General features: G+C 39.6%; 5 protein-coding genes across 5 annotated transcripts; 2 read left to right on the top strand and 3 right to left on the bottom strand.

Moving 5' to 3' along the window:
* The first annotated feature begins 28,011 nt into the window (after nt 1–28,011).
* On the top strand, nt 28,012–53,296 carry LOC110932934 (factor of DNA methylation 1). Its single transcript, XM_022176186.2, has 7 exons — nt 28,012–28,542; nt 49,783–50,014; nt 50,502–50,623; nt 51,238–51,327; nt 51,438–51,914; nt 52,034–52,265; nt 53,036–53,296. Exons 1-7 carry the CDS (start codon nt 28,051–28,053, stop codon nt 53,041–53,043), a joined length of 1,653 nt encoding a protein of 550 aa, XP_022031878.2. The 5' UTR covers nt 28,012–28,050; the 3' UTR covers nt 53,044–53,296.
* Nucleotides 53,297–73,593: 20,297 nt separating this feature from the next.
* LOC110932935 (disease resistance protein RPV1) lies at nt 73,594–81,126 on the top strand. The gene is made up of 5 exons (XM_035989214.1): nt 73,594–73,700; nt 76,734–77,237; nt 77,411–78,524; nt 78,609–78,896; nt 78,976–81,126. The coding sequence occupies exons 2-5, from the start codon at nt 76,759–76,761 to the stop codon at nt 80,821–80,823; spliced, it is 3,729 nt and encodes a 1,242-aa protein (XP_035845107.1). The 5' UTR covers nt 73,594–73,700; nt 76,734–76,758; the 3' UTR covers nt 80,824–81,126.
* Nucleotides 81,127–84,273: 3,147 nt separating this feature from the next.
* Nucleotides 84,274–84,947, bottom strand: LOC110932936 (probable CCR4-associated factor 1 homolog 7; the record flags this gene model as incomplete). Its single annotated transcript, XM_022176188.2, has 1 exon — nt 84,274–84,947. A coding segment is annotated over one exon (531 nt), but the record flags the coding sequence as incomplete, so codon positions are not given.
* An 8,094-nt stretch (nt 84,948–93,041) lies between these two features.
* LOC110932937 (receptor-like protein EIX2) lies at nt 93,042–104,631 on the bottom strand. Its single transcript, XM_022176189.2, has 3 exons — nt 101,563–104,631; nt 100,381–100,891; nt 93,042–93,163 (listed from the first exon to the last, which is right to left on the bottom strand). Exons 1-3 carry the CDS (start codon nt 104,629–104,631, stop codon nt 93,150–93,152), a joined length of 3,594 nt encoding a protein of 1,197 aa, XP_022031881.1. The 3' UTR covers nt 93,042–93,149.
* A 15,232-nt stretch (nt 104,632–119,863) lies between these two features.
* On the bottom strand, nt 119,864–133,222 carry LOC110934391. The gene is made up of 8 exons (XM_035989213.1): nt 133,125–133,222; nt 131,745–131,824; nt 131,412–131,510; nt 122,544–122,552; nt 122,355–122,466; nt 122,058–122,192; nt 121,672–121,723; nt 119,864–120,531 (listed from the first exon to the last, which is right to left on the bottom strand). Exons 1-8 carry the CDS (start codon nt 133,220–133,222, stop codon nt 120,007–120,009), a joined length of 1,110 nt encoding a protein of 369 aa, XP_035845106.1. The 3' UTR covers nt 119,864–120,006.
* Nucleotides 133,223–144,179: the final 10,957 nt, after the last annotated feature.

Here is a 144,179-nt window from a genome sequence, read left to right as displayed (position 1 = left end):
ATAGACATCACCACAGGACTCAACACAACGAAATCGAATCTCATCTCACACGTCTAGATTACTAAAGCTTAGAATCACGTCAAAACACATATTACGCAATCACATACACAAAAACACAGAATCCACATAACCACAGAAGCACATTAGCAAGCAAGGCACAGCAACACATAAACATATACGCATTTAGCACAGAGCTAGATATTCTCATGTGATCCTTCTATAAGTACACATAGCATTCTGACTACCTCAAGATCCTATCATTCAAGGCTCGAGTGTCGTTCGTATAGCACATCGAGTAGCGTTATATCGTATAGTCTAACTTACTCGTATAGCGTAATACAACGTGATAATATCGTCTAGATTGCTTCAGCTGGGAATTGATTCGAGATGGAATAGCATTACGTGTCGTGCGGATTGATAACAAATTCGAATAACCAGCGGAAATATAAACACGTAAACAGGCAAAACACGTAAAATCAACGAGTCAACACATAAAAGTCAAGGGATAGATTGTCTGCGGCTACTAGACATTGACTAACCAAGGCGATTCAACTATTCACAGTGGACTTGTCGTCACTTTCGACTCTAGGAGTCGTGTTTCTGCCTCAGTTCTTGGGCATTACGCACGCGTTTCCTAGGTCATACTTGTGAGTTCAGGTCATTGGAGTCCGTCGAATGTCTTGGCGAGATGAAATATAGTTCGGAACAGTTGCCAAGGTTAGGGTTTCACCCCTAGCTTAGCAATTTCTTCCGTGTCTTTAAGAAAATCCGGAGAAAATTTTGCATCAAAATGCGGGTTTCACCCCTATTTTGGTATAACTTTCCCCATTTGTTGTCAAAATAATGAGATACACATAAATAATCGGCATAAATCAAACAACTTAGCCAGGAGTTTACGGTTTTCACACCTAATCCTGTCTAAATTGTTGACTTTGTTTGGGATTCGAGTGCAGTGATAGCGAAGAATAACATGAATAAGCACATAAACTTGGTCTACTGGTTCTTAGCTATAGTCTAGGTCTCTAAGACAGCGACCCGGACTAGGTCGTGTCTAACCTAATTCCCTACAGTTATGGCTCTGATACCAATCTGTCACACCCCAACCGATGGCGGAATCATCGGGGCGCGACACTGAGCGAAACAGATTGTCTAGAAGTTTCCACAACAACTATCATACAAATTCAGTTTAAATGATACGTCCCATACCGTATCCCAAATTAATAACAAGTTATTACAGAAAAACATCCAAACAAATATCACTGTTTCGACAACTCAGATTTAATTTATTACAACCCAATTGTTTATCTGCTTCTAGACCCCTATTCTGTTGACTCCCCTGGCTGTAGTGCCAGTGAACAAGATCTACAGACAACTATGGCCCAGGAGCTTGTTCAGGGCCGACAACTATTTGTTGGGGGCTTCTAGAAACTTATTCAAGCTTCGCTTTCCTAGCAAGCTAACACCTTAGACACCTGTCACATACGTTAAAATAAAGTCAATACATATAATGTAAAGGTGAGCACACAAGTTTGATATAGCATATAGAGCTCAAATAGTTTACGCATAACCAGGCACGCACACAGAGGAAAACGATGCATGTGAATTATCGACATGGGACCATCGATACCAACGACTGCGGGTTGACTGTCCGAGACAGTTCGCAATACATGATTACCACCATAATCCATGCAAGTAATTGTCCTTAGCAACCCCCGTGTGAACGGGTGCTAAGTCCAAACTATAGTACTATGTTGCTAAAGCAGGTAGATAGCACTCCACGTGTAAACATAATAAACAACAATCATTTAGTCAAGTAGCACATGCGATTAGGTTAGCGTTCAAATAGTTTGTGTTTGAATGTGATTTTGATAGATAACGTATGTAACACCCAAAAGTGCTAAAAGCAAAAAGGGATCGAGTATACTCACAGTGATTTGGTATGGATTGAAGGGAGCGCTGAGAGTAAGTTAGCCTGAATAGTTCGATAGTATAACAATGAGTAACGCTGAAATGTAAACAATGGAAGACGGATCGATTGGGCCGGTCGATCGGACAACTGGTTCGATCGGACGGGCCGTTCGTTCGGCTTGAAAGTCCGTTTGAACGCTCCCATTCGATCGGCCGGTAGGCTCGATCGGCTGGTCCTTTCGAGTGGATTGTTTCTTCCTTTTGGAAAGGATGTGTTTGTGTATGATGGTTTGGACTTTTGAAGTTTTAGTTGCAGTATTTGAAAACGTTGAAGTATCCTTACCTTTCCAGTCGGTCGATCGAACGGTCCGTTCGATCGGTTAGTCCAACCAGTCGGTTAGCCACTTCAGTGTTATCAGTTGGCAGTGTGTCACTCGATCGGGTGGCATGCTCGATCGGGTGACATTCCAATGTTTCGAGAAATGGTTAAGTGTTGAAGGATAGTATCTCATGATCCGAAGAGTAATGTTACAAATCGAGTGGTAGGTTCGATCGAACATCACTTCGTCAATACTACACTCCATGACATTGTGGGTCCATGTGTTAGCCGATCGGCTGGCCCGGTCGATCGGCTGGGGAGTCCGTTCGGTTGGGCTGTTCGGTTGAACAGCCTAACCGTTCGACCAGCATTCCTGACCTGGTTAGCCCATCTTCTAACACTTGGCTGTTTTGGTTAACTTGGTGTGATTTTGAGGTAGTTTGATAACGAGTTGAACCATGGAACATAAGTCCTTACATGGTTCACTGGTTTGGGCAGGAATCACCCAAGTCCGGTCAGTGAACTGTTCGGAACGTTAGTTTGACGTTTAACCCGGAATCGGTGAACCTCGTAGGTAAAATCCGAATCTTGAACCATGTGTTTGTTTAGGATGATTTGTGAGCTGGTTCAAGCTCCGTTTTCACCGGTTTTAGAGTGTTGTGTGTAAAAGAGTTGAAAGATAGTTGAAAAATCCATCTTTCAATCTTTCCCACCGTGAAATGTTAAGATCTTTGATAGATTTTAGTTTGTTTATGTGGAAATTGGCTAGATCTAAGCTAATCATAGTGGAATGATGCCAAACTTGATGTTCTTGAAGAACACCATGATGACATCACCCAAGAACACCTAGATCTTGGTGATTTCACGGTTAAAATTCAAGTTTTGAAAGATAGAAAGGTGTAGAATCATTAAACGAACAAGATCGTACAAGAATTAAAGTGAATACTTACCGAATCGGAGAGAAATCTGAGAAATAGTGAAGAACAAGGGCTGGTCGGTCAGAGCTTTCCAAAAGTGGTAAAGATGACTATGGCAGCCCTATTTATAGGCTTCCAAAAGAGGAAAGGTGCAACCGATCGGCCTGGGTTGCCCTGATCGAGTGGGCTGGCCGATCGAACAGGGCTATTCGATCGGTTGGCCTGTTCGATCAGGTTGCCCTGTTCGATTGGCACAACCTTTTGAGTGTTTCGCGACGCTTTTTGATGTTTCGATTTCGATGAGCGATGATTTGAGTATGATAGAGTTCCTAATCAAATTACTTTCAGTCCTAACCACTATATCTAACATACAATCATCCTCACTTCGCAATTTGAGTTCGATTTCCGTTTGAGTTCAATTATCCTTCGAGTTTCGATTTGATTAGATTGATTCACCACACATATCAACGTAAAATAAACATGCACAAGTAACACGTAAGGCACACACACGTATAAAAGCACCAAAATTCGCGTATTCGAGCTCAATGATTGATTCGATTAGCTTGATTATTGATTGATTAACTTTATTGCATTGTTACTTCCTATTATTCAAAGTCGATTAGTGATTCGCATTCGATTAGCATTCGATTCATTGATTATACAACACTTACTTCACATAATACAAAAATTAAATAACTTTAATTCCAATAACAGTCAACATTTGACTTTGACTTTGACAATTGGAAAACACGGGGTGTTACAATAGATGAGGTAGTTGAGAAAGTAGAGGAGGTTGTTAGTGAGAGTGAAGAGGTAGAAGAGGACGAGTGGGTCCCCGAAGTGCTAGAATTGAGTGAGATCAAAAGTGAGAGTGAGAGTACACCTATAGAGAAGCCCGCCCCATTAGAACTCAAAGTCCTCCCGTCCCACTTAGAGTACGCTTTCTTAGGTGAGGGTTCCGAGTTTCCCGTCATTATTTCGTCTAAGTTAGAGGAGGGAGAGAAGGGTAGGTTATTAGAGGTGTTGAGAGAAAATAGGGAAGCCATTGCATGGCGTCTTTCGGATATCAAGGGCATAAGCCCCGCCTATTGTACCCACCGGATACTTATGGAAGATGACTATAAGCCGGTGGTGCAACCTCAAAGGCGCCTAAATCCGAACATGCAAGAGGTCGTTAAGAAAGAAGTGCTTAAGTTGTTAGATGTCGGGGTGATTTACCCCCATTTCCGATTCACCATGGGTTAGCCCGACCCAAGTTGTCCCAAAGAAGGGTGGGATGACGGTGATCATGAACGAAAAGAACGAGTTAATCCCTTCCCGTACCGTTACCGGATGGCGTGTGTGCATAGACTACCGAAAGTTAAACGACGCCACCCGGAAAGACCACTTCCCCTTACCATTCATTGACCAAATGTTGGAGCGTCTAGCGGGTCAACAATTTTATTGTTTTCTCGATGGATTTTCGGGTTATTTTCAGATCCCATCGCCCCAAAGGATCAAGATAAAACGACATTCACAAGCCCTTACGGCACTTATGCGTATCGCCGCATGCCTTTCGGGTTATGCAACGCTCCGGCTACTTTCCAAAGATGCATGATTGCTATATTCCAAGACATGCTTGAGACTTCCATGGAGGTTTTCATGGATGACTTCTCGGTTTATGGCACCACCTTCGACCAATGTCTTTTAAATCTTGATAGGATGCTTAAGAGGTGCATAGAGACAAATCTTATGTTGAATTGGGAGAAGTGTCACTTTATGGTGACGGAGGGGATAGTTTTAGGACACAAGGTGTCAAGAGAGGGTATAGAGGTGGATAGGGCCAAAATAGATACCATAAGTAGATTGCCTCTACCTACTAGTGTCAAGTCCGTTAGGAGCTTTCTAGGTCATGCGGGCTTTATAGGCGTTTTATAAAAGATTTTTCCAAAATCACACGCCCGATGACTAGACTTTTAGAGAAGGATGTACCTTTCGTCTTCGACGAGGGGTGCATCAAGGCATTTGAATTCTTGAAAGAACAACTTGTGAGTGCCCCGATACTTGTTTCACCCGATTGGAGCTTGCCTTTTGAGCTCATGTGTGATGCGAGCGATTATGCCGTAGGTGCGGTCCTAGGTCAAAGAGTCGATTAGCACTTTCATCCAATCTACTACGCGAGCAAAACTCTAAACGATGCTCAAGAGAACTATACCACCACGGAAAAAGAACTCTTAGCCGTAGTGTTTGCGTTTGATAAGTTTCGCTCATATCTCGTGCTTTCCAAAACCACCGTGTTCACCGATCACTCCGCTTTGCGATTTCTATTCCAAAAGAAAGACGCAAAGCCACGTCTCATTAGATGGATTCTTTTGCTCTCCGAGTTCGATATAGAAATTAAGGATAAAAATGGAGCGGAAAACGTGGCCGCCGACCACTTGTCACGTTTAGAGGATCCAAAGAGAGAAGAGTTTCGTGAGGATTCCATAGGAGACACTTTTCCCCACGAAACCATAGATTATGTTAGTGCCGAGGTAGTGGGTTTGCCATGGTTCTCGGACTTGGCAAACTATTTAGCGACCGGAGATCTTGTGAGGGGTATGTCCTACCAACAAAAGAAAAAGCTTCTTAGGTAGGCTAGGAAGTATATTTGGGACGACCCTTACCTCTTTAGGATAAGTGGAGATAGAGTGCTTAGGAGGTGTGTTTCAAAGGAGGATGGTTTAGACATCCTTAGACATGTGCACGAGGGTTTAACGGGAGGCCATCACGGAGCGAATGTGACGGCACAAAAGGTTTTTGATAGTGGGTTTTATTGGCCAACGATAGTTAAGGATACCGTAGAGTTTGTTAGGACATGTGACCGTTGCCAACGTACCGGCAACATCTCATCCAAGGATGAAATGCCTCAAAATCCCATCCAAGTCTTGGAAATCTTTGCCGTATGGGGCATTGACTTCATGGGACCTTTCCCATCCTCAAGTGGGAATAGGTACATCCTCGTGGCCATTGATTACGTTTCGAAGTGGGTCGAAGCTCAAGCTTTACCCACCAATGATGCCCGAGTGGTGGTGATTCCTTAAAAAGTTATTCACGCGTTTTGGAGTCCCTAAAGCTATCATAAGTGACCGTGGCACGCATTTTTGCAATTCCGCCATGGAAAAGGCACTTGCACGCTACGGTGTCACTCACCGTCTTTCTACCGCATACCACCCGCAAACTAGTGGCCAAGTAGAGAACGCTAACCGAGGGGTGAAGAGAATCTTAGAGAAAACGGTAGGAAAAAGTAGAAAGGATTGGTCGGAAAAGCTCTACGACGCTTTGTGGGCATTCCGTACCGCCTATAAGACACCGTTAGGAACGACACCCTTTATGATCGTGTATGGCAAAGCTTGCCATCTTCCAGTAGAGTTAGAGCATAGGGCTTTATGGGCTTTGAAAACTGTTAATCTTGACCTTACCGAGGCCGCTAGAAGGAGGTTCTTCCAAATTCATGAGTTGGAAGCATTGAGGGATCCCGCCTATGAACGATCTTGGAGTATCAAGGAAAAAAAAAGGCGTTGCATGATAGGAGGTTGCGCGGCTTGAAAGAGTTTAAGGTAGGTGATAAGGTGCTTTTGTTCAATTCAAGGTTGAAATTAATAGCAGGGAAATTGAAATCGAGATGGAGTGGACCGTATGTGGTGAAAGAAGTGTTTCCATACGGCACGGTTGAATTATACGACGAAGTCGACAAAGGTGTGTGGAAGGTAAACGGTCATAGATTGAAACATTACTTGGGAGGTCCCATTAATACCACCGAAGAGGAAGAAATTCCTCTAGAGGACCCACCTACCTTCACCGATCAGTGAGTGCGAAAAGCTTCATGTGTAGAGTATGTATCGTTTGTAAATTTCTTATGTTTTCGTATTTTTCGTAGTTTTTCGGTGTTTGTTTTGTGTCGTTGAGGATTTTGCAGGTTTCATCACCGATACGGAACGGAGAAAGCATGAGAAAAAAGGTCCCAGGTAAGTGTCTCGGACACTTAGAACAATTTTTGAGGGTTTTGGATTGTTTGGGAAAAGTTAGAAAATTTTTCTAAGGCATGGAACACAATTTTTCACGCAACATTCTTCCAAAAACGGTGCCTCGCGCGACGCCTAGGGCCCTCACGTCACGCGAGGGTCAAAGGTTCAAAATTAATTATATTGATGCCCGCCGCGTTACGCGAGGCCCTCCCCTGGAACCTACGCGTCACGCGACGCCCCTGTGACCCTTTTCAAAACGTTTATTCATGAACTTGTCGCTGAAATGCTTCCTTTTTCCCCAATTCCAAACCCTAAACGCGAATTTCACTAAAATCACCATAAATCACTCATTTTTTCACCAAATCTCTCCGTTCTTCTTCCTAAATCACCACAATCACATTCCCCACAATCTTAACCATCAATTTCACCCGAATTCGCGCTCCATTCTCGCGTTTTTGGGCAAATTCATGCACCAAAAGTTCAAGACTTCATTTTTCTTGCTAAATCCGAATCCAAGGTATGTTTTCTGTGATTTCTCACTAGTAGTAGCTTTATTTCTTAGTTGTAGTGTCGGGTCAGTCATGTCTTAGATTTAGGGTTTGTGTAGGGTCATAAAGTTAGAATTTTTGAGCTTTTTGACATGTTAGTGGTATGCGGGTGGTTGTGTTTGGGATGTTTACATACAATGGGGTCTGCGGATGGTTCGGGTTGGTTTGCTTGAGGTTGTTTGACATTTGTGGGGTATGTTTGGACAACTAGCCAACATGTTTGAGCTTTACGGGTTTGTTTGGGTATATCTATGAATTTTTGCTAACAAATAGGTTGTTGAACTGATTTTTGCAAGTATGATTAGTTTTCTAAACAGATTTTGTTGCCACCAAAGTTGTGTCAAGGTTTAAAATGTCAAACTCTCACGTGTTTTCGCCTCAAGTGTGGGGATATTTTGGCACTTACGCTTAATTGAGGACAATTAAAGTGCCGGGAGGAGATAGTGTACATTGAGTCGTAGGTCGTTCGAGTCATTGAGTCTAGTAGTGTCTTTAGAGTAGTAGTTTGAGTCTAGTGTCGGGTTTACTTATATGCATGTACAAGTTCACAACATTTTGCCCGTACTCAATCTCCATTCGGGTAGAATGATGTGTAACTTAAGCTTTTGTAAACGGTAACCCATGTTTTCGAAATAAGCCGCGAATGAAATGCTATACGGCTATTTCATGAAAAAAAAAATTAAAAAATTAAAAATACCAAAAATAGCTTGTGATTACTAACAATCTGCATTGTTTCTCTTGTCAAATCTTTCTTGTTTTGCAGAACATGTCGGGTGCAAGTTCATCGTCAAACCCAAGGAAAAGGAGGATCAAGTATCGCAGGAACGACAGGAGAGTGTATGCCCGGATTGAGAGGTTGGTCGATCATCCGGTATTGGATTTTGAAGAGGGTATCGAAGAGAGGGTAAAGCTCAAGAAGTATGTGGTAACTCAGACATTGGAGCATCGTGTAATGGTTACAAAGTATGGGAGCAAGTGAGCGGGTGGCATAATTATTAGGGCCGAGGTTGAGAATGGCAATGGATGCTTGTGATGGGCCGCAGTATACCGAACTTACAATCGAGTTTCATTGTACCTTCCGTCACAAAGAGGGCGCTTTTTCAGAAAATAATGCGGTATCGTTCTCATTGGGCAGAAATCTTTATGAGATGAACATAGCTCAGTTTGGGGTGGCCCTAGGTTTGTACACATCGGAAGAAGTGGCGACCGAGGAGTTTGTCAATGGTTTAAGGGGTGTGTATAATCACGCTCGACCGAAATGTTTAGGCCCGGCGGACTTGGCTGAATTTCGGGATACAATCTCGACCCAACCGTTCTCCCACACGAACCTTATCACATCGATTCATGATCCTATATATAGGTATATTCTGAAGGTGTTGGCGACGACAGTTGTAGCGAGGAAGTCGGGAGAGAATAAGGCGAATTGGTTGGATATTTTCGCGTTGATGTGCATGGTTGAAAAGCGAAACTGGAACTTGGCTAGTTTCTTTGCATGGTCGTTCAATAGGCCTCGTCGGGGAGGAAAAAGGGTTGCTATGGATCTTGGGCCTTACATAGCTTGATTGGCAAAGAATATTCGGGCCCTTACAAAGTACAAGCTTGAGCAGATGAATGAAGGTATGCCAACGGTTCGTTGGGAATGTTGCGAACCTACAGTTGGCGGGTATTCTTACACATTCGGACCCGCCAGAGTGGAACTTCGAGGTTGGTGCTCCTCCGCCACGACAGCCGGTACCTCGACAGAGGCGTGAGATCCCGGTTCCACAGCAGCCAGTTAGACAGCCGAGACCCGACCCGTTCACTCCTGAGGCTGCTTTTGACTACACACAGTAGAGGTTTGATCAGATTGAGAGCAGGATGCGGGTTGACCACCAGTGGACCATGCAGAGCCACCACCGACAGGACGACATGCTCAGGTACATGATGTCGGGTATGTCACTAGATGCTCCGATACCTCCACCCTTTGCAGGATTACTACCTCCACCAGTTTATGGAGGCGAGCAGCAGACCCCATATGTTTATGGTCAGTATCCGGGGTATGACCAGTGGGGGGGGGTCAGAGTGGTTATGCGTGTAGTGGTCAGTTCGGGTGTGTTGGTGCACTTGTGTCTGTACTTTATCTGTATTCGGTCACGTTATAAACGATGTCCTTGTTAGTCATGTAAGTTTGACCAAGTCAACTGTCCTCCTAGTTTGACTTGGCCAAACAGTTAGAAATATGGTTGTCTTTTGTCTGGCTCGAAGGATGCTCATCGAAGGATAATGTTGATCCTTCGATGAACTCGAAAGATGAACCTTCGATGGATGATTCGATAGATCATCCTTCGAGGTTAATGCAGATCCTTCGAAGACTTTGTAATCGATAGATGATCCTTCGATCATCTATCAGATCCTTCGGACAAGACAACCTGGGCTGGGTGTATATATACCCATGCAGTGTATGTTGATAGACAGATGCACACATAGAGAGATAGAAAGTTGAGAGCATTCTGTCCGAAACACACACACACCTTGAGAGTTTGCAAAACTGATTTGTAAACATTGTGCTTGTAACCGGAACCTGTCATACGCATTAATACAAGTGGTGTTAATCGGTGAACCTTTGTGTGTTTGTGTTTATACTTGTTTCATCTCGGTTTGCTTGCTAGCTTGGATTCCGCACTCGCTAGTGGGTTAGTATAACAAGGTTTAGGTTCGTCATCCTCCGCGAGGGACCTACAATTGGTATCAGAGCCGTGGCTCTTTACCTTGTTTAAAACCGGGTTTGTTCAAGTTCTTGGTGTGTTTGGACACTTGGTTTAGCACCCGTTTTTGGTGGTTTTCTTGCATTTTTAAACTGAAAAACGTGTTCTAAACCTTTCGGGAGTGTTCAAGGTTGGGTTGGGTAACTTAAAAACCTGTTTTTAAGTAACTTGGTGTTTTCCGGCCTTATCTCCGGTGTGTTCCGGTGACCGGACCTTCTGAATAAGGTTTGCCATTTTGGGCATATTTTATTTGAAAGTCAAAAAGTTGGTGAAAAGTTGTGTGCAGAACATCCCTTCTGCCGAAAGTTGGTACACCAACCAATCACCTTTCTCACCAACCTGTCACCTTTTTGTCAGTTGTGTCAGTGTGATCGAAGGATATCCTTCGAAGTCGAAAGACCATCTTTCGATCAAGGAAGGCTCGATAGATAATCATCTTTCGACCCATCCTTCGAAGTCAGAGATCTATCCTTCGATCCAGGGAATCTTTTCGAAAGATAGTTATTCGAAAGATAAGGATCTTTCAAATTGTGAATCTTTCGAAATAATTGCTCGAAAGACAAGGATCTTTCAAACCGTGAATCTTTCGAGATAACTGCTCGAAAGATAAGGATCTGTCAATTGTGAATCTTTCGAAGTCTTTGCTCGAAACTCAACAGTGATCTTTCGAACACTGTTGATCCTTCGAACAAATCTTGATCTTTCGAACAAGGTTGTATCTTTCAATTCTTGTCTGTTTGAATTTAACAGTTTGTGTTTGTGTAGATCGTCAATTAGTATTTCACCAAAATGAGTTGTACAAGTCCTTGGGATTGGAGTTTGGACTCACAATCTAGTCAAGAACTAACTTCTGTTGCAGCTTGGGCGAAGAGTATGTTTCCATCGCCATCAATCAGTCCAAGTCAATGGGCTTTGGTATCCAATCAGAGTCAAAGCATTCAAAATCTTTTGATTAGTGAAAGCGAAACGGGAAGCAACAATCGTCCACCGAAGTTGAACCATATGAACGACTTTCCATCATAGAAAAACTGCTTTCACACGTATGTTCAAGGGCAAAGCACCGATCTTTGGACATGTTTCATCAATGCATTCAATGCCAATCTTGAAGTTGCAGCGTCCACTTCAGAAGGTTATGCTAACATGCTCGAAAATGACAAGAAGGCTTATGAATTGGAGAAAAAGGCCTTTGCTACACTTACACAAGCACTCAACAAAGATATCTATCATCAGTTCTCCTACTGCAAGACCACGAAAACATTGTGGGATGCCTTAGTTGCTAGAGGAGAAGGCAATGCAGCTACTCGAAAGTCTCGTCATGATTTATTGAAGAAAGAGTTTGAATCGTTTCAATTTTTGGAAAACGAAACTCTAAATGATATGACAACACGTTTCTACCATCTGATTAGTGAAATGTGTGCTTATGGGGTTGTCTCTACTCAACAAGACATGGTAAATAGGTTTGCTGACGCCTTACCATCAAAATGGAGTTCTTTTATTGAGCTGCTGAAGCACACTGGAACTCTAGACACGGTTAACATCTACGAGTTCATTCAGAAGCTGGAACATAAAAATGATGAAGAAATCAGGAAAGCAAAGCGAGCTCTCGCTCCTCAGAATACAGAGATGTACCTTCCAGGCTTCGATGCTTTGGCAAGATCCGCTGCAGCTCAGCAACAGCAACCTAAACTGCAAACTGCATTTGTGTCCAACACAAGTTCTCTTCCGTTTCCTCAATCAACTGCTGCTCCGGCTTTTGATCCGAGGTCATACATTCCTGTCCCAACACAGCCACAAGTCCAACCTCCACAACAACAACAGCAGGCTCACTATACAAGCAATCCTCAACCTCAAAACCCTAACACAATCCGAGTCGATAATTCAAACCTTTCACACCTCAGCATTGAAGTTGCTAAGGAGCACATGGAAATTATCAATACAATGGTCAGTGCTTACTGTGGTTTGGTAGCAGGTCAGCTTGGAAACATCAACATGACCAATGAAGATTATCAACAGATCGACAAGGAAGAAATGGAGTTGATGGATATTAAGTGGGCTTTTGCAAGTGCAGTTAGAAGGGCCAAAGACTTCATGGCTCGTACTGGTAGAACTTCGTTGGAAGGAAAGAAAGATACGAAGTATGGGTTTGATATCAACGCTGTTACATGCTTTAATTGTGGTAATAAAGGGCACTTCAAACGTGAGTGCACTCGACCAACAAAACAAGGCAATCACAACCCTTTCAGAAACCAGACGAGTACTACAAATGTAAATGCCCAACAAGAAAACCGTGAAAGGAGGATGGTGGCAGTTAATAACAATCAGGGCCAGTCTGGAACTTCAAATCCCAATCGGGCTTTGGCTGTTCAAGCTGATGAGGGATGTGACTGGTCAGTGCAGTTTGGTGAAGATGATCAGAGAAGTGGAACAGCTTGTTATGCAAAGATCATCGAGCATGTTCATAAAGAAGAGTCCTCTAGAAGTGATGACAGTTCTGGTTATTCTGGAAGTTCTGATGAAGAAGGCTCTGTTTCTGGGGATAATCACTCAGAGTCTGATGTGAAGGAGGAAGGAGTTGATGATATTCAAGATCTACTGAATGAAGCTGATGAGCTTAAATGTCAGAAATCAATTCTGATTAGGAAGGCTGCTACTGCATCAAAGGAAATGGAGAAGTTATTTTCTGAAGATGGAGCTTTTTCTTTTCAAACTGCCTTTATGGCAAACTTCTCAGCCTCTTCCAGTCAGGTAAATTCTGAACCTCCTGCCCCTAGTGTTTGTAAATCATGTGCTGATATGAAGCTTGAATCAGAAAAGCTTCATAGTCATAATCAGAATTTAGTTATTGAACTGTGGAAATGCAAAGAGGCGAACATGGCTTTAACTCGGAATGAAAAAGAATTTAAATCTGTAATAGAAACATTAAAGAAAAATGTGTCCGAGGTTAACAAAGTAGTTTACCACAAGCAAGTAAGTATAAATGAATACATTAACATTGTGGAAGAAACTAAGAAGCAATTAGCCATTGCCCAATGCGAGCATGATGCGATCAAACAAAAATTGGAGAGTTATTCTAACTCCCAATTTGTGCTTGATCACATCATCGATGTTCAACAACCGAAGGGAAATCAGAAAGGCATAGGGTATAAGAAATGTCCGCCCCCCTTGATGAACAATTATACCAAGATGCCTGATGAGGAGGAAATGCCTCGGTATGAACCCAGTGTGCCTCTTGATGTTGAGGAATTTGCTACTGGCCTAGGGTTCAAACCGGACAATTCTTCAAACACAGCCTCTAAGGAACACGAAACGTCATCATCCATGAAGCAAAGTCCTCCAATTATCGAGGACTATGAGACATCGGATGATGAATCAGAAGTGGCTGTAAGTGATCAGGATAAATCACTTAACAAGATGAAAGGAGTAGTTATTCCACGAGAGAATCACATCCTTTGTGATCCTGATACTCCTGATGTTCCATCTGTTAAGAAGCAAGTGATTGATCCTGTCAAAGTTGATAAGACATGTGTGTCTACTGTTAAAAGCAGTAACGTGTTGTATACATTGGTTGGAGATAATAAAATCTACTCAGATCATGTTTTCCCAATTAAAAATGTAAATAAATCTTTGATTGACAAAGTCTTTGAAGACAACACAAACAAATTTTTGGGAAAAACACTTCCGGGAATTGTTGTAACACAATGTGATCCAATTCCTAATGCTGAGATTAGAAAACAGTTTGGTAATCAAAAATCTTCAACCACTCAACAACCTACTGCTTCTAATGGTAAACAACCAGTCAAACGAGCTCAAAAGCATAAAGTCTCTCAGATGAAGTCTGAAACAAAAGGAGCTCGATTTCAAAAGAAAGCAAAAGATGTCAAATTCGTGTCATCCAAGGGTACTGATAAGATTGAAACTTTTGAGAACAAATCTAACACTGATTTTGTAAAACAAGTCACAATCTTAAAACGTAACAGTGATAACAATTACACTCAACGCACAAATGGGTGTGATGAAAAGGCTAGTACCTCGGGTTCCACGAGTTCGACATCTTGTGGTCAATCAAGTTCTCCTAAATTTGTTGAAAGGAGAACATGTTTTAAATGTGGAGAAATTGGGCACATCATCAAAAACTGCCCAAATGCTCCAAAGAGTAAATTTGTTGAGAAAGCTCCACCTAAAACAGTTCATCTTCAACGTCGGTCAGTTTCACCTAAACATGATAAACGAACTGTAAAAGAACAAGAAACTAAACAACGACGTAAGAACATGAAAACTGTTGAAAAGGCTTTAAAATCTGAAGTTAAAACAGTTCAAAGGGAACCAAGTGTGTCACAACCTGTAAAACCAGAATCTTAAAAAACTGGTAGGCAAAAACGAACTTGGTTACCTAAGGCGGGTGACAATTCAAGGGGAGCAGTTGTTCTTGAAAACCATCAAGAGATTGATATCACGTTTCGTGATGCTCAGGGACGACCCAAGACCACTAAGGCTTGGGTCCCCATTCTCAACTGATGATTTTAAATGACATGTGCAGGATGTTCTAGGAGGAACTGTTAATAGTCATTGGATTGTTGATAGTGGAGCATCCGGGCACATGACTGGCGATTTACGGCTCCTATACGACGTGAGAAACATTAGAGGAGGGTATGTCGCATTTGCCGGAGACAAAGGCGGATTCATCACTGGAGAGGGAAGTATCTCCAATGGCATCGTGTGCTTTGATAAGATCAATTATGTTAAGCAAATTGATCATAATCTTCTCAGTGTGTCGCAAATCTGCGATAAAAAATTCACCGTGCATTTTGATGATGCCGGCTGCTATGTGCTGAAACCTGGATTCAAAATTCCACAAGAATGAATTCTCTTATCGGCTCCGAGAGTTAATGATCTTTATATTCTCGACATGAGCCAAGCGATTACAACATCTGCACAAGTCACTTGCTTTGTCTCAAAAGCCACGGAAAAGGAGTCTATATCTTGGCACAGAAGAATGGGACACATTCACTTGAGAAAGATGAACCATTTGGTGAAAAATAATCTTGTGAATGGTGTGCCTGTGAGAAGTTTTCATTTACAAGATATCTGTGTCTCGTGCCAAAAGGGGAAGCAAACAAAGAAGTCTCACCCTTTGAAGAAAATCAACACTGTCAGCATGCCTCTCGAACGTCTTCATATGGATCTTTTTGGACCTATGAAGCACAAGACAACATTCGGAGATGCTTATTGTCTAGTTGTTACTGATGATTATTCTAGATTTTCTTGGGTATCCTTCATGGCACACAAGAGTCAAACTCCTGGCATCCTCAAGGATCTTCTTACAATGTTGGAGAATCTCTATTCGTTGAAAGTAAAGAGGATCTGAAGCGACAATGGAACCGAATTCAAGAATCAAGTTATGGATGAGTTTTGTACTTCTAAAGGCATTCTTCATGAGTACAGTTCTCGTTATACTCCACAACAAAATGGTGTCGCGGAGAGGAAGAATCGGACGATTATAGAAACTGCAAGAACAATGTTAGTAGAGTCGGAACTCCCTATTCAATTCTGGGTGGAGGCTGTATCGGCTGCATGCTACACGTTAAACAGAGTTCTTACAGTAAAGAGACATGGCAAGACTTGCTTCGAACTCCTTCAGAAAAGGAAACCGGATCTTTCTTACCTAGAACCGTTTGGTGCTCCATGTACTATGATTGAGCCGGATGGAAAGTTTGGAGCAAGAGCTATCGAGGGTTTCTTCCTTGGATATGCTACTCCGAATTTTCGTGTTTGGAATCTGGCTACCAAAAAGATTGAGCTATGGAGTGAAGTGAGGGTTCAAAGGTACACGAGTCCTGTTAGGGCTCCGGGTGATCCGTGGATGTTCGACTATGATGGGCTATTTGACTCCTTCAATCTGCCAACCTTTGACGAAGAATCAGCAGCGGCTAGGATGTTGTTGGAAAGTGACAACGCTGCTGTCTCGCCTTTGGTTAGACCTATTGTTGTTGACCCTCAAGCTTCTTCGTCTGTCAACAATATGGTTCAAGATGAGGTTTATGAAGATGCTGCTGATTATAATGAATCTTCTGAAGATGATGAATATCATGATGCAGCTGAAGGATCTTCGGCTCCAGCTGCTCCTGTTCAAGGTGCTTCTGTTGATACACCTCATATGCAGAATGTAGACACTGCTGAAGGGAATGCATCCACCTCTACACACATTCCTGGTGTGGAGTTGGTTGTTGATCTTAATCTTAACAACTTGGGTATCAATGCTCGTGTGCCAGATAATCCTGAAATGAGGATTCATGATACCCACCCCCAGCAGAATATTATAGGAGATGTCCATCGTGGTGTGCAGACGCGTAATCAGCTGAGAAACAACCGGAATGCTGGTTTGTATTCAGCTATAAGAGAATCTGGTCAACAAAATGACTGGTCCTTCGCGTGTTACGTGTCACAAGAAGAACCAAAATCGTGGAAAGAAGCGTTGAAAGATAGTGCTTGGGTTGAAGCTATGCAGGAAGAATTGCAGCAATTTCAAAAGCTTGGTGTTTGGAAGCTTGTTGAAAGACCTGAGAATTACAAGAAAATTGGCACTCGATGGGTGTTCAAATGCAAGAAAGACGACCGTGGAGTGGTTATTCGAAACAAAGCATGTTTAGTGGTTCAAGGTTTTCGTCAGATAGAAGGAATCGACTACAACGAAGTCTATGCACCTGTTGCACGTCTGGAAGCCATTCGGATCTTTCTGGCTTATGCCTCATTCAAAGGATTCAAGGTTTACCAGATGGACGTCAAAAGTGCATTTTTACATGGTGTGGTTGAAGAAGAGGTGTATGTCGAACAGCCTCCAGGTTTTGAAGATCCTATCCATCCCGATCGGGTTTGGTTGCTCAACAAAGCTCTCTATGGTCTTCATCAAGCACCACGAGCTTGGTATGCAATCTTATCCACCTATCTGCTGGAGAACGGTTTTCGAAGAGGTCTTATCGATTGTACTCTTTTCATCAAGGAACAAGATGGAGATCTTCTTCTGGTACAGGTATACGTTGATGATATTATTTTTGGTTCAACTAATGATGTCTTGTGTAGGAATTTCGAGCGCATTATGCAGGATAAATTCGAGATGAGTGCTATGGGGGAAATGACCTTCTTCTTGGGCCTACAAGTACAACAAACTGAGTCTGGGATATTCATCCATCAGACTAAATATGTTGGTGACATCTTGAGCCGGTTCCAGATGTCCGATGCAACGCCCATTGGTACCCCATTGCCACAAAATCACGGGATTACTCCAGACTTGAAGGGTGAAGCTGTTAGCCCCTCATACTATCGCGCAATGATCGGATCTCTTATGTACCTCACAGCATCAAGGCCAGACATAATGTACCCAACGTGCCTGCTTGCCAGATATCAAGTCAACCCGAAGGCCTCACATCTTGCAGCTGTAAAAAGGATTTTTCGTTATTTGAAGGGTTACCCTGACACCGGTCTATGGTACCCTAGGGATAATAACTTTGACTTGGTCGCATTCAGTGATTCTGATCATGGCAGATGCAAAATCGACGGCAAATCCACAACGGCTGGATGTCAGTTTTTAGGAAATCGCCTAGTCACATGGCAGTGCAAGAAGCAGACGTGCGTCGCTACTTCAACATGCGAAGCTGAATACATTGCTGCCTCAAGTTGTTGCTCCCAAGTTCTTTGGATCCAACAACAATTGCGGGACTACGGTTTTGAATTCCTAACTACTCCTATTTACGTTGATAATTCTGCTGCATTACAGATCACTAGAAATCCTGTGCAGCACTCAAAGACCAAACACATCGAAATCAAATATCACTTCATACGTGATTGCTTTGAGAAAAGACTAATCGATGTTGTTAAGGTCCACACCGATGACCAACGTGCCGACCTTTTTACCAAAGCATTTGACAAATCAAGATTTGACTTTTTATTATTGGTAAACGGCATTAAGGTCAAGCAAGAGTAAACCACCATCGGAAAATCATTTGTGTAAATACCTTTGTGTTTTTAAATTTGTCTTAGTTTATTGATTTTAGGGGGAGTAAATCCTAAAATCGGAAAATCCAAAAACATCGAAAAATTTCAAAAACACAAAAACAATAGAAAAACAAAAATGAGTTTCCTGGCGAGCAAAAGAGAAAATGATAGTACATCAGTGGTCTATCCAAACCTCTTTAAACCTTAAATGAAAAACGATAAGCAGCTCTATATAAGATGTATCGGTAGGCTCACAATCATTTTAAAATGTTCAGGGTGATATATACTTAAATCGACTGAAGACCAGGTGGGAACCATTCATTGGCATATGGTCTTAGTACCGAAATTTCGTTTGATAGATTGCCGAGGTTCTGAGATATTCGGTCTTTATGCTGCTTATCATCTGGGTATCATGGTTGTATCTTTTACCGAAAAATAACGGGGACGCAAGTCTAGATCTTCCATGATACTATACATACGTGTACATATTACATACTGCATTCGACCTCAATAAGTGATAAACAATCACATGTCCAAACAAATAAGTGATAATATATCACATTTATCCGGGAGTCAAGTTCGTCTCTCTGCTGTACGGAAGTACTGACCTGTTCATGGACTTGCTCCTGTGCCCTCATGCATATGAAAATCAAGTTCCTCATCAATAAGTGATTATATCACATAGGGCTTGTTTTCAAATCAAAATAAGTGAGTATCTCACAGCTTATACGCTCAAACAGATGATAATCGGTATACTCACCGGTAAGATGAATCCTCGTGCATACCTTGATACGGGAATGTGTCGTGATGTGGATGAACACCGGTCGGTAAGTATAAATCAAACCTTAACGTATCCCCTCGCCATGATTACATCTGATAAGTTGAGCTCAAGTGGACAACAATACCGATAATTGTTATAGGATGCTTATTTTAATGTTAACTAACTGAACAACAAGAGTGTTTTGACATGACCGTACACTGATATGATTCTCTTACCCTCGAAACTCGCAAAAAGAATGTCTGTATATATTTATTTACTGCTTAACTTTTATTGTTTTATTTTAAACAGTTTCGTCGTTTGGTGCATATCAGCACGACATTAGCGGTGATGTCGTTTGATAACACTCAAAGGATATTAAAATTGTTGTCTTTTAATTTATTCAAAAAAAAATACCAAAAAGATTTTAGGTGTGTTTTAATATAAACTTTGTAAAAGCCAAAAAGATTTTATTTCTACTTTATTTTCGATCGTACGATGTTGGAGCTCGAGTCTTCGTTACCTGAAACCTGAACGAAAACCGAATTGACTAAATCTTCATAAACGGTCGAAATTTGCAAGCTTTGAAAGTTAAATCTAAAATTGAGAAATTTATTAAACTTTCAAACTGTCGGACGGTGTTTGATTGAAACATGGTCATACGTGTGTCATTTGTTTATACTAACTATTCCAAGCAGTTGTTCTCATTACGCGTTTAGATTTCTTGCATGTGCAGATTCTAAAGGCTAGGAGAACATGGTCGATGACAAAGCTTTGGAATGAAGACATGACGTGAAGGCACTCAAGTGATGAAAATGATCGAGTAGCTGCTGACCATCATCAACACCACAAGGATCTCACTTCATAAGGATCAAGTGTTTCACGAGCATAACTCAAGGGGGAGCTTATGTTAAGGGGGAGTTTGTCAACACACTTCCTACACGATACGGGTAGTTTGTTGATACACTCTCTGCTTTCAAGACGTGAAGACTTTGAAGATCCTCCGACATTGAAGACTTGAAAGGACATCAGAGTCTTGAAGACATGAAGATCAAGGATGATCAAGGTCAAGACAAATCTGCAAACATCAAAGATCGAGACAAAGCTACAGCCAAGGGGGAGTTTGTTGGTGCACTTGTGTCTGTACTTTGTTTGTATTCGGTCACGTTATAAACGATGTCCTTGTTAGTCATGTAAGTTTGACCAAGTCAACTGTCCTCCTAGTTTGACTTGGCCAAACAGTTAGAAATATGGTTGTCTTGTGTCTGGCTCGAAGGATGCTCATCGAAGGATAATGTTGATCCTTCGATGAACTCGAAAGATGAACCTTTGATGGATGATTCGATAGATCATCCTTCGAGGTTAATGCAGATCCTTCGAAGACTTTGTAATCGATAGATGATCCTTCGATCATCTATCAGATCCTTCGGACAAGACAACCTGGGCTGGGTGTATATATACCCATGCAGTGTATGTTGATAGACAGATGCACACATAGAGAGATAGAAAGTTGAGAGCATTCTGTCCGAAACACACACACACCTTGAGAGTTTGCAAAACTGATTTGTAAACATTGTGCTTGTAACCGGAACCTTTCATACGCATTAATACAAGTGGTGTTAATCAGTGAACCTTTGTGTGTTTGTGTTTATACTTGTTTCATCTCGGTTTGCTTGCTAGCTTGGATTCCGCACTCGCTAGTGGGTTAGTATAACAAGGTTTAGGTTCGTCATCCTCCGCGAGGGACCTACAGGGTGGCAGCAGGCTGGAGGTTCGGGAACGCAGCAGATGGAAGAAGATTCTGAGGAGGAGTGATGTAGCAGACTGCAGCAGCATATATATCCTTTCATGTTTTTATTTTATTTATGTTGTTTCAGTAGTTCGATGTGGTTGTATCCGTAGGACATATTTTTATTTTCTGTTTGAATTTCGGCTGATGCTACGGTAAATGTTTGGTAGTGGTATGTATGGTATGGTACTTATGTTTAGGTTGATGATGTGGAGCCGCTTTCCGTTCGTGTGAGAGAGAGTTTGGTATTGTTTGCTGAGCACGTTCGGTATTGGAGGGCTTATGTGGAAACGACTGGCACTTTGACAGTCTCACATATTCAGTTAAGTCGTTTCCCTTTTTGTTGTTGTTGTATTTTATTTATTTATTTCGTCGTCTAGTTATTTAGTTAGTTCGTTATTTATTTAGTAGTTTTTAGGTAGTGTCGAGTCGTGTTTTCATTCTTGCATTAGGGACAATACAATCTCTAAGTGTGGGGATGGGAATACATGTAAATAATTGAGTCTTAATTATAAAAAATACAAAAAAAATTAAAAAAATTGAAAAAATCCAAAAAAATTGAAAAATCAGAAAATATCTTTCGAATAAAAAGAAGTTTGCATTTTTTAACGGAAAATGATAGAAAAGACAAATTTTTGCTCGGGTTCGAATAATAATAATATGAGTTAAATAAATCGAGCTTGCGTCTAGTTAGGGATATGTTGATAGGCCCGGGTTTGGTTTTAAGTCCCTTTGATCTAATATACCTTAATTGTCGGTTTACTAGTGGGTTTTCGCCTGGGAGATATGCGAAACTAAAACTTCCAATAATAGTATAAGGGGCACCGTTATAAGTTAAAACCGTTAGAGTTTTTGATCGTGAAAAAAAAATAGAATAAAAAGTGAGCTAGAAACTAAATGAAAGTAATGCATTCCTATGTAGTCTGAGCTGGGGATAGCGACTCTACAGCAAGATTACCACTAGGGTGTGTGAAATCGACTGTGCAAAAAGAGAAAAAAGTACCAAAACTTAAGTAATCTGTGGTTGGGGATAGCGACTCTACAGCCGGATTGCCTCTTGGTTAGGGAAAGCATCGTCTAGACTCACGTATGAAAAAGAAAAAAAAGCGGAAAAATTTGAAAAAAGAAAAAATTTTGATTAGAAACTCTCTTGGTTTTGATATAAGACGGTTGGGAATTGGTCAAATGATCGTTCTCTTAGTCCTATAAGCTTGAGGCGGGAGTAGGTAGACTGTAGATTCTAGCGTGAGACCCTAGGTAAACTGACCGCATTAAATTTAATTTACATGATAAGGGCTCATGATCGGGCTCGGGTTTAAAGTGGACAAATATATTCGCAATCGCAGCTAACGCAAGCTTTGGGTTTTAATTAAGTATATCTATGTTTTTCGTTCCGAGTGATTATTTATCTATGATTCCGTTGCATAATTCTTTTTCGAGGACGAAAAAAGAGTAAGTGTGGGGATGTTTGATGTACTTCAAAGTACATATGTTTATAGTGTATATTTCGGTCAGTTTTCAGTCGTTTAGAGTCTAGTTTAGGTTAGAACTTCGATACTGCTGACGTTAAGCTTTGATTTCAGGTCCCGTAGCTTAAAGTGATGAAAAACGAGTAAAACCGAGCAGTTTGGAAGAAAACCGGGACTCGTACGCGCGTCGGGAAAGCTGGAAGTTGAATTGAATAAAAAATTAATAAAAATTGAATAGGGAGGTGCCGCGTCACGCGACCCCCTCTAGGTGTCACGCGAAGGTCTTGAGCTCCGGAAAAATTAGGGTTTTGAGGATGGATTTCCAAGAAAACTGAACACAACTCTAATTACGAATCAAGAAACCCTAGGACGAATTTCGGAGGTGATTTTGAGTATTCTTGAGTGATTTAGCTTGCGGGAATCAATCGGTTGAAGCTTGGATCGTGAGACTGAAGAGTGTTCGGGTTTTATCTCCCGGTGTTCTTTACTTTCGCGTTTTCAATACTTTCCGATGAATTCTTGTGTTGAACTTGTTTTGTTTATTTTGAACATCATGTTTCTTGGCTAAACCTTAGATACTACCTAGATTCGATGATGGTTTAATTTATGTTTGGATCTTTTAACGGTTTTTATTGATTGATTATGGATTGACTTCTGAAAGTAACGTGTTCTAGATTTTCTGATTTGGTGCGTGTGCGTATTTACTTTTGATTCTGGATTGTTTACTGTTTCACATAGATTTTGGTGGATGTCTTTCACATAATAGATCTGTGTTGATTATTTGCATCCTTGCGGGTTCGGGTGATCTTTGGGTAAATCGGCCGATAGCCTTAGAAACAGTAATTAAAAGACAATTAGAAATAAATATTCTGCTTAACTTGTCGCTGAGAGGCTCGAGTTAGTTATTAGGTCGCGGTGCAGTATACAGCTAAATTAGATTTTGAGAGAAATCGACGTTAGTTCCCTAAATGCATTAGTGTCTAGTAAACCAAGTCAGAACCTAGAATTGCCTTAGATTGTCGCGCTGAGAGGTAGATAGTCGTATTAGGGCACTTTTAGAGTCGTTAGAGGACTGAGAGGAAATCTTACAGTCGGTATTCATAACAGCCTTGTAGGGTTTCCTAGGTTTCTTCCTGAGAAGGGTCGGGAAGTCTTAGCATTGAAATACCTTAAGGTTTAGTATTTTACGATCCCGGCTCCATACAACAATAAAACCGTTAGAAGTCCATTCATAGTTAAACTGGATTCAAGTCTAGGTAGTCCTTAATCTCATCTGAATTAAAACCCTAGTCTTTGTTCGTGTCTTAGTTTAATCTCAATTTAATCACAATTTTAGGATTTTAGTAAACCCCCCCCCTTTAAAACACAACATTTGTTTAGTCGTGTCAGTGTCTAGTCTAAGTTTAGTCGTTAACGTAATTCATTAGAGTCTTTATGGGTTCGACATCCGGACTTACTTTTCTGTGCTAGAGTCGACCGGTACACTTGCCGGTGAGTAGTTTAGTCAGGTTAAAGAGTCTAGATTTTTATTACTTGAGTCTTAATTTAGGGTAATTTTAGTTTAATTAGTTGAACTACTTTTTCCACATCAATAATGCTTAACCATTCAGAGGCAAATGTCTGAACCATTCAGACATTTACTCACGAAACAATCAGTCTGAACCATTAAGTACGGAAGAGTTCTGAACCATTAAGAGCCCATTAAAAGGTAAACAAACAACCCCTTAATCTTAGTCAAGAATGGCCATTGATTCGGCATGACTAATTCCATTCTAGCTTTATATCAATTTCCAAAGAGACTTGATAATGCAACTATTTAAGCACTTATCCATTGGGAATAGCACAATGGTGTTGGTTAGTTAGATAAGGTATAGAATAGTAGAAGGTCATGGGTTTAATCCCCATGGTGTGCAAGTTTAGCCATTAAAAAAAAACTATTTAAGCACTTATCTACGTTTCGTTAAATTTGTAAAGTAAAGTCGCAATGTGCAATTCTTATGATATATACATTAAGATAATTATGGTTTTTGTTTTATTTAACTTTCAATTGCATTTTGATTATTTTTGTAAGCTTCATTTCACCTTTAACGTAGCTGACTTAGCCCCCTATGTTCCCGGTGATGAAGATGACTCGGGGTCGAGTCTTTTTTCAGAGGGGAGGATGATACGGATCGGGACCCATTGGAAGAACCGCCCGAAGATGTTATTGCAAAACCCGGCCCGACGAAAAGTGGCTAGAGGCCGCTGCCTCTTTAGCCTCATCCATCCCGATTATTTTGAATTTCATGTTTATCTTTTATTTGAATTTTAGTAGTTATCGTTTTTCTTGTTTATCTTTTTCTAGTTGTTTCTATTTCCTATTTAACCAATTGTAATGCTTGGATGGATGATTAAGTTTTTATGAATAGAATTTTTTGCCAAACTATCGTTTGTTGTTTTTGTGAATTCGGTTGGCCGGATACAGGACTCCATCACGATAGAGTTTCTAGCCTCATCACGTATACGGATCCGTATCAGTATCAATATTCATTTTTTATAGGTTTCGATCAGAAAACGACTTTATTTTTTAAATTACTAGCTAAGACAACTTTTGTTTAATGAATAAGGAATGTTGTGCCTATGATTTTGTTTAAATTTTACTAAAAATCGGTTTGTCCTGTTGCGAACTACATTTATTACCCACTAGTTTAATTTAAGTTGGAAAAACATTTTAAAGAAAATTTAGACATAAGTAATAAGAAGAAACTTACAATAAAAAGTTAAATTGATTGATACAAAAAATAAGTTGTTTGGGTGGAAGGGGTGCAATAATATCATGTCATGTTAGCTTCCCACTTTACTTCTTATTTTGCACTCAAATACATAGAGAGTGGTAAACAATTTTTTTTTAAAAGGAAAAATTTGTGATTGGTGGAAAGAGGGTGAGACTCACAATTAACCCACTCTCTCTCCTCTACCTTCTCTTCCCGCACCGAACACCAAATGTTGGCTGGCGGCCCATTGCTGAGCTGTAAAGTGGGGTTACCGAAGGGGTCACCGAAGGAGCCCCTTACACCCTTAGACCGCCCGGTATGGGCCTCGTCTCCCCCCATCGCCTCTGTTCCGGGTTGTCGCACACCGCCCTCGTTGCTCCGTCGCGTCGCTGCCGGCCTCTCCAAGACGTTGGAGACGAGCCAATGTGGTGGGGCCTCTCTGACTTCTCTCTCTGCCCCTTTATTATACATTATATTATATTGATTTTTATTGTGGGGTTGGGTAGTCATCAAGTACATATCCTCCACCTTTGATGAGGTGGCGTTTACATCACAGGTGGTCTCTTTGGAGACTAACTTCACCATACAATATGGTCTTATACGTTTATGTATTGTTATTATTTCTGCTGTCTTTTCAACTATTAAATCAGTCACATCATATATTTGCTTAACATCATATCATAGCTGTAAATATTGACTTTTAAATGTACTTAATAATAATTATATTTTTTTTTACTTAGACCATGTGTAGTGGTAATGTGTTATAATGCCCCCACCATGGGGCATTATCCGACACGTGGCGTCCTAGTCAGCGATGGGGCATTATAACAAAAGTGGTGTAGTGGGAATAATGCCTAAAATCACGCCCCCTTCCAATCATTAAAAAAAAAAAAGCAAATTGATGGAAAGTTGTCAGACTTTGGACACATGCAAAAAAAAGGCAAATGGTGATTGGGTAGTCAATCTTTCCACACATGCAAAGGTGGGGTTCTCAATACTTGTCAGAACATGCTCATCACTGATTGGTTTGGCAAATATCAACATAGCGTTTTAATTATAACGCGAAACCCATTTTTTTTAAAAAAACACGCCTTAAAACGCCCCATGTAATGGGGATGGGGGCGTTTTGGGGCGTTATTTTTCAATTTTTTTTTAAAATCACGCCCCACTACGGGTGGTCTTAATATGATTGTAAATATTTTGACATAATAATCTCCTACTGTATATTCTCTCTCCCTCCAACAAAACTGAAATCAACAATTGTTCATACGCTTTCTCTTCTTCTCCAACGATCAATCTACGTACTTGCTGCCGTACGCTAGGGTTTATGCTCACTCAACTCGCAATTACACCTCAATAATATCTTGCAGGCATCCTTTTCCAGTTAAGGATCATATGCTTTCTGCAAATTGTTCGATCGAGCTTCATTTTTGTTTTAAAATTCATTTTCGTAGTTTGTTCTTTCGTTATACTAGTTGAAATGTTCGAATTGTGTGTTCCAGCCCGCATTTAGGTTTCGATTATAGTTTCTAACAATGAAATGATGATAAACAACACTAGTGTACGAACAGAAGATGTTGTTTTAAATTTAGAACACTTGTTTCTAAATTTGCATTTGACTTAAGTTTGAACATATGTTATATAGGTAGAGGATCATGTAAAAAGTGCTCAAAGTGTGAGAAGTGTATTATAACACTATATATAATACTATATAACACTATATAAACACCGTATAACAATATGTAACACCATATAATACCATATAACACTATGTAACACTATATATCATTATAGAACAAATATAACACTATAGGTTGTCTGATAGCATGTCTATGATAGATGTATAGTGTTATATTTGTTATATAATGTTATATAGTGTTACATAGTGTTATATGGTATTATATGGTGTTACATATTGTTATACGGTGTTTATATGGTGTTATATAGTATTATATATAGTGTTATAATACACTTCTCACACTTTAGGCCCTTTTTACACTATCCTTACCCTGTTATGTATTTTAGAGATCCATGACTCTAAATTATGAATCCTCAGAGTATGCTGCTTGTGACTGTTTATATATTAATTTTAAAATTTTCACAATATTTGAGTATATATATAGTGTTTATGATATTAAGCAAAAGTTTTCAGAGAAATGTTAGACCTTTTGGAGTACTAAGGTTGTGTTTAGGAAAGGCTAGGCTATATAAACATCGCCGCCACACTATCTAGACACTACTGCCGTGTCATATAGGCCGTATGATGTCATATGATACGCGAAAAATTGTTAAATATGTTTGCGTGACACAAAGATGACTGGTGTGACCAATGGCAAAGTCATATGGCTTGATTTTTGCTTTTTTTTCCCTTCATTTTGGTTATTTTGGGTTTGTTCTGTCGTTATATCCACATTTAGGAATCGATTATAGTTTCTAAGAATGAAATGATGAGAAACAGAACTGTCGTATATGGAGAGGATGTTATATAAATGCGAAATTGATACATGTTTTACAGTAAATGTAACACGAAATTTGCATATCATTCAAGTTTTACGTATTTCACACCTGTTATGTATGTTAGTGATCCATGACTCTAAATTCTGAATCATCATAGTAACTGTTCGTAAATTAAAATTCACAATATTCAAGTATTAAACAGAAGTTTTCAGGGAAATGTGAGACCTCTGAGAGGCTTGAGATCCGTTGGTCTATATTTTTTGGCACTTAAGGTTGTGTACTTGCGTTTATTGCATCATCAATTAGGAATTAGGATATCTGATATTTTCATTTTACCTTAATTACACCCCCTTAATGTCTCAACATGCATTTAATTAACATCTTCATATTGTCTTGCGTATGTTTTCTGAGTAGATGGATATCAGTTCCGGTGAAGAGTCCGAGTTTAGTGATTCGGAGATTTCTGATTACAAAGATAAGCCATACGAACAACTGAGGAATGGAAAACTTAAAGTTAAGTATTCCGGTGGCATCTATAGGTGTCCTTTTTGTGCTGGCAAGAAAAAACAGAATTTCAAATACAAAGACTTGCATCAACATGCTTCTGGAGTAAGCAAAGGCTCTTCAAACAGAAGTGCAAAGCAAAAGGCGAACCATCTTGCTCTAACATTGTACTTAGAAAATGAACTGGCAGATGAGGCTGAAAAGCCGCTGAAAGTAGCAGCGCCAATCACTGAAGAAAACGAATTGTTTTGCTGGCCTTGGACTGGAATTCTGGTCAACATAGTCAAAGAATCAGACGGTGCGAATGATTTTGAGAACACTGAATATTGGATCAAGAGATTCTCAAAATACAAGCCTGAAGAGGTTGAGCTGTTATGGGATGCTGAAAAGAGAACCGCAAAAGTATTAGAAGTATTATAAACATAATTCTTATTTATGATATGTAATAGTTATGTTATTATGTAAGTAGTGAAACGATGTAACTCGAATAATGAACCGGTGTGTCGGTTGGTTGATACCCTTTCAAATGGCAGTTATTCCCGCCATTTGTTCAACCGAAATGGACACTAAACCGCTTCCTAACTGATATATATATATGGCTTGGCGGGAACCATTCTCGTTACCAAGACAATTATTCATCCAATTGTCCCTACTTACTTGTAATCATTCACTATTGTCAAACGTGGTTGTTCTTTGTTAATATGGAGCAACGATATGATAATGTTACCACTGCAAATCCGATCAAACTTACCGCTGCAAATCAGATAAGGGCCCAACAAAGTGGTATCAGAGCAACAGAGTATTCAGATCCCCGGGCATCTTCCACAACATTACCGTGTCAACACTGTGCAGACGAGAGACGGGAACGGAAGTGGCTGATGAAGCGATGTTACTATTGTAATATTCCTGGCCACCAAATCTCCAACTGCAAAAGGAAAGAAGAGGATGAAGAATCTCAGTTGATACGAATCGACATTAACACCGGTATGGAACAACAACGTGAGAATGAAGATGATGATCAAAGAAAGGATCAGATAATGGAGTATCTAGTAGTCGGAACAGACGGAGGTTTGTGGTCAGAAATGTGGTACGTAAGCAAGACTCTCAAACATCATTTTTCTGGAAACCTTAATATGTTTAAACGTATGAAATGTATGAATGATGTCGAAACCAGAACGAATGAAAATCAGTTTTATTTTATTCGGGGAATAGGACCGGTAGACGTTATTTCAGGGGCAGAAAAAATCAGGATTCAAAGTGTGTTTTTTACACAAGATATAGATAGGAACGTCTTAAGTTATGATCAACTAATTACACAAGGATTTACTGTGAAATTTACCGGTGATAACTTATTTAATTCTGGGATCCAGACCTGAAACACTTAACCCAGAATTAAGAAACTTGACCCTGGAGACATCGTCCCAAACCTGAATCCCAAAAATAAATTCCAATACCCTAGAATAAACAATTGAAATATTAAACAACCAACATTTAATAACTTATTTAAACAATTTTCACAACCCTAGAGTATTCTTAATAAGATAACTCGCACATAGAAACAAGAAAGCAAAATCTTTTTGTGGTTTTTTTTTTTTAATTTGAACTAAATTAAATAGGTTAAACCTAAGAACATATTTACACTAATTATCTTTTTGTGAAATCGGAGCAAAGGAATCATATCGGTTTTACTGTCAGTACCCAACACAAGAACCATAGCATTTTAGTTTTAGTCTTTTAGAATGATGTTGACAGTTTAAGACGTTCAACGGTATTGTGGTCCACTTAAGTTTTAGCACGCTTTCGAACACTATTTTCGAGATATGGAATTAAGTGTCTTAAAGGCTGACAGTAACTATGTTTACCCACCTCAGAATATACTCCCGTATCAAGGTATGCGCGAGAGATCATCTTACTGGTGAGTATACCATTTATCATCTGTTTTTTTTTTTTTTTGACGTATAAGCTAATGTGAGATACTCACTTATTTGATTTTCAGATGCAAAGGGCACAGGAGCAAGTCATTTGTGATAGAATCACTTATTGAGGATAAACTTGACTCCCGCATGATTTTGTGGGACATGTGATTGTTTATCACTTATTTGGGTCGAATGCATCAAGAATTAAGGATATTTACACGTATGTATGGTATCATGGAAGATCTAGACTTGCGTCCCCGTTATTTTCCGGTAAAAAAAACAACCATGATACCCAGATGATAAACAGCATAAAGACCACGTATCTCAGAACCTCGGCAATCTATCAAACGAAATTACGGTACCAAGACCATATATCCGAGAGATGCGCCACACGAGTTACGCAGTTTATTATGTTTATATACCAAAAACAGGTTCTTATTTACGCGTAAAACCTACCGAAGCAACGTATGACGAAGCTGTCACAATTAACGGTTACCTTTATATATGTATATAGCCATAGTCCTGCACCAGATACGACTAACCGATGTACTATCATTTCCCTTATATCTCAACACGACTTCATTTTAGATTTTTCAAATGTTTTTGTATTTTTCTGAAAATTTATCCTACAACTAAGTAAAATATTTTTGGAGTTTTTCAATTTTTCGAAAGAAGTAAGAACTATACAGAAAAGATAAAATAAAGTTTCTATGCGAGTTTGGAAAGCATTTTACTCTGGGTTGATCATGCCAATCATTCGGACCAGATTTTCAAATCTAGCCCGATCGAATGTTTTCGTAAACAGGTCGGTAAGATTATCCAAGGTGTCTACCCTAACCACTTCTATTAAACCCTTCTCAGCACAGTCGCGAATAAAATGATGCCTAACATCTATGTGCTTAGTGCGTGAGTGATTTACCGGATTGTTTGTTATGGAAATGGCAGAGTTATTATCAACAAGGATAGGAGTTCGAGTAAAATTCAAACCGTAGTCCCTCATTTGCTGCTGAATCCACAAGACCTGAGCACAACAGCTTGAGGCAGCAATGTACTCGGCCTCGCACGTGGATAGAGAAACGGCAACCTGCTTTTTGCATTGCCAAGAGACAAGACGATTTCCAAGAAGTTGTGCGCCGCCAGAGGTTGACTTTCTGTTCATCCGGCACCCTCCGAAATCTGCGTCAGCATACGCCATCAAATCCAGACCACCTTCAGCTGGATACCACAATCCAAGCTTAGGCGTTCCTTTCAGATATCTGAAAATACACTTGACAGCTTTCAAGTGCGACTCCTTCGGAGTTGATTGGTACCTAGCACACAAACAAACAGAGAACATAATATCTGGTCGTGAGGCAGTAAGATACATCAATGAACCTATCATTGCTCGATATAGAGTCGGATCCACTTCAGGATCTTTCTCATCATCGGGTGAAAGCTTGAGATTTGTCGGCAGAGGCGTGTCATAGGGTAAGCTATCTTCCAATCCAAATCTTTTGAGAATCTTGTGGACATACTTTGTCTGATGCACGTACGTCCCGGTTTTTTCTTGACTCACTTGAAGACCTAAAAAGAATGATAACTCGCCCATCGCGCTCATTTCAAACTTTGACTTCATCACCGTCTCAAACTCACGACACAATTCTTCATTTGAAGAACCAAAGATTATGTCATCAACGTAAATTTGCACGATCAGAAAATCTCCCCCTTTCTTCAAAATGAACAATGTGGAGTCGATTGCACCACGCGAGAACCCATGCTCCAAAAGATGCTTTGACAACGTCTCGTACCAAGCTCGAGGGGCCTGATGGAGACCATAGAGAGCCTTGTCCAACAAATAGACCTTGTTGTCTAACCCTGGAGCTTCGAAACCCGGTGGTTGGGACACATACACAGTTTCACGCAATTTCCCGTAAAGGAAGGCGCTTTTCACATCCAACTGATAGACTTTGATACGCATGTGTGCAGCAAAGGCTAGAAACAAACGAATAGCTTCCAGTCTTGCCACCGGTGCATAAACTTCTGTATAATCAATCCCTTCTTCCTGATTGAAGCCTTGAACAACCAACCGTGCTTTGTTTCTGACAACGACACCCTTATCGTCTTTCTTGCACTTGAAAACCCATTTCGTGTTGATTGCATGTTGGCCTTTTGGAAGATCGACCAAATTCCACACCTTTAACTTGTCGAACTGAGCTAACTCTTCTTGCATCGCCTCACACCAAGAATTATCCTTCAGAGCCATCTGATAGTTCTTCGGCTCTATCTGAGAGATAAAACATTCATGCAGGCTAAGATTGTAGATTTCCTCTTTCTTGATAGCAGAGAACAGACATTGCATTTCTGAAATACTCCTTCGCGTTTGCACTCCAGCACTTGGATTCCAAATAATATTATCAACAGGATGATGAATATTTGTTCTTGGAACTGGGATTGCCGGAGCTTGAAGATTGTTTCCCAAATTCGATTGAATCTCCCCCTCAGCATGTGCATTACTACTAGAAGCTCCATCATTACCAGAAGACGCATCAACATTTGGATATGCTGAAAAGTCAACGTATAGATCTCCACTTGTAGTTTGAGCAGCTGCATTGGGGATCTGCTCAGCAACAGCATCATTTACGGTCGAAGAATCAGCGACTGGAACATTCGAAGACACATTAGTAGGAATACTTGCTCTCCAGCTCGCATCCACTTCATCTTTGTTCACAAGATGTGTGTATACAACCTCCGAATCTTCTTCTGAAACATCAGGAAGATCAAACGAATCAAACAATTTATCATAATCATATCCGCTTTTGGGACCGAATTCGGACGGTGGAGGATCAAAACTCAAAGGAGTTATGTCAAACACGATCTCCACTATTCGCTTCTTGATGTTATAAACGCGTTTGTTTGGAGTTTCATTGGCATAACCCAAAAAGAACCCAATTTCACCAATTTCCCCCATTTTCGGAGTATCTTTGGTGCGTTTAATAACACATTTAATCCCAAAAGGCTGAAAACCAGAGAGGTTCGGTTTCCTGTTTTCAAGCAATTCATAACACGTTTTATCTTCTCTTTTGACAGTAAGCACATGATTTAACACATAACATGCAGTGTTTACCGCCTCGGCCCAGAAGAAAATTGGCAATTTTGATTCAGAAAGCATAGTGCGGGCCGCCTCAATCAGGGTACGATTCTTCCGTTCTGCAACTCCGTTCTGTTGAGGAACATATGGAGCGCTGAACTGATGAATTATTCCCATTTCCCGACATAATCATCCATAGACTGATTTTTAAACTCAGTGCCATTGTCACTTCGGATTTTCTTAATAGGAAGTGAACAGTTTTTCTCAAGTTGTTTGAATAAGTCTCTTAAAATACCAGCAGTTTGATCCTTAGTTTTTAAGAAAAATACCCATGAGTAACGTGAGAAATCGTCAGTGACAACTAAGCAATAAGACATCCCACCAATGCTAGCAACATGGATCGGGCCGAAAAGATCCATGTGAAGCAATTCAAGTGGTTTTTGGATAGAGTTAACTGTTTTCTGTTTATGAGGCTTTCGTTTGATTTTTCCTTTTTCACATGATTCACATTTGTTGTGCATATTGAAACTACGTAAAGGAACCCCCAACACCAAGTTGTTTTTCACTAAGTGGTTCATTTTTCGCAGATGCACGTGGCCCATTCTCCTATGCCAGAGATATGATTGATCTTCAGTCGCCTTTGAAAGTAGACAAGTCACTGGAGCAGACGAGTTAACCAACGGGCGCATATCCATGACATATGTGTTATTCACCCTTGGAGCCCTCATAACGATCCAATCTTCAGGAACAACAAATCCCGGACGCAAAACGAAGCAAGCTTTATCAGTGAACAACATCGTGTACTTGTTATCACAGATTTGAGAAACCGACATCAAGTTATGCTTCAATTCTTCAACGTAGTTCACTTTATGCAGCGTGATTTTTCCATTTGACACAGAGCCTTCACCAGTGATATATCCACCCTTTTCACCGGCAAAATTCACATAACCACCACGAAATTGTTTAAAATTGTTCAATAATTCTTTATTTCCTGTCATGTGTCTGGAACAGCCACTATCGATATACCAAATATAGATAGCCCTCTTCAGCTGCTCCTACACTCGCCAACAAAAATTTAGTTAGAGTGTGGGACCCAAGCCATGATGGTCTTGGGTCGTCCTGATTCGTCAATATAAGAAAACTCTTTGAAATAACCATCATCGCCTCTGTGTCCATCATTTCCATTTCGGAAATTGTTGGAATGAGTCCCCGCAAATCGTGGATTATACGGAGTTGACGATCTGTTGGTATAACCAGAGTTTCCATACCCTCGGCTTCCATAGTTTTGGTAATAGTAATTTTGATTCCTCGGTGACTCAAAATTCCTACCAAATCTAGGAGCATCTTCGTGTCTTGAGAATGATCGTGGATGATTATTCGAATGCGGTCTTTGATTTGGAAATCGGGGGGGGGGGGGGGGTGACGCATTTCGATCATTCACGAATCTGTTCTGTGCATGAGGTCTAGCATAGTTGTTGTTCGAACCTCCAGAAAGATTGTCATTCTCAACTCCTTGAAAGGTGACATGATTTTGTCGTCTGTGAGGGGTTTTCTCACGAGTATCATGTCTTTGAGGTACATTTTCTGATCTGTCCCCACGGTTAATAACAACGGGTTTCTCTTCTTGATCCTGATTTTGTTGTGATTTAACATTTGGTTTAACAACTGGTTTTACTTCTTGTTTAATCACTTTGTTTTTCTCAACCATTTGATTTTTACCATTTTTCTTTTCAACATTAACTGATTCATTTTGTGGCTTGTCAACAAAAGGTTTCTTTTGATCAGGATCAACAAGTGATTTACCCCTGTCATCTGGACAGTCTGCTGCTAAGTGTCCTTTCCCACGACACTTGTAGCATTTGCGAATTTTCGCAGCGTTCTTCGGACGTTCCTCATGATCGGTCGAAGATGATGAGGCATTGGTGTAATTTTTCAAAATTTGGTTCACAAACTGAGAGTTGGAACCTGTTTCAATTTTTACTTCTTCTTTGATAAAATCCTCCCCTTTAACAAACTCAATTTTAGGGACATTTTTCAAAGTATTTTTAGTTTTCCCACGTGACTTAGGTTTTGACTTTTCATTTTGAACTTGATTGAAAATTTCCAAAATCTTGTTGCTTATCAAATTTTCAATGTTTTCAAGGTTCACCTCATTTTTCTTTGAAATTCCACTCTTCTTCGACTGATCTGAGTCAGTGACTTCATCTGGCTCAGATTCTGACTCACTTTGTGGTTCAACTGTCAGAGGGGTTGTTGGCACAAAGTTTGCCAATTCAGGATCGATGCTTGGCATTGATGTATAATTATGGTTTATCGGTGGAGGCACCTTGTTATAACCAATGCCAAACATTCCTTCCTCAGATTCTTTGAGACGTTGGCTGTTAATACAGAAGTTCATCACTTCGGATGAATCCCTGAACTTTTCAATCTTTCGTTGTAAATCTAAAATCAGATTATCTTTTTCCAAAATGATTTTGTTCTTTTCCAAAACACAATTTTGATTCATTTCAAGTTCAGATTTTAATTCCTGATTTCTAAGATTACCCTTAGCCACCAGTCTCTCAAATTCAGAGATATCATTTTTCAGCGCTTTTATCTTAATTCGGTGTTCTTTATCCAAATTAGATAAAACAGCAATGACTTCTCTGGATTTTTCTAAATCTGCAATTAAGTTTGTGTTATGAAGTGCATATCTATCTATCTTAGTCACAAACTCAACACATCTAGCACATCGCTTATCTACAGAAGATGATTTTATCTCAATGCCAGCCATGAATGCACAAGCCTCGTTTTCTATGGAGTTTTCTTCCAACCTTTTAGCTTCTGCATCCGCAAATTGCTGCATTTCGGCTGTGGAGATGTTGAATTCAAAGCGTTCTCCCTTTTCTCCATCTTCTGTCTTGCTAGACTTCTCAATGGTCTCTTCGATCGAAGGACTTTCATTCTCAGCAACATTTCCCGAATCTAACTCTTCCCCAAACACTTCAGCTACAACTGCAAGCTCCTCAATGCTTGTCTCTTCAACAACCTCTTCATACACTTCTTCGTTCAAAATTTCAGCTATAAAAGCTTGTGACACAATAGCTCCTGAGATGTCTTCCAAAGCACAACCCCAGTCATAAGGCTCAGTCACATTTTGTAGAGGTTGAGCCACCATAGCATTGTTTGTCGAAGGTGTAAGATTTTCAGACCCACTTGAACGAGCACTTGAGTTGGAGGCAGCATTTGATGCATTGTTTTGAGGTCTTGAGTTGTTTCCTCGGGAGTTGTTGTCTCTGTCAGATCTTTCCATCTTCGGCTTTCGACAATCACGTGCGAAATGCCCGTAGATCCCGCAGTTGTAACACTTTACCTTTGACATGTCGACTCCCATTCGAGTCTTTGTCTGACCTCCTATGAACTTCCTACCCGTCTTCAGCAGAAATTTCTTCGCTCTACGGACTAACAGTGCCATATTGAGCTGTAGATCAAGTTCTTCCATCTCGTCTTGATCTATCTGATCAAAGTCTTCATCGAGACTTGACGGTTCAACGAGTTTCCCAAGACAGAAGTTCTCGTATGCAGTCATGAAGGACGCCAACAGACCCATATTTTCTTCAATCAACTTCAAACCGCTTGCATCTATCTTAGGAATGTTCACACTTGTTCCTTGAGATTTCTGAGCGCCACTAGAAGAGTACATCCCTTGATTTGAATTGGTTGTTCCACTTGAACTGACAGTGTTGCTTATGAAGGCGTGTTCACTTGCAGGACCTTCATTCTCCGAATACAAAGCAACACCGACACCACCATTACTACCCTTATCCGTTGGTTTCGAAGCCTTATATAACTGAGGATCTTGGATCTTCTCGAAATCAGATGCTTGATCTTCCATATTCCAAGCGTAACCCCTCAGCTTCTGAACAACTTCTTCCAATGAAAGCTCTTCGTAGAGAACACCCTCTCTGATCAAAGCGGTGTACATATTCCATTCTCTCGAAAGACAATTCAGAAACTTCTCAACCTTCTCGAATTCAGTGTAGATACCCTCTTTACTTCTATCAAGTTCGCTCAGCAGATGATAAAATCGATTCACAGTGTCATCAAATGATTCATTCTTCAAAGCCTTGAACACAACGAATTGAGTCTTCAAACGTTCGAGACGTCGTTTCTTGTACATTTCGTTTCCTTCATATCGCTGGATCATACTATCCCACAATTCCTTTGAGCTATTTCTCTTACGAAACGTATGAAGTATAGACTGTGTCATTGCCATCGTTATCATTGACATAGCTTTTTCTTCACAGTCATAAAACTTCTTCTGGTCGTCAGTAAGCGCCAAGTACGTATCAATCGTCAACGTACGTACTGGAGTAGCTCCACATCCTTTAACGATGCACAACCAGATTTTGATGTCTTTTGCTCGAACATATCTTTCGAAACGCTCCTTCCACTCAGGAAAATCAAGTTCGTTGATCAACAAAGGAGGTTTGTCGTTACTTCCTACCTCAGCATTGTGCTTGAGGTTTTGCACCATTGTAGTCAGATTGTTGTTTGCCATTTTTAGGAAACAACAGAGAACTTCCAAGCAGTGAAGTGAGCCTTAATCAGAGTGTGAATCCCGGATCACAGAAACCTGAAATAGAACACAAACAAGGAAATCAGACACAACACTAGAAATTTAACCTCAGACCAACTATTTGATGGAAAAAATTCGGACTCCAAGCCTTAAAAAAAATTCGGACACCTAATATAAACCTAAAACTCGGACTTAATAAATAAAAAAAATCGGACCTTGGAAATATGAAACTCAGACACACTGAAGAAACTCGGAATCCAAAATCAACTAAGAAATCCGGACTCACTAGAGGAAACTCTACTAAACTCGGACCAAGTATTAAACTTAAATTCGGACTTATAATAAAAGAAAACTATACTAATAAAACTCGGACAAAATAAAGATGTTCAAGAAATTCGGACCTATAATAAAAATTAGACTAAACTCAGACTTCAACAGGAGCTCAAACTCGGACCTAAAAATCTAAATGCTCGGACTCTATATACCTAAATACCTCGGACTATATATTTTCTAAAAAACTCGGACTCAAGTAATTAACCAAACTCGGACTCAATTTAACACTTAAATAACTCGGACCTAAGTCATAAGAACAAACTCGGACTCGATGGATAAGTTAAAGCTCGGACCTAATGATATCTAAATAACTCGGACTATGTAAAACTAAATAACAATGATATCTAAATAACTCGGACTATGTATAACTAAATAACAATGATATCTAAATAACTCGGACTATGTATAACTAAATAAAAATTCGGACTAACTATATATTTATAAATGAAAACAATAACCTCGGACTCAATGACAAAAGAAAATTCGGACTTAAAGCTAAACTTAAAAACTCGGACACTATATATTTTCTAAAAAAAAACTCGGACTCAAGTAATTAAACAAACTCGGACTAAGAAAATTTTGAAAGAACTCGGACCCAAATACAAACTAAACTCAGACAAGATAAAACTCAGACACAATTTACCTAAAAATAGAAAAATTCGGACCAAACTAAACAAAAACTCAGACTCTTAACAACTATAAAAGGAAAAACTCGGACCAGGAGAAAAGCTCAGACTGAATTTGAAAACTCAGACAGTTTCAAAACTCAGAAGAACCAATCTTCGGAGTATCTCCCCAATGTGACTACACACTGGTTCAATAATACCCCGGAGACACAAACACAAAGTGTAAACCACGGACCAAGCTTCCAAAGATCAAAACTCAGAATCTTTATCTCCTTCAAAGCTTTGTATGAACAAGAACAAAAACCCCTGTAAAACCCAGATGAAGAAAACACTAAAAACTCACTAAACTACTCAAAATCCATCATCCAAACACTAGAAATGAATGAAGAATCATGAATAATACACAAAAACACACTAAAATCTCACTAAACCCTATCAAAGTATGAACTAATCTCACCAAAACCTTCAAACTAAGAACACCTACAGTAGTATGAGCACACTGCTCTGATACCACTTGTAAGGCCTCCTAATCCAAGATCTCACTCAGCTAAAGCAACCAACAGGTGTGCGGAATCCACCTGATGATCAACCACTGTAGATGAAACACAAGAATGCAAGGATTTGAGAGAGAAATCAAGAATACACTGAGTATTCTTGATGAAGATGAATGACGTCACTCACACAAAGCGCCGCCAGACAAAACACAATGATTAGGGCACAGAAATTCACACAGAAATCGTTACCTTGTCTATTCCATATTAAAGTATATATACAAGGTGAAACCCGGACTTTCAAGACTAACTAGAAAGCCTAGACAAAACAAATAGCACAAAGCTCAGAGCTTTTGCCACAAAACTCAGACAAAAGCTAATACTATACAAAACTCTGACTAAACAAAAACCCTTGCAAACCTTGGACAAGCTGTCCCTAGGAACTTCTTGGGACAAATTGTCCCTAGGAACTTCTTGGGACTAAGTTTCCATAAAACTCTGACCAAGAGCTCTCCCTAGGAACTTCTTGGGACTAACTATTGACATTTGTACAATAAAGACCCTAAATATTGGAAGACTTGCACTTATCACCAAAAGTGCATTAACACTAACTGATATATATATATGGCTTGGCGGGAACCATTCTCGTTACTCATTCCAAAGCTTGTCATCGACCATGTTCTTCTAGCCTTTAGAATCTGCACATGCAAGAAATCTAAACGCGTAATGAGAACAACTGCTTGGAATAGTTAGTATAACCAAATGACACACGAATGACCATGTCACTATCAAACACCGTCCGACAGTTCGAAAGTTTAATAAATTTCTCAATTTCAGATTTAACTTTCAAAACTTGCAAATTTCGACCGTTTATGAAGATTTAGTCAATTCGGTTTTCGTTCAGGTTTCAGGTAACGAAGACTCGAGCTCCAACATCGTACGATCGAAAATAAAGTGGAAGAAAAATCTTTTTGGTTTTTTTTTTTGGTTTTTTTTTTTATAAAGTTTATATTAAAACTCACCTAAAATCTTTTTGGTATTTTTGAATAAATTAAAAGGCAACAATTTTAATATCCTTTGAGTGTTATCAAACGACATCACCGCTAATGTCGTACTGATATGCACCAAACGACGAAACTGTTTAAAATAAAACAATAAAAGTTAAGCGGTAAATAAATATATACAGACATTCTTTTTGCGAGTTTCGAGGGTAAGAGAATCATATCAGTGTACGGTCATGTCAAAACACTCTTGTTATTCAATTAGTTAACATTAAAATAAGCATCCTATAACAATTATCGGTATTGTTGTCCACTTAAGCTCAACTTATCAGATGTAATCATGGCGAGGGGATACGTTAAGGTATGATTTATACTTACCGACCGGTGTTCATCCACATCACGACACATTCCCGTATCAAGGTATGCACGAAAATTCATCTTACCGGTGAGTATACCGATTATCATTTGTTTGAACGTATAGGCTGTGAGATACTCACTTATTTTGATTTGAAAACAAGCCCTATGTGATATAATCACTTATTGATGAGGAACTTGATTTTTATATGCATGAGGGCACAGGAGCAAGTCCGTGAACAGGTCAGTACTTCCGTACAGCAGAGAGACGAACTTGACACCCGGATAAATGTGATATTTTATCACTTATTTGGTATGGACATGTGATTGTTTATCACTTATTGAGGTCGAATGCAGTATGTAATATGTACACGTATGTATAGTATCATGGAAGATCTAGACTTGCGTCCCCGTTATTTTTCGGTAAAAGATACAACCATGATACCCAGATGATAAGCAGCATAAAGACCGAATATCTCAGAACCTCGGCAATCTATCAAACGAAATTTCGGTACTAAGACCATATGCCAATGAATGGTTCCCACCTGATCTTCAGTCGATTAAGATTTATATCACTCTGCACACTTTAAAATGATTGTGAGCCTACCGATACATCTTATATAGAGCTGCTTATCGTTTTTCATTTAAGGTTTAAAGAGGTTTGGATAGACCACTGATGTACTATCATTTTCTCTTTTGCTCGCCAGGAAACTCATTTTTGTTTTTCTATTGTTTTTGTGTTTTTGAAATTTTTCGATGTTTTTGGATTTTCAGATTTTCAGATTTACTCCCCCTAAAATCAATAAACTAAGATAAATTTAAGACACAAAGATATTTACAAAAATGATTTTCCGATGTTGGTTTACTCTTGCTTGACCTTAATGCCGTTTACCAATAATAAAAAGTCAAATCTTGATTTGTCAAATGCTTTGGTAAATAAGTCGGCACGTTGGTCATCGGTGTGGACCTTAACAACATCGATTAGCCTTTTCTCAAAGCAATCACGTAATCACGTATGAAGTGATATTTGATTTCGATGTGTTTGGTCTTTGAGTGCTGCACAGGATTTCTAGTGATCTGTAATGCAGCAGAATTATCAACGTAAATAGGAGTAGTTAGGAATTCAAAACCGTAGTCCCGCAATTGTTGTTGGATCCAAAGAACTTGGGAGCAACAACTTGAGGCAGCAATGTATTCAGCTTCGCATGTTGAAGTAGCGACGCACGTCTGCTTCTTGCACTGCCATGTGACTAGGCGATTTCCTAAAAACTGACATCCAGCCGTTGTGGATTTGCCGTCGATTTTACATCCGCCATGATCAGAATCACTGAATGCGATCAAGTCAAAGTTATTATCCCTAGGGTACCATAGACCGGTGTCCGGGTAACCCTTCAAATAACGAAAAATCCTTTTTACAGCTGCAAGATGTGAGGCCTTCGGGTTGACTTGATATCTGGCAAGCAGGCACGTTGGGTACATTATGTCTGGCCTTGATGCTGTGAGGTACATAAGAGATCCGATCATCGCGCGATAGTATGAGGGGCTAACAGCTTCACCCTTCAAGTCTGGAGTAATTCCGTGATTTTGTCGCAATGGGGTACCAATGGGCGTTGCATCAGACATCTGGAACCGGCTCAAGATGTCACCAACATATTTAGTCTGATGGATGAATATCCCAGACTCGGTTTGTTGCACTTGTAGGCCCAAGAAAAAGGTCATTTCCCCCATAGCACTCATCTCGAACTTATCCTGCATAATGCGCTCGAAATTCCTACACAAAGCATCATTAGTAGAACCAAAAATAATATCATCAACGTATACCTGAACCAGAAGAAGATCTCCATCTTGTTCTTTGATGAAGAGAGTACAATCGATAAGACCTCTTCGAAAACCATTCTCCAGCAGATAGGTAGATAAGGTTGCATACCAAGCTCGTGGCGCTTGATGAAGACCATAGAGAGCTTTGTTGAGCAACCAAACCCGATCGGGATGGACAGGATCTTCAAAACCTGGAGGCTGTTCGACATATACCTCTTCTTCAACCACACCATGTAGAAATGCACTTTTGACGTCCATCTGATAAATCTTGAATCCTTTGAAAGACGCATAAGCCAGAAAGATCCGAATAGTTTCCAGACGTGCAACAGGTGCATACACTTCGTTGTAGTCGATCCCTTCAATCTGACGAAAACCTTGAACGACTAAACGAGCTTTGTTCCGAATAACCACTCTACGGTCGTCTTTCTTGCATTTGAAGACCCATCGAGTGCCAATCTTCTTGTAGTTCTCAGGTTTTTCAACAAGCTTCCAAACACCAAGCTTTTGAAATTGCTGTAATTCTTCCTGCATGGCTTCAACCCAAGCACTATCTTTCAATGCTTCTTTCCACGATTTTGGTTCTTCTTGTGACACGTAACACGCGAAGGACCAGTCATTTTGTTGACCAGATTCTCTTATAGCTGAATACAAACCAGCATTCCGGTTGTTTCTCAGCTGATTACGCGTCTGCACACCGCGATGGACATCTCCTATAATATTCTGCTGGGGGTGGGTATCATGAATCCTCATTTCCGGATTATCTGGCACACGAGCATTGATACCCCAATTGGTAAGATTAAGATCAACAACCAACTCCACACCCGGAATGTGGGTAGAGGTGGATGCATTCCCTTCAGCAGTGTCTACATTCTGCGTATGAGGTGTATCACCAGAGGCACCTTGAACAGGAGCAGCTGCATCATGATATTCATCATCTTCAGAAGAGTCATTATAATCAGCAGCATCTTCATAAACCTCATTTTGAACCATATTGTTGACAGACGAAGAAGCTTGAGGGTCAACAACAATAGGTCTAACCAAAGGCGAGACAGCAGCGTTGTCACTTTCCAACAACATCCTAGCCGCTGCTGACTCTTCGTCAAAGGTTGGCAGATTAAAGGAGTCAAATAGCCCATCATAATCGAACATCCACGGATCACCCGGAGCCCTAACAGGACTCGTGTACCTTTGAACCCTCACTTCACTCCATAGCTCAATCTTTTTGGTAGCTAGATTCCAAACACGAAAATTCGGAGTAGCATATCCAAGGAAGAAACCCTCGATAGCTCTTGCTCCAAACTTTCCATCCGGTTCAATCATAGTACATGGAGCACCAAACGGTTCTAGGTAAGAAAGATCCGGTTTCCTTTTCTGAAGGAGTTCGAAGCAAGTCTTGCCATGTCTCTTTACTGTAAGAACTCTGTTTAACGTGTAGCATGCAGCCGATACAGCCTCCCCCCAGAATTGAATAGGGAGTTCCGACTCTACTAACATTGTTCTTGCAGTTTCTATAATTGTTCGATTCTTCCTCTCCGCGACACCATTTTGTTGTGGAGTATAACGAGAACTGTACTCATGAAGAATGCCTTTAGAAGTACAAAACTCATCCATAACTTGATTCTTGAATTCTGTTCCATTGTCACTTCGGATCCTTTTCACTTTCAACGAATAGAGATTCTCCAACATTGTAAGCAGATCCTTGAGGATGCCAGGAGTTTGACTCTTGTGTGCCATGAAGGATACCCAAGAAAATCTAGAATAATCATCAGTAACAACTAGACAATAGGCATCACCGAACGTTGTCTTGTGCTTTATAGGTCCAAAAAGGTCCATATGAAGACGTTCGAGAGGCATGCTGACAGTGTTGATTTTCTTCAAAGGGTGAGCCTTCTTTGTTTGCTTTCCTTTTTGGCACGAGACACAGATATCTTGTAAATGAAAACTTCTCACAGGCACACCATTCACAAGATTATTTTTCACCAAATGGTTCATCTTTCTCAAGTGAATGTGTCCCATTCTTCTGTGCCAAGATATAGACTCCTTTTCCGTGGCTTTTGAGACAAAGCAAGTGACTTGTGCAGATGTTGTAATCGCTTGGCTCATGTCGAGAATATAAAGATCATTAACTCTCGGAGCCGATAAGAGAATCCATTCTTGTGGAATTTTGAATCCAGGTTTCAGCACATAGCAGCCGGCATCATCAAAATGCACGGTGAATTTCTTATCGCAGATTTGCGACACACTGAGAACATTGTGATCAATTTGCTTAACATAATTGATCTTATCGAAGCACACGATTCCATTTGAAATGCTTCCCTCTCCAGTGATGAATCCGCCTTTGTCTCCCGCAAAAGCAACATACCCTCCTCTAATGTTTCTCACGTCGTATAGGAGCCGTAAGTCGCCAGTCGTGTGCCTGGATGCTCCACTATCAACAATCCAGTGACTATTAATAGTTCCTCCTAGAACATCCTGCACATGTCATTCAAACATCAGTTGAGAATGGGGACCCAAGCCTTAGTGGTCTTGGGTCGTCCCTGAGCACCACGAAACATGATATCAATCTCTTGATGGTTTTCAAGAACAACTGCTCCCCCTGAATTGTCACCCGCCTTAGGTAACCAAGTTCGTTTTTGCCTACCAGTTTTTGAAGATTCTGGTTTTACAGGTTGTGACACACTTGGTTCCCTTTGAACTGTTTTAATCTCAGATTTTAAAGCTTTTTCAACAGTTTTCATGTTCTTACGTCGTTGTTTAGTTTCTTGTTCTTTTACCGTTCGTTTATCATGTTTAGGTGAAACTGACCGACGTTGAGGATGAACTGTTTCAGGTGGAGCTTTCTCAACAAATTTATTCTTTGGAGCATTTGGGCAGTTTTTGATGATGTGCCCAATTTCTCCACATTTAAAACATGTTCTCCTTTCAACAAATTTTGGAGAACTTGATTGACCACAAGATGTCGAACTCGTGGAACCCGAGGTACTAGCCTTTTCATCACACCCATTTGTGCGTTGAGTGTAATTGTTATCACTGTTACGTTTTAAGATTGTGACTTGTTTTACAAAATCAGTGTTAGATTTGTTCTCAAAAGTTTCAATCTTATCAGTACCCTTGGATGACACGAATTTGACATCTTTTGCTTTCTTTTGAAATCGAGCTCCTTTTGTTTCAGACTTCACCTGAGAGACTTTATGCTTTTGAGCTCGTTTGACTGGTTGTTTACCATTAGAAGCAGTAGGTTGTTGAGTGGTTGAGGATTTTTTATTACCAAACTGTTTTCTAATCTCAGCCTTAGGAATTGGATCACATTGTGTTACAACAATTCCCGGAAGTGTTTTTCCCAAAAATTTGTTTGTGTTGTCTTCAAAGACTTTGTCAATCAAAGATTTATTTACATTTTTAATTGGGAAAACATGATCTGAGTAGATTTTATTATCTCCAACCAATGTATACAACACGTTACTGCTTTTAACAGTAGACACACATGTCTTATCAACCTTGACAGGATCAATCACTTGCTTCTTAACATATGGAACATCAGGAGTATCAGGATCACAAAGAATGTGATTCTCTCGTGGAATAACTACTCCTTTCATCTTGTTAAGTGATTTATCCTGTTCACCTACATCCACTTCTGATTCATCATCCGATGTCTCATAGTCCTCGATAATTGGAGGACTTTGCTTCATGGATGATGAAGTTTCTTGTTGCTCAGAAGATGTGTTTGAAGAATTGTCCAGTTTGAACCCTAGGCCAGCAGCAAATTCCTCAACATCTAGAGGCACACTGGGTTCATACCGAGGCATTTCCTCCTCATCAGGCATCTTGGTATAATTGTTCATCAAAGGGGGCGGACATTTCTTATACCCTATGCCTTTCTGATTTCCCTTCGGTTGTTGAACATCAATGATGTGATCAAGCACAAATTGGGAGTTAGAATAACTATCCAATTTTTGTTTGATCGCATCATGCTCGCATTGGGCAATGGCTAATTGCTTCTTAGTTTCTTCCACAATGTTAATATATTCATTTATACTTACTTGCTTGTGGTAAACTACTTTGTTAACCTCGGACACATTTTTCTTTAATGTTTCTATTACAGATTTAAATTCTTTTTCATTCCGTGTTAAAGCCATGTTCGCCTCTTTGCATTTTGACAGTTCAATAACCAAATTCTGATTATGACTATGAAGCTTTTCTGATTCAAGCTTCATATCAGCACATGATTTACAAACACTAGGAGCAGGAGGTTCAGAATTTACCTGACTAGAAGAGGCTGAACCGTTTGCCATAAAGGCAGTTTGAAAAGAAAAAGCTCCATCTTCAGAAAATAACTTCTCCATTTCCTTTGATGCAGTAGCCGCCTTCCTAATCAGAATTGATTTCTGACATTTAAGCTCATCAGCTTCATTCAGTAGATCTTGAATATCATCACCTCCTTCCTCCTTCACATCAGACTCTGAGTGATTATCCCCAGAAACAGAGCCTTCTTCATCAGAACTTCCAGAATAACCAGAACTGTCATCACTTCCAGAGGACTCTTCTTTATGAACATGCTCGATGATCTTTGCATAACAAGTTGTTCCACTTCTCTGATCATCATCACCAAATTGCACAGACCAGTCACATCCCTCATCAGCTTGAACAGCCAAAGCCCGATTGGGATTTGAAGTTCCAGGCTGGCCCTGATTGTTATTAACTGCCACCATCCTCCTCTCACGGTTTTCTTGCTGGGCATTCACATTTGTAGTATTCGTCTGGTTTCTGAAAGGGTTGTGATTGCCATGTTTTGTTGGTAGAGTGCACTCACGTTTGAAGTGCCCTTTATTACCACAGTTGAAGCATGTAACGGCGTTGATATCAAACCCATACTTCGTATCTTTCTTTCCTTCCAACGAAGTTCTACCAGTACGAGCCATGAAGTCTTTTGCCCTTCTAACTGCACTTGCAAAAGCCCACTTAATATCCATCAACTCCATTTCTTCCTTGTCGATCTGTTGATAATCTTCATTGGTCATGTTGATGTTTCCAAGCTGACCTGCTACCAAACCACAGTAAGCACTGACCATTGTATTAATAATTTCCATGTGCTCCTTAGCAACTTCAATGCTGAGGTGTGAAAGGTTTGAATTATCGACTCGGATTGTGTTAGGGTTTTGAGGTTGAGGATTGCTTGTATAGTGAGCCTGTTGTTGTTGTTGTGGAGGTTGGACTTGTGGCTGTGTTGGGACAGGAATGTAAGACCTTGGATCAAAAGCCGGAGCAGCAGTTGATTGAGGAAACGGAAGAGAACTTGTGTTGGACACAAATGCAGTTTGCAGTTTAGGTTGCTGTTGCTGAGCTACAGCGGATCTTGCTAAAGCATCGAAGCCTGGAAGGTACATTTCTGTATTCTGAGGAGCGGGAGCTCGCTTTGCTTTCCTGATTTCTTCATCATTTTTATGTTCTAGCTTCTGAATGAACTCGTAGATGTTAACCGTGTCTAGAGTTCCAGTGTGCTTCAACAACTCAATAAAAGAACTCCATTTTGGAGGTAAAGCGTCAGCAAACCTATTCACCATGTCTTGTTGAGTAGATACAAACCCACTAGCGAGTGGGTTTGTATAACAAGTTTTGAAAGTTAAATCTGAAATTGAGAAATTTATTAAACTTTCGAACTGTCGGACGGTGTTTGATAGTGACATGGTCATTCGTGTGTCATTTGGTTATACTAACTATTCCAAGCAGTTGTTCTCATTACGCGTTTAGATTTCTTGCATGTGCAGATTCTAAAGGCTAGAAGAACATGGTCGATGACAAGCTTTGGAATGAAGACACGACGAGAAGGCGCTCAAAAGATGAAGATGATCGAGTTGCCGCTGGTTATCATCAACACCACAAGGATCTCATTTCATAAAGATCAAGTCATTCACGAGCATAACTCAAGGGGGAGCTTATGTTAAGGGGGAGTTTGTCAACACACTTCCTACATGATACGGGTAGTTTGTTGATACACTCTCTGCTTTCAAGACGTGAAGACTTTAAAGATCCTCCGACATTGAAGACTCGAAAGGACATCAGAGTCTTGAAGACATGATGATCAAAGATGATCAAGATCAAGACAAATCTGCAAACGTCGAAGATCAAGACAAAGCTACAGCCAAGGGGGAGTTTGTTGGTGCACTTGTGTCTGTACTTTGTCTGTATTTAGTCACGATGTAAACGATGTCCATGTCAGTCCTGTAAGTTGACCAAGTCAACCGTCCTCCTGGTTTGACTTGGCCAAACAATCAGATATTGGTTGTAACTTGTCTGTCTCGAAGGATGAGTGATCGAAGGATAATGTAGATCCTTCGATCTCATCGAAAGATATGCTACGAAAGTTACTGTTGGACTTCGAAGGATATACAATCCTTCGAAGTATTTGAAGATCTTTCGATGGCTTTGTGATCGATAGATGATCCTTCGTGACATCTATCGGATCCTTCGGTCAGACATGCTGGGCTGGGTATATATATACCCATGCAGTGTATGTTAGAAGATAGAGATGCACATAGAAAGATAGAGAGACTTTGAGAGCATTCTGTCCAAAAAAACACACACACACTTGAGAGTTTGCAAGTTAGATTTGTAAACATTGTGCTTGTAACCGGAACCTTCATACGTATTAATACAGTGGTGTTAATCGGTGAACCTTGTGTGTTTGTCTTTCTACTTGCTTCATCCCGGTTTGCTTGCTAGCTTGGATTCCGCACTCGCTAGTGGGTTTGTATAACAAGGTTTAGGTTCGTCATCCTCCGAGAGGGACCTACAAGATTTTTTTTTTTCACCGATTAACACCACTGTATTAATACGTATGAAGGTTCCGGTTACAAGCACAATGTTTACAAATCTAACTTGCAAACTCTCAAGTGTGTGTGTGTTTTTTTGGACAGAATGCTCTCAAAGTCTCTCTATCTTTCTATGTGCATCTCTATCTTCTAACATACACTGCATGGGTATATATATACCCAGCCCAGCATGTCTGACCGAAGGATCCGATAGATGTCACGAAGGATCATCTTTCGATCACAAAGCCATCGAAAGATCTTCAAATACTTCGAAGGATTGTATATCCTTCGAAGTCCAACAGTAACTTTCGTAGCATATCTTTCGATGAGATCGAAGGATCTACATTATCCTTCGATCACTCATCCTTCGAGACAGACAAGTTACAACCAATATCTGATTGTTTGGCCAAGTCAAACCAGGAGGACGGTTGACTTGGTCAACTTACAGGACTGACATGGACATCGTTTACATCGTGACTAAATACAGACAAAGTATAGACACAAGTGCACCAACAACAATTATTCATCCAATTGTCCCTACTTACTTGTAATCATTCACTATTGTCAAACGTGGTTGTTCTTTGTTAATATGGAGCAACGATATGATAATGTTACCACTGCAAATCCGATCAAACTTACCGCTGCAAATCAGATAAGGGCCCAACAAAAGCGTTTGTGACGTTCAACAACAGTTTGATTGGTTTGAAAAATGGTATAGAGTTTGGGAAAGCTTTTGGAGCTGAAAATCCGTCTGGTTCAAGTAGTATTTATGCATGGCTAGCTCGTGCAAATGATTTTGAATCACAAGGGCCAATAGGAGACTACCTTCGCATGAACAGGGATCTGAAGACGGTATCGGAAGTTGCAAAAACCAGAAAACGACCATTGATTGAATTAGCGAGTCTGAGATCGACATGAGGAATGAAAATCTTGATTAGTTGCAAAGCAAGTGTAATCAGAAAACCATGTCTTTAAGTAGGACGATGGAAGAAATAAATAACATGCAACAAGATTTCCGCGAAGGTTTGTTACTCCCTCTTCTTTTCTCTATGTACTTTCCCAAACAGACAAGTTTGCTATGCATTATATTTGTGTTCTCTCGTGCATTTCTTTGTCACTTTTGCATAAAATAGGTAACAAAATTTTGGCCCGAGTGCCAAGTCAGAAAATTACTACACATCATCATGTTTGAGATCTTTCTACCAATATTTTTAACGCTTTTGAGGGTATTTTTGAAAGAATATAAACATGGTTACCCAACACAGAAATTAGATAAAACGACGTTACCTTTTTATGCAATAATCCTGTTAAATGAATACCTATTTGCGTGGAGTTCCATTTTTACAAGGTTGAGGTTTTGCTAACATGGAAGTATTGTTCTTCTTCAGAGAGAAGAAAACTGCAGGTCCTTGAACAGGAGCGTGTCAATGCATTATTAGATGAACGAGAAAGGGCCCATGCTGAGGTGGACAAACGTGAGAAACAAAGATTAGATGAGGAGAAAAGAAAGGTGATTATTATACACAAACACCATACACACACACACACACACACACATATATATATATATATATATATATATATATATATATATATATATATATATATATATATATATATATATAGGGTAGGGCTAGATAGAAAACCCTATATATATAAAAAACCCGAGAAAACCCAAGCTCCCGACATTTTTTTTTTTTTGAAAAAAATAACACATGTAATATACATGTTTTTAAGACTTTTGGGCCAAAAAAATCAAAAAAGCGCCGAAGGAATATTTTAAAAAAAAAAAAAACAAGTTTCAGCAATTTTCAGCGAAATTATGTTTTTTTTTGCTTAACACGTGTTAGGAGCTGAAATTTGTTTATTTTTTTAAAAAAAATCCCTTCGGCGCTTTTTTGTTTTTTTTGGCCCAAAACACTCTAAAACATGTATATTACATGTGTAATTTTTTTCAAAAAAAAAAAATGTCGGGAGGTTGGGTAAAAATGGCTTCCCATTTGGGTTTCCAGAGTTTTCTAAGAATTTTAGGGTTTTTTATCTAGCATTATCCTATATATATATATATATATCCACATTTTTCTATTATCATATGTGTTATTTATATTCTGTTTATGAATCCAGATTGACATGGGAAAGAGTTCTCTGAATATGGCCTCCATAGAGCAGAAAAAAGGCGATGAGGATCTCTTAAGGCTGATTGAAGAGCAAAGGGTAATTTACAATTTTGCCTAAAGTTACCCGTTTGATGAGACCCCATTTAGCCACCTCTACTCTTGGTACTTTTTAATTTACAATTATGATTTACTACAATTATATCACAGAGAGAGAAGGAGGAGGCGTTGAAGATAGTACTTGAGTTAGAGAGACAGCTAGATGCCAAACAGAAACTAGAGATGGAAATTGTGGAATTAAAAGGGAAAGTGAAGGTGATAAAACTTATGGCCGATGAAGATGATACCGCGGTTCAGGGGCAGATAAAAAAGTTGAACGATGAGCTGGAAGAAAAGGTAGAGGAAATGGGTGATTTGGAGGATATGAATCAAACTCTTGTGGTTAAGGAACGCGAAAGTAACTATGAGTTGCAAGAAGTACGCAAAGAGTTGATTAAGGTGTTTAAGGGCATGAAGGGTATGTTTAGTGGACATACTAATATAGGGGTGAAGAGAATGGGAGAAATCGATTCGAAAGCCTTCCTTGATGCCTGCAAGGTGAAGTATGGCTCTGAAGAAGCTCAAATCAAGGCCTCTGAGTTATGCTCTATGTGGCAAGAGGAACTGAAAAATCCAGCGTGGCATCCGGTAAAAGTTGTTGCCATATCTTATTAACATAAGGTATGCTGCTTCGAACTTTATAAATACAGTTTAAGTCTATATGCCTGTGTAAAAGTTTTAAGAGTAAAGTCTTGTGCACAATGCAGGAAGTAATTAATGAAAATGATAAAAAGCTAAAAACTCTTAAGGTAGAATGGGGTATTGGAATCTTTGATGCAGTGGTTGCTGCATTTATGGAACTGAATGAATACAACCCCAGTGGTAGATATGAAGTTAACGAACTTTGGAACTTTAAAGACAATAAAAAAGCTTTGTTAAAGAAGGTTATTAGCTATATCCTCAAGAATTTGAGGAGCCTTAAGCGCAAAAGAGGCCACGGTTCGTATTTTTTTTATCCATTTTGCAATCATGTTTGTATTACATGTCCAAATCTTTCTTCTTTTCTTTTTTGAAATTTTTTAACACCTATTCTACATTTCTCAAATCAACCTGCATGCATCTACTTAAAATGGGTCGATTCGTGTTGTGTTTTATCTCAACCGGCCCAAATCCGAAGAAAGAGCTTTAATGTATACAACTTCCTAATTGTTGCAATTAAAGATTAGATTGTTATTGTAATTGACACTCATCATTGCAAAAAGTCAAAAGAAATTACAGATACGGGTTTGTGTCAACCCAACCTAACCCATTTGATTCGGCGATACTAAAATTGACCTGTTTTTGACGCGTTACCTAGCCATCTTGCCGCATATGGTGTATTGGACTATCCAAAACAAGTGGGCTTGTTTGGTTGTTAATGGGTCAAAATGGGTTCATATCAAACGGATAACTTTCATGTGTGGGTCAAAGCAGGTTAGGTCTGGTTGTTTTTTTATCCAATTTTACAAGTTCTGTAAATATATTTATATAAATATCAACTATGTTAAAAACTAAATTATAAAAGTAATAGCTTTAAAACATAATGGTTTAGAACGTTACATAAGTTTGAGTATTAAACTTGGACGTCAGACGACCTTTGCCCTGCCTAACCCATTCTACATGTTATGGAATAAATACCATCTGAAATGACTCGTTTTCAATTTTCATATAAATGGATTGAAATGGCCACATGATGTTTCTAACTGTGAGATTTTTGTTCTTTGGTACAGATAACTGAGCTGGCGGTTGCACAATAGCAATCATAAAGTAGTACATCCCTCTTTTCCTTCTGAACTAGTTATTGGCCCTTTGGGCATCCAGCAATCACTCTTATCATGGCCACTTGTCTAATCTGCCCATTTTTTGCCCCTTAATGGCAATAGAACTTGCTTAAAATGGCTGCTTTACATACTCTAATATATAACAAATAGTATAGGAAAGCGCTGGTATATGTCATCTCAGCACAAAAATACCTCATTTTTGCTTAAATCTAGCTAGAAATTTGAAGTTCTATAAACTTGTTGCGTTGGTGTGCCATGGTTTAAAGACCAGAGTGGACCATAATTGGAAACTGGAAAATTTGGGAGCCACCGAGCCAACAACCGACCATCGGGTTGGTGTCAACCGCACCGTTACGTTCATCTCCTTCTGTGCCTAAGGTAAGGCTTTCTTTGTATTGATAGAAGTGTTCGCTGGATGTGGTGCGAGGCCGCATCACTGTGAACACTTTCGTTTTCATACACCAGATGTGATGCTATGTCGCATCACTCTACCGTTCTCATGTTCCATGTAAGTCCTCCTTCGTTACTAGATAGATTGGATTCAACCCTTGTGCCGACGCGTTCTCGCATGGGCACAAGTAGGTTGTTAGCTGGTGGGGGTTTTGATAAGGGTAATGGTCACTCGCGGTCGATGCTGGCGCGAGATCTGGGACCATACCCCTTCAAGTCCCCCCAGTCTAGTGTTGCTGCCACATACAAGTTGTATGTGGGAGGAGTACTGGACTATGGTGTTTGGAAGGTAGTTTGGAGTCTGGAGAAGATCCTAGACCATGTGTGGTCTTTTCTGTATGTAAATCAAGCTGGAGGTCTGGAAGGGTCATCTGACGCCTCTTCCGTACCGGTGAAGGAATCTTCGTCTGATGCGAGATTCTCAGCCGATTTATGTCACCAGGTGGCTTGCCACCTGTTGTTGTGCCGAAGGTCTCTTGGAGACCTTGTTAGTAATGCTGCACAAACTTCGAACCAACCTCTGAGATGGTGGTTTGAAGGTATGTGGAGGTTTCCCATCCTTTAAAGGTGGTCTTTTCTTCATATCAATTGTTGAATTGGTGCATGAAGAAGAAAAGAAACTTTTGGACCAATCTTTGAGACTGGGATCAAAAGTTGTTGATGCTTGCAAGTGCTTTGCTCAAGCTCTATGTTCAGCATCTAGTTATGAGACGACGATCCCTTTTTTGTTGGTTTTCGTGTTTGTCGTCATAGCTCTCTAGTAACCGCACGTTCTTTGCGGTTACCTCGTTGCGTCATTGTTGGCCATGTTTGGTCGAACAATGTATATTCGTACTATGGGTAAATAAACATGGTCATAGGCAAGGGTATGCCCACCATTGTTTATTCTATGCGGCCCATAGTCGGGCAAACAAAGTCATAAGCAGACTTGTTACCGCTGTTCGGACGCTTGTTGTTCGACGAGGGCTCGGTTAGAGCGCTTATCTGCGTTCGTTTTGGAACCACTTACCTTCCCGCTCCAATACCGCGTTTGCCTTGCAGTAGCATTGCTCGGTGATGTGGATTGAGCTTGGCTCTTCCGTAGCAACCACTCTGCGGAAGCTATGGTTATGTCCGTAGCTCCTCGTGAGTGTCTGTGGTTTTGCATTACCATATTTGCTCGAAGCGGGTGTGGCTCGGATGTAGCTCTTGAAGGATCAGGAGACAGGGTTGCTGATGTGCGTTCGCGTGCATTCCCTTCCTTCCTTTTGTTAAAGAAGGTGTTCATGTACCCTCTGCGGTTGTGAACCGGACAGGAGGGATTTGAAGCTTGAAGAGAATGAAGGCAATGCGGTTCCCCTGTGTCTGAGATGCGGTTCAGTCCAACGGACAACGCTGGTTCTGAGCATCTGACACACCTGAACGGGCTCGTGTGTGTCATGTCCGCATATTCCACGTGTGCTCGTGGGTAGTGCGGATAGGTATTATACCCCCTTATAGTGTAGAGATATATATTTTTACCTATTTTTAGGGGTATGTTAAAAAACGACATGCGGTATGGGTTATGGTGCGGTATACCAGAGAAACCGCATGCCGCTTATAATTGGATAATGTAGTCGCTTTTTGTTGCATACGTGGCTGATCTCACGTGTGAGTTGGTGGAAGTTGGTGAGATCTTCCTGGCATGTGCTGAAATGAAAGGACGTTTGCACTGCCCGAGGCATTAAATGCACTGTAGCGAAGAGTGTAAACGTCTCTTGTGTCAGGCGCGTGGGCGGCCACGCGCGCGTGATAACCGTCAGCGGAAACGGCGCTCGACACGTGGTGTCATACGATACGATTCGCTCTTTTTGAACGTGATGATTTGTTTTCTCCCTCCGCATTAATTGCGATGGGTATATAAGGGGAAACCGTTCGTGGTTTCCCCTCACTTGTTTGAAGTTTCAAAAATTTGCCGGTGAGAGAAACCTTGTTCTTTGTCTTCTCCGACGAAATTCCTTGAAGTTCCAGTGAGGGTTCTTTGTTTTTCTACTCACGTTCTTTCATATCTCTGATATTTTCTGATGGCTGAACCATCAAATCCACACAATGTGGAGGGTGAAAACCCTGAACAGCCGGTAGTATCGGCTGATGAAGACGAAGATGATGACGTTGACGTTCCCGGTGGTGGGTTACCGGTGTTGAAGTGGTCGAAGGGTGGTTTTAAACTCCTGATGGCCACTGTGCAGATGGCCAAAGATTGGGATGCTACCTACCCACAAGTGGGGGACACCGGTGCCGATGCTCCGGTCGGTTATATAACCTTGTGGGCTGATTTTTTCAACGACGGCAACCTTAGGTTGCCGGTGACGGTGTTTGTTGCGGAGGTATTGGAGTATTATCATCTCCATATCTCCCAACTTAGTCCCTTTGGAATGTTCCGAATTAGGAACTTTGAATATACATTCCGTGCCCATGGCTTGCCCGTTACAGTGGAAAATTTCCGGCGGTTCTACCAGTTGACGGTGAACACCGGTTTTTTCTCGTTTACTCAACGGCATGGGAGCTTGAAGTTGATGACGCCCCCTAAGGGTGTGACAGGCTGGAAGAAGAGGTTCTTCTATGTGAAAGCCTGTGCGGTCTATGCTACCATGTCTTTCAGGAATGTCAACGTTGGAGTTTCTGATGAAGATATTCCTGTTGCTACCGCAAAGACCGTGGACTGGTTCTCTAGGCTGCGGCCTATTGAACTCAAGAAGTTGGATAATGATCAACTGTGGATATTGCGGATGATGCTCTCGAGACCAGATAGGAAGGAAAGGCCCGTTTTGCGGGAAAAGGGTGGTGGTAAGCTCTTTACACTTTGTTATTTTCCTTACTTCCTAAGCCTTTGTAGTAACCTGCATGCATGTATCAGCGGATGCGGTTGGCTTGTGGAGAATGTTTGAGCCCGATTTCAAGGGCCAGGTTGAACTGATTGCGGTTGAGCTGAAGAAAGGCTTCAACCTTGAAATTCTTAGCAACTTCCGCGTACCGTCGCGTGCGGTGCTGGATGCCCCGGTTCCGGGAGACGCAAGAGGTATGTCGTATGTGACATTAATTTTTTCAGTTTATCTTTTTGACTGGTTTTGTTGATTGTGTCAATCCAGGTATCCTTGCGGATTTGGGGAAGTTTGAGAAACGTGTCCCCAAAAAGACTGTGGAGAAGAAAACGGTGAAGAAGACCGTGCGGGGTCGTGGCAAGGGGAGTGCTGAAGGCTCAGCTGCCCCTTCTTCAGTTTCTGAAGCCGCAGGTACCTATCGATCTTGTTCTCGGGGATATACCGATTACGTCGTAGTATCTGACACCCTTGAGGGTTTGGGTGTTATAGGTAGTGGTGCGGCTGCGGGTGGAACTGCTGTGGTTCCCCCCGTTGTTGGAGAGAAAAGGGGACCAGAGCAGAAGGCTGCTGGTGGTGGTGAACCGAAACGTCGGAGACTGCAGACCAAGAGAGTTGCTCCGGCGCAAAGGAAACCTGCAGTTGCTGCTGGTAAGTATATCCCTTTTCCTTGTTTTGTATGTACAATAGGTGGGAATAATCATTAATGCTCTTTGTGTTGCAGAATCCCGAGATGCGGGGTATTCTTTCTTTAACTTCCCTGCGTCTCCTCCGCATACCGCTGCTGCAGGTGCGGGGGTATCGAAGGAGACTGTCGTGCCCCAGGAGCCTACGGTCCCTTTGGTTGGGCCGGTTCGCGATCCCCCCTTGGAGAAGACGGTGGAAACGACTGCTGACCGGATTTTTGACACTGTAGATTCTTCGGACAATCTGATCTCTCCTAATGAGGGTGATGGATTGGACTTGAGGTTTTCTGATGCCGGTAAGCAGAAGTCTGATGCTGAGGTGCGGCAGCAGGATGCTGAGCCGCAGAAGTCTCCTGCTGGTGAGAAGGGTAGCGGCTCGTCTGCTCGTGGTGCGGGTTATGATGGGCCTCCAATTCAGCCTGGGGAGTCTGAATTGGAGTATTACTACCGCACATACTCCCAGGGTCGCAGTATGGTGTATCACCGACCCCCCTGGACTGTTATGCAGGGGGACGATATTTCTAATGACCCTGCGGCATGCAAGGAGATTTTGGGTGGTCTGGGCACCACTTTTGAAGTCGAGCGCGCCCGTGCCGCACCCCGAGAGCTGCGTATAAACCAGCTCTCAACAATGCTGGTAGGGACTTCCATTGTGGCAAATGCCATTTTGGAAGATTATAAAGTGCTGGGCCGGCGCGAGGAAGATGTTGCTCGCATGCGGGCAGAAGCGGAAAAACTGGTCCAGGCTGCTCGTGTGGGTGCGGAGCAGCTTGAGAAAGATAGAGCTGCTTTTGAGAAGCAGAAACAGACTTTTGAATGGGCTGCCGCTGCCCAGCTGAAACAGGTGGGTACCCTTGCTAAACTTCTTGCTGATGAGCGCAAGAGTTGGAATGAAAAAATGTCCAATGAGCGCAAGAAGTGGAATGCATCTTGGGCTAAACAGAATGACATTCTGTTTCATGCTCGGCAGGAGTTGACAAATGCCAAGGCAGCGAACGCTACCTTGAGGCAGGAGAAAGCTGCGGCTGAGGCCATTTCTGTTAAAGCGCTGCAGGCGAAGGCCGACTCTCTGAAGGCGCTTGAAGAGGCCAAAGAAGCCGGGGCTCATGCCGCGAAAGCCCTTGAGGAGGCTGAAGAGAGGGAGGGCCCTGCTTCTAAGGCTCTTGAAGAGGCGAATGCGGAGCGCTTTCGTTTTGGCAAAGTTGTTGCCAGCCTGCAGGTATGTTTCTTTAACTGTGTTACTTTCTTCCGTGTTTCGTAAATGTTTATCGTGTAAACTGTTTACTATTTTTTGACAGGCTGAGGTTCAGGCCCGGAAGGTCGCGGTTACAGACCTTACTGCCCGCGTGTCTGTTGCGGAGAAGCGGGCTGACGCCGCTGCTGAGGCCAAGGATGCCTTGGTGTCCTCTTTTAACCAGCTGGAGGCTGACCGTGAGTGGTTGCGGGCTCACGGTATCGCGCGTGTAAGTATCCCTTTTCTTTAGATTTGCTTGGACTAATATCCGAGACTTATGATCCTTTTATTGCAGATTGTTGAGGCTATCATGAATGCCCCTGAGACCGCATCTGGTTTGGACCTGGTTAAGGAACGTGCGCGCGATGCTGGCTTTAAAGCTGGTTATAACCGCTGCATTGGGCATATCAATGTATTATCCGCAGGCGGTTATACTGATAAGGGATCCGGGTTCCGTGATGTGGATACCGAAGGTCGCCTGAAAGCGGTCGTAGCCTCTTTTTATCATACGCCTCTCTCCTGTGTGGAGAAGTTGGACGACTGTTTAGAGGCTGCGGATTATGTAGATCGGCTGCGGATGCTCTATGCCGATGCGGAAGAGGAGGATCCCGCTGGTGGTGCTGGAGACGACGCTGGTACCAGCGGTACGAAATAGGGTTTAGGTTGGCAAGTGTGCCCCCTTCTTGTTTTCCTCTTGTATATATTAGGAACTTTATGTAAATCCATTAAGCACCGTGTGGGTGTTTGAATTTTTTGAATATAAAGTTTTTTGTTCAATGTGTACAAGTGTTTTCAATTCTTGCATGTTTGAACGTATGTATGCGGAAACCCATTTGTGAATGGGGTCAAGTAGACTCCCTACTTTTTGTCGTATGAGGACGCGTCAATTCTGTTATTTACCGCGTTAGGGTTTTAGAATTGTGTAAGCTTTGTAAAAGCTTATATATCCGGAACTCTACCCATTTGTGAATGGGGTCAAGTGTACTCCATACCTTTGTCGTATGAGTCCGTGTCAATTCCATTGTTTGCCTTTTTGGGCTCAGGAATTGTGTTGTCTAACAAAAACTTGTTTATCCGGCCGGATAAATATGCAAGTCTTTTTGCCTTTTGCTGGCCTATTACAATATTTGTGTGTGGTTACCACTTTGTATGGGTATCGCGAATGAAGATTTTGCCAATCTGTTTTTGGGATACCGCAAAGTGGAACACGCATTTGTAATAGTAATAACGAACAATAACGTATAAAATTGCTTATTTATTTATTTGCAAATGGCCTACGGCCCGATAGGTTACATAGAGAAACGTAAGAACATGGCTTACATATAACAGCGTCGAAGCTGTTGTGCATTCCATGTGCGTGCGATAGGTTCGCCTTCTAGTGTTTGCAATTTGTACGCGCCTTTCCCTAAGACCTCTTTGATGAGGTAGGGTCCTTCCCACTTGGGGGCGAGTTTGCCTGGGCGCTCGGCATTAGATGCCTCATTGTCGCGTAGGACGTAGTCTCCTGGGTTGAAAGTACAAATGCGGACGCGCGCGTTGTAGTACTTTTCAAGTTTGGATTTATATTTGGCCTCGTTGATGGCAGCGTTTTCGCGCCTTTCTTCCAAGAGGTCCAAATCGATCCTGTGTTCCATGTTGTTGTCTAGTTTTTCAATAGCCAACATTTTAGGAGAGGGGAGACCTACTTCTGCGGGGATCACCGCTTCTGAACCGTAGACTAGGCTGAAGGGTGTTTCCCCATTGCTTGTTTTTGGGCTTGTACGGTGAGCCCATAAGATACTTGGGAGTTCATCGACCCAGCCACGCCTGGCCGTTCCCAACCGTGCCTTGATCCCTTCGACTAGGCTTTTATTGATACTCTCGACTTGGCCGTTCCCTTGCGGGTGTGCGACTGATGAGAATATGTGCTCAATATGTAGTTCTTTTAGCCATTTTTGGAATTCGTCGGCAGCGAAGTTGGTGCCGTTGTCGGTGACAATGCACATTGGTAAACCGAAACGGCAGATGATGTGTTCCCAAATGAACTTCCTTGTTATCATAGCAGTGGTTGAGGCGAGCGGTTTTGCTTCCACCCATTTTGTGAAGTAATCAACCGCTACTATGATAAATTTAACCGCACCTGGAGCGTCAGGGAAAGGTCCCACAACGTCAATTGCCCATTTCTGAAAGGGCCATGCGGTTGTGACGGGGACTAAGTTGTTTTTTGGCCGCAAGGTTTTTGGAGCATGACGTTGATAGTCGATGCACTTGCGCAACTCTTTGACGGCGTCCAGGTGCATGCCGGGCCAGTAATACCCGGCATTCATGATTTTGGCCACTACCATGCGTGGTCCAGCATGTATGCCACATATGCCCTCGTGTATCTCTCGCATGAGGTATGTGGCATCCTGGGGGTTGACGCATCGTAGTAGTGGCCCGAGGTATGATTTGCGGTATAAGATACCGTCTCCCATTTGATAATGGCACGCTTTGTATTGTAGTTTGTGTGCTTCTGATTTGCTTTCGGGAGTCACACCTGACTGTAGATATGCGATAATAGGTGTCATCCATGATGTTGAACCGTATTGAATGACGTTGACTTGGCGCAGGGGTACCGAAGGATTTTGCAGGATTTCGATGCGTATCTCCTTTGCCAAGTGTTGGAAGCTGGTAGATGCGAGTTTCGATAGTGCATCTGCGGACTTGTTTTCGCTTCGATTAATATGGCGAATATTGAACGAAGCGAATTTGGATTTTAGTTGCAGGACTTGCTCGAGGTAGAGGATCATGATATCCCCCTTTGCGGCATAGTCGCCGCGTACTTGGCCTGCAACTAACAAAGAGTCGACGTGTGCTTCCAGATGTTGCACGCCGATTTTGACTGCTAAACGTAGCCCCGCTAACAGAGCCTCATATTCTGCCTCGTTATTTGTGCTTTTGAATTCGAGGCGGATTGCATATGTAAGCTCTTGGCCGTCAGGGCTGACGAGTCGCAGACCTGCACCCGCACCTTCGTCGTTGGAGGCACCATCTGTGAAGAGTGCCCATGTCTCTGAGGAGGGTGGCGTTGGTGCAGGAGTTTGTGCTTCTTCGCATTCTTGGATGCGATTCACCGGTACTTCGGCGGCGAAATCAGCTAAGATCTGGCCTTTAATCGCGGGGCGCGGTTTATAGTGTATCGTGTGCGCGCCCAGCTCGATTGCCCATTTCGCTAATCTCCTAGAGATGTCGGGTTTGGATAGGATCGGGCCGATCCTGTAATTGGTTAGCACTGTGATGACATGGTTTACGAAGTAGCGTCGCAACCGTCTTGAAGCGTGCACTAATGCTAGCACCAATTTCTCCATTATTGAGTATCTCGTCTCTGGGTCATTGAGCATCTTGCTGATGTAATAGATGGGTGTTTGAACCCCCTTTCGCTCCACTATTAATACCGCACCCACCGCGTTATCCGCGGCGGATAGGTATAATATGAGTGGCTCATCTTTGCGTGGTGCGGTTAAAGTTGGGAGTTGTATCAAACACTCCTTCATTTCCCGGAAGGCCTGTTCAGCCTCTGCGGTCCACTGGAATTGTTCTTTCTTTGAACAGCTCCGCAGGGTCTTGATGAACGGATAAGACTTAGCTGCGTGGTTAGCTAAGAATCTGTTAAGTGCCGCTAGCCTGCCGGCTAGTCGTTGCATATCCTTCATCGATGAAGGCGATGGCATGCGCTCGATCGCCTGGACTTTCTCCGGGTTTACCTTGAATCCATCTTTAGTGACGATGAACCCAAGGAATTTGCCTTCTTGCATTCCAAACGAGCATTTTCCTGGATTGAGCTTTATGTTAACGCTGCGCAGAGTTTGGAATGTTCTTTCAATATCTGTGAGCATGGTATCCTCTTCCATGCTCATGACGACCAGGTCGTCCATGTAGATTTCGACACTTTTGCTTATTTGGCCGCGGAAAGTGTCGTTCATCAACTTTTGGTAGGTTGAGCCCGCGTTGCGCAACCCAAACGGCATCTTTGTGTAGCAGTAATTTCCGGTGGGAGTCCGGAATGCCGTTTTGTCTTCATCCTCGATTGCCATTTGTACTTGATGGTACCCTTTGTAGCAATCGAGGAAACACTTCCACCTGAATGGTGCGAGATTATCGACTTTTTCGTCGATTTCTGGAAGCGCGTAACAGTCCTTGGGGCAGGCTTTGTTAAGGTCTTTGTAATCGACGCACATGCGCCAGCCCCCGGACGGTTTTTCTACCATGACTGGATTGGATAACCACGTCTGGTATTTGACTTCCCGCAGGATGCCTGCGGAGAGCAGTTCTTCGATCTGCTCTTGCATCGCCTGATTTTTAGCTGACCCAAGGTGGCGTTGGCCTTGGATCACTGGCTTAATACCTGGCAAGGTATTCAAATGATGTTGCGCAATATCACGTGGGACCCCGGTCATGTCTGCGGGTGTCCACGCGAAGATGTCCTGGTTCCTGAAGAGAAGATGCTTCAGTTGCGCTTTTGTGGTCGGGGATAAGGCGTGACCCAATGTGACCTTTTGTTCTGGGTATCTCGCGTTGAGAACCCATTTTTCTGGTTGGTCGTTGGGAGTGGGCCTTGCGACCTTGGTCGGACGTACTTCGTCCGACATCATGACGTCCCTGCGGGCGTAGATTATCGCGACCCCCAATTCGGTTGGGAAACCAACCGCAGAGTGGGGGACCGACGTAATCATATTGAAATCTCCTTGGGATTCTCTCCCGAGGAGTACGTCATATCTGGAGGTGTGAGGTAAAACCATGAAGTTTACCTCTTCTGTACTTGTGCGGTTTCCGCTGGAAAGACGCACAGGGAAAGTAATCTGGCCTAGGGGAAAGACAGTTTCCCCTGCGAACCCGGTTAACGGGTAATCTACTGCTTGCAACCGATCTTTGTCCTCCTGGTCGAACTGGTTGAAGCATTGTTCGTAGATTATATCAGATGTACTGCCCGGGTCGATGAATAGACGCTCGGTGCAGTAGTGTGCCAGTTGGCCTGAAATGACGACGGCGCGCCTATCGCGCGGTCCGCCTCGGACTTTTGGAAAGACGACTTGCTCGTCTTTCCAGTCACATTCCGGCCTTCTTGCCGCTTTTCGTGGCCTGCCCTTGCCTCCGTGGATCATGTGGGTGGAAGCCACGTGCATGGTTCTCTTCCCGGAGGAGGTACCTTCGCCATGAGGGGTAATGCTCTTGGTGGGTTTTTGCCCACCTGGCAAAAGATGTTGCAGTTTCCCCTCCTTTAAGGCGCGCTCAATCTCCAGTCGGAGACTGTCGGAGACTGATGCAGTTGTTGGTGGTGTGGCCCGAGTCCTTGTGGTACTCACAGTAGAGTGTGAGGTCCTGATTTTTCTTGGACTTCATTGGTTGGGCCGGTCGCAAGAACTGTGGGTCCGCAAGGAGGACCTCACTTGGAGACATGGTGATCTCGGTCCAGTTGCGGTCCCGAGATTCTTTTTTTGACGCCCGACTGTCTCGGGCGGGGTTGTAGTTCTTTGGGTCGAACGTGTTGGTTCGCGGGAAGTATGGTTTGGAAATATCGCGATTTCCAACGTCCCGGTTGCGTTTATTGTTACGCTTGGACCCTTGGTGGGATGTTTCGGCTTGGGGCTTTGCCTTTGTCACATGCGGTTCAAGTGACCGCTGTGTCTGGGCGTATGTCTTGACCGCGGTCATGACATCTTCCCATTTTTTAGGCAAGCCCTCCTTGCCAGAGATGGTCATGATCATCTCTCTGTCTTTGACGGCCCGGATGAAGTGGTTTCGTGCCATCTGGTCTGCCACGTCACCTATCTCCAGGCACTCTTTATTATATCGGACGACGAATGCTTCGAGCGATTCGTCGTCCCTTCGCCAGATGTTCATGACGTCCAACGAATCTCGTTCGTGGCGTCGCTGCTGGCAAAAATGGGCGAGGAACTTGGTACGCAAGTCCTCGAATGAATCCAGTGATCCCACTGGCAAAGAATCGAACCATGCTCTGGCCAGGCCCGTAAGGGTCTGGGGGAAAAATTACACCAAGTGGGTTTATCCCACTAGCCGTTGATGCCCGCGCCCATGAAGATGTTCATGTGGTCGTCCGGGTCGGTCGAACCACTGTATTTCCCAACGTTGAATGGGAACTTTGTCGTGGTGACATGGGCGTTGGCAATCCGCGTGTCGAACTTGGAATTTTCGGCCGCTGCCTTTGGCCTGTATGGCTCGTTCGCAGGGCGCTTTGCCGCCCTAAGGTATGTGTTGCCGGGGGTGACTGGGAGGAACATAGTTGCGTCCTCCCGGTCTGCTACTGGTGTCATGCGAATCACCGCGGTGGCTATGGTCGTCAGGGTCGGTATGACCGTACCCTTCGGTGTATGGTTGTGGGCCCAATCGGCTCTGAATGCCTGGGCCGGGTCTGGAGGTTGATCGCCTCCCGTCCTCGCCATGGGGGCCAAGGCGGGTATGTACCGGTCCTCTGGTGTGGGACCCGTATGAGGAATCGTCCTCGTTGAGGGTGTGGACCGAACAGTAAGACGATCCCCGTTCTTCACGCCGGCTTCTTGAAGCCGGGCGTGAATGTATCCTGCCGTCGTATTGTAAAATACGCTCAACAGGGGTGTGCGGTGCTGGGGGGAGCCCAGCTCGTATATTCGCTTCAGTACAAGCGCGGTTGTATGCTGCGGTCAGCGTGGCTGCCTGCTGCTCGTACCAGGCATGAATGGTCATGCCTGGTGGGATCACAGATGGGAACTGTGATAAGTCATGTCCGAACATAAAGGAGGGGCTCCTTTGTGTGGACGTGCCGATGTGTCCGGGTTGGGAGGTCGAGGCATTGACCCCTACCGGGTTTGGGATTGGAGGATTTTGGTTATCCGCAGTGTTGTTTTGGTGATCAGTAATGATCGTGAGAGAGGAAAAAGGATGGTTTAGAAAATGCTAAGAGTAGCGGTGGGCGCCAATGATGAAACAATGGTTAACCGGGCAGGGTTGACACACTGGTCTCGTCAAGAAGGGTTAATCCCTTCCTCTCGAGGATCGCTGGCTGGATCACCGGTGGTTGATCTCCTGCACAAGGAAACAAGCCGTGACTCGTAACAAGGAGGATGGGGTGGGGGGTGCTCCTTGTTACCACTCTCCGGCGTGAGAATCAGTAGTTTGCTTGGGAAGCAAAGTAAGATAGTAGTAGTAGTGAGAGAGTTGTGAAGAGATACCTCAAACCTGGTTTGGGGTTGGTATTTATAGCCGAGGAGTGAAGGAGGATGATGATGGATGGACTGACGACGTGCTGCACCTTTGCAGGTGTGTCAGGCTTGTCGGTTATGGAGGTTATGCCACGTCAGTCCATTGCTTACGTAGCTCTGACAGGAAACTGCCATTGGTGCCACTTGCACTGTGGTGTCAGTCCCACTTGTTGAATGCATAGGATGCGGTGCAAGCCGCATCGCTACGTGCGGTAACATCTGAAGTTACCGCGTCTCCTACTTGTGATCAAGGAATACGCGAGATAAGGTGCTAGCCGCATCGTCGTCTTGCCTGCATCCCTTGTCGTGACGAAAATGCCCGTATGGAGCGGTGTCAACCGCACCGTTACGTTCATCTCCTTCTGTGCGTAAGGTAAGGCTTTCTTTGTATTGATAGAAGTGTTCGCTGGATGTGGTGCGAGGCCGCATCGCTGTGAACACTTTCGTTTTCATACTCCAGATGTGATGCTATGTCGCATCACTCTACCGTTCTCATGTTCCATGTAAGTCCTCCTTCGTTACTAGATAGATTGGATTCAACCCTTGTGCCGACGCGTTCTCGCATGGGCACAAGTAGGTTGTTAGCTGGTGGGGGTTTTGATAAGGGTAATGGTCACTCGCGGTCGATGCTGGCGCGAGATCTGGGACCATACCCCTTCAACTAGTAACAGAAGTTATTGTATTTTTTAGAGATAGAATATGTAAAAGATTACTATTTTTGCAAATTAATAGGTAGGAAATAAACTTCAATAAGATTATTACTCATCAAATTAAAGCTTCTCATAAAGCAGGTTTTTATAATCTATCCATCCTTAAAAAAGGGGTTGGGATTGAATCTTCAGTTACTGGGTCGCGACGATAACAACAATGTGAGAGGAAGTTCTTTTATATAGGCCCAACCTAATAGGCCAATCATTAGTGGACTCAAGTCCAGTGAATGTGGCCCAAGTTGACCAGAAATTTGAATTGGTTGTGGCTAAAGGTATAAAAAACCAGTTTGGGCCCTGTCAACTGGTTTATAACCCGACCCACTTCACTAAAAATATTCTTGTTTGGCCCAAACCGGTTTGGACCTAACCCAACCCGTTAGTTCGTGTACCCTATAATCGGTTTGGATCCGACACAAAAAAACGTTTTTATTTTTCTCAACCCGGGTTGAACCCGACGCTAATCGATTTGGTAAATTCTAAAATTACAACAAAAAGTATAGTTTAAAATAATCGTAATTTAAAATTTTGTAAAAGCGTAACCTTCCCAAGTTTATTATAAATAATTAAAATATGTTAGTATTTGCTTACAGACAAATTACATAATCGTAATTTAATCTATACATATAATAAAAGAAACTACTTTGAGAATACTTGTCATCATATTAAGCCATACCTTATAGATAATTATAATTTTAGTTTAACCTCTTCTAATTAATTATAGATAATCCTCCAACTAAATATTATTTAATTTAATTATTACTTTTATATTTATCTATTTACTTCAAATTCAAACTTAGTTATCTAATTTGATATTAGAGTAAATTACGATTTTGGCCCCTGTAGTTATATCACTTTACCCTTTTACCCCCAAAAGGAATTTTTTAACATCTAAGCTTTCAACGTCTTTTTTTCTAACCCTTTTGGACCCTAACTCTTTTTTTCTAACCCTTTTGGTTTACCAAAAGGGTTAGAAAAAAAAGACGTTGTGGGCTCAGATGTTAAAAGATTCGTTTTTGGTTAAAAGGGTAAAAGTGATATCACCACAGGGCCAAAATCGTAATTTACTCTTGATATTAACTATATATTTGAACGTTTTGTTTAGTTTGGTATCAAATGAATTTTACAAAACTTAAATAAAATTAACTAATATTATTTATCATTCTACATTTACAAGTTTTAAATAAATGGTTAAATTTATTGAGACTTCGTTACATTTACAAGTTTTAAATAAGGGGTTATATTTATTGAGACTTTGTTAACAAATTTTACTACAATATAATAATCTATTTATATCAATATAAATATACATTTATACTATACTCTATAATAAAACATTAATGTGTAACACCTATCATTCATTGTAAGCATTTATTTTATGATTTCTCGCCTAACTTTCAAACTTATCTTATATTAATTAAATAAATAAAGGGATAATAAGCTAATATTAAATTCCATCCTACTTTAAATTTTGAATACCATTCTTCTATTTTTCTAATAAAATATGATTTTAAAACTTAAATTGTTAATTTAAGATATTTTTAAATAAAACAAATTATTTATCACGAAAACCAAATTTTGTATTAATATATGAAATATTTTTATTTTCATTACTAAAAAAATTTGTATATCAATTTTATTACATAATTTTTAAATCGATTTGTCGGAATTGGTACCAACATTTTATTACTCAAATATATGTTGATTTGCTTCTTAAATAGCATATCTTCTTTTCAAGAACCATCTTCACAATCACCATATCCATCGGGTATCGAGTATTATCCATTAGTATATTGAAAGATATGACTTTTTTATTATTGGTATATAAAATTAGATTTATTAAACCCGTGTAATACACGTGGGTTTTATAGATATACCTTTTTATTATTTACTATACAAAATTACATTTATTCGACCCGTGTAATAGAGGAGGGTTTTTAAGATATAACTTTTAATTATTTGATATATAAAATTAGATTTATTCAATTCGTACAATACACGGGTTTTTTTAAGGATATATATTTTTTTATTATTTAGTAAAGGAAATTACATTTATTCAACCCGTGTAATACACATATTTTTTAAGATGTAACTTTTTTTATTATTTAGTATATAAAATTACATTTATTCAACCCGTGTAATAAATGAGGTTTCTTAAAGATGTATTATTTTATTATTTGGTAAACAATATTACATTTATTCAACTTGTGTAAAACAAGCGGTTTTAAAGATATAACTTTTTTATTTGGTATATAAAATTATATTTATTCAACCCGTACAATATGGTTCTTATAGATATAACTTCTTATTATTTAACATATAAAATTATATTTATTCAAACCGTGCAATAAAAAGGTTTTTAAAGACATATTGTGTTATTATTTAGTATATAAAATTCATTTATTCAACTCGTGTAATACATGGGGTTACAACCTAGTATAACTATATAAATATAGATGATTGAAAATGATTAGTTGTTAATTTAATTTAATTAAAAGTAACCCACCATTATTATTGGGTTGCTTTGTAATTTAGAGGCATGTTTGGCTTAGCTTATTTTCAACTTATTCAAAAGGACTTTTGGAAAAAAAAAGTCAGGAAATCCTGACTTTTGCCCAAAACAAAGGACTTTTGCCTAAAATAAGGAAAGCCAAACACCTTCAAAAAGGACTTTTAAGGAAAGCCAAACATGCACTAGGTGGGGTGCATAAAAGTTAAAAAGGAAGATAAGTGGCTCCAAGCAAAGATTGAATCCGCTTGTGATAATTGGTCAATAAAGAAGATATCGCGGAAGTTGCGGCATGATTTTCTTGTAATTGGTAAGAAAAAGAAGAGCACTGATAATACGATCACGGGGTGTGGGCTTGGGTTTGGGATGTGGGAACCAAATCAAAGTCACTTTAGACCGTGGGATATGGTGGGGCGGGGGTTGGGCTTGGGTTGGGGCATTTGCTGACATGTTAAAAGGGAGCCCCCCACTGTCTGGTTACGTGTCCGCGGGGTATGGCGGGGCATGGGTTGGGCTTGGGTTGGGTGCACCGCGTGGCAGAATAGTTAAAAAAATACAAAAAAATTATAAAAAATCACACAACATTTATAAAAAAAACCTACAACTTCATTAAAATTTTAAAAATTACATAATCCTAAAAGTTATATAATTTCTAAAAATTACAAAATAAACAAACCTAGAGCGTTAAAAAAATTTCAAAAAAGTTGATCTTGTCGAACGCCTTGTTTTCCTTGCCTCGAAACTCTATGTTCGCCTCCGCCACCCAGTCCTCGTGGCTTAACTCGCCACCGGGAACGGCTTCGTAGTAAGCCTTGAAACGCTCGAGCTTCGGCCGTAGCTCGCGCCATTTATGTTGGCACGCGTTGAGGTTGTGGCGGTCGTTACCGACGTTATGTCGGTAGGCCACGAATGCTTCCGTCCAATATTTTGCTTGGCCCGGTGGCCGCCCCTTCATAGCGTCGACGACGCTAATGACGAGTGCCATTTCTTCTTCATGTGTCCAGGATGCCAAAGCGGTGTTGGGTTCGTCGGATGGGGGGACCAGTGGGGTAGCGGGTTCAAGACTGGGTAGCCGGTGGGGTTTCTGTTCGTGGGATGGGGGGACCCTGGGTTGGGGGTTACAAATATATAGAGGTTGTTGGGAGACCGGGGTGGCGGTTTGGTGGTATGGGAAACCGTTTGAATTTTTAAATTCAAAATTTGAAATAGCCGCCTGACGTGGCGGGGTGATCAAATGAAATTCCGCCAGCTCGCTTGGCCATACCGCCCCACGCCCGACTTGAAAGCCAAGCCCCAGGGGGCCACACCCCAACCCAAGCCCACCCGGGGTGGTGCCTTGGGCGTTTTACCCCAACCCACGCCCCAACCCAAGCCCCATACCCCATGGCCTTAGCCACACCGGGCCAGCTTGGGCAGCGGTGTTGTCCCTCTGGCATGGCTATAAAGCCTGGCGTGGGGCCAGTCTCTACATACTCGTTACAAAATTTCTCCTAACTAGTATTACGACCTGCCGCAATTGCGGCGGGGATTCTTTAGTTATAACTAAGTCGATTTAGGACCCACGCGTTATGTTGAACCTGTGAAACGGGAAAAACAACAGACGATGTACACAAAATTTAGAACGAAACGTAAAAACGTTACACCACGTACGCACGTTGCGATGTGTTAACCCACAAAATTTAGAACGAAGCATAAAGCGAAAAATTTGCGAAAAATGAAAACTATAAAAGACTAAAGTTGAAAGTAAAAAAAAATGTGAGAATAGATAGTAAAAGATAAAAAGTTTTGGGTTAAAAGTAAAGAAAACAAATAGTTTTGGGTTATAAGTAATTTAGAAAATACCTTTGGGTGAAAAGTGAAAATATCAATTTTTTTTTAAAAACACCCAAAGCATTAGGTACAAGACATATATGCACAAAAAGGTTGCTAATTTATAGTTTTTTTAATTTAATATATGCAAAACATGCCCAGTGCACTCATATATATATTAAACTTTAATTATAAATGATACAAAAAGAAAAAAAAGTTAGTGAGGCAACTCGGTTTTACACAGCAAAAGGTAATAAACACATTGTGAAGATAAATCCTAAAATTATGACAAAAAGTATGTCTTAGTTTAAAAAAATCGTAATTTAAAATTATGTAAAACCGTGACCTTTCCAAGTTTTTTATTACAAATTGTTAAAATATGGCAATATTTGCTTAAAAACAAATTAAAAAGTCTTAATTTAATATAACTATTTACATAAAAATTGATTATCAGTTAATTATATATAAATTAGCAACTTTCTTGTGCATAATGACTTGTACCCATGCTTGGAGACTTTTTCAAAAAAAAAAAAAAAAAACTTGATTTTTCATTTTCAATCTTAAAGTTTTTTTCTTTTACATTTTAACCATTTGAAATTTTTACTTTTAACTCAAACTTTTTCATCTTTTGTAATTTAACACAACACTTTATTATTTACAACTCTGGTCCCCCATACTTTGTCTTTCGCAAGTTTTTCATTTTACTTTTTGTTCTAAATTTTGCGAGTTAACATGTCATACCCCATGCTTGGAGACTTTTCAAAAAAAAAAAGAGTGAATTTCAAGGATTGTCCTTTATCTTTATACCTATTTTCAGGCACTGTCCTTTATGTTTAAAATTGACGAGTTTTGTCCTTTATGTTTGGAAAATTGGTTTTTAATAAACCAACTTTTGTCCCGTTGGTAAATAATAATCTTACCTACGTAATTGGTATACAATAATCCTACCTATCAACATGTTGGTACTCAATGAACTTCCGTTAATTTTTTTTAACTGAAGTTAGTTTTTAAGTTTTATTTATTACACAAACAGTCCATGTAGTTGTAATTTACTAGTTTTAACTATTTTAAAACTAGTAAATTACAGTCCCTTGTGGTTTTTTTGTTTTATAAAATAGTTAAAACTAGTAAATTACAACTACATGGACTGTTTGTGTAATAAATAAAACTTAAAAACTAACTTCAGTTAAAAAAAATTAACGGAAGTTCATTGAGTACCAACATGTTGATAGGTAGGATTATTGTATGCCAATTACGTAGGTAAGATTATTATTTACCAACAGGACAAAAGTTGGTTTATTAAAAACCAATTTTCCTTTATGTTTTCATATCATACACGTTTTGTCCTTTAGGCCTAACCCAATTAGTTTTTTCAGTTAAATTTGGTCATGTGCTTTGCACATGAGGGTATTTTTGTCAATTCAAAGGTTGCAGAAACTTTGAGCTGTAAATCTGCCATTGAATTTACCTTTAAATTAACAAAAATGTCCTCATTTGCAAAGCATATGACCAAATTTAACTGAAAAAACTAACTGGGTTAGGCCTAAAGGACAAAACATGTGTGATATGAAAATATAAAGGACAAAACTCGTCAATTTTAAACATAAAGGACAACGCCTGAAAATGGGTATAAAGATAAAGGACAATCACTGAAATTCACTAAAAAAACTTGATTTTTCATTTTCAACCTTAAAGTTTTTTTCTTTTACATTTTAACCATTTGAAAATTTTACTTTTAACTCAAACTTTTTCATCTTTTGTAATTTAACACAACACTTTATTATTTACAAATTTGGTCCCCCATACTTTTTGTCTTTCACAAGTTTTCGTTTTACGTTTTGTTCTAAATTTTGCGAGTTAATATGTCGTAGCGTGCATGTGAGGTTCAATGTTTTTGCTCTATTTTTTCATATACAGACCCGTCGCAACGCGTCCATTTTTTCCCTTTTGAAAACTTCCCCGCAACGGGCGGGTCCTAGATCGACGAAGTTATTATTTTGTACGTTTTACGTTTCTGGTTAACTTCTTCGCATTCAGACACTGTAACGGGTGTGCGTGGTTCCACGATTTTAGTCTCCTTTTCGTTCAGTGTAATTTTTATCATTTTATCTATTTTAATTTTACGATGTTGAAAGTCGATGTCGTTGTGGCATTGGTGCTACTTGGCACAATTTTAAAAACGTTTTTAACCTATTAATTTTTTTACTAATATTTTGTTTCGGTTTACCCCTATACTTCCTTTACTTAAAAACTATTTTTTACGTGCAAAATTTATGTATGGGTATGTATAAATATGATTTGTTCTACATTCCGAAGTAAACTTTTTGTATAGACGAGTCAGGTCAAATATAATACGTTTTCGTTTAATGAAACCATTTTTACATGCATATTTTTATGTACGTTTTGGTATAAATTCAAGTTGTTCTACGTGTCGACGTATTTTGTTGGGAATGATTCAGGTCAAATATAATATGTTTTCGTGTTTATTTTATGTATGTTTCGTAAAGTTTTTTTTCGAACCGAGTGGAGTCAAATTATGGTTTCTTTTTCTCCTCTTTTTCTGAAAGCTCTAATTAATCCATTTCGATTACATGTGCATATTTTCCTTCATACCCGTTACGTTTTCTATGTATGAGTTGGGTCACATATAATACGTTATGATTGTTCGATATGAATTCCATTTACTTTACGTTTGATCCAGTCACAATGCTTATATAGGTTACACTGAGTTCAACTGGATACGTCGAAATGTGTGTTTTCATATGGTTAATGCATCATATAACGTTTGGACTAATTCATTCAATATTTACGATGTACCCGCGCCGCAACGTGGGTGGGTCTTAACCCTAGTTTAATTTAATTTAATTAAAAGTAAAGTAACCCACCATTATTATAGGGTTGCTTTGGAATCTAGGTGGGTGGGGTGCATAAAAGTGAAAAAGGAAGACAAGAGGCTCCTTGAATCCGCGTGTGATAATAAAGAAGATATCGGGGAAGTTGCGGCATGATTTCTTGGTAATAAACTAGAGAGAAGAGCAGTTATAATTAATTGGATCAAAACTTATCACCCTCAACATCTTTAACCTCAACATAGTTGAAACTCACAAACAAAGGTCTCTGGTCTGAGTATCTGGGTGCTGTTTCTTTTGAGCAACTATATATTTCAAGGTTAGTTTTTTTACTTTAAATTATTAAAGTAGTGATGGTTTATCTGTATTTTAAGTCCATCGATCGATCGATCTACAGACTTTGGATAATGGTGCTTCAAACATCGTCACCAATTTCTTGTTATTATTTATTTCCCATCTTAATTTTTAGTGTTGAATCAGAAAGTAGATCGGGGTTGATTAAGGGGTAAATGAGAAGATGTTGTACCACAATTTCTTTCTGATATAAATGTATAGACCATGTGAATTGTTATACCCAATTTCTGAGACATATATGCAGGTCATAACATGCTTTCCTTTGTTTGTCAAAGGTTTGAAGTTTATTTATTACTATATTTTGACTTTTTTAAGAAAGTCAAATCTTGGTTCTAAATCTCATCAAACGCTTGAGTGAATGTCGAGTATCATCAAACATTAAACGGTCAAAGACGTCATTTGAAATCATATAGACTGACATATCATTAGGTCCCAAGATCACCATTCTGTAACTATGTGCGATTGGTTTGACTTTAAGAAAGTCAAACTTTTGCATTTCTCTTGTGCTTTGCTTTCTTATTACACGAATTTCATAACTTTTTAGAGACATTTGAGGTGTTTGTTGCAACAAAACCAACTTGTAAAGTTAGTTAACTGTATAAATATCTAACCAGTCAAAATATTATCAATTTGTTACAACTCAGTTACCTTTGTGTGATAATCTTTTTATTAAAACCCCTTATAAATGTTGGATTCCTAAATAATACTTTCAAGTGGAAATTACTAGTTCCTTCTATTGACTCAATGTAGTGGAAATTACTAGCTCAACTCAACATACTTTAAAGTGTTTAACCACTCCTTATACCCTAAGGGGTAAATAAGAAGATGTTGTACCACAATTTCTTTCTGATATAAATGTATACACCATGTGAATTGTTAAACCCAATTTCTGAGACATATATGCAGGTCATAACATGCTTTCCTTTGTTTGTCAAAGGTTTGAATTTTATTTATTACTATATTTTGGGTATGTTTGGCAAAAGTAGCTGGTGGCTGGAAGCTGGTAGCTGTAGCTGGTAGCTAGTAACTAGTAACTGTAACTTTTTAGATATATTTGGTGTTTGGTACAGTAGCTGGAGCTTTTAATAAAATGTATAAAATTACCAAAATGGACATAACTAAAATTTTAGAAAGTTGGTGCATTAAATAGTTCCTTATTTTTAGAGGTTAAAATAGTCATTTTTCCCTAAAAGCTTGTAGCTCCTTCTAAACGCTACTAGTAGTAGCGTTCAACCAAAAGCTTAAAGCTCCTAACCTAAAGGCTTAAAGCTCCTTCAACCAAACAAGACTTTTTATTGAGAATGAGTTTTTTCTTAAAAGCTGAAAGCTACAAGCTCATAAAAGCTCCTAAAAACTCCATGCCAAACATACCCTTTGACTTTTTTAAGAAAGTCAAATCTTGGTTCTAAATCTCATCAAACGCTTGAGTGAATGTCGTATATCAAACATTAAACGGTCAAAGACATCATTTTGAAATCATATAGACAGACATATCATTAGGTCCCAAGATCACCATTCTGTAACTATGTGCGATTGGTTTGACTTTAAGAAAGTCAAACTTTTGCATTTCTCTTGTGCTTTGCTTTCTTATTAGACGAATTTCATAACTTTTTAGAGACATTTGAGGTGTTTGTTGAAATAAAACCAACTTGTAAGTTTAACTGTATAAATATCTAACCACTCAAAATATTATCAATTTGTTATAACTCAGTTAGCTTTGTGTGATAATGTTTTTATTAAAACCCCTTATAAATGTTGGATTCCTAAATAATACTTTCAAGTGGAAATTACTAGCTCAACTCAACATACTTGAAACTAACAAACAAAGGTTTCTGGTCTGAGTATCTGGGTGTTGTTTTAAGTTCAGTTTTGTTTTGTTTATTTTTTTAATCTTTAAATTATTAAAATAGTGATGGTTTATCTGTATTTTAAGTCCATCGATCCACAGACTTTGGATAATGGTGCTTCAAACGTCACCAGTTTGTTTCTATTATTTAGTTCGTATCTTTATTTTAGTGTTAAATCGCTATGATGGAAGTTGATCGGGTTTGATCTAACGGTAAAGAAGATGTTATACCAGAATTTGTTAAATTGTCAACTTTAGTTCCAATTTTTGATAAATAGTCATAAGATGCATTGTTTGTCTAAGATTTGAAATCAAAGCCCCATGGTTTTAAGTTTATTACTATATTTTGACTTGTGTAAGAAAGTCAAATCTTTGTTTTAAATCTGATCAAACCTTTGATTGAATATCATATTGTCGTATATCAAACATCAAACGGTCAAAGACATCATTTGGGTATCATTAGCTCCCAAGACACGCCATTCTAAATGTAAAACTAAAATGCAGTTTGACTTTGAGAAAGTCAAACTTTTACATAACTTATTACAGACATGTGAGGTGTTTGTTGCAACAAAACCAACCTATAAAGTTAACTGTAAAAGTATCTAACCCACCTCAGTTAGCTTAGTGTAATAAACTAATAATCTTTTTAAGAAAGAATATATAAAAACCCCTTATAAATTCTAGATTCCTAAAATATTCTTGTAAGTGTAAATTACCAGTTCCTTAAGCTGACATTATAGAACAGTTTAATATCATCTAGGCCACCCATGGCATTATAGCCTAGTGGTATCTTGGGGTGGAATAAGGCTTATGACCATTAGGTCATGAGTTCGATTCCCAAAGGGGGGTTTTCCCAGATTTATTGGGTTTCCTCCTAAATTGGTGTATAGGCATTATTGTCTAGTGGAGATGGATATGATCGAGTGGTTCCGCTGGTGGCACGATGATACTCTAGTGGTCCGTCAGTGATCCAAATTTGTCGTACAAAAAAAATATCATATAGGCCCATATTATGCTTATAAGTTATAATGAAATGCTTGTGACTCAATGTTGACGTTAATATATAGCACTTCCAAGGTGTGATAACCAGCTTAATCTTTATCATAAGACACACTCTTGTGGCTTAACAGTGTGATCTGTGTTTCTTTGCAGTCAACTTCGACAAAACATACCTCCAATGGCGTCGTCTTCTTCTGCATCATTCGTTAAGAGGAGCTATCAGTATGATGTGTTTTTGAGTTTCAGTGGTGAAGACACTCGTAAGAACTTTGTGGATCACCTTTATGATGCTCTTCAGCGACACGGCATTCACACTTTCAAGGACGATGAGAGACTTAAACAAGGAAAAAGCATCAATGAGCAACTTTTGAAATCTATTGAGGAGTCCAAGTTGTTCATCATAGTTTTCTCAAAGAAATATGCATCTTCGTCTTGGTGCTTAAACGAACTTGTAAAGATTATGGAATGCCAAAAGTCGAACGACCAGATTGCTTACCCTGTTTTTTACGATGTGGATCCCTCTGAAGTTCGCAAACAACGTGGGCCAATTGGAGAAGCCCTTGCCAAACATTCCAATATAGAGATGGGGAAATGGATAGTAGCTCTAAAAGAAGCAGCCAATCTGTCCGGTTGGGATTTAAGGAACACTGCTGATGGGTAATTTTCTTTATCATTTCTCTGGAAATATTCATTCTTTTTTAGTTTCTTTCTTATTTCGAGGAAAGCTCGAATATTGTTACTATATGTCTTACACTTCTGTATATTGACCTGAAATATAATTTTTTGTGTGGGTTCTTGAGTTAGCTAACTGAATCTTCAATAATTCATAGGCATGAAGCCAAAGTCATCAAGTTAATAATTGAGCGGATTTCACTTGAGTTACGATCCATTAATGTGGACCTTGATGATAAATTAGTAGGCATGGAACCCCGACTAAAGGACCTTGAGAAGTCTTTAGATATCACGTCGAACGATGTTCGCATGATAGGGATCAAGGGGATGGGAGGCGCTGGTAAGACTACACTAGCGAGAGCTGTGTTTGATAGAATATCAGTTCACTTTGAAGCTAAAAGCTTTGTTGAGAATGTCAGGGAAGTTTCAAAAGCATCGTTGTTGTCTGGTTTGTTGTCATTGCAAAGAAAGATCCTTTCAGATTTGCTAAATGGTCAAGGAAACAACGTAGGTAGTGTCCATGACGGCAAAAACATGTTGAAAACAAAGCTGCGTGGTAGAAAAGTTCTAGTGGTTTTAGATGATGTGGATCATCAAGAGCAGCTTGAGGCATTAGCTGGTGATCTTAATTGGTTCAAGCCTGGAAGTAGAATTATCATAACAACAAGAGACGAGCAAGTGTTGATAGCACATAGAGTGGAATGGATTCGTGATGTCAGCCTATTATCACATGAGGAAGCGATTGGCCTCTTCAGTAGGCACGCATTTGGGAAAGATCTTCCAATTCAAGAGTATGAAAAAGAATCACAACAAGTTGTACAATATGCTGTTGGCCTTCCCTTGACAATCAAAGTTTTGGGTTCATTTCTGTTTGGTAAAGACAAGCTTGAATGGGAATCTGCATTAGCAAGACTCAAAAGAATTCCGTTGAAAGAGACTCTTGAAAAACTGGAATTATGCTATGAAAGTTTGGAGGATGATTACAAGGAAATATTCCTAGACGTTGCATGCATATTGAAGTGGTGGAAGAAAAATGAAGCAATACGTATGCTTGAAAGTTGTGGATTTCAGGCTAGAATTGGTTTAAGAGTTCTTGAGCAGAGATCTCTAATAACTTTTCATGATTATGGTTTTGGCTCTTGCTTGAGCATGCATGACCATATTGAAGAAATGGGCAAAAATATCGTACGTCGTTTGCACCTAGATGAGCCCTACAAACATAGCAGATTATGGATCCAGGAAGAAATTGAAGATCTATTGGATAATGACTTGGTAAGAATGAGGTTTACTTGTAACATAGAGATGAGATAAACACAATTTGCTTTACTTTTGACATGAACAATTCTTGAATTATAGGGTTCTGAAGCGACAAGGTGTATACGTCTAAACGTCACCCCTGGTATTGTTTTGAAAGGTCTTGGAAATCTGAAGAAACTCAAATGCCTTTTTGTAGATCATAGTTATGAAGATCGTTATGTCCATGTGAATATTGATGAAGTTAGTCAATACTTCCCAAATTCATTACGATACTTGAAGTGGAACTATTACCCTCATTGGTGTTTACCCAAAACCTTTCAAGCAAATAATCTTGTTGAGCTTCACATGTCCGACAGCAGAATCAAACAACTTTGGGTTGGGGGAAAGGTAGGATGGTTGATTAATAATTTTAATTTATTATTGATCAGTTATTAGTATATTACATTCTTTTTTGGTGTGACATCAGGTTCTTACGAAGCTCAAATCCATTATACTCAGATCCTCAAAGGTGAGGACCCTTGACCTTGGGTTGACTCCGAATCTTGTGAGGTTAGATCTTTCACTTTGTGGTGATTTGGTAGAACTTCATGTGCCAGTTCGATGTTTAAAAAGGCTTACGTACCTAAACCTCAGTCATTGTACGAGGTTGAAATCTGTTTTGTTTATCAAGGATTTGGAATCACTTGAGTTTCTTCATGTAAGTGGCTTACATATAAAGGAATTTGAGGATATAATCCTGTGTCACTCCAACAGTAATCTGCAAGAGCTTAGTTTTGATGACAATGATATAGAAAACCTGCCTTCATCAATTGGAAATCTACATAAACTTGTGATGCTATCCTTCGAAAGTTGCGACAAACTCAAAAGTCTTCCAGGAAGCATCTGTAGTTTACAACATTTAAGATTACTTAAGCTTGTATGTTGTGGCATAGAGGAATTGCCTGAGGACATTGGCCAGTTGGAGTGTTTAGAAGAGCTAGATTTATCACATTCAAAAATTAAACATCTCCCGGATAGCATTTGTAAGTTGAAACATCTTAAAACTCTCTTTCTAGGTAGTTGTAAAGTTTGTAAGTTACCAGAGGATGTTGGTCAAATAGATTCATTGAGCAAACTAGATCTAACATCAACCAAGATAAGAGATATTCCACCCAGCATCTGTAAGCTAAAGCATCTCAAATTTCTTAACCTTTCTTATTGTTCTAGTCTTGAGAAACTACGAGAGAACCTAGGAGATTTAGAAAGTTTGGATACACTAGTTCTAACATCAACCAAGATAAGAGATATTCCACCCAGCATCTGTAAGCTAAAGCATCTCAAATTTCTTAACCTTTCTTATTGTTCTAGTCTTGAGAAACTACCAGAGAACCTAGGAGATTTAGAAAGTTTGGATACACTAGTTCTAACATCAACCAAGATAAGAGATATTCCACCCAGCATCTGTAAGCTAAAGCATCTCAAATTTCTTAACCTTTCTTATTGTTCTAGTCTTGAGAAACTACCAGAGAACCTAGGAGATTTAGAAAGTTTGGATAGACTAGATCTAACATCAACCAAGATAAGAGATTTTCCATCCAGCATCTGTAAGCTAAAGCATCTCAAATATCTTGGCCTTTCTAATTGTTCTGGACTTGAGAAACTACCAGAGAACCTAGGAGATTTAGAAAGTTTGAATGTACTGTATCTAAGATCAACCAAGATAAGAGATGTTCCACCCAGCATTTGTAAGCTAAAGCATCTCAAGGAGCTTTACCTTTCTAATTGTTCTGGACTTGAGAAACTACCAGAGAACCTAGGAGATTTAGAAAGTTTGAATGTACTGTATCTAACATCAACCAAGATAAGAGATGTTCCATCCAGCATCTGTAAGCTAAAGCATCTGAAATATCTTTACCTTTCTAATTGTTCTGGACTTGAGAAACTACCGCAGAACCTAGGAGATTTAGAAAGTTTGAATAGACTAGATCTAACATCAACCAAGATAAGAGATGTTCCACCCAGCATTTGTAAGCTAAAGCATCTCAAGGAGCTTTACCTTTCTAATTGTTCTGGACTTGAGAAACTACCAGAGAACCTAGGAGATTTAGAAAGTTTGTATGCACTAGATCTAATGAGTACTCCTATAAGTCATCTTCCCGATAGCATTTCATTGTTGAAAGGTCTTCGTATTATCGGATACAAAAGAAGGATTGATCCAGATGCAATTCTATTTCAAGAAGAACAGCATATTACATTTGCTCCCAAAAGGAGAAGGGCCAATACTGAAGCAACAACAAGCGATGCAGGTTTTTTGTTAAAATATATAATGTTATAAACTCACTGAATAGCATATATTCTAGTGAGAGAGATATTTGAAATATATTTATGGTTTTGTAGGTGACAGGGTTAAAGATGGAGGATCATTAATGAGACTTTGAAAGACTAGAGTGGGGAACAAGTGGAAGCTGGAGGGGCATATTGAAACTAGTCTTAAATCCGTGTTCAAAACATATAATAATCATTCTACTGTTGACATTTGTAGTGATTTGCAACCAGTTTTACAGCCTTCACTCGTAGTTTAGTTTTTGGTTACTTTTTTTTTACACCATTGTTGTTCAAATCATTCTTCTTAGTAATCAAATTTGTGTGTTAAAACATCTACAAAACCCCAAATCTTAATGATGAATTGAAACTTCCACCACTCAGCTGACTTTTTATTATTACTACACAAAAAAATCAAAGAAGATCGCGGCTTCAATTGAGGCGGTAGACGGTCGATTTTGAAACAGGAGGTAAAGAATTAGCCGAACGGTTGTAAACAAACCGAAAGTTCAACGAACGGTTCGTGAACCGTTCGTTTATGTTTGTTTGTTAAATAAATGAACAAACATGAACAAGAAATTCCTTTCAATAAGTTAAAAACCGAACATGGATAGAGGTTGCGTTCGTTTGTTTATGTTCATGAACGTTCGATAATGTGTTTATTTGTGTCCATTCGTTTAAAGGTTTTATATGGTTATATTGAATTTTATTGGTTTTAGTTCTTAAAAACACGAAACCACAATTATATCTTACGCAACCACTAACATCCTTCATTTGACCATTTTAATTTCAGTTTGTGTTAAAACTTGACAAACTTCATAAGTTTTGTGTTAATTATGTTTATAATGATTATGGAGACTATGTTCGGATAATTTTGTTAAGTACCTATTTATTTTTGGTGGATTTTTTCTGATAAAAAAAATACATATTTTTATTTTAAAATAAATATATAACATTCGTTTGTATTCATTTATGCTCATAAACATTTGTTTGCGTTCATTTACATTGTAAGTGTTCATTAACATGTTTATTTCCTTAATGAACGAACATGAACAAGAAATCTCATTCGTTAAGCGTTCATGAACCGTTCATTCCCTAATGAACGAACACGAACTAGGCCTTGTTCGGTTTATTTACAGCCCTAGTCACACATTTGAGGTTGAAGATGGTTTAGTCGATTTACGAGAAGGTAGGTGTGATGACAATGCATTTAGGGCTTGGGTGGTTGTTAACGGTGGTTGCTGATGGGAATGACGGTGGTAGTGGTAGTTTTCTTAGGTGGCGATGGTTAGGGTTTTTGGTTGGTGGTAGCCGGTGGATGGTGAGGAGTGGTGTGGTTTCGAATTTGGGTGTAAGTTGGTAGCATAATTAGGGATGAGCACGGTACCCGTTCGGTACTGAAATACGGGAAAAGTGGGTACCGGTACCGAATATACGGATTCGGTACCGGTATTTACTGGTGCTTTACTCGTAAAAAATGGCGGAATGCTCTCGAAACCAATTCACTTGAGCGAGACAGAGGAGAGTGGAATTTCGTGTGTAAGGGTGACCGGTACCGAAAAACGGGAAAGTGGGTACCGGTAACAAATGCTCCTCCCTAGGCATAATGGTAGTGGCAATTTGCGACCGTGGATGGTGGGGACATTGTTGGTTGTTGCGGCTAGGGTTTTTTGAGTGGGGTAAATGGTAGTGGTTCTGGTGGTTCGATTTGTGGTGAACGGTGGAGAGAAGAAAGAGAATGTGTGTGTGTGTATGCATATATTATAAATAATTTTATTGTTTTTATTTAAAGTTGAAAAACTAGAAAACATAAAAATAGATGGGTAAAATGTCCAAAAAGCCCCCTAAGTAACAATACATTTTAACTGGGTTTGTGATTTGGATGAAATGACAACAAAATCAAAACGTCACGTGTTCATATGATTTTTTTTTGTCACAAGCAAACTTGACAACCATCAGGACCGTTTAAACCTTTTTGATGGCGCTAAGCGAAGTAAAAATCAGGGGTTTTTTCATTTGTATTGAGTTAGTAATATTGATTTCTATTTGACATAAAAATTATTAAGAAGAAACTTATATAATTGCAACATAAATGAATAGTTCTCTTGTTAATAAAAACCATGTTACTTAATATTTTGACTTAAATGGTACTTCTATTTATTAACAAGAAAACATGAAAATTTATTCTTAGTTTATTAGTAGACAAATAATTTGGTATTAAATTAAATATATTTCTGTCGGATGAGAAATAGAAACCAACTACAAACAAGTGGAATGAAACTTGCTGTCAAATTTTATTAAAAAATATCAAATATTTATGCTTTACAAATAAAAGATTTTAGCAGCATGAAACAAAAACCCTTTAGTAATCAAATTTTTCATAGTTACTATTTATATTGTGTATTCTTTTTTCTTAAATGGAGGCCTTATTAATTTAGTGGCATTTAGGGGTGTCAATCGTGTCGAGTTGATGTTTAACCTGAAGATTTCAACCCTAACCCGACCCATAGGGTCAACCTCAACCTGACCCGTTTAATCCATATTTTTAAATGAGTCATACAAGTAGTTGACGATTTATAAACGAGTTGATGAGTTTAGCGGGTTATCGATAACAAGTTTAATGATGAGTATGAGTGTGACAAATAAATAATATAATATGTCAAAACTAACATTATTATAACTATGTAAAATAAAAATCGAAAAAAAAACAAAAATAAAAAATATAAACAACATTTCTAAATAGTTAAACGGGTTAATGGGTCAACCTGTACTCAACCCGTTTTTAATGTGGGTCAACCTGAACCCGACCCGTATTTTTAAACGGGTCATGTTAGTCGACCCAAACCTGTGTTTTTCGTGTCGAATTCAGGTCCGGTTAACGGGTTGTGTCAAGAATTGCCGCCCTAGTGGCACTGGCCATTGTTTCACACTTTCACCTAATTACACACATGCGCCGGCCCTGACCATCAGGGATGATTTTATTATTTTACTAATAAAGAATAAAAGATGCATTAAAAAGCGAGGTGCGAAACCAATTAATCTTTTTAAGGGCATGTTTGGCTAAGCTTTTTGAAACAACTTATTGACTTATTGGCTTTTTAAAAAGTCATAAGCTCTAAAATGATGTTTGGCAACCAGGTTGTATGTGAGAGGAAAAGTGACTTTTCCAAAAAGACAATAAGTCAATAAGTTGTTTTCAAGAAGCTTAGCCAAACATGCCCTAAGTCAATGAAAGAATAGTCATAAAATTTCCTTTGTAAGAAACTTACAAGCAGAACAGCAGATCAAACACAACACAGGTTAAAGATAGTTGAAACCGAAGGGCTCCGGTAACAACTATTTTGGGGTTAGTTTTTAACTCGAATCCTTAAATTTATGAAGTAGTGTTATGAGTCCTTTCGACATCCCTCACAAACAACCAATCCCAACAAGCTAACTCAACTCGTTTATCCAACAAAACCAATAGACATCAAATACCAGCTGCATCTTTTTATTATAAATCATAAAAAAATGTAAACCATGAATATATCGCAAACAAGAACAAACAAAACCAACATATCGATATCTTTTTTAACAAATCGTTGCTTATTTCCTCTACCATTGTCGTCAATTATCGACACCTAAACCATACAAGACACCAGCATACTTCTCCAACGAGCCGCTGAAGAAATTATCCTTCAACTTCCTGAAAGTACACGCAGTAAGCAGACTATCCGAACCCGCTTGATGACAAACACCAATCCTTTCGACTTCCAATAACTCAGCTAACTTATTCAACCCACCATGAAGACTGTTGCAGAACTTCATCAGATGTTTAATATCGAAAATGGTGGGAAAATACATATTAATCAAACTAAAAAATCCAGATTGTGTATCAGGCAGATTCTGACATGTTAACACTTTCAACAAATATCCGAAATCATATCCACTGTGAAATGTTACCCAATACACACTATCATTCAGCACAATCCCTGAAGATATCAACAACTCGCCAAATCTACGCGCATCGATTCCGTTTTCGTTATTTTTCTTAAAATCGATACCGCTCTGTTTCAACAGCTCAACAGAATCATTTGCAAAAACATCGTCATTCACGTTAAACTCACGGAAATTGAACTGCCATATGCAAAACTTATACGAACATATTTATTGTTTTTCATCCCGCTCAGTATACTGAAAAACATATTTGTTCAACATTAACAATAATATTTACCATAATTTTTAGGAATCATTTTAGAGAAAAATGCCCGGATAGTCCCTGTGGTTTCGCCTTTTTTCACCTATAGTCCCCAACTTTCTAAAATTACCTGAATAGTCCCCAAGTTTTCATTTTTTGTTCCCGGATAGTCCCTGGGTCTAACTTCAGTTTGTTTTCTCTGTTAAGAGGATGTGAAATGACAAAAATACCCTTCCCTTAAAAGGCCAAACCATAGGGACTATCCGGGCATCTTCTTCATTTTTATTTATAAAACCCCACCACCACACTTCATTTTCAACCTCCACCCACCATCACCCTCCTCCACCCTCCACCATCGCCGGCTGCCGGTCATCCAGTCCCTCCGGCCGGCTGCTTCATTTTTATTTGCACGGCTGTCGGGTCTGGACTATCCGGGCATTTTTCTCTTTATAAAATTCTTCACCTTTCCTTGCAATCCCATCATCATCCCAGATCTTACTTCACCTCAAAACTCAAAAACACGAAAACCCTCTTCGCAATCTTTCCCAAAATTAGGGTTTCAATATCCCTTTTCCTGTTTCTTTTCTATCCTCATTGCGTCCACAACACGTTTTGTAACCCAATTCAGGTTTCAAGATTTACTTATATGGCATTTGCAAGATAATATGCTCGTTTGATTCAGAAAATGTCGAAGAATTTGTGGTGGATCGGTCGCTTTTTTATTATTCTACACTTATCCTCCTTTTGGGTGTCTAGGATTGATGATTTCAATCAAGCGTGAGTAGTTTTTGATTTATTGTTTGTTTACATATATGGGTTCTTGTTTTTGATTCTGGAAATTGAATGATTGTTGTGTTAAATTAGAGCTGCTTTATTTTTCAGTTTTGTTTGTTGATGAAATATTTGATAGAAATGTTTTGTGTTAAATTAACATGAAGTTTGATTGCATGTAAAAGTTATATGTTTGACTCCCAAAGTCAAAGGGCAGGTCTTGATTCTGATTGTAAGTCCATTGTTGAGAAATAGGATGATAATCTTATGATAAATAAAGATGGTGATGACTGCCATAAGCGGTGGCAGTGGGAATGTAGGTGGTTTTGAATGGCGGGTTTAGAGAGAGAGAAAGGGGTGGCGGTGGTGACTGTAAGTGGTGTTGGGTGTTGGTGGTTTGCACGGCTGTCGGCTCTGTTCAGGATGACCGGCAGCCGGCCGGAGGCACTGGATGACCGGAAACCGGCGATGGTGGAGGGTGGAGGAGGGTGATGGTGGGTGAAGGTTGAAGATGAAGTGTGGTGGTGGGGTTTTATAAATAAAAATGAAGAAGATGCCCGGATAGTCCCTATGGTTTGCCTTTTAAGGAAAGGGTATTTTTGTCATTTCACATCCTCTTAACAGAGGGACTATCCGGGAACAAAAAATGAAAACTTGGGGACTATTCAGGTAATTTTAGAAACGTAATTTTAGAAAGTTGGGGACTATAGGTGAAAAAAGACGAAACCACAGGGACTATCCGGGTATTTTTCTCATCATTTTATGTTTGGTAACTCTTATAAGAATTGATTAAAATCAAATATCATGCAAGGTTTTCATTAACACCCTATGAACAATTGTGAGTATTTAGCGAAAGTGCGAAACCACGCCTTTGGCTAATGTGTAATTAGTTTTATTGTATGTGTCTTAGCAGGTTACCTATTGCCAGCCCTAGTGTATTATGTCATTTTTAAGCGTAATAACCAAACATATGGTTTAGCAAAGAAACCTTTACGAACTTTAAACAAAGCAATATTATTACTTTGGATGAAAGAGGGAAACAGTAGATGTTTTCAAAGGGCTTTGTGTTTTAGTTATTTAGAAAAAAAATAAAACCTTCACTGGTTATATGGTTTTACTAAAGCAATCAAGACAAGATTGTATATTCGTCCAGAATACAAGCTTAAAACTTTATTAAATACAAGTATACAACGTTATTATGACTTATAACATGAAACCTATTACAACATCTCCACTCTTTTTCATCACTTAGAAAACATGTGACAACAATACTTACGCGTAACATAATAAACCATATAGCTCAATCTACTTAAGAAATTAAAATATGCTATCCTCCATGATCTCTTCACTATCAATGGACCCAAAATTATCCAAAATCCAGTAACAAAACCAACCACTATGCTAATAATTAACCCCCAATCTCCTCCGTCGTCTTCTTTTACTTCTTGGCTTGTATCAGTTGTTGAAGTACGAGGTACACAACCTTTATTTTGAGTTAGTGGAGCTCCACAAAGTGTTGATGCAGATTTTGTGTCCGATGCTTGTCGAATAGATTAGTTATTATTTTATGCTGAATTTGTAATAGTTAGTGAAACGGTCAAACGAACGTGTATAGACCCGCTCGTTTGAAGCGGTCAAACGAGAGGGTTGTTGGTTTGACTGTGTGTGTGTGTTGCTAGACAAAGTTGCTGTGTTGTTATTGGTGTCGAAGGATAAGGCATCGAAGGATTATGAATATCCTTCGATGAGCTCGAAAGATACCCATCGAAGGATGGACCTCGAAGGATATCGAAGGATATCATTCGAGGTATGTGAGTATCTTTCGAAGACTGTCTGATCGAAGGATGATGTTTCGACCAGTCAGTCTGATCCTTCGACCTGCAGTGTTTGTTTTGGTATAAATACCAACACTTTGTCATTTGCAACATAAGAGTGAGAGCACAAGTGTGTGCTAGAGAGAGAATGGAGGTCTGAGACCTCACCGGGAGAAATCACCACTTGGTTTCTCCCCGGATGTATACTTCTTTGGTATTAGTTCGGTTGTCATGTAACCGGGCCGACTTGTAATGTTTACTACCGGATTAATACAAAGTTTGTTATGTTTATCCTCTCTTATCTCTTCCATCTTTGAACATGAACACGAAAATCACGGGTTGGATCCGGAAACTGGACCTACAATTGGTATCAGAGCCATGGTGCCCGATTTAGTAAAACTAACCGTTTACTAAGTCACATGTGCTCTAGATCTGTGATTTTTATGGGTTTTTGTTCAAGATGTAAAAAGGTGAAAATGAGAAAAACCCAGATCTGGACCCGGATATCCAGATCTGTGCTAAACCGGGTGTTGGGTTTTATGTTTTTCTCCTAAATCTTCAAGTTTCCATCATCAAAAACTGTATACAAAGTGTTTTCGGTCAGATCTGCAGATGAACAGTCCTCCGTGTTCATGATGTTCTTGACAGCTTCAAGTTTCGAAAGATGCTGTTTGTCCTCGAAAGATTGAACAGTTTTTCGAAGGATGAAACAAAATTCAAAATTCAAATTTTCATGCTTCGAAATGTGCGAAAGTTGGTCACCTACCACATCAACTTTTCACCAACCTGTCGTACTTTCTGTCCTTGTGTCAGAACCATCGAAAGATATCTTTCGATCTCGAAAGATCATCCTTCGAACAAGGAGATTCGAAAGATGAACAGGAGTGCTCGAAAGATCATCAGTTCTTCGAAGGATCAAAAAGACTTCGAAGGATCAATTCTGAAGTGTACGAAGGATCAGCCATGTCCAACTTCGAAAGGTGTTCGAAAGATCTGTGACATGTGCTCGAAAGATGCTCGAAAGATATGTGACATGTGCTCGAAAGACTTCGAAAGATCATCTTTCGAAGCTGTCTTGGTGTTTATCTTTCGTTTGATGCAGATGTTTCGAAGGATCCAGGTGTTGTGGAATTTTATGAACTCAGACAGTGTGTTGGGGTTAATCATTTAATTCACTTGGAGTCGGGTCGGGTGTTCGCAAGGATTATTCATACCGGGCTTCAAAGTTTCAACATCAAAATTCGTACGGGATTTGGGAACACGCGGGGTGATGCAGCATGATGAACACAAGAGATGATGAAGACTTGATGTTTGAAAATGTGGGGTAGTCACGGTTACCGATGCAATGACAAACATGGTAACGTGACTATTATGGGCCAAACACAACAGTTCCGCTTGGTGGAGGGAATTGGTGAACATTTGACGACAGTTTCTTTGAAGTGGAAAGAATCTGTTAAGGTTTAGAGATCTTACCAAAGAAATGGGGGGATAAAATTTTTTCATTTGTTGAATTTCTTCGGTAAAATTCTAAACGCAATCTCAGGTGGTAGAGTTTATGATCTTCTGGTGATTCAAACGGTTCAGCGTGGAATGTTTTGCACAGACACTTGAAGATCAAGACTTGATGCAGTTGTTTAAGAATGGAACCTTTATCATATGCCGGTTGGAGTTTTGGAAGATCAGCGGAAGATCGGTCAATTGATCCTTTTGAGGAAATTGCACAACACTCAACACGGATACGCGTACTTTGAGGGGGAAATCTTATACAATGAGCATCAGGATGCTACTTACCTGGATCATCGGTCAAGGGGGAATTTGTCTACACAGAGAAGATGAATACTTGGCTGAAGATTGATTGCAATTGCATTTTCAGCATTCGACAGCAACGGACAAGGGGGAATTTGTTGATGCAGATTTTGTGTCCGATGCTTGTCGAATAGATTAGTTATTATTTTATGCTGAATTTGTAATAGTTAGTGAAACGGTCAAACGAACGTGTATAGACCCGCTCGTTTGAAGTGGTCAAACGAGAGGGTTGTTGGTTTGACTGTGTGTGTGTGTTGCTAGACAAAGTTGCTGTGTTGTTATTGGTGTCGAAGGATAAGGCATCGAAGGATTATGAATATCCTTCGATGAGCTCGAAAGATACCCATCGAAGGATGGACCTCGAAGGATATCGAAGGATATCATTCGAGGTATGTGAGTATCTTTCGAAGACTGTCTGATCGAAGGATGATGTTTCGACCAGTCAGTCTGATCCTTCGACCTGCAGTGTTTGTTTTGGTATAAATACCAACACTTTGTCATTTGCAACATAAGAGTGAGAGCACAAGTGTGTGCTAGAGAGAGAATGGAGGTCTGAGACCTCACCGGGAGAAATCACCACTTGGTTTCTCCCCGGATGTATACTTCTTTGGTATTAGTTCGGTTGTCATGTAACCGGGCCGACTTGTAATGTTTACTACCGGATTAATACAAAGTTTGTTATGTTTATCCTCTCTTATCTCTTCCATCTTTGAACATGAACACGAAAATCACGGGTTGGATCCGGAAACTGGACCTACAATTGGTATCAGATAGTGGAAATGTGGGGTAGTCACGGTTTGTTACCTAAGAAGCTGGACTCTTTCATGCTTTGGAGCTGAGTACTCATTGGAATTCTTCCGCTTAAATTGTTGTAGGACACATTGAAGCTACTCAAGAAATTCAGCATTGACAAGCTAATGGGAAGTTCCCCATAAAGATTGTTCAATGATAAATCAAATGATTCAAGTGACTTCATGCCACCAATCTTCTCTGGGATCCTTCCGGTTAAATGATTTCTTGATAAATTCAATGATCTTAACTCTGTCAGAGATGTTAGTTCACTTGGAATATGCCCAACGAGATTGTTACTCGAAAGGTCCAGCAACATCACTAGTCCAAGAAGTGTCTTCTCGTCCCTTTGTCACCAATGAATCACCAATAATAGTATAAGCTGGTCCCTTGATCTTTTAACTCCCGGTTCTTCATTCATTTATTTGAGCACGTTTATGATTCATTTTTCGCACCAAGACCTGTAACAATATAGAATAATAAAATATACAATAACACTAATAAAAATGACTCTAATTTAATTCTAAATTATACAAAATACAACGGATAAAAGTGTATGTTTTATGACACATCAATGTTTATATATACTCACACATCCATAGGGGTGCAAACGAGCCGAGCGGCTTGAGATCGGCTCGAGAAAAAGCTCGAAACGAGCCGAGCCTTTTCGAGCCCGAGCTGAGCTTGAAAATTCTTCATGGATGTGTATCAATATAATACTTAAAAAGGTAAAAGTAGTTCAAAATACAAACTAAACTTACATATAAGTCATAACATAACAAGTCTCAGTACTTAAAATTCAAACATTAACAAATAGCTCAAATGTAATCGTCATCCCCGGAGTGTTCAATGATTTCGACACCATCCGACTCGTATTCAATCTCCTCGTCTACTTCATCCTCTTTCTCCGACTCAAATTTTTCGTCATATTAGGGTAAGGGATAAGGAGAATGGGCTAAAGTTGTAATCTTGGGCCTGTTTTGTAAGGATTTCAAACGGGCCGACTAGGGCGGCTTTGACCGACTAGCGATTTTTTTACTGATTAGTGAAAAATTACTCAGTAGGAGGCCGACTAGCGACTAGTCGGCGATTAATCACCGAGTAATCGCGATTTTTGCAGCAACAATGTTAATTTATATTAATTATAATTATTATTGTGCATATAATTTAGTTATTTTTTATATTTATATAAATGGTAATTATTATTATATAAATATATGTTTAATATATATTAATAAAAATATATATAAACAGAAAGCTCGTTTAGGCTCGCGAGCCGGTTCGAGTTCGATAAGCGAAGCTCGGGCTCGGACTCGTTTAGTAAACGAGCTTGTTTTTAGGTTCGGGCTCGAGCTTGTTTTGCTCGGCTCGTTCGAACTTTTTGAAACTGGCCGGCCGAAAGTATACGAAATAGAACGATCATGAAACCATATTGAAGATCGGTTTGGACAAATTTCGGTTTTAAACCGAACCATATACACCACTAGTTGTTCTCTTTTGTTAAAGAGAGAAAAGAGATTGAGCTTGCTTTCTTACACGGGTTTATTAAGCTCGACATATAAAACTATTATATTTGGCTCGTTTAACCTCACGGGTTTATTAAGCTCGACATCTAAAACTTTACTCGGTTCAAGATGTATCGAGCTTTTTTCGAGCCGAGCTGGTGTAGTTTTGCCAGCGGAACACCTAAAAAAAACTAAACTCTGAAGCCAGCGTGAGTCCAGTAAAGACTACATAGCCTGACCAGGGTGGAGCAAAATAAGGCTTTTCGATTTGAGGGGTGTGATAACCTTATACATAAAGTTCAACACACAATGTCATACGTATAAACATTGTAAAATAGTTTTCTTTGTCCAAACACTCAAGTCCATCTTGGACATCAAGAAACCATACCTGGATATGAATGACAAACAAAACCAATAGACATCAAATACCAGCTGCATCTTTTTATTATAAACTAGTTTATAGACCCATGTATTACATGAGTTTGAGGATAGAAAATGAAAGTCTTTAAAATAATCATGGAGTTGATCGAGTTCTTTAGGGAAATAAATGTGTTTTCTATTTATATAAACTTAAATGAGTTTTTTTTTAAAATATATATTATTGTTGAGGTTTGTTGCGTTTGAAGGACATCACGATTATAAGTTTTAAATTATTTTTTATATTTCATATTATTTCTTGCATCACACATAATTAATATAAATTTTGATATGAATACAAATAACCCTAATATGAACTATACATACAAAATTAAAGAAAATATAACACTACTCATTTTAAATGATGCGTTTACGAAGTAAGAATGTTGTTTTTGAATACAAAATAATTAGTATATTTTGTTTCAAATTAATATTTTCTAATTTTAAAAAGTGTTATCAAAGTAGAAGATAGAATGGAATTAGTTAATGATCTAAGATTATATATTAAACACACACACACATATACATATATATATTGTTTATACATATGTTTAACATTTGTGAAAACGGTAATAACAAATTATAAACGTGATGAGGTTTTAAATTTTTGGTTACGTCAAATAGTGATGGGTATATAAATTTTTGGTTATTTCATCTTCTTTTGATAAGTATGTTTTTATTTACTAAAGTAAAGATATTATACTAAAGTATAGGTAAGTAGATAATTAATATTAGTTATTAAGAATTAAGAATATTGAAGAGCTATATTCATGAATATAAGATTATTTCTAATATATATTAACTTCAATCATTTAATAGTCTTTATATTAATTTATTATTATTTATTATATGGTTGAGGTAGCATGATAAATTGCCATATGGCATTTTGGTGAAATCCTTTGATATAAGAAAATGCCATGTGGCATTAAAGTTACTCTTTTATTAGTATTAGATCATAAAAAAATGTAAACCATGAATATATCGCAAACAGGGAACAAACAAAACCAACATATCGATATCTTTTTTAACAAATTGTTGCTTATTTCCTCTACCATTGTCGTCAATTATCGACACCTAAACTCTTGGTGCACTTGTGTCTGTACTTTGTCTTTATTCTGTATGATATTAGACGATGTCCTTTGTTAGTCCTGTAAGTTTGACCAAGTCAACCATCCTCCTGGTTTGACTTGGCCAAACAGTTAGAACATGATTGTAACATGTCTATGTCGAAGGATGACTCATCGAAGGATAGTTTAGATCCTTCGATGAGCTCGAAAGATGAACCTTCGTTGGATGATGATGGACCTCGATAGATCATCCTTCGAGGTATATGTAGATCCTTCGATAAGTTCCAGATCGATAGATGATCCTTCGATCAGCCTATCTGATCCTTCGACCAGACGATCAGTGTTGGGTATATATACCCATGTAGTGTGTTCACTTCATTAGAGACAAGAGAGATAAGGATAGACACTTCACAGAGAACACACACACACTTAGAGAGTTTGCAAAACAGATTTGTAGACATTGAGCTTGTAACCGAACCTTTCATACGTATTAATACAAGTGGTGTTAATCGGTGAATATTGTGTGTCTTGTGTTTGTGCTTGTTTCATCTCGGTTTGCACTCTAGCTTGGATTCCGCACTTGCTAGTGTGTTTCACATAACAAGGTTAAGGTTTGACCTCATCCTCCGAGGGACCTACAAGTGGTATCAGAGCTTTGGCTCTTTTCCTTCTTAAAACCGAGTTTTTACAAGACTTTGGAGTGTTTGAACACATGGTTTAGCACCCGTTTTTAGTGTTTTTCTCGCATTTCTTGACGTAAAAACGTGTTCTAAACTAACCGGGTGTGTTAAAGAACGGGTTGGGTAACTTAAAACTTGTTTTTAAGAAACTTGGTGATTTCCGGCCAAAATTCCGGCTTACTCCGGTAACCGGTTTCTGGATAAGATCTTTCCATTTTAAGCAATATTTTATTAGTCAAATCTGAGTTGGTGAAAAAGTATGGTCTGACCATACCTTTCTGCCGAAAGATCTCTACCAACCCATCACCTTTTCACCAACCTGTCACCTTTGTGTCAGCTGTGTCAGTTCACATCGAAAGATATCCTTCGAAGTCGAAAGATCATCTTTCGATCAAAGGAGGTTCGACAGATAATCATCCTTCGAACATCCTTCGAAGTCTGTGAATTATCTTTCGATCCAAGGAATCTTTTCGAAGGATATATCTTTTAATCTACAGTTTCTTATTCGAAAGATAAGGATCCTTCGTTTGGAGAATCTTTCGAAAACATTGTTCGAAATTCAACAGTGATCTTTCGAACACTGTTGATCCTTCGAACAAGTAGTATCTTTCGATCTTGGTCTGTTTAGATTTAACAAGTTTGTGTTGTCTTGTCTTTCGATCAAGGGATCCTTCGGCTGGCTGTCACCTTTCGAGATATTCATATAGACTTCATTTTTCTTATCCAACATGAATCCGAGTTGGTGGGGAACTCCGGCTCCAGATAGTGGAAAATACACAAGTACAGGTTCAACTCCTTCATGGTGGGGTACACCGGCTCCGGATGGGGGAAAATATACAAATACAAGTTTATCTCCCTCATGGGCCGAATCTCCCACACCACCTCGAATTACGGCAGAACAATGGGCATCGGTTACTAATCAAAAGCAAAGTGAACCGAAAATGACAACAGATTTATATGGCAATCCGATACAAGTTCCTAAGCCAGCTCTCACCACAGACTTGTATGGAAATCCATTACCACCAGTTGCCTCACAATGTCATCTTTCTACTGAAGCACCATCATCTCCTGATCCAAGGAACAGTAGTCAGACAAAAACAGCATTGTATGCTGAAATTGTCAAAGATGTCAGCAATGGTGAATCCTCGGGAGGAAATGACAGTTCTGAACATAACAGTAGTTCAGATGAAGAGGTTTCAACTTCTGTTGAGGGTGATCCAACTTCAAGTTCAAGCGAGGATGGATCTGAATGTGAATCATCAAGTGAGGTTATAAATTCTGATGCAGAAAGGCCAACACCTGAGAGTGATTCCAGTCAGGTATGTGTCGATGAACCCACTGCTGTAGATTGTGATAATTGTGCTAGCTTAAGAGTTAAGTGTGCTGATTTAGAAGCAAACATGTCTGAGTTGCAAGGCAAACATGATGCTTTACAAGCTAGTTTGTTTGACTTGCAAGACAAACATGTTTCATTGAATGCCAAGTGGTGTGAATTGCAAAGCAAACACGAAGTTTTGCAAGAGAAATATGATGTGACGTTTATCCACAACCAGAAGTTGACCGTGGATCTTTCAAAATGCACTAAAGCCAACATGTTTTATGAGAACCATGAAAAAGAGTTTAAGTCTGTAATTGAGAACTTGAAGAAAGATAAAACCGAATTAACTAAAATGGTTTCCAGAAAACAAACTACAAACTGACATTAATTTGTATATATCTCGCCTTGAGATAATGCAAAAGGAGATGGCTTGTGTCAAAACTGAAAGTGAAGCGATCCAGCTTAAGCTAGACAGTTATTTGAGCTCTAGCTATGTGTTGGATCACATCATTGACGTTCAGAAAGAAAAACGGGATGTCACATGCATAGGCTACAAGAAAGTTCCACCACCAGTGAGACACAATTATGATGCAATGCCTGACGAGGAGGATAGAGTGTTCTTTGAACCATCTGTTCCTCTAGATGTAAAGGAGTTTGCAACAGGACTCGGATATAAGAAAGAGGTATCATCCGATTCAGATGTATCAGCAGATACATGTGTGTCTTCTGCTGAACTGAATCAGGATCCTCCAATCATTACTGAGGATGCTGATTCTTCTGATGATGAATCTGATGATGCTGTCCCAGCAAAGTCTGATGCGGAAGTCAAAGATGGGGACATACCTCTCGAGAATTACATTCTATGTGATCCTCCTGCAAAACCCGCTAAGACTGTTGCAATAGAGTCATCGTCTGTAAAAGAGTCGGAGAATGTGAATTTGCTGTACACTCTTGTTGGTGATGATAAAATCTATTCAGACAAAGATTTTCCTATTAAGAATGTTAATCAATCTTTAATAAGTAAAGTCTTTGAAAATTCGACAAGTAAGTTTTTGGGAAAGACAGGATCTCGTGTTACAGTAACACAATGTCCTCCTATTCCAAAGGCCGAAATTCGAAAACAATTTGGCAATAAGAAATTACCAACAGTGCAAAAACAGCAAAATCATGCCAAACCCAAAGGAAAATCAACGACTCAAGCTCAAAGGAAGCCGAATCAAAAGAAAAACACGAATGTGAACTTTGTGAAATCTAAGGGAACGGACAAAATCGAAACTTTTGAGAACAAATCTAACTTAGATTTTGTTAAACAAGCAACAGTGTTGAAAAGAAATGAACCAGACTGTTCAAAACCTAGTACCTCGGGATCACAAAGTTCATCATCGGCAAGACGATCACATGATACTTCGGGGATTGTTGAACGAAGATCATGTTTTGAATGTGGTACAATTGGACACATAATTCGGAATTGTCCATATCTTCATAAGTTGAAAGCAAAGGTTGATGATCCCTGTGAACAAAATCATGCCGCCCAAGAGAATGGAAAAGGCAAACAGGGCGAAAACAAGAAAAAGGTTCGGAAGATAAACCTCGTGAAATCAAGAGGGACTGATAAAATTGATACGTTTGAAAACAAATCCAACAAGGATTCTGTTAAACAAAGTAAAATTTTGAAAAGAAACAGTCAAAACAACTATACACAACAAACAAACGGTTGTGATGTAGGACCAAGTACCTCAAGATCACGAAGTTCATCATCCAGCTATTGCAGTTATGATACTCCGAGGTTTGTTGAGCGGAGATCATGCTTTGAATGCTGTGAGTATGGACACATCATTAAGAATTGTCCATATCTCACCAAGGGAAAGTCAAAAGTTGATGCCCCCCATGGTAACAATTACCATAAACGATCCGTTTCACCAAAACAGGACCCTCGTCTTGTTAAACAACGAGAAAAGAAACAGAAAAAGAAACAAAGAAAAGAAGCTGAAAAGGTTTTAAAACCGGAGGTCATCCAAACAAAATCTGTTAAATCGGATGTTAAACATGAAAAACAGAAACAGATTTGGATACCAAAACCGGTAACTGTTTCAGGGGGAGTTACATCAATTCCGAATCATCGGGAAATGGATGTTACAATTCTCGATGATGACGGACGACCCAAGTCTGTGAAGGCTTGGGTCCCCCTCTCCAACTAATCTCTGAATGAGTGTGCAGGATGTTCCAGGAGGAACTATTGATAGTCTTAGGATTGTTGATAGTGGAGCGTCCATACACAAGATTGGCGACATAAGGCTCCGAAATATTGTTACAAACTAGGAGAATGTTGTTGCCATTGGTGGAGAGAGGGAAAAAGAAAAGAAGACAAAAATGTCTGATGAAAGAATGTGTTTGAATGAAGTTGCAAAATTCGACCAAATGAAGAACGTGCCAAAATTTGGTTGTTATGGTTTTTGATCGGGTCCTCAGGAAAGAATACAATGAAATGTGTGCAGAAGCCTTGGCATGGATTGAATATCCGCACACCATTTCTGAAAGGGAAAGTCAAAGACCTTCGCTGGTGCAATGTGGAAGACCAGCCGGAACCAAAGGTTTTTGATCGTGTCGCTGTGAAGAGATTTTTCAGTAGCTACAAAATCGACTTTGAAGTCCACACCAGGTGGATATCCAGTTTGGGAGAGTGCTCAGATTCCTTGCAATGCACGAAACAGTTGCAGGATACGGTTTTTAAATTTCTAATCTCTCCTATACTTGTTGATTTTTAAGCTGCTTTATGAATTATATCATCTCATACAACACTCTTTGGCCTGACACGTTGATCTCGAATATCACCTTACACGTGATTGTTTCACTATGACACTCGTCAATGTTGTCATGGTCCGCACCGCTTACCGACGTGCCAACTGATTTTTCCAAAATTCAATAAATCTTTTCTGATTAAAACTTAATTTTGGTAAACGACATTGAGGTAAAACAAGAGTAAAACCAACATCGGAAAATCATTTTTGTAAATACCTTTGTGTTTTTAAATCTTATCTTAGTTTATTGATTTTAGGGGGAGTAAATCCAAAAATCTGAAAATCCAAAAACATCGAAAAATTTCAAAAACACAAAAACAATAGAAAAACAAAAATGAGTTTCCTGGCGAGCAAAAGAGAAAATGATAGTACATCAGTGGTCTATCCAAACCTCTTGAAACCTTAAATGAAAAACGATAAGCAACTCTATATAAGATGTATCGGTAGGCTCACAATCATTTTAAAGTGTGCAGGGTGATATAAACTTAAATCGACTGAAGACCAGGTGGGAACCATTCATTGGCATACGGTCTTAGTACCGAAATTTCGTTTGATAGATTGCCGAGGTTATGAGATATTCGGTCTTTATGCTACTTATCATCTGGGTATCATGGTTGTATCTTTTACCGAAAAAATAACGGGGACGCAAGTCTAGATCTTCCATGATACTATACATACGTGTACATACTGCATTCGACCTCATAAGTGATCAACAATCACATGTCCATATCAAATAAGTGATAATATATCACATTTATCCGGGAGTCAAGTTCGTCTCTCTGCTGTACGGAAGTACTGACCTGTTCACGGACTTACTCCTGTGCCCTCATGCATCGAAAATCAAGTTCCTCATCAATAAGTGATTCTATCACATAGGGCTTGTTTTCAAATCAAAATAAGTGAGAATCTCACATCATATACGGTCAAACAGATGATAATCGGTATACTCACCGGTAAGATGAACCCTCGTGCATACCTTGATACGGGAATGTGTCGTGATGTGGATGAACACCGGTCGGTAAGTATAAATCATACCTTAACGTATCTCCTCGCCATGATTACATCTGATAAGTTGAGCTTAAGTGGACAACAATACCGATAATTGTTATAGGATGCTTATCTTAATGTTAACTAACTGAACAACAAGAGCACTTTGGCATGACCGTACACTGATATGATTCTCTTACCCTCGAAACTCGCAAAAAGAATGTCTGTATATATTTATTTACTGCTTTCAGTCTTTACATTCGAAAAATTCAAAAATACCAAAAAGATTTTAGGTGTGTTTTAATATAAACTTTATAAAAGCCAAAAAGATTTTATTTCTATTTTATTTTCGATCGTACGATGTCGGACGGTGTTTGATTGTGACATGGTCATTCGTGTGTCATTTGTTTATATAAACTATATTCCAAGCAGTTGTTCTCATTACGCGTTTAGATTTCTTGCATGTGCAGATTCTAAAGGCAAGGAGAACATGGTCGATGACAAGCTTCGGAATGAAGACACGACGTGAAGGCTCTCAAATGATGAAGATGATCGAGTTGCCGCTGACCATCATCAACACCACAAGGATCTCAAGCTATAAAGATCAAGTTATTCACGAGCATAACTCAAGGGGGAGCTTATGTTAAGGGGGAGTTTGTCAACACACTTCCTACATGTTACGGGTAGTTTGTTGATACACTTTCTGCTTTCAAGACGTGAAGACTTTGAAGATCCTCCGACATTGAAGACTTGAAAGGACGTCAGAGACTTGAAAACACGAAGATCAAGACAAAGCTACAGCCAAGGGGGAGTTTGTTGGTGCACTTGTGTCTGTACTTTGTCTTTATTCTGTATGATATTAGACGATGTCCTTTGTTAGTCCTGTAAGTTTGACCAAGTCAACCATCCTCCTGGTTTGACTTGGCCAAACAGTTAGAACATGATTGTAACATGTCTATGTCGAAGGATGACTCATCGAAGGATAGTTTAGATCCTTCGATGAGCTCGAAAGATGAACCTTCGTTGGATGATAATGGACCTCGATAGATCATCCTTCGAGGTATATGTAGATCCTTCGATAAGTTTCAGATCGATAGATGATCCTTCGATCAGCCTATCTGATCCTTCGACCAGACGATCAGTGTTGGGTATATAATACCCATGTAGTGTGTTCACTTCATTAGAGACAAGAGAGATAAGGATAGACACTTCACAGAGAACACACACACACTTAGAGAGTTTGCAAAACAGATTTGTAGACATTGAGCTTGTAACCGAACCTTTCATACGTATTAATACAAGTGGTGTTAATCGGTGAATATTGTGTGTCTTGTGTTTGTGCTTGTTTCATCTCGGTTTGCACTCTAGCTTGGATTCCGCACTTGCTAGTGTGTTTCACATAACAAGGTTAAGGTTTGACCTCATCCTCCGAGGGACCTACATAAACCATACAAGACACCAGCATACTTCTCCAACGAGCCGCTGAAGAAATTATCCTTCAACTTCCTGAAAGTACACGCGGTAAGCAGACTATCCGAACCCGCTTGATGACAAACACCAATCCTTTCGACTTCCAATAACTCAGCTAACTTATTCAACCCACCATGAAGACTGTTGCGGAACTTCATCAGATGTTTAATATCGAAAATGGTGGGAAAATACATATTAATCAAACTAAAAAATCCAGATTGCGTATCAGGCAGATTCTGACATGTTAACACTTTCAACAAATATCCGAAATCATATCCACTGTGAAATGTTACCCAATACACACTATCATTCAGCACAATCCCTGAAGATATCAACAACTCGCCAAATCTACGCGCATCGATTCCGTTTTCGTTATTTTTCTTAAAATCGATACCGCTCTGTTTCAACAGCTCAACAGAATCATTTGCGAAAAGATCATCATTCACGTTAAACTCATGGAAATTGAACTGCCAGATGCAAAACTTATACGAACATATTTATTGTTTTTCATTCAAGTCTAAGCATTCGACTTCATCCCGCTCAGTATACTGAAAACATATTTGTTCAACATTAACTTATAATGATATTTACCATAATTTTTAGGAATCATTTTATGTTTGGTAACTCTTATAAGAATTGATTAAAATGATCAAATATCTTGCAAGGTTTTCATTAACACCCTATGAACAATTGTGAGTATTTAGCGAAAGTGTGAAACCACGCCTTTGGCTAATGTGTAATTAGTTTTATTGTATGTGTCTTAGCAGGTTACCTATTGCCAGCCCTAGTGTATTATGTCATTTTTAAGCGTGATAACCAAACATATGGTTTAGCAAAGAAACCTTTACGAACTTTAAACAAAGCAATATTATTACTTTGGATGAAAGAGGGAAACAGTAGATGTTTTCAAAGGGCTTTGTGTTTTAGTTATTTAGAAAAAGAATAAATAAATAAAACCTTCACTGGTTATATGGTTTTACTAAAGCAACCAAGACAACATTGTATATTCTCCAGAATACAAGCTTAAAACTTTATTAAATACAAGTATACAACGTTATTATGACTTATAACATGAAACCTATTACATCATCTCCACTCTTTTTCATCACTTAGAAAACATGTGACAACAATACTTACGCGTAACATTATAAACCATATAGCTCCATCTACTTAAGAAATTAAAATATGCTATCCTCCATGATCTCTTCACTATCAATGGACCCAAAATTATCCAAAATCCAGTAACAAAACCAACCACTATGCTAATAATTAACCCCCAATCTCCTCCGCCGTCTTCTTTTTCTTCTCGGCTTGTATCAGTTGTTGAAGTACGAGGTACACAACCTTTATTTTGAGTTAGTGGAGCTCCACAAAGTTTGTTACCTAAGAAGCTGGACTCTTTCATGCTTTGGAGCTGAGTACTCGTTGGAATTCTTCCACTGAAATTGTTGTAGGACACGTTGAAGCTACTCAAGAAATTCAGCATTGACAAGCTAATGGGAAGTTCCCCATAAAGATTGTTCAATGATAAATCAAATGATTCAAGTGACTTCATGCCACCAATCTTCTCTGGGATCCTTCCGGTCAAATGATTTCTTGATAAATTCAATGATCTTAACTCTGTCAGAGATGTTAGTTCACTTGGAATATGCCCAACGAGATTGTTACTCGAAAGGTCCAGCAACATCACTAGTCCAAGAATGGTGTTATATGTGTCTTCTCGTCCCTTTGTCACCAATGAATCACCAATAATAGTATAAGCTGGTCCACGGCCAAAGTTGAAAGCAAAAAGATCCCTTGGGGTAGCTTCTATGCCGGAAAGGATGCTAAAGTTGTTAAAACAACTTGGAATATTTCCATCAAGATTATTATGAGCAAGATCCAAGATTTGAACATCTTTAAGATAACATATCTCATGAGGAATACTTCCGTCCAAATTGTTAGCTCTAAAGTTGAGTAATCTCAAAAGAGTGAGTTTTGTCCCAATCCATGTTGGAATTCTCCCAGTAAGTTCATTTCTGCCAAGTTGAAGGACCTTTAATTTCATCAATTTCATAAGAGAAGACGGTAAACGTCCTGAGATCTTATTCCCGCGCATGCTTAAGAATTCTAAGGAAGGTATAGAACCCAATGTTCTTGGAATCTCACCAGACAAATTGTTATTCTCCAAGTTTAAGACTCCTAAACTCAGCCACTTTTCCCAGCAGTCTGGAATGACGCCAGACAAATTATTATTTCCCAAGTTAAGAAACTTTATTTTTGTGACACCATTGGAACACAATAAATGTTGTAGGGATCCTAGCAATTCATTGAAGCTTAAGTTGACTTCCTCAAGTGTTGCAGGGATAACCAACAACGTTATATTTCCTTGGATGCGATTTTCTGACATATCTAAGTAAGCAAGATTGGGAAATGAATCAACAAATGACTCCGGCATGGGTGATGAAATGTGTGTGTTACTTACGTCCAGTTCCGTTAATTTCTTTTGTGATTGCAACCACAATGGAAAGTCAGGCCCTAAAACCCAAGAGTTCAAATAAAGTTCCCGCAACTGGAAAGCGGGAATCCAGCTTTCAACTTGCGGTCTGAAAGTTAAGTTGTTTCCTGCTCCATCTAGATAATTCAAGCTCACTAGTTTTGCAAAGTGAGATTTTGTCACAACACCCGTCAACGAATTGTTAGAAAAACCTAAAGAATTCAACTTTGAAAGTTGACCAAGGCTATCAGGAAGGCTGCCATCTAGTTGGTTATTTGAAAGAATTAACTCCTTCAATGACGATAGTCGTCCAATCCAATTGGGAAGGCTGCCGTTTATGCGGTTATCTGAAAGATCCAACACCTCCAATGAAGATAACCGCTCCATTGAGTATGGTATGGGACCAGAAACTTGGTTTAGACTAATATCTAACATCCTTAGAAGAGATAATTGTCCTATAGTAAGAGGAATTATACTATCTATATAGTTCCCACGCAAGGACAATGACTCTAAGGTAGGTGATTTGCATTCAAGAAAACTTTTAAGAAGATATGTTAGAGTAATATTACCAAAACTATTACGTGACAAATCAATCTCTCTTATATTACAAAGGTTACCTAATGATTTAGGTATTATCCTGGTGAGTTGATTGTATGAAAGGTCAAGGCTAAGAAGAGAGGTTAAGTTGTGAAGTGAATCGATAAGTGAACTTGAAATACCACAAGAACTAATACCTAATGAGATGAGGTTACTATTGGACAATTCTTCTAATACTAATGAGGAGTTCATCAAATTGTTACCATTCAGATAAAGAAATTCAAGAGATGTCAAATTGCGGAAGCTAGGAAGAGGGCCAAGAAAGCTCATACTTAAATCTAAAGAAACCAGACTGGTCATACTAGATATCCACTGTGGCGGCACGGATATATAAAAATAGTTACCAGAAAGATCAAGTAAGGAAAGGGACGTTAGATTAAGACGATGAACATATGGATGAATATCTGAGAGTGCACAACTAGATAAATGTAGTTCAACCAAAGAAGGAAGGGTATTGATCACCTGAAGCCAATCAACTGCCTCGCTAAGGTCCACACCACTCATATCCAGGTGATGCAACATACCGAGACCAGACAACCACTGCATATTCATCACGCTTGTTGATTCCTCGTTGAATTCGTGAAAACTTCCAAGACAAAGGACGTTCAAGTTTGAAAGATTCCCTAGTTGTGGAGGGATAGTTCCACCAAATTTGGAATTCGAAAGGTTAAGATATTTAAGGTTTGGAAGAGAACCAATGAATTTAGGAACCTGGATCCCTCTAAAATCATTGCAACTCAAGTCCAAATGCTTGAGTTGCTTTAGGTCCAACAAGGATCTACTTATATCCCCTTTCAATCTCTGTTTTGATGCGTCTGTGTATTCTTTTTCAGTGAAGTAACTAACTGAATAAGCAGGACAATGACCACCATGTCCAGGAAGATGAACCCGATGAACATGACCTGTAGAATTATCACAAGTAATCCCATACCAGTTGCAACAATCTTTGTTCTCGGCAACCCAGGATGCAAGTCGATGAGTTTCATCAGTCAAGCCATGCTTGAACCGGAGAAGTGCTTGTCTCTCGGCGTCAATGCATAATACATGTTCAGAGTTTTGTTTGGATGAGCATGAACAAAACAAGGCTAGAACAACAAGAAGGCACATGTGACAACAAGAGAAACTAGAAAACGAAAGTCTAGGAGTCATATTGGTTGAGTAAAAATTGTCTATTGATTGTAATTTACAAGATAAATTACATTTATATTCCAGCATTTGTATTCCAAGTATTTATATTCCATGTAAAGGCAAAGTCACGTAAACACATAAGTCAAATCCCACATTTATTGACGCTGAATTAGTCAAGTAAACTCTTGAAGGTGCCCAGTAATTTCAAAATCAATATATGTGGATATAAATGAGATCTTTGAATGAACAAATAAACTTATTGACGCTGAATTAGTCCAAGTAAACCCTGGAAGGTGACCGGTAATTTCAAAATCAATATAAGTGGACATAAATGAGATCCTATGTAGCACGGAACCCGGCCCGACATTCACGCGGTTCCTTTTCAGCCGTTCAAAAAAAATTAACACGGAAACGGGTACGGGGACGATACGGATACGGGGAACGGCAAAACTCAAAAATCAAGATACGGGTACGGTGAATGTACTGCAAAACAAATTAAAAAAAAATATTTTTTATGTAAAGATTTATAAACTTAATGACCAAATGTAAACTAGTGAAAATAATGGGGGTTAAATGTTAACATGTACTCATTAATTTTACACTTTTTTATGTAAGTTTTACAAGTTTTAGGAATGAGTAAACTGCTATTTTGGTCCCTGTGGTTTGGTCACTTTTGCCACTTTAGTCCAAAACTTAAAATTTTTGCATCTGGGTCCCTGTGGTTTCAGTTTTATTGCCATTTTGGTCCAAAAATGAAATCAGGTCATATTTGTCTTATAAAATCTTGCAATTTTGTCACTTTCCTCAAGGGGAAATCAGGTCATATTTGTCTTATAAAATATGGTATTTATTTATAAAAATGAAATGATCATTTTGCCGCTGTGGAAAATGACAAAATAGCAGGATTTTATAAGACAAATATGACCTGATTTCATTTTTGGACCAAAATGGCACTAAAACTGAAACCACAGGGACCCAGATGCAAAACGTTTGAGTTTTGGACTAAAGTGGCAAAAGTGACCAAACCACAGGGACCAAAATGGCAGTTTACTCTTTAGGAATAAATAAAAACTAGTGAAAGATAGAGGGGCTATATGTCAAAATACGTAAAGTTATATAACCATAAAGCCAGTGGCGAAGCTTGAAAATTTCCACCGGGGGTCGGAAGGTACCAGACCTAAAAAAAAATTTCTATCGCGTTGTTTCGAGGTGATATGTTCGGGTCGGACATCGGTGATTCGATTCGGGTCAGGTCGGGTCAGACGTCGATGATTCGATATGTTAGGCATATATTTATAAAAATAGTTTATTTTATGAATCAACCAAGAATAATGGGATTAAGACAATGTCAGACTATGTCTCTCCACTCGTGGCCTAGTGGTAGGACTCCACCTAATTCACTTTCTCACTTGTGTCATTTTGAGGTGGATATAGGCAATGAAAGATTTGAACTAGGCCATGTGTGAGGTTGCCAGTTCGATTCCCGAGCCTAGTATTGTAAGAATCATTAGACGCTATGCGCTAGTCGGACGGTGAGGTACCGCCTAGGGATTAATCGGATTGGACTTTTTATGTATAACTTTACAAATTTATATAAACTAGTTTTTGCCCCGCCCGCGTTGCGGGGCAATAAGCTGAATATTTCTCTCTCATAGCATGTATGTCTGTACAGAGGGTAAAATCGTAATTATATTTTGACTGGAGGCGAAATTATAATTTTAAATTGAGAGTAAAATCATAATTTTGAGCTAGGGGAAAACATAATTTTATTTTGAACTGTGGGCAAAAACTCAATTTTGAGCTGAAGGCAGAATCGTAATTTTGAGCTAGAGGAAAAACAACATTTTATTTTGAATTGGGGGCAAAAACGTAATTTTAAATGGAGGGCGAAACCGTAATTTTAAATTGGGAACAAAATTAAAAATGAGTTTTTGAACCGAGGGCAAAAGCGTAATTTTGAGCTAGGGGCAAAATTATAATTTTATTTTGAGCTGGGGGCAAAAACGTAATTTTAAACGAAGTACGAAAGCGTAATTTTAAACTAGGAATAAAATAAAAAAATGGGTTGGTCCAATAGGGAAGTACCAGGCAGCTTGCCTGGCACTATTCCCTTAACTTGAAATACTTGAACTGTGGGTAAAAACGTAATTTTGAGCTGAGGGCAGAATTGTAATTTTGAGCTAGAAGAAAAAACAACATTTGATTTTGAACTGGGGGCAAAAACGTAATTTTAAACGGAGGGCAAAATCGTAATTTTAAACTGGGAAGAAAATTAAAAATGAGTTTTTGACCCGAGGGCAAAAGCGTAATTTTGAGCTAGGGGCAAAATTATAGTTTTATTTTGAGCTGTGGGCAAAAACGTAATTTTAAACGAATGACGAAAGCGTAATTTTAAACTGAAAGTAAAATTAAATTAAAAATAGGTTGGTTCAACAGAAAAGTACGAATGCATAATTGTATATGTTATGAAATGTTCCCTCAACTTATAAATGTATATGTGGTAAATGTTATGTTGTTTCTAACCAATATATAATTATATAATATTCTAATTTCCAACATTTTGTTGCATTAAAGGTTGTACACCATGCTATGTTGGTGTTTTGTGCATTCAATGGTTGTACAAAGCATTATTTATAATAATAAGTAGTAATATGTGTTTGCATTATTGTTTGTACCATTTGTATTGAAATATGTATGGTTGTTTTGAAGAAACAACCATGGGTTTGTTAATTTCCGTTATTTTACTAATTTCGTAAAAATAATGTTAAAAAGCGAGAGATGGTTAATCATGCATCATGTGGTGACGTTGATAGCCGAAAGATAGGGGGTACATGCACTAATTGGTTTTGTCCGAATTGCTGAGTGTTTTGTGCCTTATGTCCAAGACTTAATGCAAAAATACTATCGAGCGGGGTCTCACTGGAAGCAGACTCTTTATTTTTACGGTGTAGAGATAAGACTATCGACATCTTACTCTTCTTAGACCCTACCTTGGTTGATGTATTTTACTTTCTAAAACTGGGTTACTCAAACGTCTGATATGAAGTTGAACCCCGACCGCAACGCGGTGGATGCTCCTTCTAGTTGTATATGTTATGCAATGTTGCAAAGATAGAAAGTAAAGAATATGTAAATTGATATATATAATAATGTTGCAAAATAGATACAGAAGGATAGAAATTAAAGAAAAGAAACTGAAGTGGCTAAAACATCAATTTTAAAAAAGTGACTGGCGCAAAACCATGATGTAAATTGATATATATAATAATATAGAATTAATTTTATTCGTTTTATATAAAAATTTATAAGTTTGGGAACGATATGTAAATTAGCGAAAGGCATTATGATGAACGTAGGTAGGAATTAGGTTTTATTAAGTTTGGTTTTTTTAACATTTAACACCCTTCCCTCTTCATCTTTCATCAGATGCAACAACAAAAATACAAACCCTATCCCTAAATTCGCTTCATCTAAGCAATTTTTTCTTCAATGGAGTTCGATTTTGAACAATTGAAACAGATGCAGGTCCGATTTTGGTTCGAATCGAGGTAAGAACTCATTCCACTTGACAGATTTGTGTTGGTGCACTTGTGTCTGTACTTTGTCTGTATTCGGTCTGTATGTAAACGATGTCCTAAGTCTGTAAGTTGACTAAGTCAACCATCCTCCGAATTGACTTGGTCAAACAGTTAGAAAGATAAGTGTCTGTCTCGAAGGATAGCCTCGAAGGATACTGTTGATCCTTCGGGGTGCTCGAAAGATATGGTTCGACCATTAGTCCTCGAAGGATGATCCTTCGAGGTACATGTTGATCATTCGAGCTTGTTGTCATCGATAGATGATCCTTCGGACCATCTATCGGATCCTTCGGAAAGGACCTGCTGTGTATGGGTATATATACTCATGCAGTGTGTTAGTGTTAGATAGATGCACACATAGAGAGTTAGAGAAACTCTGCTGAAAAACACACACACACACACACTTTAGAGAGTTTGCAAACAGATTGTAAACATTGTGCTTGTAACCGTAAACCTTCATACGTATTAATACAGTGGTATTAATCGGTGATCTTTGTGTGTTCTTGTGTTTGTTCTTGCTTCATCCCGGTTTGCCTACTAGCTTGGATTCCGCACTCGCTAGTGGGTTAGTATAACAAGGTTTAGGTTGTTCTCGATCCTCCGAGAAAAGGGACCTACAAGTGGTATCAGAGCCTCGCTCTTTACCTTGTTTAAAACCGGTTTGTTCGAGTTCTTTGGTGTGTTTGGACACTTGGTTTAGCACTCGTTTTTGGTAGTTTCCTTGCATTTTGAAACTGAAAAACGGCTACTAAACCTATCGGGAGTGTTCGGGGTCGGTTTGGGTAACATAAAAATCATTTTTGTGAAACTTTGAACTTTCCGGCCATACTTCCGGTTTGTCTCCGGTGACTGAACTTGAGGATAAGGTTGCCTATTTTGGTAAAATTTTTGAAAGTCAAATTGTTTGGTGAAAAGTAGTTGGCAGACCATCCTTTCAGCCGAAAGTACCTCACCAACCTATCACCTTTCTCACCAACCTGTCCTTTCGTGTCAGTGTGTCAGTAAGCTTTCGAAGGATATCTTTCGATTTCGAAAGATCATCTTTCGATTGGAGACAGCTCGAAAGATTAGCATCCTTCGAGTAGTCTTTCGAAGTCTGAGAAGTATCCTTCGTAGTTGGAATCTTTTTGAAAGTTGGTTGTCCGAAAGATAAGGATTCATCTCGAAAGATAAGGATCTTTCATTGTGAATCTTTCGAGATCAGTATTCGAAAGATATAGATCTTTCGAACTGTGAATCTTTCGTGATAATCAGTCGAAAGATAAGGATCTTTCATTAAGAATCTTTCGAAGACTTTGCTCGAAACTCAACAGTAATCTTTCGATCACTGTTGATCCTTCGAACAAGTCTTGATCTTTCGATCAGATTGTATCTTTCAGATTGTTGTCTGTTTGTTGTTAACAGTTTGTGGTGTGTAGGTTATTTGTTAATTTTTGATCAAAATGAGTTGTACAAGTCCTTGGGATTGGAGTACGGATCCACAACCAGATCTGAAACAGATGTCGATGGCTGAATATATGACGAGTGCCATACCTAAACAACAACAGTCAATAAGTTCATGTCAATGGGCTTTGGTATCCAATCAAAGTCAAAGTCTTCAGAATCTTCTGATTAGTGAGAGTGAAACAGGCAGTAACAATCGTCCACCAAAGCTGAACCACATGAACGACTTTCCGTCATGGAAAGGCCGCTTTCACACATATGTTCAAGGACAAAGCACCGACCTTTGGATGTGTTTTGTCAATGCATTCAATGAAAGCCTTGAAAGTAGAGCATCCACTTCAGAAGGTTACGCCAACATGCTTGAAAATGACAAGAAGGCTTATGAATTGGAGAAAAAGGCCTATGCCACACTTACTCAAGCACTCAACAAAGACATCTACCATCAGTTTTCATATTGCAAGACCACGAAAGCATTGTGGGATGCCTTAGTTGCTAGAGGAGAAGGCAATGCAGCTGCTCGAAAATCTCGGCATGATTTGTTGAAGAAAGAGTTTGAATCCTTTCAGTTTTTGGAAAACGAGACTCTGAATGATATGACCACACGTTTCTATCATTTGATTAGTGAAATGTGTGCTTATGGGGTGGCAGCTACTCAACAAGACATGGTGAATAGGTTTGCTGACGCCCTACCCCCAAAATGGAGTTCGTTTATTGAGTTGTTGAAGCATACTAAAGCTCTAGATGAAATCAACATCTACGAGTTCATTCAGAAGCTGGAACATAAAAATGATGAAGAAATTAGGAAAGCAAGGCGTGCTCCAGCTCCTCAGAATACAGAAATGTATCTTCCAGGATTCGATGCTTTGGCAAGATCCGCTGCAGCTCAGCAACAGCAACCTAAGCTGCAGACTGCATTTGTGTCCAATACAAGTTCAAGTTCATTTCCATTTCCTCAATCAACAGCTGCTCCACCACAACCTCAATTCGATCCGAGGTCTTACATTCCTGTTCCAACACAGCCACAACCACAACCTCAACAACAACAACAGCAAGCTCACTATACAAGCAATCCTCAACCTCAATCCCAAAGTCATCACACAATCCGAGTCGACAACTCAAATCTCTCACACCTTAGCATTGAAGTTGCTAAAGAACATATGGAGATTATCAACACCATGGTCAGTGCATACTGTGGTTTGGTAGCTGGTCAGCTTGGAAACATCAACATGACCAATGAAGATTATGATCAGATCGACAAGGAAGAAATGGAGTTGATGGATATTAAATGGGCTTTTGCTAGTGCGGTTAGAAGGGCAAAAGATTTCATGGCACGAACTGGAAGAACTTCGTTGGAAGGAAAGAAAAACACGAAGTATGGGTTTGATATTAATGCCGTCACGTGCTTTAACTGTGGCGAGAAAGGGCACTTTACACGTGAGTGCACTCGACCAACAAAACACGGCAATCACAATCCTTTCAGAAACCAGACGAATGTGAATGCCCAACAAGAAAACCGTGAACGGAGGATGGTGGCAGTGAACAACAATCAGGGACAGCCTGGAACTGCAAATCACAATCGGGCTTTGGCTGTTCAAGCTGATGAAGGCTGTGACTGGTCAGTGCAGTTTGGTGAAGGTGATCAGGGAAATGGAACTGCTTTGTACGCTAAAGTCATCGAGCAGGTTCATAAAGAAGAATCTTCTGGAAGTGATGACAGTTCTGGTTATTCTGGAAGTTCAGATGAAGAAGGCTCTGTTTCTGGGGATAATCACTCAGAGCCTGATGAGGAGGAAGAAGGTGAAGATATTCAGGATCTTCTGAATGAAGCTGATGAGCTTAAATGTCAGAAATCAATTCTGATTAGGAAGGCTGCTGCTACATCAACGGAAATGGAAAAACTGTTTTCTGAAGATGGAGCTTTTTCTTTTCAAACTGCCTTTATGGCAAATGGTTCAGCCTCTACTAGTCAGGTAACTTCTGAACCTCCTGCTCCTAGTATTTGTAAATCATGTGCAGATATGAAGCTTGAATCAGAAAAGCTTCATAGTCATAATCAGAATTTGGTTATTGAACTGTCAAAATGCCAAGAGGCAAACATGGCTTTAACCCGGAATGAAAAAGAATTTAAATCTGTAATAGAAACATTAAAGAAAAATGTGTCCGAGGTTAACAAAGTAGTTTACCACAAACAAGTAAGTATAAACGAATACATTAACCTTGTGGAAGAAACTAAGAAGCAATTAGCCATTGCCCAATGCAAGCATGATGCGATCAAACAGAAATTGGATAGTTATTCTAACTCCCAATTTGTGCTTGATCACATAATTGACGTTCAACAACTGAAAGGGAACGTGAAAGGAGTTGGGTATAAGGCATGTCCACCTCCTTTGATGAGCAACTATACCAAGATGCCTGATGAAGAAGAAATGCCTCGGTATGAACCCAGTGTGCCTTTGAACTTTGAGGAATTTTCTACTGGCCTAGGGTTCAAACCGGAGAATTCTGAAAATACATCCACAAAGCAACAGGAAGCTTCAACATCCGTGAAACAAAGTCCTCCAATCATCGAGGACTGTGAGTCATCGGATGATGAACCGGAATTGGATGTAGGTGATCAGGATAAATCACTTAGCAAGATGAAAGGAGTAGTCATTCCACCAGAGAATCACATCCTTTGTGATCCTGATACTCCTGATGTTCCATCTGTTAAGGAGCAAGTGATTGATCCTGTCAAAGTTGATAAAACAGGTGTGTCTACTGTTAAAAGCAGTAATGTGTTGTACACTTTGGTTGGAGATAATAAAATCTACTCAGATCATGTTTTTCCAATTAAAAATGTAAATAAATCTTTGATTGACAAAGTCTTTGAAGACAATACAAACAAATTTTTGGGAAAAACACTTCCGGGAATTGTGGTAACACAATGTGATCCAATTCCTAAGGCTGAGATTAGGAAACAGTTTGGTAATCAAAAATCTCCAACCACTCGACAACCTACTGCTTCTAAGGGTAAACAACCTCAACGAGCTCCAAAGCCAAAGGCTAAAGTTGAATCAAAAGGAGCTCGTTACATGAAGAAAGGAAAAGATGTTAAATTTGTAGCATCAAAAGGTACTGATAAAATTGAGACTTTTGAAAACAAATCAAACAATGATTTTGTGCAACAAGTCAAAATTTTGAAACGTAACAGTGATAACAATTACACCCAACATACAAATGGGTGTGATGAACGAGCAAGTACCTCAGGTTCTACAGGTTCAACATCTGTCAGTCGATCAAGCTCTCCTAAGTTTGTTGAAAGGAGAACTTGTTTCAAATGTGGGAAGGTTGGGCACATCATTAAGGATTGCACCAACTTGCCCAAACCAAATTTCGTTGAGCGAGCCCCATCTGAACAGTCTCACCCACAACGTCGTCCTGTTCCTCCAAAACATGATAAACGAACTGTTAAGGAACAAGAAACAAAACAACGACGTCATAACATTAAAACTGTTGAAAAGGCTTTGAAATCTGAAGTCAAAACAGTTAAAAGGAAACCTAGTTTGTCACAACCTTTAAAATCAGAAACTGTACATAATACACAATCTGGTAAACAAAAACAAGCTAGGAGACCTAAAAGGGGTGCTAGTTCAGGGGGAGTAAATGTGTTTGAAAACCATCAGCAAATCGAGCTCATTATTCGAGATGCTCAGGGACGACCCAAGACCACTAAGGCTTGGGTCCCCATCCTCAACTAATGTGTTCGAATGACATGTGCAGGATGTTCTAGGAGGAACTATTAATAGTCATTGGATTGTTGATAGTGGAGCATCCAGGCACATGACTGGCGACTTACGGCTCCTGTATGACGTGAGAAATATTAGAGGAGGGTATGTTGCCTTTGCGGGTGATAAAGGTGGGTACATCACTGGAGAAGGAAGTATCTCCAATGGTATCGTGTGCTTTGATAAGATCAATTATGTGAAGCAAATTGATCACAATCTTCTCAGTGTGTCGCAAATCTGCGATAAAAAGTTCTCAGTGATTTTTGATGATGCTGGCTGTTATGTGCTGAAGCCTGGATTCAAAATTCCACAAGAATGGATTCTCTTATCGGCTCCGAGAGTTAATGATCTTTATATTCTCGACATGAGCCAGGCGATTACTACATCTGCACAAGTCACTTGCTTTGTCTCAAAAGCCACAGAAAAGGAGTCTATATCTTGGCACAGAAGAATGGGACACATTCACTTGAGAAAGATGAACCATTTGGTGAAAAATAATCTTGTGAATGGTGTGCCTGTAAGAAGTTTTCATTTGCAAGATATCTGTGTCTCGTGCCAAAAGGGGAAGCAAACAAAGAAGTCTCACCCTTTGAAGAAAATCAACACTGTCAGCATGCCTCTCGAACGTCTTCATATGGACCTTTTTGGACCTATGAAGCACAAGACAACGTTTGGTGATGCTTATTGTTTAGTAGTTACTGATGACTACTCTAGATTTTCTTGGGTATCTTTTATGGCACACAAGAGTGAAACTCCTGGCATCCTCAAGGATCTTCTTACAATGTTGGAAAATCTCTATACGTTGAAAGTGAAAAGGATCCGAAGCGACAATGGTACCGAATTCAAGAATCAAGTTATGGATGAGTTTTGTACTTCTAAAGGCATTCTTCATGAGTACAGCTCTCGTTATACTCCACAACAAAATGGTGTCGCTGAGAGGAAGAATCGAACTATTATAGAAACTGCAAGAACAATGTTAGTAGAGTCGGAACTCCCTATTCAATTCTGGGGAGAGGCTGTATCGGCTGCATGCGACACGTTAAACAGAGTTCTTACAGTAAAGAGACATGGCAAGACTTGCTTCGAACTCCTTCAGAAAAGGAAACCGGATCTTTCTTACCTTGAACCGTTTGGTGCTCCGTGTACTATGATTGAGCCAGATGGAAAGTTTGGTGCAAGAGCTATCGAGGGTTTCTTCCTTGGATATGCAACTCCGAATTTTCGTGTTTGGAATCTGGCTACCAAAAAGATTGAGCTATGGAGCGAAGTTAGGGTTCAAAGGTACACGAGTCCTGTTAGGGCTCCGGGTGATCCGTGGATGTTCGATTATGATGGGCTATTTGACTCCTTCAATCTGCCAACCTTTGACGAAGAATCAGCAGCGGCTCGGATGTTGTTGGAAAGTGACAACGCTGCTGTCTCGCCTTTGGTTAGACCTATTGTGGTTGACCCTCAAGCTTCTTCGTCAGTCAACAATATGGTTCAAAATGAGGTTTATGAAGATGTTGCTGACTATAATGACTCTTCTGAAGATGATGAATATCATGATGCAGCCGAAGGATCTTCAGCTCCAGCTGCTCCTGTTCAAGGTGCTTCTGTAGATACACCTCATACGCAGAATGTAGATACTGCTGAAGGGAATGCATCCACCTCTACCCACATTCCAGGTGTGGAGTTGGTTGTTGATCTTAATCTGAATAATTTGGGTATCAATGCTCGTGTGCCAGATAATCCTGAAATGAGGATTCACGATACCCATCCCCAGCAGAACATAATAGGAGATGTCCATCGCGGTGTGCAGACGCGTAATCAGCTGAAAAACAACCGGAATGCTGGTTTGTATTCAGCTATAAGAGAATCTGGTCAACAAAATGACTGGTCCTTCGCGTGTTACGTGTCACAAGAAGAACCAAAGTCGTGGAAAGAAGCATTGAAAGATAGTGCTTGGGTTGAAGCCATGCAGGAAGAATTACAGCAATTTCACAAGCTGGGTGTTTGGAAGCTTGTTGAAAAGCCTGAGAACTACAAGAAGATTGGCACTCGATGGGTCTTCAAATGCAAGAAAGACGACCGTGGAGTGGTTATTCGGAACAAAGCTCGTCTAGTCGTTCAAGGTTTTCGTCAGATAGAGGGGATCGACTACAACGAAGTCTATGCACCAGTTGCACGTCTGGAAGCTATTCGGATCTTTCTGGCTTATGCCTCATTCAAAGGATTCAAAGTTTACCAGATGGACGTCAAAAGTGCATTTCTACATGGTGTGGTTGAAGAAGAGGTATATGTCGAACAGCCTCCAGGTTTTGAAGATCCTGTTCATCCCGATCGGGTTTGGTTGCTCAACAAAGCTCTCTATGGTCTTCATCAAGCGCCACGAGCTTGGTATGCAACCTTATCTACATATCTGCTGGAGAACGGTTTTCGAAGAGGTCTTATCGATTGTACTCTCTTTATCAAAGAACAAGATGGAGATCTTCTTCTGGTACAGGTATATGTTGATGATATTATTTTTGGTTCTACTAATGATGTTTTGTGTAGGAATTTCGAGCGCATCATGCAGGATAAGTTCGAGATGAGTGCTATGGGGGAAATGAATTTCTTCTTGGGCCTACAAGTGCAACAAACGGAGTCTGGGATATTCATCCATCAGACTAAATATGTTGGAGACATCTTGAGCCGGTTCCAGATGTCCGATGCAACGCCCATTGGTACCCCACTGCCAACTAATCACGGAATAACTCCTGACTTGAAGGGTGAACCTGTTAGCCCTTCATACTATCGCGCGATGATCGGATCCCTTATGTACCTCACAGCATCAAGGCCAGATATAATGTACCCAACATGCCTACTTGCCAGATATCAAGTTAACCCGAAGGCCTCACATCTTGCAGCTGTCAAAAGGATTTTTCGTTATTTGAAGGCTTACCCCGACACCGGTCTGTGGTATCCTAGGGATAATAACTTTGACTTGGTCGCATTCAGTGATTCTGATTTTGGCGGATGTAAAATCGACGGCAAATCCACAACGGCTGGATGTCAGTTTTTAGGAAATCGCCTAGTCACCTGGCAGTGCAAGAAGCAGACGTGTGTCGCTACATCAACATGCGAAGCTGAATACATTGCTGCCTCAAGTTGTTGCTCACAAGTTCTTTGGATCCAACAACAATTGCGGGACTACGGTTTTGAATTCCTAACTACTCCTATTTACGTTGATAATTCTGCTGCTTTAGATATCACTAAAAATCCTGTGCAGCATTCAAAGACCAAACACATCGAAATCAAATATCACTTCATACGTGATTGCTTTGAGAAAAGGCTAATCGATGTTGTTAAGGTCCACACCGATGACCAACGTGCCGACCTTTTTACCAAAGCTTTTGACAAATCTAGATTTGACTTCTTATTATTGGTAAACGGCATTAAGGTCAAGCAAGAGTAAACCAACATCGGAAAATCATTTTTGTAAATATCTTTGTGTGTTTTTAAATTTATCTTAGTTTATTGATTTTAGGGGGAGTAAATCCAAAAATCTGAAAATCCAAAAACATCGAAAAATTTCAAAAACACAAAAACAATAGAAAAACAAAAATGAGTTTCCTGGAGAGCAAAAGAGAAAATGATAGTATATCAGTGGTCTATCCAAACCTCTTTAAACCTTAAATGCAAAACGATAAGCAGCTCTATATAAGATGTATCGGTAGGCTCACAATCATTTTAAAGTGTGCAGGGTGATATAAATCTTAATCGACTGAAGACCAGGTGGGAACCATTCATTGGCATATGGTCTCAGTACCGAAATTTCGTTTGATAGATTGCCGAGGTTCTGAGATATTCGGTCTTTATGCTGCTTATCATCTGGGTATCATGGTTGTATCTTTTACCGAAAAATAACGGGGACGCAAGTCTAGATCTTCCATGATACTATACATACGTGTACATATTGCATACTGCATTCGACCTCAATAAGTGATAAACAATCACATGTCCAAAACAAATAAGTGATAAAAATATCACATTTATCCGGGTGTCAAGTTCGTCTCTCTGCTGTACGGAAGTACTGACCTGTTCACGGACTTGCACCTGTGCCCTCCTGCATACGAAAATCAAGTTCCTCATCAATAAGTGATTATATCACATAGGACTTGTTTTCAAATCAAAATAAGTGAGTATCTCACAATTTATACGGTCAAACAGATGATAATCGGTATACTCACCGGTAAGATGAACTCTCGTGCATACCTTGATACGGGAATGTGTCGTGATGTGGATGAACACCGGTCGGTAAGTATAAATCATACCTTAACGTATCCCCTCGCCATGATTACATCTGATAAGTTGAGCTTAAGTGGACAACAATATCGATAATTGTTATAGGATGCTTATCTTAATATTAACTAACTGAACAACAAGAGTGTTTTGGCATGACCGTACACTGATATGATTCTCTTACCCTCGAAACTCGCAAAAAGAATGTCTGTATATATTTATTTACTGCTTAATTTTTAGTATGTTTCTTTTAAACAGTTTCGTCGTTTGGTGCATATCAGCACGACATTAGCGGTGATGTCGTTTGATAACACTCAAAGGATATTAAAATTGTTTCCTTTTAATTTCAAAAATACCAAAAAGATTTTAGGCTTGTTTTAATATAAACTTTATAAAAGCCAAAAAGATTTTATTTCTGTTTTATTTTCGATCGTACGATGTTGGAGCTCAAGTCTTCGTTGCCTGAAACCTGAACGAAAACCGAATTGACTAAATCTTCATAAACGGTCGAAATTTGCAAGTTTTGAAAGTTAAAGGCTAAAATTGACAAATTTATTAAACTTTCAAACTGTCGGACGGTGTTTGATTATGACATGGTCATTCGTGTGTCATTTGTTTATACTATATTCCAAGCAGTTGTTCTCATTACGCGTTTAGATTTCTTGTATGTGCAGATTCTAAAGGCTAGGAGAACATGGTCGATGACAAGCTCTGGAATGAAGACACGACGAGAAGGCGCTCAGAAGATGAAGATGATCGAGTTGCCGCTGGCCATCATCAACATCACAAGGATCTCACTTCATAAAGATAAAGTCCTTTCACGAGCATAACTCAAGGGGGAGCTTATGTTAAGGGGGAGTTTGTCAACACACTTCCTACACGATACGGGTAGTTTGTTGATACACTCTCTGCTTTCAAGACGTGAAGACTTTGAAGATCCTCCGACCATGAAGACTTGAAAGGACATCAGAGTTTTGGGAACTCGAAGACCAAAGACCGTCAATGTTCAAGACGGGTCTACATCTATAGAAGATCAAGACAAGATAAAGACAAAGCTACAGCCAAGGGGGAGTTTGTTGGTGCACTTGTGTCTGTACTTTGTCTGTATTCGGTCTGTATGTAAACGATGTCCTAAGTCTGTAAGTTGACTAAGTCAACCATCCTCCGAATTGACTTGGTCAAACAGTTAGAAAGATAAGTGTCTGTCTCGAAGGATAGCCTCGAAGGATACTGTTGATCCTTCGGGGTGCTCGAAAGATATGGTTCGACCATTAGTCCTCGAAGGATGATCCTTCGAGGTACATGTTGATCATTCGAGCTTGTTGTCATCGATAGATGATCCTTCGGACCATCTATCGGATCCTTCGGAAAGGACCTGCTGTGTATGGGTATATATACTCATGCAGTGTGTTAGTGTTAGATAGATGCACACATAGAGAGTTAGAGAAACTCTGCTGAAAAACACACACACACACACACTTTAGAGAGTTTGCAAACAGATTGTAAACATTGTGCTTGTAACCGTAAACCTTCATACGTATTAATACAGTGGTGTTAATCGGTGATCTTTGTGTGTTCTTGTGTTTGTTCTTGCTTCATCCCGGTTTGCCTACTAGCTTGGATTCCGCACTCGCTAGTGGGTTAGTATAACAAGGTTTAGGTTGTTCTCGATCCTCCGAGAAAAGGGACCTACAATTTGGTCCGATTTTGACCTATTATGATCCAATTTTGAGTTTTTTTTACCGATAGTCTGATTTCAGACGATTTAAGACCGATTTTGACTTTTAGCGCCTAAGTAGACCGATATGGCAAAATCGAGGCGGTGGACCTCCAATTATTGCCTAGACCGATTTCTACAACACTGTCCGAGCCCACTCGGGTTTTCGTCCCGCTGTGTGTTACGGCAGAGAGTTATGCTCGTGTGGTGGCGGTGTGGTTTTGCCATGGGAACACCAAAAAAAAAAAAAAAAAAAAAAAAAAAACTAAACTCTGTAGCCAGCGTGAGTCCAGGCAAGACTACATAGTCTGGCCAGGGTGGAGCAAAATAAGGCTCTTCGATTTGGGGGTGTGGTAACCTTATACATGAAGTTAAACACACAATGTCCGACGTATAAACATAGTAAAATAGTTTTCTTTGTCCAAACACTCCAGTCCATCTTGGACATCATGAAATCATACCTGGATATGAATGACAAACAAAACCAATAGACATCAAATACCAGCTGCATCTTTTTATTATAAATCATAAAAAAATGTAAACCATGAATATATCGCAAACAAGAACAAACAAAACCAACATATCGATATCTTTTATAACAAATCGTTGCTTATTTCCTCTACCATTGTCGTCAATTATCGACACCTAAACCATACAAGACACCAGCATACTTCTCCAACGAGCCGCTGAAGAAATTATCCTTCAACTTCCTGAAAGTACACGCAGTAAGCAGACTATCCGAACCCGCTTGATGACACACACCAATCCTTTCGACTTCCAATAACTCAGCTAACTTATTCAACCCACCATGAAGACTGTTGCAGAACTTCATCAGATGTTTAATATCGAAAATGGTGGGAAAATACATATTAATCAAACTAAAAAATCCAGATTGTGTGTCCGGCAGATTCTGACATGTTAACACTTTCAACAAATATCCGAAATCATATCCACTGTGAAATGTTACCCAATACACACTATCATTCAGCACAATCCCTGAAGATATCAACAACTCGCCAAATCTACGCGCATCGATTCCGTTTTCGTTATTTTTCTTAAAATCGATACCGCTCTGTTTCAACAGCTCAACAGAATCATTTGCGAAAACATCATCATTCACGTTAAACTCACGGAAATTGAACTGCCAGATGCAAAACTTATACGAACGTATTTATTGTTTTTCATTCAAGTCTAAGCATTCGACTTCATCCCGCTCAGTATACTGAAAACATATTTGTTCAACATTAACTTATAATAATATTTACCATAATTTTTAGGAATCATTTTATGTTTGGTAACTCTAATAAGAATTGATTAAAATGATCAAATATCTTGCAAGGTTTTCATTAACACCCTATGAACAATTGTGAGTATTTAGCGAAAGTGCGAAACCACGCCTTTGGCTAATGTGTAATTAGTTTTATTGTATGTGTCTTAGCAGTTACCTATTGTCAGCCCTAGTGTATTATGTCATTTTTAAGCGTAATAACCAAACATATGGTTTAGCAAAGAAACCTTTACGAACTTTAAACAAAGCAATATTATTAATACTTTGGATGAAAGAGGGAAACAGTAGATGTTTTCAAAGGGCTTTGTGTTTTAGTTATTTAGAAAAAGAAAATAAATAAAACCTTCACTGGTTATATATATGGTTTTACTAAAGCAACCAAGACAACATTGTAAAATATGCTATTACAGAAAATGTATGAGAAAAATAATGGGTGCAAACGAGCCAAGCTACTCAAGTCGGCTCGAAATGAGCTCGAGCCCGAGCCTAAAAATAAGTTTGTTTAGTAAACGAGCCTGATACCGAGCTTCACTTATCGAGCTCAAGCCGGCTCGCGAGCCTAAACGAGCCCGTTAGTTATATAATTTTTAATTAATATATTAAATATATATTTAAGTAATAATAATTATTAGTTATGAAATTGTGAAAATATAACTAAATTACATACAAAATAATAATTATAATTAATATAAATAATTGATAAATACAAAACGAGCCGAGCTCGAGCTTGAAAATCTACCTACAAACCGAGCGGAGCTCGAGCTTTCATAAGTTAAACAAGCTTGAGCTCAGGCTCGGCTCATTTGCACCCCTATGGGAAATACAAATTTTATTATAAACGGGTCGCTTCAGGTTGTGTTTTAGCTCGAACAATTCAAATGGGTAAAATAAAAAAAATTAGGTTAAAGTGTCCAAATATTTTTGATGAATATAACCCCTTAAATCATCTTCTTCAAAAATTAGATTATTACTGAAGAAACACAAATTAGGCATCCTTAAAAAGTATACCTGTTTTTCCGAAGAATACGCAGTATTATCATTTACCATTTGAGGATTAAGCCTGTTAAAAAAAACATTGGTTACAAATTAGGCATCCTTAAAAAGTCAAAGGAAAGAATAAGCATATACTTTGTATATGTTTTTATAAATTATTATTATTATTACCCGGTTGTTGGATCAGAGGCTCGCGTCCAAATACCGATGGAGCTATTACTCATCAGGTTTCTATCAGAAGACATTGAGTCGGGATTTTAAAATCCTCTAGAAGACGACATTTAGTTGTTGAATACACGGATTCCATTTTATCCGTATATATTATCATGATCCATTGAGAGTGGGTCGATTTGAAGACCTAACAATGGTTGAGTAGATCAGTGAGTGACGTATTCTCAAACGTGAATGGAATCGCACGCACTCTAGACTTTGCTGCACTCGGATGAGCCTTATGAGTTCCATTTTGGTTCATGACGGTTTTCGATGATCCCATTTCCAGTGAAGGAAAAAGAGGAGTACCAGGGGGAGTCAAAAGCCTGAAAACAGAACCATAAAATCCATATCACTTCACAAATTCACATCACCAAAAAGATCGATTTTCGTTTAACAAACCACAATATGCCGCCAATACATGAACCTAAACATGAATTTTATAGAACCATAATCTGTACATGAAGAAAATATAAGACAAGATTTACCAATCATAATCATTCTTATCATTTTCAGAGTTGAGAAATTCATCAGCACCGTTTTTTCGAACAGTTGTTGCAGACTGCATACCGAATATAGGAGAATTTCCTGTTCTTAATCCTGCAACATGATAAAACAATTAATTTTCGAATTCCCTTTTTATATTTATACAACAATAGTATAAACTGAAGCATTACCACTTAAATCTACAACTCCAAAACAATATAGGTACAATACAAAATATATAAGGAAGATCACTGTTGGTGCACTTGTGTCTGTACTTTGTCTGTATTCGGTCTGATATAAACGATGTCCTGATTTGTATTGTAAGTTGACCAAGTCAACCATCCTCCGGTGTGACTTGGACAACAGTTGAAAGATGTTCTGATCGAAGGATAGCCTCGAAGGATACACCTGATCCTTCGAGGTGATCGAAAGATATGGTTCGACCATGGTTCGACCATTAGACCTCGAAGGATGATCCTTCGAGGTCCATGCTGATCTTTCGTGTAACATGTGGTCGACAGATGATCCTTCGGACCATCTGTCGAATCCTTCGAGCAGACCTGCTGAGCTGGGTATATATACCCATGCATGTGTTGAGTGTGAGTTAGTTCTGGAGTTCTGAGTTCTGCCATTTTCACACACCCGAGAGATAGAAGCTTAGAGAGCATTCTGTCCAGAACTCACTCACACACTTAGAGAGTTTATAGAACACTTCTGTAAACATTGAGCTTGTAACCGAAACCCTCATTGCATTAATACGACTAGTGTTAATCGGTGAATCTTTGTGTGTTTGTTTCTCTACTTGCTACTAACTCGGTTTGCTTGCTAGCTTGGATTCCGCACTCGCTAGTTGGTTTGTATAACAAGGTTTAGGTTCGTAATCCTCCGCGAAACAGGGACCTACAAGTGGTATCAGAGCTAAGGCTCTTAACCTTGTTTAAAACCGGGTTTTTACAAGTTTTGGTGTGTTGAAACACTTGGTTTTGCACCTGTTTTTACTTGTTTTCCTGCACATTCTTTGAGTAAAAACGTGTCTAAACTAACCGGGAGTGTTTTAAAGTGGGTTGGGTAACATAAAATTGGTTTTTAGAAAACTTTGTGTTTTCCGGTGGTATTCCGGTGTGTTTCCGGTGACTGGCTTAAGGATAAGGTTATCCTTTTTGGGCAAACTTTCAAAGTTGGTGGTGAAAGGACAGCCTGCACATCCTTTCTGCCGAAAGTTGACTTACCTACCCATCACCTTTTCACCAACCCGTCACATCTGTGTCAGTGTGTCAGTGCCCATTCGAAAGATATCCTTCGACTTCGAAAGATATCCTTCGACATCGAAAGACCATCCTTCGATCAGTGACAGCTCGATAGATAAACATCTTTCGAGTAGTCCTTCGAAGTTCGAAACATATCTTTCGATCAGGGAATCTTTTCGAAAGATAGTTGTTTTATCTCGAAAGATAAGGATCTTTCAAGTGTGAATCTTTCGAGATTTTGAGTCTTTCGAAGCCAGTGCTCGAAAGTCAACAGTGATCCTTCGAACACTGTTGATCATTCGAACAAGTGTGATCCTTCGGAAGTTAGCTATTCGAAAGATAAGTGTCCGAAAGATAGGGATTGACTCGAAAGATAAGGATCTTTCAAAAGGGAATCCTTCGAGTTCTTGAATCTTTCGAAATTATTGTTCAAGACTCAACAGTAATCCTTCGAGTACGGTTGATCCTTCGAACAGTAGTTGATCTTTCGATTGTGGTCTGTTTATTGTTAACAAGTTTCTGTGATTTCAGATCTTTCGAACAGGATCGTTCGGCTGTGTGATCTCTCGGATTATTCACTTAGAATTTATTTTTCTTGTCAAAGATGAATCCGAGTTGGTGGAATCCTGCTCCAGATAGTGGTAAATATACAAGTTCAGGAGTTACTCCTTCATGGTGGGGTACACCGGCTCCTGATAGTGGAAAATACACGTGTACAAGTCTATCACCATCATGGGCCGAATCTCCAGTATCTACATCTTCACAAGCAAATGCCTTACCATCAAATCAATGGGCATTAGTAACGGGTCAAACTCCGAGTGTACAAAGTATTTTATTAAGCGAAAGCGAAACAGGAAGTTTGAATCGACCCCCAAAACTGATGAGTTTGAATGAATATCCAGGATGGGCTGAGAGGTTTAAAACATATGTTCTTGGTCAAAATACGGAACTGTGGATACGTTTCACCACAGATTTCGATCAAGCCATAGAGGTTGCTGCTTCAGAGACTGCGTCATTTGCTGATCTTCCCGAAGATAAAAAGAAAACGTATGATCTGGAAAAGAAAGCATACGCCATTCTCACCCAGGCTTTGAGCAAGGATATTTATCACCAGTTTGTCAGCTTCAAGACAACTAAGAAGTTGTGGGACGGGTTGAAAACAAGAGGAGTAGGGAATGAAGCAACACGTCAGCTGCGTCATGACCTACTCAAGAAAGAATTTGACAGCTTCGCTTGCATGGATAAGGAGTCTCTGGGAGACATGACAAGTCGTTTCTATCACCTGCTTACTGAGTTGAACAATTTTGGAGTTACAACAACTCAAGCAGAGGTGGTGAAGAAGTTTGCTGATGCCTTACCTCCTCAATGGAGCAGTTTCTTGGAAATCCTTAAGTATAACGGAGCGTTGAGAACTACAACTTTTAACGACTTCGTGCAGCTTTTGGAAAACAAGGATCAGGAGGAAACATTGAAGGCGAAGAGAGTTCCATTGCCACAGAATCCAGAAGTGTATTATGGAACTTCCAGCTCTTCGTCTGCAAGAACTGGTTCACATGCTCCAATTCAAACGGCGTTTGTCACAAGTACAGATTGTTTTGGCAATCCAATACAAGTTCCTGTTAAGCCACCTCCCACCACAGACATATTTGGAAATCCAATCCAACCACCTCCACCTCCTCCTGCTCAACAACAACGTGCATGTTATGGAGGAACATCATCTGCTGGTCAACAATCAAAGCCAAGTACAGTACAGCTCGACACTTCAAGCTTCTCCAAAGTCAGTGTAGAAGTAGCCAAGGAACACATGGAGCTACTTAACACTATAGTGAGCGCGTACTGTGGGTTGATAGAAGGTCAGATTGGTAACATTAATCTGACACAGGAAGACTATCGGCAGATAGATAAAGAAGAGATGGACTTGATGGATATCAAGTGGGCCTTTGCTAGTGCTGTGAGAAGAGCAAAGGATTGGATGGAAAGTACTGGCAGAACCAGCTTGGAAAGTAAGAGAGACACCAAGTATGGGTTCGATAAACAAGCAGTAAGGTGCTTCAACTGTGGTGAACGGGGTCACTTCAAGAGGGAATGTGCAAAGCCAGCACAGCATGGAAAACCAGAACCCCTTCAGAAACCAGGGCAACCAGCAGAACCAGAACAGGAATAATGAACGTACATTAGTGCCTGTCAACAATCAAGACAACCGGGCACTTGTAGTTCAGATGGATGAAGGTTGCGACTGGACAATCCAGTTTGGTGGTGATGCTCCTAATGGTACAGCTTGCTTTGCTCAAGTTGTGAAGAATGTAGTTAACACCAGTGGTGGAGAATCTTCCGCCAGTGGTAGTGAATCTTCTGAGGATGAAGACTCTTCTGGGTACAGCAGGAGTGTTGATGAAGATTCATCTAGGTCAGGCGATGAGAATATGGGCGAGACATCTGGTGTCTCAGTTGATGCTGATATTGATGAACTTTTGGAGGAAGCTGCAGCAGAAACTCAAAGAAGATCTGTTCTGGTGGATCAAGCTGCTTGTACTTCGTCTTCTCTCCATTCAGCCTTTATGGCTAATGTCGACAGTTCTTCAAGTCAGGTATGTGTCGATGAACCCATTGCTGTAAACTGTGATAACTGTGATAGCTTGCAGGCTAAATGTGCTGAGTTTGAGGCAAACATGTCTGAGTTGCAAGCCAAACATGATGCTTTACAAGCAAGTTTGTTTGACTTGCAAGACAAACATGATTCCTTGAATGCTGAGTGGTGTGCATTGCAAAGCAAACACGAGGCTTTGCAAGAAAAATATGATGTGACATTCATCCACAATCAGAAGTTGACTGTGGATCTTTCAAAATGCACAGAAGCCAATATGTTTTATGAAAACCATGAAAAGGAATTTAAGTCAATGATTGAGACATTAAAGAAAGACAAAACTGAATTGACTAAAATGGTTTCCAGAAAACAAACGGACATTAATTTGTACATCTCACGTCTTGAGGCAATGCAAAAAGAAATGGTCTGTGTAAAAACGGAAAGTGAGGCAATCCAACTCAAGCTAGACAGCTATTTGAGCTCTAGCTACGTGTTGGATCACATCATTGACGTTCAGAAAGAAAAACGGGATGTCACATGCATAGGATACAAAAAATGTCCACCACCAGTCAGACACAATTATGATGCCATGCCTGATGAGGAGGATAGAGTGTTCTTCGAACCATCTGTTCCTCTTGATGTGAAGGAGTTTGCAGCAGGACTCGGATACCAGAAAGAAGTATCCTCAGATTCGGATGTGTCAGCAGATACATCTGTAACTGCTGAACAGAAACAGGATCCTCCAGTTGAGGTTGAGGATGCTGATTCTTCAGATGATGAATCTGATGATGCTGCTCCAGCAAAGTCTGATGCGGTAGTCAAAAATGAGGACATACCTCTTGAGAATCACATTCTATGTGATCCCCCTGCCACACCCGCTAAGACTGTTGCAACTGAGTCCTCGTCTGAGAAGGAGTCGGAGAGTGTGACCTTGCTGTACACTTTGGTTGGTGATGATAAAATTTACTCAGACAAAGATTTTCCTATTAAGAACGTTAATCAATCCTTAATCGATAAAGTCTTTGAAAATTCGACAAGTAAGTTTTTGGGTAAGAAAGGACCACATGTTACAGTTACACAGTGTCCTCCAATCCCAAAGGCTGAAGTTCGAAAACAATTTGGCAACAAGAAATTACCAGCAATGCCAAAACAGCAAAATCACACCAAGCCCAAAGGAAAGGCACCGGCTCAAGTCCAGAAGAAGCCGAATCAAAAGAAGAAGAAAAATGTTAACTTTGTGAAATCGACGGGAACGGACAAAATTGAAACGTTTGAAAATAAATCTAACTTAGATTTTGTCAAGAAAGCTACTGTTTTGAAAAGGAATGAACAAAACAGCTCAAAGCCTAGTACCTCGAGTTCACAAGGTTCAACATCATCGGCTAAGAGAACACATGATTCTTCGAGGTATGTTGAACGAAGATCATGTTTTGAGTGTGGAACCATTGGGCATATAATTCGAAATTGCCCTTACCTTCATAAGCAAAAAGGGAAGGTTGATGATCCCCGTGACAAGACTGACCGTAAGCCATCTACTTCCACAAAACAAGATCCCCGACTTGTAAAAGAAAGGGAGAAGAAGCAGAAACGCCAACAGGTCAAAAGGATTGAAAAAGCAATTAAAACCGATGTGGTTCAAAAACAATCTGTTTCTGTAAAATCAACACATTCAAAAACTTCAAACTGTAATGAAGTTAAAATGTTAAAGAATGACACTGATAAAACAAAACAGACATGGAAACCTAAATCGGTTACTGAATCAGGGGGACCATCACAATTTACAAACCATCAAAGACAAGAAGTTATTGTCATTGATGAAAATGGAAGACCCAAGACCACAATGGCTTGGGTCCCTCTCTCCAACTAATCTCTGAGTGAGTGTGCAGGAAGTTCCAGGAGGAACTATTGATAGTCTTAGGATTGTTGATAGTGGAATGTCCTTGCACAAGATAGGCGACAGAAGAAATTGTTGCCTTTGATGGAGAGAGAGAAAAGAAAAAGAGAATGTGGCTGAATGAAGTTGCAAAATTTGACCAAATGAAGAACGTGCCAAAAATTTGGTCTTTCTGGTTTTGATCGGGTCCTCAGGAACGAATGAAGTGAAATGTGTGCCGATGCCTTGGCATGGATTGAACATCCGCACACCATTTCTGAAAGAGAAAGTCAAAGACCTTCGCTGGTGGAATGTGGAAGACCAGCCGGACCCGGAGGTTTATGACTTTGTTGCTGTCAAGAGACTTCTCAGCAGTTGCAAATTCGACCTTGAAGTCCACACCGGGTGGATATCCAGTTGGGAGAGTGCTTAGATTCCTTGCAATGCACGGAACAGTTGCAGGATACGCCTTTAAATTCTTAATCTCTCCTATACTTGTCGATATTTTAGCTGCTTTGTGAATTGTTATTATCTCGTACAGCACTCTTTGACCTGACACGTTGATCTCGGATATCACATCACACGTGATTGTTTCAATGTGAAACTCATCAATGTTGTCATGGTTCGCACCGCTTACCGACATGCCAACTCATTTTTCCAAAATTTGTTAAATCTTTTCTGATAAAACTTAATTTTGGTAAACGGCATTAAGGTCAAGCACAAGAGTAAACCAACATCGGAAAATCATTTTTGTAAATATCTTTGTGTGTTTTTAAATTTATCTTAGTTTATTGATTTTAGGGGGAGTAAATCCAAAATTCTGAAAATCCAAAAACATCGAAAAATTTCAAAAACACAAAAACAATAGAAAAACAAAAATGAGTTTCCTGGCGAGCAAAAGAGAAAATGATAGTACATCAGTGGTCTATCCAAACCTCTTTAAACCTTAAATGAAAAACGATAAGCAGCTCTATATAAGATGTATCGGTAGGCTCACAATCATTTTAAAGTGTGCAGGGTGATATAAATCTTAATCGACTGAAGATCAGGTGGGAACCATTCATTGGCATATGGTCTTAGTACTGAAATTTCGTTTGATAGATTGCCGAGGTTCTGAGATATTCGGTCTTTATGCTGCTTATCATCTGGGTATCATGGTTGTATCTTTTACCGAAAAATAACGGGGACGCAAGTCTAGATCTTCCATGATACTATACATACGTGTACATATTGCATACTGCATTCGACCTCAATAAGTGATAAACAATCACATGTCCAAATCAAATAAGTGATAAAATATCACATTTATCCGGGTGTCAAGTTCGTCTCTCTGCTGTACGGAAGTACTGACCTGTTCACGGACTTGCACCTGTGCCCTCATGCATACGAAAATCAAGTTCCTCATCAATAAGTGATTATATCACAAAGGACTTGTTTTCAAATCAAAATAAGTGAGAATCTCACATCATATACGGTCAAACAGATGATAATCGGTATACTCACCGGTAAGATGAACTCTCGTGCATACCTTGATACGGGAATGTGTCGTGATGTGGATGAACACCGGTCCGTAAGTATAAATCATACCTTAACGTATCCCCTCGCCATGATTACATCTGATAAGTTGAGCTTAAGTGGACAACAATACCGATAATTGTTATAGGATGCTTATCTTAATGTTAACTGACTGAACAACAAGAGTGTTTTGGCATGACCGTACACTGATATGATTCTCTTACCCTCGAAACTCGCAAAAAGAATGTTTGTATATATTTATTTATTTACTGCTTAACTTTTATTGTTTTTCTTTTAAACAGTTTCGTCGTTTGGTGCATATCAGCACGACATTAGCGGTGATGTCGTTTGATAACACTCAAAGGATTTTAAATTGTTATCTTTTAATTTCAAAAACACGCCTAAAATCCTTGTTTTAATATAAACTTTATAAAAGCCAAAAAGATTTTATTTCTGCTTTATTTTCGATCGTACGATGTTGGAGCTCAAGTCTTCGTTACCTGAAACCTGACTGAAAACCGAACTGACTAAATCTTCATAAACGGTCAAAATTTGCAGATTTTGAAAGTTAGAATTTAAAATTGATAAATTTATTAAACTTTCAAACTGTCGGACGGTGTTTGATTTTGACATGGTCACTCGTGTGTCATTTGTTTATACTATTCCAAGCAGTTGTTCTCATTACGCGTTTAGATTTCTTGCATGTGCAGATTCTAAAGGCTAGGAGAACATGGTCGATGACAAGCCTTGGAATGAAGACACGACGAGAAGGCGCTCAAAAGATGAAGATGATCGAGTTGCTGCTGGCCATCATCAACACCACAAGGATCTTACTTCATAAAGATAAAGTCTTTTCACGAGCATAACTCAAGGGGGAGCTTATGTTAAGGGGGAGTTTGTCAACACACTTCCTACATGATACGGGTAGTTTGTTGATACACTCTCTACTTTCAAGACGTGAAGACTTTGAAGATCCTCCGACATTGAAGACATGATAGGACATCAGAGTCTTGAAGACTTGAAGACCAAAGACCGTCGAAGTTCAAGACGAGTCTACACTTTAAGAAGAACAAGACAAAGCTTAGAGATCAAAGACAAAGCTACAGCCAAGGGGGAGTTTGTTGGTGCACTTGTGTCTGTACTTTGTCTGTATTCGGTCTGATATAAACGATGTCCTGATTTGTATTGTAAGTTGACCAAGTCAACCATCCTCCGGTGTGACTTGGACAACAGTTGAAAGATGTTCTGATCGAAGGATAGCCTCGAAGGATACACCTGATCCTTCGAGGTGATCGAAAGATATGGTTCGACCATGGTTCGACCATTAGACCTCGAAGGATGATCCTTCGAGGTCCATGCTGATCTTTCGTGTAACATGTGGTCGACAGATGATCCTTCGGACCATCTGTCGAATCCTTCGAGCAGACCTGCTGAGCTGGGTATATATACCCATGCATGTGTTGAGTGTGAGTTAGTTCTGGAGTTCTGAGTTCTGCCATTTTCACACACCCGAGAGATAGAAGCTTAGAGAGCATTCTGTCCAGAACTCACTCACACACTTAGAGAGTTTATAGAACACTTCTGTAAACATTGAGCTTGTAACCGAAACCCTCATTGCATTAATACGACTAGTGTTAATCGGTGAATCTTTGTGTGTTTGTTTCTCTACTTGCTACTAACTCGGTTTGCTTGCTAGCTTGGATTCCGCACTCGCTAGTTGGTTTGTATAACAAGGTTTAGGTTCGTAATCCTCCGCGAAACAGGGACCTACAATCACTCACCTTAAATTGCAGGAGAATCAAAGAAGATGAAGACGTGAACTGCAGAGACTTTAACATACATTGGAACCGAATTTCTACAACAATAAACTGCAAAAAAGATGAAATGTTAATGGCTTGCGCAAGCCACTGAAAGTAGTTAAGAAACGAATCAATATCATCTATTATCATTCAATAAAAAACCAAAATAATAATAATAATAATAATAACAACAACAACAACAACAACAACAATAATAATAATAATTGATTTATCAACAGGCAAGCCGATATACATATCAAATCAATCAATTACAAGAAAATAACATCGATTAAAAGAAACCGGTATAATAGATATAAATAGACACAAATCTGAATATCACGAATTACATAATGTTTAGGTTGAAAGTGAGATACCTAGAGCAATATCGCATGGGATAATTGAAGAAAGCGAAGCAACAGAAGTGAAACCTGCTGCTATGTTGGTCCGGTAAAGACTGATCAATAAAAGATAGAAGTGATGAGATGAAACCGAAACATAAAGCAAAACTTAATGCCAGATTTAATGTACACTTTATGTGGACGCGACTCGACTCGGTTCGATTCAGTTCATTTCGACTCGGTTAGGTTAGGCTCAAGCCCGACGTCACGACATTCCTTCGTCGTGCGCCCCAGAGTTCGACACGCGAAGCACGGAGAGCCACAAACCGTTCCCGTCGACACATCATCATGACATCACCATGATGATGTCATGATGACATCATGATGATCTCATGAGAAGACTTTACATTTATGACGAACTTTGATGAAGATTCAAAGTGAGGAAGGTTAACCTTCCTCATGAACATCCATGGGGAACCATTCAAGGTTCGTCAAGATAATGTGTGGGGAACTTTAACCTTCCCCACTCATTCCTTCGTCAGCAGCTTAAGGTTCGTTGGAATGTGAAAGTGACAACCTTCGTTACACATGAAGGTTCGTCACCAAACTGAGAGTTCGTCACATCTGTTGTTGACGTCGTCGACTTCATGAAGGTTCGTCAACATGTGAAGGTTCGCCGTCTTATTCAGTATATATACAGCAACAGAAGGCAAACATTGTGTGCAAGTCTGAATAATTTGAGAGCGAACACACTGTAACACACACACGGTGAGAGTTTACAGAGACCATTTGTAAACATTGCTTTGTAACCGTTTTCTAGATTAATACAATGGAGTGTTAATCGATGAATCTCGTGTTTGTCGTTTTTGTGTTCGTAACTTGGTTTAACTTACCCGTTTGGATTCCGCACTTTTGGGTTTGTTGGAAAACAGGGAATAGAGGTTACTCGATCCTCCGGGTGGACCTACAATTGGTATCAGAGCTTTGGCTCGATTCCTTGTTTAAACCAAGTCGATTTTTCTCGTGTTTTGATAGATTTTGAAAGTGTATTTCAGTCCTTGTTTATGTTCTTGATTGAAAATCAGTATGTTTTGCTTCTTGTTTTATTGGAAACCTTGTTTATTACATGCTTGTACGTTATTGTGGGTTTTTATTGAAAGATTTAGCAAAAATTTGGGTCACGAAAATTTATCCGGTTAAAATTTGGCCTAAATCATCAAGTGTGTTCATCAGATCTTCATACAGTTCATAATATTCTCCATATATTTCTGTATTTTGATCTTTATTTTGGTGAATGATTGAAGTGTTTGTGCTTAAAATATATTAATTTGACTTTTGTGTACAAAAGACATGATTACTCACCTTTAACCTTCGTCACACTCACCTTTAACCTTCCTCACCTTTAACCTTCCTCACCTCAACCTTCCTTGCTCAACCTTCCTCACCTCAACCTTCCCCAGCTCAACCTTCCTCACTTCAACCTTCCTCACCTCAACCTTCCTCACCTTAGCCATACATTCCAACCTTCGCCACTCATAACAACCTTCGTCAAACCCTTTAAACCTTCGTCTACTCTACCACTCGACGAACCTCCTAACCTTCGTCATCTTGTTGATTGTTGAACATTCATATACTTCGTCACATTCACTTGATCTTTTTAACAGAAGACTTCAAAATCATATTTAACTTGTTTGTTTTGATTTTGTAAGCAGCTACTCATCAACATACAGTTAAAATGAATCCGGAATGGTGGGGTACTCCGTCTAATACGGAAAGTAAGTATAGAAGCACGGGATTATCTCCATCATGGGCCGAACCTCATGCACAATCGTCTTCACCTCAAATTTCGTCAAGTCAATGGGCGTTTGTTTCAAATCAAAGTATTCAAAGTATACTTTTGAGCGAAAATGAAACCGGAAGCAATAATCGTCCACCGAAGCTAATGCACATGAATGAATATCCGGGATGGGAAGACATATTTCATACGTATATTCTTGGGCAAAACATGGAGTTGTGGTTACGATTCATTACAGACTTCGATCAAGCACTTGATGTTGCCGCTTCAACAGCCGCGTCTTTTGCAGATCTTTCACCAGATGATAAGAAGATTTATGATTTAGAAAAGAAGGCTTTTGCTATTCTAACTCAAGCGTTAAACAAAGAAATCTATCATTAGTCTGTAAGCTTCAAGACAAAAATGCGCTTATGGGACGCATTGAAGACGATAGGTGAAGGAAACGAAGCGTCACGCAAGTTACGACATGACTTACTCAAGAAAGAGTTTGATGGTTTCACTTGTATGGAAAGAGAACCTTTAAGAGATTTGACTAGTCGATTTTATCACTTGTTGACTAAGTTGAATCATTATGGGGTAGTAACAACTCCTGTAGAGGTTGTCACAAAGTTGGCCGATGCGCTGCCATTTCAATGGAAGGGTTTCTTGGAAATTTTGAAGTACAATGGCACATTAGCTACAACATCAATTCATGATTTCGTTCGGATGTTGGAGAATAAAGATCAGGAAGAAACTCTAAAGGTGAAAAAGGTTCCAGTACAACAAAATCCTGATATGTATTAGGGAACTTCTAGCACTTCTACAAGACCTGCTCAACATGCTCCACTCCAAACGGCGTTTGTCACAAGCACAGATTTGTATGGCAATCCGATACAAGTTCCTGTTAAGCCAGCTCCAACCACAGACTTGTATGGAAATCCTCTACAACTAGCTCCACAACAGCAAAGTCAACGATCTATCATAGCAACGGATATGTTCGGAAATCCATTACCTGTTCGATCTACCGGAGCAACAGATCTATATGGAAATCCACTTCCACCTTCCTCAAGACCAACGGTTGTTCAACCAACCACAGATTTGTACAGCAATCCACTACCTGTGCAACAGCAAGCCTGTTATGGTAGCACGTCATCAGCTGGTCAGCCATCTAATATAGTACGACTGGACACATTAAGTTTCTCCAAAGTTAGCGTTGAAGTAGCTAAGGATCACATGGAGATATTGAACACTTTGGTGAGCGCGTATTGTGGGTTGATAGCAGGTCAGATCGGGAACATCAATCTGACTCAAGAAGATTACCAGCAGATAGATAAAGAGGATATGGATATGATGGACATCAAGTGGGCTTTCGCTAGTGCTGTTAGGCGGGCTAAAGACTTCATGGAACGGATGGGTAGAACTAGCTTGGAGAGCAAGAAAGACACCAAGTATGGGTTCGATAAGCAGTCTGTTAAGTGCTTTAACTGTGGTGAACGTGGTCATTTCAAGCGTGAATGCACAAAGCCAGCTCAGCATGGGAACTAGAATCCTTTCAGAGGTCAAGGCAACCAGGCAAATCAGAATCAAGACAGAAATGACGATCGCACCTTGGTCCCTGCAAACAATCAAGCAGGACCATCGAACACCAATCAAGCTCTTGTGGTGCAAATAGATGAAGGTTGCGACTTGTCAATGCAATTAGGCATTGGTGATCAGGGAGGAGCAACTTGTTTTGCTGAAGCTGCTAAGGACTTAAATCACGCCAGTGGTGGAGAATCTTCCGCCAGTGGTGGTGAATCTTCAGATGAAGAAAGTTCTGGCTATTCAAGGAGTTCAGATGAGGAAACCTCAACCTCAGGCGAAGATTTTTCTGATAATGTATCTAGTGGGAGAATCTATGCAGACATCGATGAATTGTTAGGAGAAGCTGCAGTAGGGAATGCTAGAAGATCTATTCTGGTGGATCAAGCTGCTTATTATTCTTCTTCTCTTCATTCAGCCTTTATGGCTAATGGCGGCAGTTCATCAAGCCAGGTAAGTGTCGATGAACCAACTATAGTTAATTGTGATAATTGTGCTAACTTAAGTGATAAATGTGCTGATTTAGATACTAATATGTCTGAGTTGCAAAGCAAACATGATGCTTTAAATGCTAAATTGTTTGACTTGCAAAACAAACATATTTCTTTAGATGATAAGTGGTGTGATTTGCAAAGAAAACACGAGGCTTTGCAAACCAAGTATGATGTGACATTCATCCAAAACCAAAAGTTGATCGTGGATCTTGCCAAATGCACAGAAGCCAACATGTTTTATACAAACCATGAAAATGAGTATAAAACAATGATTGAAACTTTAAGGGAAAACAAATCCGAGCTAACGAAAATGGTTTCAAGAAAACAAACAACCATTAACTGTTACATCAATAGGCTCGAGATAATGCAAAAAGAGATGGCTTGTGTAAAATCTGAAAGTGAGGCGATCAATCTTAAGCTAAATAGTTATTTGAGCTCTAGCTATGTGTTGGATCACATCATTGATGTTCAGAAAAAGAAATCTGATGTCACATGCATTGGCTATAAGAAATGTCCACCACCGGTTAAACACAATTATGACGCCAAGCCTGATGAAGAATATTGAACTCATTTTGCGCCATCGGTTCCTTTAAACTTTGAGGAGTTTGCGACTGGACTTGGATACAAACAAGAAGTACCATCAGATTCGGATGTATCAACAGATACATGTGTGTCTTCTGCTGAACAGAATCAGGATCCTCCAGTTATTGTTGAGGATGCTGATTCTTCAGATGATGAATCTAATGATACTGACTCAGCACAGTCAGATGCGGTAATTAAAGAAGAGGACATACCTCTCGAGAATCATATTCTATGTGATCCTCCCGCAAAACCTTCTACGACTGTTCTGACCGAGTCCACGTCCACTTCCTCACAAGAGTCTGAGAGTGTAAATTTGCTGTACACTTTTGTTGGTGATGATAAAATCTATTCTGACAAAGATTTTCCTATTAAGAATGTAAATCAATCTCTAATTAGTAAAATTTTTGAGGATTCAACAAGTAAGTTCTTGGGAAAGACAGGATCACACGTTGTGGTAACACAGTGTCCTCCGATTCCAAGAGCTGAAATTCACAAACAAAATAGCAATCAAAGATTACAAACTGAGAAAGTTCAGCAAAATCGCACCAAACCAAAAGGTAAATCACCGACTCAAGGTCAAACGAAACAAACCCAGAAAAAGGACAAGAAGGTGAACTTTGTGAAATCAAGGGGAACGGATAAAATTGACACATTTGAAAACAAATCTAACCTAGATTTTGTTAATCAAGCGAAAATTTTAAAAGGAAATGAACAAAACAGTTCAAAACCAAGTACCTCGAGATCACAAAGTTCATCATCATCGACAAAACGATCATATGATACTTCGGGGTTTGTAGAACGAAGATCATGTTTTTCATGTGGCACATCTGGACATGTTATTCGAAATTTTCTATATCTTCATAAACAAAAAGTCAAAGTTGGTGATCCCCGTGACCAAAATGATCGAAAGCAATCTGTTTCATCAAAACCAGATTCCCGTCTTGTAAAAGAAAGGGAAAAGAAACAGAAACGCCAACAGGTCAAGAAAATTGAAAAAGCGATTAAAACCGACGTGGTTAACAAAACATCTGTTTCTGTCAAACCAAACAATTCAAAAACTTCAGACAATCATGAAGTTAAGATTTTAAAGGATAAAACTGGTAAAACAAAACAGACCTGGAAACCAAAAACGGTTACTGAATCAGGGGGAACATCACAATTTCCACAACATTGAGAAGTTCAAGTAACTTACGTTGATGAAAATGGAAGACCCAAGACCACAAAGGCTTGGGTCCCCATCTCCAACTAATCATGTGAGTACATGTGCAGGGTGTTCCAGGAGGAACTTTCAGTAGTCATTGGATTGTTGATAGTGGGGCATCCAGGCACATGACCGGCGACATGAAGCTTCTCTACGACGTTAAATCTATTAGAGGAGGTTATGTTGCTTTTGCTGGAGATAAAGGCGGATATATTATAGGAGAAGGAATGGTATCCAACGGGGTTGTAAGTTTTGACAAGATTAACTTTGTACAACAACTTGATCACAATCTTCTCAGCGTATCACAAATCTGTGATAAACAGTTTTCAGTACACTTTGATGCAAATGGATGTTATGTGCTGAAACCCGGCTTCAAGATTCCAAAAGAATGGATTCTCTTATCAGCTCCATGGATAAATGATTTATATGTCCTTGATATGAATCAAGCAATTACAACGACTGCACAAGCAACTTGTTTTATAACAAAAGCCACAGAAAAAGACTCAATCTCCTGGCACAGACATATGGGTCACATTCACTTACGAAAAATGAATCATTTGGTGTCGAATGAATTAGTGAATGGTGTTCTTCTTATAAATTTCCATCTTCAAGACGTTTGTGTTTCATGCCAAAAAGGAAAGCAAACTAAGAAGCGACATCCTACAAAGAAGATCAACACGGTGGCAGTTCCTCTTGAACGTTTGCACATGGATTTGTTCGGTCCTGTCAAGCACAAAAGCATCAGGAATGATCAATACTGCCTCGTGATAACTGATGATTATTCAAGATTTTCTTGGGTGGCGTTTATGGCTCACAAGAGTGAAACATTCGGTATTATCAAAAACTTGATCATTCAGACTGAGAATTTGTATAAGTTGAAGGTTAGACGGATACGCAGCGACAATGGTACAGAATTTAAAAATCATGCTTTGACGGAGTTTTGCACATCAAAAGGTATTCTTCACGAATTTAGTGCAGCTTACACTCCTCAACAGAACGGTGTCGCTGAACATAAGAATCGTACGTTGATCGAGACTGCTAGGACTATGTTGGTAGAATCGCAGTTGCCAATTCCATTCTGGTGTGAAGCTGTTGCCTCCGCATGTTACACGTTGAATCGAGTCCTTACAGTCAAGAGACACAACAAGACCTGCTTTGAGCTTCTACACAAGCGGAAACCAGATTTGTCATATCTTGAACCGTTTGGAGCTCCTTGCACAATGATCGATCCTAATGGAAAGTTTGGGGAAAAGCTATTGAATGTCACTTTCTTGGTTATGCCACCCCGAACTTAAGAGTCTGGAATCTAGAGACTAAAAGGGTTGAGGAATGGTCTGAAGTCAGAGTACAAAGGCACACTTTGCTAGTCAAAAATCCAGGTCAGCCATGGATGTTTGAGTACGATGACTTCTTCAATTCGATCAACGTTGAAGCAGTTGAAGAAACTGTTGCGGCAATGATGTTTTTCGAGAGTGTCAACGCAACAGATTCACCGTTGGTTCGTCCAATTATTGTCAATCTAGATCCATCTTCAGTGAACAATAATGCTCTCGACAATGAGGATTTTCATGATGCAACCGAACTGAACGAATCTTCAGAAGATGATGAATTTCTAGATGCAGATCAAGAAGCTCCTACATCAGCAGTACATGGTACTTCAGAGGCTACACCTCCAGTGGACGCCCCTATAACAGCTGAAGCTACTGCATCATCCTCTTCGTCAGTTCCGCATATTGAATTGGTTATTGATCTCAATCTCAACAATCTGGGTACAAACATTCCAGTTCCGGAAAATCCAGAAACAAGGATTCACAATACCCATCCTCAACAAAACATCATCGGTAATGTACAGAGTGGCATTCAAACAAGAAACATGTTGCGAAATAACAATAATGCAGGCCTGTATGCGACAATTCGAGAATCTGGTCAACAAAACGATTGGTCTTTCGCGCGTTATGTCTCACAGGAAGAGCCAAGAACTTGGAAAGAAGCTTTGAAAGATAACTCTTGGGTTGAAGCAATGCAGGAAGAACTGCAACAATTCCAGAAACTTGGCGTCTGGAAGCTCGTAGAGAAACCTGATGATTACAAGAAGATCGGTACCCGTTGGGTGTATAAATGCAAAAAGGACGACCGTGGAATCGTTATTCGGAACAAAGCAAGATTGGTCATTCAAGGTTTTCGTCAGATTGAAGGTATAGACTACAACGAAGTGTATGCACATGTTGCACGTCTGGAAGCAATTCGGATCTTTCTGGCTTATGCCTCATTCAAAGGATTCAAGGTTTACCAGATGGACGTCAAAAGTGCATTCTTACATGGTCTAGTAGAAGAAGAGGTTTATGTTGATCAACCTCCAGTTTTGAAGATCCTATCCATCCTGATCGGGTTTGGTTGCTGAACAAAGCTCTCTATGGTCTACATCAAGCACCACGAGCTTGGTATGCAACCTTATCAAATTACCTGTTGGAGAATGGATTTCGCAGAGGTCTTATCGATTGCACTCTCTTCACAAAAGAACAAGATGGAGATCTTCTACTGGTACAGGTATATGTGGATGATATTATATTTGGTTCTACTAACAATGTTATGTGTAGGGATTTCGAGCGTGTAATGCAGGATAAATTCGAGATGAGCGCTATGGGAGAGATGACTTTCTTTTTGGGCTTGCAAGTGCAACAAACGAAGTCTGGGATTTTCATCCATCAGACTAAGTATGTTCAAGACATTCTAAACCGATTCCAGATGTCCGACACATCGCCCATTGGTACCCCAATGCAACAAAATCACGGAATCAATCCAGATTTGAAGGGTGAACTCGTTAGCTCTTCATACTACTGCGCGATGATTGGATCCCTTATGTACCTCACATCATCAAGACCAGATATAATGTATCCAACGTGCCTGCTAGCCAGATATCAAGTGAACCCGAAGGCCTCACATCTTGCATCTGTAAAAAGGATTTTTCGTTATTTGAAGGGTTGCCTAGACATCGGTCTATGGTACCCTAAGGATGATAACTTTGACTTACTCGCTTTCAGTGATTCTGATTTTGGCGGATGCAAAATCGACGGCATATCCACAAAGGCTGGATGCCAGTTTTTAGGAAATCGCCTCGTAACATGGCAGTGCAAGAAGCAGACTTGTGTCGCTACATCAACTTGTGAAGCTGAATACATTGCTGCCTCAAGTTGTTGCTCTCAAGTCCTGTGGATACAACAGCAAATGCGCGATTACGGTTTTGAATTCCTAACTACTCCTATTTTAGTCGATAATTCTGTTGCCTTATCTATCACTAGAAATCCTGTGCAGCATTCAAAGACCAAACACATTGAAATTAAGTATCACTTCATACGTGATTGCTTTGATAAAAGGCTAATCGATGTTGTTAAGGTCCATACCGATGACCAACGTGCCGACCTTTTTACCAAAGCATTTGATAAATCAAGATTTGACTTTTTATTATTGGTAAACGACATTAAGGTCAAGCAAGAGTAATCCGCACTGGAAAATCATTTTTGTAAATATCTTTGTGTTTTTAAAATTATTGTAAGTTTGTTGATTTTAGGGGGAGTAATTCCAAATATGAAAATTCAAAAACATCAAAAAATTTCAAAAACTCAAAAAAATATAGAAAAACAAAAATGAGTTTCCTGGCGAGCAAAAGAGAAAATGATACTACATCAGTGGTCTGTTGAAACCTCTTTAAACTGAAATGCAAAATGAAAAAATGTTAAGCAGATCTATATAAGATGTATCGGTAGGCTCACAATCATCTTAAAGTGTGCAGGGTGATATAAACTTAAATCGACTGAAGACCAGGTGGGAACCGCTCATTGGCATATGGTCTTAGTACCGAAATTTCGTTTGAGAGATTGCTGAGGTTCTGAGATATGTGGTCTTTATGTTGTTTATCATCTGGGTATCATGGTTGTTCTTTTACTGAAACAAACGGAGACGAAGTCTAGATCTTCCATGATATCATACATACGTGTAAATATTGCATATGACCTCAATAAGTGATCAACAATCACATGTCCAAACAAAATAAGTGATAATATATCACATTTATCCGGGAGTCAAGTTCGTCTCTTTGCTATACCAAAGTATTGACCTGTTCACGGACTTGCTCTTGTGTCCTTCATGCATCTGAAAATCAAGTTCCTCATCAATAAGTGATTCTATCACATAGGGCTTGTTTTCATCAAAATAAGTGAGTTTCTCACATTTTCATATACGTCAAAACAGATGATAAATGATATACTCACCAGTAAGATGAACCCTCGTGCATACCTTGATACGGGAATGTGTTGTGATGTGGATGAACACCGGTCGGTAAGTTTAAATCATACCTTAACGTATCCCCTCGCCATGATTACATCTGATAAGTTGAGCATATGTGGATAACAATACCGATAATTGTTATAGGATGCTTATCTAAATGTTAACAAAAAGAACAACAAGAGCCTTTTGGCATGACCTTACACTGATATGATTCTCTTACCCTCGAAACTCGTAAAAATAATGTTTGTATATATTTATTTTTCTTAGTTTCTGCAACTCTGTATATATTTATTTACTGCTTTCAGCCTTTAAGTTTAAAATATTCAAAATACCAAAAAGATTTTAGGTGAGTTTTAATATAAACTTTATAAAAGACAAAAAGATTTTATTTCTATCTTATTTTCGATTGAACGATGTTGGATCTCGAGTCTTCGTTGCCTGAAACTTGAACGAAAACCAAATGGACTAAATCTTCATAATCGGTCGAAATTTGCAAGTTTTGAAAGTTAATAATCAAAATTGAAAAATTTGTTAACTTTTCAAACTAAATTGTCGGACGGTAGTTGAAAACATGGTCACATGTGTGTCATTTGTTTAAATGTTAACTATATTCCAATCGTTTGTTCTCATTACGCGTTAGCTTTCTTGCATGTGCAGATGCTGAAGGAGAAGAGAACATGTTCGATGATAAGCTTCGGAATGAAGACACGACGTGAAGGCACTCAAATGATAAAGATGATCGAGTTGCCGCTGACCAATGATCAACACCACAAGGATCTCAAGTTTTGAAAATCAAAAGATTCATGAGCATAATCAAAGGGGGAGTTTATTGATACACTTCCTAGATAAAAGCGGGAGTTTGTTAATACACTTTCTACTTACAACACGTGAAGACCTTGAAGATCCTCCGACATGAAAGAGATGGAAGACGAACCATCACGAGTAGCATCCAAGGGGGAGTTTGTTGGTACACTTTATGTGGACGCGACTCGACTCGGTTCGATTTGGTTCGATTCTGTTCGACTAAGTTAGGTTCAGCTCAAGCCCGACGTCACGACATTCCTCCGTCGTGCGCCCCAGGGTTCGACACGCGAAGCACGGAGAGCCGCAAACCGTTCCCGCCCACACATCATCATGACATCACCATGATGATGTCATGATGACATCATGATGATCTCATGAGAAGACTTTACATTTATGACGAACTTTGATGAAGATTCAAAGTGAGGAAGGTTAACCTTCCTCATGAACATACATGGGGAACCTTTCAAGGTTAGTCAAGAAAATATGTGGGGAACTTTAACCTTCCCCACTCATTCCTTCGTCAGCAGCTTAAGGTTCGTTGGAATGTGAAAGTGACAACCTTCGTTACACATGAAGGTTCGTCACCAAACTGAGAGTTCGTCACATCTGTTTTCGACAAAGGTTCAACCTTCGTCGACTTCATGAAGGTTCGTCAACATGAGAAGGTTCGCCATCTCATTCAGTATATATACAGCAACAGAAGGTAAACATTGTGTGCAAGTCTGAATAATTTGAGAGCGAACACACTGTAACACACACACACTGAGAGTTTATAGAGACCATTTGTAAACATTGCTTTGTAACCATTTTCTAGATTAATACAATGGATTGTTAATCGGTGAATCTCGTGTTTGTCGTTTTTGCGTTCGTAACTTGGTTTAACTTACCCGTTTGGATTCCGCACTTTCGGGTTTGTCAGAAAACAGGGAATAGGGGTTACTCGATCCTCCGGGTGGACCTACAAATGGCGTATTAATGTCGGAGAGGATTGAGTGTCTCATCGCGTTGTTCGTCGGTTACAATTGCATAGTAGGAGCAATTGATTCTTTCATTCAATCGCAGGATGGTTGAGGACTGTGACAACTCATATTTCGAACCTATCTTTGTGCAACATTATGTAATTACGTGAATTTTATTTAATGAATGTTATGATTATATGTTATTGAATGTTTGTATTAAACGAGCCCAGCCCGATCGCACAAGCCCACTTGGTGTCGTATCTCTTGTTTTCGGATCAAGGGCAGCCCAAGTGAGGGTTCGGCCCACTCACCATATACGCATAACACTTAGGGTGTTAGTAACCATCTCACACTTTACCAAAACACTTTACACACACAAACCCTAGCCCTCTCCCTTCTCCCTCACGAACCCGACGGCTGTCCCATCTCCTTCGAAGCCGACTTTCTTGTTCGATCATTCTAAGTTCCGGTTAGTGCTTATCTATTTGATTTTATGTGGCATGATGTTATGACGTATATTCTTTACATGATTGATAGCGATGTAAACTGTTAATGATTTGTGTTCTTAAAATCGGCTCACATGCATGTATTAGATAATGATTTACACTAATCGGATGTGTCATATTAATCGAATTGTATTTGATGATGCTTGATAAATCGGCTGTTATGTGATATGTTTCGGATTGTTAATCATATGATGATGTTCTAGCCAATCGGATATGTATAATGATGTTGATCGGCTATCATGACTTGTTGTTTTCATAATGATTTAGGATTAAACGTATGTAACAT

Source organism: Helianthus annuus, chromosome 4, assembly GCF_002127325.2.
Source record: "Helianthus annuus cultivar XRQ/B chromosome 4, HanXRQr2.0-SUNRISE, whole genome shotgun sequence".
Taxonomy (NCBI): domain Eukaryota; kingdom Viridiplantae; phylum Streptophyta; class Magnoliopsida; order Asterales; family Asteraceae; genus Helianthus; species Helianthus annuus.
Note: the sequence above shows the minus strand (reverse complement) of the source record. Positions and strands in the feature narration are given on the sequence as shown.

Bases quoted from the DNA above. Each gene is read 5' to 3' on its own strand.
- LOC110932934 (XM_022176186.2), top strand. From the start codon at position 28,051: ATGGATATCAGTTCCGGTGAAGAGTCCGAGTTTAGTGATTCGGAGATT. The intron at 50,015-50,501 runs GTCTGAGATCGA...GTTCTTCTTCAG, and splicing joins ACCATTGATTGAATTAGCGA to AGAGAAGAAAACTGCAGGTC. The intron at 51,915-52,033 runs GTAAAAGTTGTT...TGCACAATGCAG, and splicing joins AAAATCCAGCGTGGCATCCG to GAAGTAATTAATGAAAATGA.
- LOC110932935 (XM_035989214.1), top strand. From the start codon at position 76,759: ATGGCGTCGTCTTCTTCTGCATCATTCGTTAAGAGGAGCTATCAGTAT. The intron at 77,238-77,410 runs GTAATTTTCTTT...AATAATTCATAG, and splicing joins TTAAGGAACACTGCTGATGG to GCATGAAGCCAAAGTCATCA. The intron at 78,897-78,975 runs GTAGGATGGTTG...GTGTGACATCAG, and splicing joins AACTTTGGGTTGGGGGAAAG to GTTCTTACGAAGCTCAAATC.
- LOC110932937 (XM_022176189.2), bottom strand. From the start codon at position 104,631: ATGACTCCTAGACTTTCGTTTTCTAGTTTCTCTTGTTGTCACATGTGC. The intron at 100,892-101,562 runs GTTTATAATGTT...TGTTCGTATAAG, and splicing joins TAAGTAGATGGAGCTATATG to TTTTGCATCTGGCAGTTCAA.
- LOC110934391 (XM_035989213.1), bottom strand. From the start codon at position 133,222: ATGGCTAAGGTGAGGAAGGTTGAGGTGAGGAAGGTTGAAGTGAGGAAG. The intron at 131,825-133,124 runs GTGAGGAAGGTT...TTTATTGATCAG, and splicing joins GTTGAGCAAGGAAGGTTGAG to TCTTTACCGGACCAACATAG. The intron at 120,532-121,671 runs GTATACTTTTTA...CGTTCGTATAAG, and splicing joins CGTATTCTTCGGAAAAACAG to TTTTGCATCTGGCAGTTCAA.